Genomic DNA, 112,648 nt, shown 5'->3' with positions numbered 1-112,648 from the left:
CAAAGAAGCTTCAGTCTGAAAATATGTTATGGCTCATGCCAAAAAATTTTAGATGATGTTCGATGTTGTTTGATCTAATGGTCCAGCCCAAAGTCTGGTCCAATAGGTATAACGTAGGGGCCAGCCCCAAGTTGGACTCAATGAAGCCCAAAATAATATAAAATTTTAAAATTTTCTTAAATTACCAAATTAAATTTCAGAATTTTAGTACATTCATATTATAAAAATATATTTGTTTATTCATGTTTAGACTTTATAATTTTCATGACCATGTTAAATTTATTTATAATATTTTTTATATATTTATTTTTTTTTATTTATAAAAATGATTATCATGCCATTCAATTAAATTCCAAACTTTCAATGCAAAAAATGAGTTTAACTTCATACGACCAAATTGTATATGAGGATTTTCATTTGAGATCTTATTTGACATAACAATATACAATCTTTTAAGATGAAATTCAAAACTTTCATTATTTAAAGTTTATATGTTTAAATAATAATAAAAAAGTATATATATATATATATATGTGTGTGTGTATATATATAGATATAAATATAAATATAGTAATTTTATCATGCGTGAAGGAGTTCAGCATATACTAGGTGGCAACATACGTATTCAAATATCCTTCATTGCCCTTGCTGTGCATAAGGCCTTGAATTCTATCGTTCAGGAGAAAAAAATTTCTACATACATATATATATATATGGCTATAAAAATTCCAAATTCGGACCGGCTTTATCTTAGGGATATTTCGTATTTGATTTTGATATGAAGATTTGAATTTATATGCATTTACTTTTTCGTTGACTATTCGTGAATGCCATTATGATGTATATATATATATACAGTTTTCCGCATAAATGTTTGCAAAACCCGAAAGAAAGATTAAAAAAAAAAAAAAAAAAAAAAACGTTTATCATATTTATCTCATCTTTTGGGTGAAATATAACACATACTTAGGATTGCAAGTAATTGGTTGATCGTTTTGTCTTCTATTAAATCTTCTTTTGACGTAGCCAATTCTTCAACCTGAAAATAATAGTATTAACGTTACTAAATTTCCCACTTGGGGTTGTCCTCAAATCATCAATTTTTTGGTACTTAATTTTCCTAAATAATATAAGACCAGTGAATTTTGCTTAATTTCTTCACCAAATTAAACAATCTATATCTAAAGTGAACTCTTACAAACTATATCAATGTACAACCATGGATATTTTACATTATTGAAGGAAATCAAAACAACACAAGATGCTCCAACCTTGGTTAGCATTTTACCAACGTTCAAAAATAAACAATATTCCTGACTCCCAAATCAAACAAAAACCCATAAAACGTAAAAATATATATATAAAAAAACAAAATAAAAAGGATAATTTCTTTTCAACTCCATAAAATGAGAATCTTTTATTTATTGTTTGTACATCATCATGGAGGCAAAATTGTTTATTCGCACGTGATCAACAATTGTGGTGTTGATTTTCAGGCGAGTGTCACATTTCTCTCTTTTCCAATCCTAACGTGGCACTCTCCCATTTGCTATATGTACATTCTTTTTTTTTTTTTTTTCCTTTTTTCCCTATTATGCTTATGTACGAAGGGGAAAAAAGAAATAGTGACGTGTCCATCAAAACCACAACAAGCGAAGTCAAGGCGGTGCCATTCATCTGACGGTTACTTTTGCAATGTCGTATTACACACCTGAACCACTTCGCGTGCTCTGCACCTTCCGTTCTAACTCGCTTTGGAAAAAAAAAAAAAAAAAAAAAAGCAAATATATTCACAATTCACCAATTTTCTTTTTCGTTTTTTTTTTTTTTCACCATTTTCATCAAACTTCCCCCTTTGCTAGTTGCTGCCCCACTAGTAGACTTTGATTCTAAAATGGAGAAGTTTCCCCAAAAACCCCAAAAAAAAAAAAAAAACAAAAACAAAAAGGGATAAAATTCAAACAATTAGGCTGTTCGGCAATATTTTCTAAAACCATTTTTATAATTCAATTTTGTACAGTATTTTCTAAAACCATTTTTATAATTCAATTTTGTAAAATGAAAAAGGTAACTTTGATTTTTTATTTTATTTTTTTAGAATTTCAAAATATGTTTGATATTTAAAAAAATATTTTATGAAAATAAAAATAGTAAAATCATGTTTAATAAATGTTAAATATAATATATATTTATATGGAAAAGTATAAATCTTAATCATTAAAAAAATTTAAAGGCTGATAAAAAATGTACAGATGAAAAATGTATTAAAAATCTAAAGATTGATAAAAAAAAATGTCTTGATGAGAGACTGATAATGGATATCTAAAGTTAAATTTTCAAATTTCAAATGTTGAAAAAAATCTAAAAATTGATAAAACATGTTCTAATAAGAGATCAGCAATAGATATCTATAGTTAATTTTTTATTAGGATATTCCATCTTTATTAAAGGACCTATTATTCTTTGCAGATAGTTTCCACTTTAGCTTTAGGACCTCAGTATGAGATTTTTTGTTCAAAGCTTACTAAAAAATCACTTATTCTTGTACTACTCTTACTTGAGCATATTTAACTAGTTTTTTTATTCAATGCTTCTTAGGAAGTTATTAATCCTTGAACAACTTTTATTCAAGCAAGCTTAACTAGTTTGGACTACTTTTGCTTGAGTATGCATAACTGGTTTTCTATTTAGAGCTTCTTAAGAGATCATCCATCATTGTTTTTTTTATTCAGAGCTTTTCAGAAAGTCATTCATCTTTAGACTACTCTAATCTAAGTATACTTAACTTTTTTTAAACCTTGAAGTCAGTCATTCTAAAAAGGTCTTTGCGTTATTAGAGTGCTATATATTTAACCATCTTTTGATCCACACCTGAGTGATATGGAATTAGAACATCAAGTAGTCTTCCAGTGCCTTTTGTACCCATTCACATTAGTTATCACACTTCACCTCTTTTAAAGTCTAGCATTATCGCTCGTGCACTTCGAGCTAGGTACATGCTTTGATACCATTTCTCAATTTATACGTATGCACAAGGGCTATGCTAATCTTTTTTGTATCTTTATACTTTTATCAAATATCTCCGACACTCTAATAGATTTTCCATTAGGACCTCTATTATAAGTCCTTGAAGCTGATATTTAAAGATAGATTTTGGATTTACATAAGTTTATGAAATATTAAAACCTTAAAAGAGAAAAATAAATCCTATCAAACTTATATGAACCTTAGATTCATTTTTAAATCCAAATGCTTATAAAAGATGTTTTAATGAAAAAAAAATCAAGGCGTGCTAATGAAAAATTGGCTATATATTATTCCCTTTAATATCTCTATTTCCAAAAGTTTCTAAATATATGTAAAAAATCTTTGTAGTGTTTTCTAAATTTATTAATATTTTTTTAAAAAAAAAATCAATTTGTTTTTTAAATTCTATATTTGAAAAAGAATTATCAAATGCATTTTTGGTCTTTTTCAATTTGTAAAAGGAAAATCTTTTTGACAAAATGGCCCTTAGCAATTTCATGTAATCCTTATTATTTACCAAGAGGAATTTTTCAGTAAACATGGTGTATTTGCTGATTTGGTACACATAACCATTTACAAAATGCCACATGTATTATTAGGTACATCAGAGAAAAAAAATCCAAATCAGCATTAGTCTTTTACTCCATCAGTTGCCACTTTCTTTATTCCGTCTTCTTCTTTGTTCTATAGGCTATACACTGCGTCTTATTCACCCAAAAAAACAAAAAAGGCTATACACTTCCTCTTGGATATGGATCATCGCTCCAGCACTAATAGCTTTTTCTCAACTTTGTGGGTGGTTCTCTAATATATGTGAAACCCAATCTAATAAATTATGCCATTAAGATAATAAGATGGTATTAACTGATAAATAATGGAAACAAGATTGTTTGTGTGGAGGCAGTCATGAAAAATGCATTTTGGACTCCCATTAATGAAGGATGAAGGTGTTCTGCAAATTTACAATGGGAATGTTAAGTCTTTGACTGTTGTTTATGGAATCGTATATTTGATTGTTAAAATCAGATCCTCATACTTTTCAAACAAAAATTAAAAAATGATCACCTCTTTTATTGGTCTCGTAAAAAAAAAAAAAGAGAATAAAAATACACATGTAGCTGTCTATTTGGATTCTTTAATATGATATATAATTAACAGTACACATATTATGATATAATTGGCTATGTGTATCAACTCAAATGCCATGTCCATACACATTGTGTACTGAATAATTCCTCTAGTTACCAATAGATCTAAAGCTTTTAACCTTCAGTATTTGAGACGGAATGATCGGATTAAAAATTAAAACTAAAAAATAAAAATAAAAAATCAAAATAAAAAATCAACAATCGGAAAAGACGAAAAACGTTCGGTCTGAAAATATGTTATATGGTTCATGTAAAAAAAAATTTAGATGGTGTTCGATGTTGTTCGATCTAACGGTCCAGCCCAAAGTCTAGTCCAATAGTTTGACATAGGGACCAGCCCCAAGTTGGATTCAATAAAGCCTAAAATCATATAAAATTTTAAAATTTTCTTAAATTTTATTAAATTACCAAATTAAATTTCAATTGATAAGAATTTTAGTACATTCATATTATAAAAATATATATGTTTATTCGTGTTTAGACATTATAATTTTCATAATAATGTTAAAATTACTTATAATATTTTTTATATATTCATTTCTTTCCTAAAAATGATTATCATGCCATTCAATTGAATTCCAAAATTTCAATGCAAAAACCGAATTTAATTTCATACAACCATATGAATATGGGGGTTTTCATTTTAGATCTTATTTGACATAACCATATACTATCTTTTAAAGTGGTCCGGATGAAATTCAAAATTTTCATTATTTAAAGTTTATATATATAAATAATCAAAAATGTATGTATGTATGTATGTATGTATGTATGTATGTATAGATAAAGTAATTTTATCATACATAAAGGAGCTTAGCATATACTGGACGGCAACATGCATATCTAAATATCCTTCATTGGATGTGCACCTTGCTGTGCATAAAGTTTTGAGTTTCATTGTTTAGGAGAAAAAAATTCTCTCTCTCTCTCTCTCTCTATATATATATATATATGTATATATATATATGTATATGTGTGTGTGTGTGTGTATATATATCCGGGTATAAAAATTTCAAATTCAAATCGACTTTGTCTTTAGGGATATTTCTTATTTCATTTTGATATGGAGGTTTGAATTTATATGCCTTTAATTTTTAGTTGAATATTCGTGAACGCCATTCTGATGTATATATGTACAGTCTCCCTGCCAAGTGCATAAATGTTTGCAAAACTCAAAAGAAAGATTAAAAAAAAAAAAAAAAAAAGGTTTATCATATTTATTTGTTGGGTGAAATATAACACGTACTTTTTGACCTAGCCAATTCTTCAATCTGAAAATTGTAGTATTAACGTTTCTAAATTTCCCACTTGGGGTTGTCCTCAAAAAATCAACTTTTTGTACCTTATTTTCCTAAATAATATAAGATCAATGAATTTTACTTAATTTCTTCGCCAAATTAAACAATCTATATTTAAACTGAACTCTTACAAACTATATCTATGTGCAGCCATGGATATTTACAGCACCACAACATTACTGAAGGAAATCAAAACAGCACATGATGCTCCTACCTCGATCAGCAATTTACCAACATTCAAAAATAAACAATATTCCTGACTCCCAAATCAAACAAAAACCCCAAAAAAAAAAAAAAAAAAGGATAATTTCTTTTCAACTCCACTGAATGGGAATCCTTGGATTTATTTTTTTATTTTTTTTTATTTTTTTATTTTTTGTACATCAACTCTTAGAGGCAAAATTGTATATTCGCACTTAATCAACCATTGAAGTGTTGATTTTCAGGCTCACATTCCAATTTTTTTTTTTTTCTAATCCTAACGTGGCACTCTCCCATTTGCTATATGTACAATTTTTTTTTTTTTTCTGTGATGCTTATGTACGAAGGGAGAAAAAAAAAAAAATAAATTGTGACGTGGTCCACGAAAACCACAACAAGCCAAGCCAAGGCGGTGCCATTCATCCGACGGTTACTTTTCCAATATCGTATACGGACCACACCACAACCACTTCGCGTGCTCTGCACCTCCCTTCCTAACTCGCTTTGAAAAAAACAAACAAATATATTCACAATTTCACAATTCACCATTTTCCTTTTTTTTTTTTTTTTTTCTTTTTCTTTTCACCATTTTTCACCAAACTTCTTTTAATTCTGACGGTGCCTCCACCCGCTTTGGCTCATTCCACCGGCGGAAGAACCGAAGCTCAACCGCATCGGCGACGCATATCCGCTACTCGAGTTATCCAACGTTCTCGACTCGGTCAAATCGGGCACGCTCTCCGACACGCGCCACACCTTGACGGATTTATCCAGACTCCCGCTGTAAACTCTCCACCGTTGATCTCCCTTACCGGAAGAATCCTGATCTTCCTCCTCGACGGTCAAACATTTGACCGGCCCAGTATGTCCCGTAAGCACAGCGAGGCACGTGTGAACACCGCTCTCCATTCTCCTCCACACGCAGATGTTCTTATCGGCTGAGCCGCTGAACAGCAAATTCCCAGCCTCCGCTAAGCAGAGCACGGCCAGCTTGTGACCCCTCAAAACGCCGCCGTGTGACAAATGCTTCTCTCGTTCCCAGAAATTCACAAGCCCGTCCGACGATCCGCAATACAAGACGGCTGATTCTGGGTTCACAGCCAATGCAGTGACGGCGTTCTCTTGCTTCAGCAATATCTGCACCAGGAAATGCTTCGTTCCTTTGCCTTGGAGCTCTCTCCTCCACACTTTCACCGTTCCGTCTGCCGAGCCGGTGAACACAAACGAGTCGAACCCCGATACGATCGAGTTCACCGCGTCGTCGTGGGCCGTGATTGATTCTAAGCATTTGGAGGTGGCGATCCTCCACACTTTCAAGGTTTTGTCCCATGAACCGGAGTAGAGAAGGCCTTGTTCTATGTTCAAGCTCATGCATGAGACGGCATCGAAGTGTTTGATGCGCACGGCGTTGCGGTTTCTCCGGACCTCCACGTAGCTCTTTGGGTTCATGGAGCTTTTCAGATAGTCTTTGAAGGTTGGCAAGCTTCCCACGCGTTTATGGCTGCTAGGGTTTTTAGGAGAAATCTTCCACACTCTGATTTTACCATCTTGGTGACCCGTAAAGATTCTGTCTCCGAATACAACTATGGCTTTCACTAACCCACTGTGGGATTTGAAACCTGTGAATTCCTTCAAATTCTTCCAAACTCTAATGTTCTTGCTATCAGATCCAGTGTACAACAAATCACCAGAAACTGCCAACGAATATATATGACCCTGCTCGCGAACGAGAGAGCCTACGAGACCGTTATGAGGGAAGTTCTCGTCATACGGATTCAACAAAGGCGAGGGTGGTACTATCCACGGAGATCTGTTGTATGGGGAGCTGTGGTTCCATGGCGACATCATTGGCGAGGTATCGGCGCTGCCACGTGCGCTGTCGTAGTATCCAGGGCTGGCCATGGAGGCGTTGCTGTAGCGGAGCGAGAAGTCGCTGCAGCTATTGTTGTTGTTGTTGTTGTTGTAGCGAATCGAGAAGTCGCTGCAGCTGTTGTTGTTGTTGTTGTTGTTATTATTAATATTATTGGTGTTGTTGCTGCTGATTTTGCTATCTTCGTCGTGACTGTTGATGGAAAAGATACCCTGATCGGAATGCAAAAGGGTTCCGAATTTAGGTCGGTGGAATGCAGAACTAGTCCGCTCTACAACCATGGTACCGCCCTGTTCGTTCCTCATAAATTAAAATCAGCAAGGCAGAGAACGATGGAAGAAGATACAATAATTTTCAGAGAAAATATGAGAGGAAAATGTGGGAAATAGAAGGAAAATCTAATATGGTTGAAGGAGGAAGTTGGAGAGTATATATAGATAGATAGGCAGATGAGGAAATAGTGGAAGGTGAGAATAGTGGACACGTGGTAGGAGGAGTCGTAAGGTTATGGCAACCGGTAATAAGGCATATGAAATTCGTTATGAAATGGACGGAGAGGGAAAGAGAGCCCAAAAATAAAAAATAAAAAATAAAAATAAAAATGATACGAGCGGGCGTTTCATCTTCACACGTTAATAATTTGGGGAAACTGTTACGGGTCTCTTACCTGCAAGGGGAACTTTTCATTGGAATCACCACGTAAACAAGCATTTTCAAATTGGTGGGTTTGACTTTGACATTTCAGTTTTAGGCTCTCGTCCTTTTTGAAAAATGTTGGCACGGCGCCGTTTCTATGCACTTTTTTGGGAACTCCCATGCACATGCAAATATATACGGATTTAGATAATTATATGGCTTACTTTTGCCTCCAACTTCGGATGCATGGTTATACTTGGCTAACGAGTAAAATGGGCGGCTTGGAGTCTATAAAAGTGTAAGAGCTATATATCTATAGTTTGGCAATTGGTTTGAAAGTCGTTGCTACTAAGGTATGTCGGTTTCTTATATTATCCAACTTATAACATCTAATTTACATGTAATTTCTAAAATATTTTATTTTAAATTATATGTAATCAGTCGATGATCCTAAATAGAATTTATATGGTAGAGTTAATTATCCTAATTCCTAAATATGCCTCTTATTAGTTTAAGAATAATATTTCGAATCATGATCCATAGGTTATTCTATTTGAGTTGATAATATTGTGTGTGTGTATATGGGTGCAAACTATGTATATATTCCGAAATGCAATTTGTACAATGACCTGTCCCAGCAAAACTCTCTAATGCTCTTATGAACAACCTTTTTTATTTTTTATTTTTTATTTTTCTTATATTTGCTAAGAGTGGATGGCTTAATTTCTTTTGTTTTCAAATGACATTTTAAGATCAAATTATTTTGGTTATGATTTGATTACATTTCTTCTACTTGAGAAACATAGCAATGTATTAATTATTGATTTTTTTTTTTTTTCATATATAGGTTTTTGGAGAGGTGAAAGTTCTCTATCTCTTCTCTTTCATTAGTTCAATGGGTGAAGTAAATCTTTGTACACTTAATTTGCATTATCCACTTAAGATATTCTCCACTTAATATATTCCACCATATCATAATTAGAGAACACTTTTTTTTTTTTCTTTTAACTATATGTTTTTTCCAGTGAATCCAGACTGATCGATAGCTCTAGAGTTTTCAAGAATCAAGATATATATATAGATATATATATTTAAAAAGGCTGGCTGTGATGAAGTACCACAAATAATAATGGATATATAATGGTTTAATTCACTAATATCAATTCAGAAGTTTACATTTGTTATAGGTACGAACCTGCATTACCATGTACACCTGTCGTTGACAAGGTATTGGAAAGGCTATATATTTTCACTAGTATTTATCATGCTGACTAGACATTTCGAGGCATATCAGCATTATGCATTCTTTCATATATCATGAGGCAAAGTTTCACCTATACTATACATATACTAGTGGCAAACAAGAATATGATCGACTTAAAAATCACAACAAATGATTTAGACATCAGTAGCTTTAATATGGCGTCCTAGCTTTTGGAGACTACGCGCAGGACCTCCCACTGTCATTATCTAAATTTCCTCCTCTTATAGTACCATTATTCATAATCAAGAGTAACAATAATGGACAGCATTTATAATTGCTTTAGTTAGCTACTTTGTTATAGTGGTTGATTCTTTCCACCCTATATATTGATAACTGATTAATTTGTATTCACTTTCACATTAGAGTATATATATGCTAGTAGTAGCAGAAATAATAATAATACTAAACAATGCATGCTATAAAGAAAAAAAATAAAATTAAACATTCTTATTTGATGGGTATTTTTTTAAAAAAATAAATAAATTTACCCCCAAATTAACAAACTTATCAGCAATCAGCTCTGACATTTTTTATAGTTAATTGCTACAACTGTGAAAAAAAGCACTTTTAATGACAATGAAAGATGTGATTAAAAGTAAAAAAGTTCGTGACTAAAGGTTTTAATTGCAAATATGGACATTATTATCAGTTGGTGACTAAAAACACCATTGCTAAAAGCTCTAATTACGATTAAAATCTAATTTTATGGACTGCAACTAAAAGTCATGCTTTCTTGCAGTGCACTCATGTAATGGAGCATTAATTATTATTTTTATAATTTTAATGCCAATCATTTTGAGTTATATGTTGTATCGCATCGTAATTACTCAATGGGTTTCAAGATTCATTGATCATTACCCGTGACCAGCATTGTCCCATTTCATTTTCGTTGATAAATGACCTCCATTAATCACCTGAGAATTGACAAATATGCCGCCAATTCTGATGAAATTCTAGTCAGACCCACGAAATTAGGGTTTTTGGTTGACGTACCGAAAAAATGTCGAAAAATCTCAATCCCTACATCCAAAAATTGTACCCCAAAAATTTCTAACAAAAGGTCGGTAAACCATACGCGTACTTCATCCAAAACCCCTCCCCAAAATCTCCCAAAGTTTATACTTTTACACACGCGTAGTGCGTCAAAACCGGCTTTGCTTTCCCATGCCAAAAAAAAAAAAAAAAAAAAAAAATGTCAGCGGCTCCATAAATTGGCCGCCACCTAAAGTCCAAGATTGGTAAGTCTGATTGAAACTCCAAACACTGCCTTAAATAAAATTGACTAAACGGCTAACCTGACGTCGTACTATTTCATTCCGCGAAAATTTTATTTTTTATTTAATTTTATTGTTTCCTTTTTAACTATTTGCCACGTCATCACGACGAGATGTTGTCGGCCAGTGAGATGTGGACACATTAACAGGTTTACGTCACCATGCATAAGCATTATTGCAGCCAAATGTCAGCTGGTTGTCAAATACCTTTATTTATTTATTTTTTTTGGTTCTTAAATACATTTTGAAAGAAGGAATCTATCGCGTGGGGTCAAAGTTCTATGAAACTGGGAAAAGATTGGTCGGAGTTACTGACACCTGTCCTTCCTTTTTGGGGCCCCATCTCATCAACTTAATCTTAATCTTTTGGATTATCTCAGTTTTTGCATGTCCTCTGTTCGATTTTTTCATTTCTGTGCTAGATTGGCATGCCTAGATACATTGCACTTTTATTTTATTTTATTTATTCTTCTTTCTTTTTTTTAATCTTTTTATAAAGATCTAATGATTTTATATTCTTTTTCTTTATCCTCTTTGTGTTTTTTATTTTTTCCCCTCCAATTTTTAAGTAGTTTGTGTTCCGAAAGTTGTAGCTTAATTATGATATATTGAACATTATAATATAAATATATATACAGTTTTAATACAATAATGAACTTACCAAAAAGAACTATAAAAAAAAAGTATTTATATAACTATTAGACCTGCATATTTTTTGTAATTTCATAATTATCAATGATCTTTTACAATGTTATGATTATCAATGGCCCTTTGCAATCTCTTTCTATAAATTTCTAACCATATTTTTTGTTTATATATTTATATACATGTACATGTATGTATTTTGGTAAAAACGTATAATATTAGTAAATATATATATATATATATATATATGAGAGAATTGTTGGGGGAAAAAAATCTTTAATTTGATATTGGAAGACAAAAGATGTTGCTAATAGTTTATGAAATCCTAATGATTTTATTTTAATCTCCAATAAGGATTCATTAACCACCCGAATGATAAGGTGATACAAGCAAAACATACTCAATGCGTCACTAATCGATATATCCATGATTTTATAATGATTTGTTTTGTAAGCCAAGTTAGTTTTGGTGGGAAACGAATCATTTTTATGAACATATATAAATTCACATGTATATATATATATATATATATATATTTAAATAATTTAATTCAATGTATATATACAATGGTAGCCGGTAGGTAAGAAAATAAAGTATTTCTATGTCAGCTTTCTTCAATTTTTAAGCTAACGAGAGCGTAGTTAATTTTTCTTATATAGCAGATGGACTTTTGACTTCATTGCGTTGTGATCCAAAATAAATGCATAAAGGGTCGGCTTCTCGCTTTTCCTCAAACACAGTCGCACACGCACATATACGCTTATATATACATATATATAACACAATAAATTAATTATCAACAATATGAATAAAAATTATCTATTTCTTTTCTATTCTTTGTTTAATAACCCCATATCTTTCTATTATTATCGGCCAAAATTTGGAAAATTAATTAGTTGATAATAAGTAGTTCATATTATTCAGTGTACACATAGCCAGTCTTATCGAAACTCGTATGGTGATTTCCATTTGCCACTTGGCATGCTCAAGTATATATATATATATATATTTTTTTTTTTTGGGAAGGAAGGTAAAGATGCCAAAAGTTATAAATACCCAAATTGCTTTAACTCTTTCAGCAAGCATAAAGGGCATATTACCCACCAAAAAAAAAAAAAAAAAAACAAAAAAAGAAAAGGAGCATTAATGGCAACTCTATGTCCCAATAAAATAATCCTAAGAAACAAAAGCTTTACTGAAAGTCAACAAGCAATTTACACTGCTATCCCAAAAAAAAATAAAAAACAAAAAAACAAAACAAAACAAAACAAAAAACAAAAAAGCAAAAAAACAAAAAACAAAATTATATTGTTAATATTATGTTGAAAACCTCGTGCCCTTCGGCAAATTAATTAATAAATGGGATCGACCTGAAAATAAGCAAACAAATTAAAGTCGAAAGCTTGCAGGATGGAGTGGAAATTAGGCAAGTGTTTGATGAAAATGATCAACTTGATACGTGCATAATAAATCTAATTAATGTGGCAGTTTCTTATTTAAAATCGTAGTCTACTTTGGGATCTGCTTGTTAATCCTCAGACACGTACTTAACTTTACGGAAAGTATAATTTTTAATAATTTGTCAAATTGATTGAGGTAAACAAATTCTTATATATATATATATTTTCCAAGGTTACTTGAGAAAGATAACAAAAATATTAGTGTTAATTTAGGATCTTGATAAAGCAAATCTTCTGATGTTGATGCTACATATATATACTAATTGAAAAAGTTGCAAATTTTTTATTAAAAAAATTATGTGAATTAATTAAACTTTCTTGTTTCAATTTGTTTGCAGATCATCAAGCACGACCTCCAGTGGCTGAACAAAATCCTTACCCCCAAATATTTTAAAATTTTAATGATGATTCAATCTTGTTTTATAACAAGATTACATAAGCTCAAGAAGAGCACAGAATAGGGAGCAGAGGCATAAAATAATACCGATAAGAATACATAAATATATATAGCGTGGCAGTTTTGTGTTTGATATAAGCATATATATTTTTGGACCTACTGTCTGCTGCTTGATGACAAATTAATATGTGTCAAACTGCCATTAAACAGAACTTCTGAGACATTTACATATTCAAATTAATATGTCATTGCGCAACTTGGCTGATTATATTGAGTTAATTTATATTACTTTTCCAGTAGGTAATCGTATATATATTTATATATATGTATGACGCAGAGTCTGATACGGTCAACAAAATCCCATCCGTATATAAGCTAACAAAAAGTAGAAGATGTTAGTTTTTCCTACTTTAATTTGAAATTTCAGTGATTTGTCTGCTGATTATCAAACAATATACCGTCCTTTATCAATTACAGGATTTTAAATCTTCTACTTCTTAATTAGCTAGTCCCTGTGTCACACATGCATAAAGAGTACAGTATAAGATCATATATATATGTATGCATATATATGATATGTTAGTATATGCGGGGATTTTTTTTTTTTTTAAATATATAAAAGATTGAAGATTTCTAACTAGGGAACATTGCTAATTATAAAATGAATAACTGCTTGATAGTATCTAAAATCCAAGATTTTTTATTAGCTGCTTCCCCTGCTTAGGATTCTCACTCTAGGAAATAGATATTTGTGTATTTAAAGTTGTAGATATACTTGCTTTCAAAAAAAAGGAGTTAAAACCGCAAAGTTTTTTTTTTCCTTTTTTTCTCTTTTTTTTGTTTTTATGGTTGAAAATGGAGTGGTTTGTGTCGAAAGTTAGCCAATTGTCGGTTCCTCAAACCGCGCATACATACGAGAAAACTTAATGCTTTGCTTCAAATAATACAACATTTTTTTTTTCTTTTATTTATTTATTATTATTATTATTATTTTTTAGTTTGCTTCAAATGATAGAACAATTTTTTTCGTTTAGACTGAAGGACAATATCCAATTATCTATATCTTTTTAATCCAAGTCTAGCTTCCATTTTTACGGGAAAAAAATTAAATATAAATATATAAAAAGCCACCTAGCTAGCTTTCTCTATTATTTTTGGTCTCAAACGTACGCAACATAATTGTGCTTTCTTTGGAACCAAGCACTACCATTTGTTCTTTATTGAACAATTTATTTTTTGTAATTATTTTTTGGGCAATTTTTTTATTCACCAAAAATTACCCATTTGTCTTCTTTTTCCCATTATTTGATGCTCTATTTCCTTTTCTTATCATCCCTGAAAAGTCCCTTTCCATTTGAAGTATTTCTCCCGGACACTAGCTAGTTCATAGGGCACTCTGTAAGGATTAAGAAGCTTCCTTTTTTACAAGGGCAGTGACATGCCTTGGATCCAAGGCCATTGGTCACTGCCACTCAAACCTCAAGTTTGAAAATAAAATCATAAAAATGTTAAAAAAAAAGAAAAAAAAAAAAGAAAGGTCTTTAATTTGGACGAGATTAAGCCATGTGGTGATTGATGTAAAAGGAGGATAATTAACATTTTGGAAGCAATTTGTTTGACTCTGCTGCTGTAGAATTCATGCATCCCACAAGAAATTTTGTCCACAAATAGCTGTACACCAATATATATAAATTTCTAGATACTTCAAATTCAACTCTTTTTTTTTTTTTTTTGTTTTTTTTGGCCCCTTGACGTGGTCATGGATATTTATGTGTTAAGAATATCGTTTTTTCTATTACAGTTTATGTGGTATTGATTTTGAAAAGTGTTCATACTTGTATGATATTTTTTCTATTTAATAAATAATATTTTAGATAATTTTTCTCAAATGGATTCTGTTTAAAATGTCCTGAAATATCAATGTATAATTTTTTTTATTTTAAAATTATATCTAATTAAAAAAAACTAAAAGTCCACGCAAGAATTATTTTTCTTTTAACAAAAGTCAATAAAATGTTGACTCAACCTGTTTAACAGAGCTTTCAGAAGTAGACAATATTTTTCACAGTTTCTATTTCTTTTGTTACCACATCAGCTTGAAAAAACTAATGCCTAGAATCATTAAAGAGTATTTTTTTAAAATTTTATCTATTTATCTAATATGATAAAAAAATTTTAAATAGACAGAATCACAAAACCATTGAAAATGTTCTTAATAATAAAAAAAACATTGCAATAATAAATAATTAGATAAATACGTAGGACACAAAATAGGGCCATCTGTCCAACAATCATGCAGGCATACCCCACTTCATACATTATGCTTATACTTTTTGCTGCTTACTCTCTGTCCTCTTAACCCATTTCACAGTTTTCTGCCACTCTTTGAGCAAATGGTTTTGTGGTGGTCCTCATTGGCTTTTTTTTCCCATATAATTGAATCAAGAAGATGAGAGAATATCAGGCATTCAAAGTTATAGGGAAGAGAATCTAGAACTTCCAGAACCCAAATGGCAAAATGATAGACCAGTGCTAGTGCTGTGCACTTGGCTTTCTGAGAGGGATTTTTTTTTTTTTTTTTTTCAAATTTTTTGGCTGCTGCTGTAGGGACTGGACTAATCAATGTATGTGTGGGACAGAAGGATATCTCAGTTGGTAATAAAATCAAGCAGTTTTAGCCATTTTTAGTGCTGTACACTTGGACAAATGTAGTAGACTTTGGACCAAAGTCCCAGACAGGGGACTAACCAACATGTAGGAACAGACAACAAACAGTCTCTCCTAGCAGACAATTCTCTTCCATGCCATACCTCCCACAAGAAACTTCAACGGACCAAATAGATATCAAGATAAGGATTTTTGAACCAGCTCCTTTGTATTTATTTCTTAATAACTTCAGTCTCGTAGTTCGCACACACAATTTCAAGCAATTTTATAAGTGGTAGATCAAAAACACTATCCTTTATTATCTACATGCTTTGGATAAAGTACTCTAATTGGTGTCTTTCCAGATTGCTAAAAGATCGGTTTTTAACAAAATGTTACATGTTTTAAAGTCATCAAGGATTTGACAATTGGTTTTGGATTATATGGGTGCTACGTGCCAGCTAACCTGTAGATTATAAATGGGTTTTTCAGGTCATAATATGGATCGTTGTAAAGGATAAATCAATAATTGAGGCTTTTCTCTTAGAGTTATCACAAACATTGATGCAATCTTGCCCTTTGGGGATTTGAATAGGGACTTGGACCTTGTGACAGAGTAGTTGGAGTTCTCACTCTCTCTCTCTCTCTCTCTCTCTCTCTCTCTCTTCAATATTTGTCAATTGTAGTTGAACATTCTTGATAAAAACCCATAAAATGGGAAGCCTAAGTTGCACTAGGTCAGTTGGTCACATATATGACGTAATATAATAGTTTTGCTCTGATTGATCCAACTTGAATTTTGGGTATACATGCATTACTAATTGGACCTAGTACAGAAGCATCAAACCTAAATTTTCATTTTCATACATTTTTGCGAGAAATATAAATCCCTACAACTATGAGGATTCAATAATAGTCGAGTCACAAAGTCTATTATTTCCTGGCAGAGATTTGAATCCCCATCCCAAGCAAAATTCAAAGTTTCAATAAATTAGACATCTATGATTTATTGAACTATTTGACTTTTATCAAACATGCATAACTCTAAGAGTTAATTACATTCTTGGTCCCTAAACTATATCAAATGTTACAAGTTGATAATTATTTTTTTTATTGACATTTTAATTCTCAAATCTGTCAAAATATGGTACTGTTAGCCCTATAATATCATTTCATCCAAAATATATACCGTTAAACACACATGTCCTTACTTATCTCTTTCAAAGTTTAAAGACCAACTTGTAAAATCTTATATGAGTTAGGCAGACTAATAATGTTAATACCCCATGATAATGATAATAATGATGATGATGATAATATTAATAATAATAAAAGTAAATAATAAAGATAATATTATTAATTGTTGACAGTCAAAATTATCCCCCTCTTTCTTTTGATCCTTTGCCTTTTATTTCCTTTTCTTGCCACTTGTCTTTGGATAAGCATTACAGCTTGATTTACATTTGTTATTTCACAAACTTATATCTCTATGTTTTAAGGGTTGCATGTATAGGTTTATTGAAAGATGGCCAGCTAAGTGCAATTTCAGCATTCAATTTCGCCAACATACCTTCATTTTATAGTTCGTTGTTCCTTTATTCCATCTTGCAAGTTTTACATATAATAATAATAATAATTTTCTTCTATGTTCTTTGCCACTTTATATGTTCTAAAATGAATGATAAATTGTTGTAATTATAATTATCATTATTATTATTTTTTTTATTGTTGTTGTTATTAATATGGGTTACTAACATTGTATGTTGGTGTTATAAATTGATCTCTAAACTTTGAGAGAGAAGGATATGTGAGAATACAAAATTTATTTTTTATTCGAGGCTCATTTGTGTTTGATGGTATATTTTGGACCAAATGATTTTTAGGGATCGATGATGCAATGTTTTAATGAATTTGGGACTAAAATACCGAAAAAAGAAAAAAAAAAGATCCAGATACTAGCTTGTAAGACCAAATAACAATTCGGAGACCAACTTTTTTTTGTTTTTTTTTTTAAACAAATGCTTATTTAAGACTTTAATTTGATGAAAAACGAACTTTTAACCATTGAGAATAGCTTCTGTACCAACAAAGAGTTATAACAAACAGATGCTAACAGTAAAACTAGTTATAATTGTAACATTATTACAAGTTAAAAGTCATTTGTTTTCCAAGTTCAAATTTCACTCTCAATGAAAATGGATTAACTCTAGTGGTAGAATATTTCAATTTGTGCGCATGAAAGCACGAGTTCGAAAAATTTTACACTCCCGTTATCACATAAATAAAATAAAAAAAAAATTGAAAAAAAAAAATCATGAATCATATACATAGGCCCAATTAATTTTCCAACATTACAACCTTTTGACTCTTTGAGGCCCGTATCCCAACCCAAGCAATTAGTTGAACCCAACCCACTCCAGAAATGAGGCCCATAGAAATAAATTGACGTTTGCCAGAGCCAAACCCAAATAACAAAAGAGAGCTAGACCCAAACACTCAATTCTTCTACTACTAGTTGCTGCTCTCCTCTGCTTCTTGTTCACCAAGTCGTAGAAGTTCATTTGGAGCTGAGGCACAGTCTGAGAAACCGACCGATCACAGAGTACAGAGTAGAGTTCACTGAATCTCTATCGCAAATGGAATTCATTCATGAAGAAGGCAAACGCTTTCACGACGAGTGCTCAACTCTTGTACTGGTCTGTTCGATTTTTCTAACCGTTTACCCTTAATTCTTCCTCTTCCATTTATATTGGCCATGTTTATGTTAAGCTAGGGTTTATTCCAGCATTTCAATGATAATTATCTGTTTGGTTAATGAGAAAATGTATGGAAATTAAAAATAAACTGGAAAATTTTCGATTTTTCTTTTTCTTTTTTTTTTTTTTTGGATGTTATATTGTTTTTTCTCGGCAATCAAACTGAAAGGATAACGAACTATTATGGTTGATATAAATTTGAAATGTGGGTGGTTCAGCCTGCGTTGTCGATTGGGAATGTGGGACAGCTTGCGGTGGATCTTTTGGCGTCGACGATGAGAGCAGAGAGAGTTGGATATTTGGATAGTCCCTTTGTTCTGCCCTGTGTTGGAAATGACGCATATGGTCCTGTTCCACAAGGCGACCTTGCTCTTCCTCTTGAAGGTTCTTAACTTTCTTTTTATATATATATATATATATATATATATATATTATTTCTAATTTGCAACTTTCTCATTTCTGCTGTGAATCGAAGTGACTAATACAATATGTTTGACAGTAATAAAATTTTGTCTTTGATTTCTTGTAAATCTCATAAAGTCCTATAAGAAAAAGCTTTTAAGGAATATGATTTTGAAGCATAGAAATTTTAGTTATTTATTTATTTATTTTGTTACTTGGGTTTGCAGCTTACGAGTCGACTTCTAATGCATTGACTCTTCTTCAACAAAGGTCACCAGTTGTTAAGGTACACTTAAACGAGAAAAACATCCACTTTTAGAATTTATCTGAACTTTTTTTCAATTTTTTTTTTAATCCTATCGTATGGTTGATGTGATAAGTAGAAGACCTATGTTTTGATCTCAATGAAATTATTTGAAATTTGCAATACGTCTAGGAAACCAACAGTAGATTTCTTCTGACGTGCTGGTGAGTTTGCTTGAATGGGAATATGTCTAACATTTGGTAATTAGTGCGCTCACAATGCTCTTTGTCATATTAACAGTAGAATCTCTCTCTCTATTTTTTATTTTATTTTTATTTATTTATTTATTTTTTTTAGTGTGGTTCTGAGCGCTGGGAAACTATTGGTGGTTTGGATAGATGAGGCTTAAAATACATTGTTTGACCATCAGTTAGATGCTACCCGCTAGAAACTTCTAGGTTGAAAAATTTATTGTTGTTCTAGTTGTCATTTTACCCTTCCTCTTTTTTGTTTTTTTGTTTTTTTGATTTTTTTTGGTGGGGTCGGGGTTTAGGGTGGGAGGGTCTCTATTGCATTTCTGCTGCTTCTTGATGCATTTTATTTTCCTGTAGTACACTAATTTTTGAATCTTAAAATGATATATGAAGTTTGAAATGATCATTCAATCAGGGGACAATGGTTGAATTTGCCAAAAATTTGGCGGATTTTGCTTTCACTAGTGGAAAAAACCATGTTATTGTGCTCTCTAGCTTAGATTTTGGGAGGTGGCAGAGAATTGATACATCAAGGTATGAAGAGCATTAATCTTATTTTCAGCTACTTTTTTGTTATTCTAAACTTTGCTATTCTATTAACTTCGGGAATGCCATACAATACAGTCACCCGAGTGCTAAGGCACTTAAAAGACATGTCCTTGTATCCTATCTCTTCTTCTTGTGGCCATCTGTGTTCTTTGTTTCTGCAACTGCTGCATGTCCAGTCTTTGCAGCAATTTCTTATTCTGTTATATTGTGTATCCTGTTTTGGTTATAATATTTGTTCAGAGCTGAGTAATTAAAGTGTAGAAAAAATCTAGTAACATCTTCCTGAATCCAAAAGAGTTTGATTGGGAAGTGAAATAGAATTTTGGTTTTAAGTCTTCGTGCAGAATGTGTACTTTATAATGCATGTCAGGAACCATAAGGCTATTATAAAGCAGTTGCCATTCTCTTTCAGCAGTCTCAATCTTAAGTGACAGTTAATGATTATTATTTTGCTATCTGGGCAATATGATCCAAGTGATCACCCGGTCCATCATCAGTTTCATATATGTTTTCTAGATGTTGGCTTAGATATTGGCTGCATACCAGTGGTTTGCAGGTACATTACCTATCTAGCGCCAATAAGGATGGAACAGATGATTACTGTGAAACTTTTGGGTGGAAAAGGCTGCAGGAATTTAACCCTGATCAGAGGAGATGGAAGTATCTTAGTAATTTGGCTGAAGGTAGTGTCTCTCAGGATGAGAACTTGCCTTTCGAAGATGACCAAGAAGATGATGAAGATTATTATGCAAGTTTGCCTTTTGCTGCACTTTATTCCTGTTTGAAGGTAATTTTTGGAAAGCGTGCCACAAGATAAAGAATAATAATCAAATAAAGAAGGGAAAAAAAAAAGGATTTTGCCATTTTAGGTTTTATAATTCCTTACTAAGACGTAAATTTATTTTTTTCCCAATCCTGTAACGTTTTCTTAATATTTTTTATCCTTTTCCACGCAATTTCTATACTTTAGAAGTATATTGTGCTTTCCAGTAAAGGTCATAACAATTGCTGACAGAAAACCCAAGTTGATCATTTTGCAAGTAGTCTACTTCTACTTCTTTTCACCCTAACAACTTTATTTTTGTAATTTTGTGGACTTCTCCTCTCCACAGCCTATATCTGATTTGAAACATAAATAACTATGTGTACTCATTGTGTCCAACTTCCTCTCTCACCTCCTAATGTTTCAAAAATGAGCATTCTTATGGTCTCAGGAAAATGTGGACATTCTGAAAAAGCCCTTTGTCAGTCTTGATTTCTTAGTGTCTATTTACTCTTGTTCAGCCAACTCTCTCGTCGTCCTCACTCCCTGCACCATTATGCACACTATAAATATTCAAGATGATAAACGATTTTAGTAAGTACGGCAGAGATTTGAATATTATAACCATATGATATCTGAAAAATAATATTTTGACTATAAATGAAATTGATTTACCAAAATTTCTGTGCTATTGTCTATTTATCAGGCCAAAGGTTTGAAGGTCACCTGCTTACTATGCTACTGTTCAGAAGGGGACAACATGCCTGAAGCTTTCCATTTGGCTGAGGCAGTATGCAAATTTCTAGATCTCAATCCCAGTAAGTCCCATGGTGAGCTTCTTTTTCTAGATTGATGGTGTTACATGTTCCCCCAACCCCTCAGCTAGAGGCTTTAAGGTGAAGGGTAGTCCTGTGAGAAATGGTAGACTTGTTGTTACGAAATCCCTAGTTATCATATTCTTATTCCTTGAACTATTGTATTGGAGGTATCATGTGATATCATTTTTCTACTCGTCTGCATTTGGTTTCACTTGCTTTTGCAAGTGGGTGCTTTTTTTACCCAAAAAAAAAAAAAAAAAAAAGTTCCATTGCATTAATTGTTCGCAAAATTTGATAAAAGTTCAGGTTCACTATTTGATCTTGGTAATATTCTTTCTTTGCTGAATCTGCACTGGGATTCTTCCCTAAATCATATACTTCTGAGGTGGGATATTTTTGGTTTATTTAGTCTCTCAAAATTGTCGGTTTAAAACCCCCTCCATATATATATATATATATATATATATAATTTATGTTTTTATTTTTTATTTTTTTCTGTCCAAACATCATTGTCTGGGAGAAGGCTCTTGTTTCAACTTAGAGACATAGCTTGTTGCTGTGATTCAAAGCCTCGATATCTCTTTATTTAATCTAATCCAATATTTTTTCTTAAATGCTCTAATATCCTCCATTCGACATTATGTTGCATTACATTATTATATGTGGATATTTCTTGCAGCATTTATTTCATATGATATGTCATTTCATTTGACACATTTCTAGATTAGCAAAAGGTAGTTGAAATTCTTATCGTGCATGGGTAAATCTCTTGGAATGGTTTTTGGTGGACCTTTGGTTAAAAGCATTTGGAGGTAAAGCTGTGATACTTACACATCTTAATGACTTTTGTTTAGGTAATAATGGAGGCAAATGGGTCATTCCGTTTTCTTGGAAAACTGTGTACGGACCGCCCCCAGACATGTCTATGTTCTAGGCTGAATGGACAATTAAAGGCCCGAGATAAAATATGCCAGCAGAGAGGAAAGAATACGCATCATAGAAATGCTGGAATGGTTGAGTTGTATGCATATAACAGCATAATTTTTCTTTTTGTCTCTCATTCCAATGTGATCCAGCCAACAAATTAGTCCAAATTATTATTTTGAGAGGTTATTTCATTTTAATATTTCCTTGTTTGGTTGGGTCTATATCTTATATCTTTTGATTTTTTTATTCTTATTATATTATCTGTTGTCATCAGTTTTCAACATCATTTTTTTTAGATGTAATTCAACACCATCTCTTTGCCTTCTTCTTTCATCTGGAATCTGAGTTCGACCCAGAGTACCTGCAAAAAGACCTTCACCGATACCTTTAACTGTAACTCCTGTATAACAACAGTGAAAGTTGAAAATCTTATTATAAGCCTGCATTATTCCTTTTTTTTTTGTTTTTTTTAGTTTTTTTTTTGGGTGGCTATTCTTTTAGATGGGTTAGCATGCGTTATGGCAGTGGATCTTTGGTTAAGCATCTGGGGGTAAAGCTATCATACAAACACATCCACATGGCTTTGTTTTAAGTAGTTAAGGATGAGGCCATTCCCCACCCCCCCAAAAAAAAAAAATAATAATAAAATAAAAAATAAAAAATAAAAATGGGGATCGAGGCCTTAGGCCAACGAGTCCTACTCCATTTTCTTGGAAAACTCTGTATGGATTGTACTTCAGACATTATGTTCCAACTTCTAGGGCGAATTGGTAAGATCGGAAATAAGATCTTTCAGCAAATATGATTCCCAACATTTTCGTCCTTGTTGCAAGCGCTTACAAAAGTTTTGGTTAATGGAAGAAATCAGAATAAGAGAAAGTAAAGCAACGTTTCTGTCACTGTCTAGTATATCGATAAGTTTACCAAGAAGTATATGTATTTGATATGTTTATCAAATATATATAAATATATATATATATATATATATATATATTATTATTTGATTAGTTAATATATTAATATAATCTAAAAATAAATAAGTAAACTTTTGAAGGGATAAGAGCTATTAAATATAAATCAATCAAATAACAATATATATACTTTTGGTAGTTATGTTGATATATGAAATGGTACTTGTAGTATTGTTCAAGAAGGTATTATATGTAACGGTTACAAAAGTTTGTGGATCTTAAATAAATGTTGTTAACTGTTCAATGATAAATGATTTGTTATAGAATAATAATGTTTGTCACCATTCTACAGAACAGGAGATCCCATTTATATATAAGTAAAAACAGCCTATATAGTAGATTCCATGTATATATAAAAACCACATAAATATTAAATTTACTGTCATATAGGATGATAATAATCACCACTGATAACACACAATGTTACTCTTTGTTATATTATATATATGTCTATATATCTACATATATTATAATTTTAAAATAACTTAAGAGATGGAAAATTTTCATCTAAATTGAGGATTGAATCCTAAATCTGAAAGTTTATTTTCATTTGTTATGGATGCAATTATATTACATTAATCATATAACAATTGCATATAAAAGTTTCATCAAAATAAATACATAAAACAGGGCCTCCAAAAAATTAAAATGCATACAACGGCAAAATTTTCATTTTTTAGCTCTCTTTCCAATGTAACACGGCCAAGCAAATTAGGACTTAAAACAATTTACTTCATTTAAAATTTTCTTGTTTGGTTGGTTCTATCTTTATCTTATGCGTTTTTTTTTTCTTTTTTAATTTTTCTAGTATTATTATTTTTAATCAAGAGAAATGATATTTGCTAATTTTTATTAATTTTTATCTATATTTGATAATTTTTGATATTTCCACAATATTTTCATATTTTGTACATTCTATATTTTCATTGATACTGATATTTAAAACCTTGATCATAATAGATTTATGGAAAATTAATATTTTCCATATTCTAAATAAAAAAATTAGTTTCAAATCGCATGCATTATATATTGCAGGCCTAATTCTTTATCGCCTAATTCTTTATCGAACTCCAATTTAGTATCTTCTTATCTATCCAACTCATCTTCCATGCTTTTTGATACAAAATTATTTTCCTTGGATGCCCTAACATCAATTTGTGCATTTATATAACCTTTTCTAGGTGATAAGTTATATTCTCCCTCTTGTCCTCATTTTCATCATCTTCACAACTCTCAACAATCCATGATTGTGTATTATCAACATCATTTGCTAGTAAAGTCTCTAATTTATTATTATTTTTTTTATCTTTTGAAAGCGTGGATTTAAAAAAAAAAAAATGTGAGTGCAATAGTGTTGATGTCAACGTCTTTTGCTTATATAATTTTATTTCATTCTCTTTTTTTTATTATTAATTTTTCTTTCTAATTTTTTAATCTTTATACATTATATTTTTGCTTTTTTTTTTTAAAAAAAAAACTTAATCTTAAAAAAGTTTCTATTTTTTAACAATACTTTTTTTATTATTTATTGTTTTTTTTTCTTTTCTCATTTTTTATAAAATATTTTTTTGAACTTTTCTACAAAAAATAATATTAAAAAAAATTAAAAATTTAACAAAAAGGCTCGTACCTTTTCTCACGTAGATGGGCATTAGGCAATCAACACAAAATTGACTGCCTTTTCCCAATCCTTATAATTATGTGAGGCTTTATTTAAAGGCATCAAGCCTAGAAGCACCTAGGTGGTGCCTTTTGGTGCTCTTTAGAACATTGCTTCTAGCATAATTTGGCAGCAGCACTCAAGAGAATAGATCAAATGTCTACAATTCAAAGACTTATTTTTTATTTTAAAAAAAATAAAAAAAAGGTTGGAAAAGTAGAAATTAGCATGCTCTTGCAACCCCTAGTGATGGATCCACTGGCATCGATTTGGCAATCTACATATTTATAGCAGATTTAGATTCAAAACCCAGTACTAAAATCCTCCTTCCCATATTGTCGAATATATATATATATATACAAAAAAATTTTAGTGTCGGAATCTCTAACTTTATTAAATGGGAGATTTTTACATGGTAGATGTAACGGTTGTCACATTATATCTTACATTTTTAAATTTTAATTTAAATCATATTTTAATAATACAACCAACCGGAGCTGGATCCTCTGTCCCCATTTTGATGTCCCCAAACCTGTCCTCCCAATCAATCAATGCCCCCTCATTTTAAAAAATAACACTCATCTTTTACTGTCAGTTTATTATAATTTTTACTTCTTTTTTTTTTTTTAACTTTAAAATACTCCTTTTTTTTTTAGCCTTTGAATGCCGCACAGCCATATCGGCATTCATCAAACTTTAATTGCTTTGATTACCAACATCATTTCCACCAATTTTCAAATTTTATATTCATTTCAGTAAAATTTAATTCACATCCCTCATTGAAGCAAATTTATAGAATATTTATTTCCCCCCCAAAAAAAATAAAAATTATTTACGTTATTGGAAATCTTTGAATTATAAAATTTCATCAAAATTTAGCATTTGATAATAATTTTTATTATTATTTTTAAACCTGAAAGATCCTTTATAAATCTCTTTTTTTTTTTGTTTTTTTTTTCCTCCTTTTGTTGTTAAAGTCAAAGAATTAAAACTCGCGGGTTCAATCAAAATGTATATGGTGGTAAGCTCAATCCAAAAGGACTCAAAAGCATCATTTTCTAGGCAACTTCAAACGATTGTTGCATAAAATTCTCATCCCATCAAACCAGACAACGAAAATATACATACTTATATCTTCAGATTTGTTGAACCATACCCAAATCTCTGGATATATATATATTTAAAATTGAAGAAAATCCGAACCCAACCATCCAAATAAACCCCACTTTCAAAACATACATTTTCTCTCTTCTATCTATTGGTAATTGAAGGTATTACGGTTTGATGAATACCGGTATGGCTGCGCGACATTCAAAGGCAAAAAGAAAAAGGAGTATTTTAGGGTTAAAAAAACAGTAGAAAATATAATAAACTGACCGTAAAAAATGATCGAGTGTTATTTTTTAAAATGAGATAGCATTGATTAACTGGGGGATAGGCTTGGGGACACCAAAATGGGGACAGAGGATCCGGCTCTAAATGGAGATAGCATTGATTATTAAATCATATTTTGATAATACAACCAACCAATAAGTATTTTTCAAATAAACATTCTAAATTTAATTAAATCAGAAAATCTATGATAAAGAAAAGACTTTACATATATACATACATATATATTTATAGTTTTGTAAGTATATTGAGCTTTTGACCTGGGCAATGGTAAAACTTCAACCTTTATGCTATTGGTCAAAGTCCAAATACCTTACCAATTTATCTATTTCTATTGGTTATTCAAAAGACTAGTTAATTATGATAATCTTGACATTTTCGGCTATATAAAGCTTCATTTTTGAAGTTTTTTCTTTGATAGTCTTCCCTTTAATTGATTATCTTCCTTATCATCCTCAATTTCCAAACAGATAGACCATTCATTTTCTAGGCCTCCCTTCATCATCTACCACTTTTCCAATTTGGTTTGTTGATTGAAAAACGATGTTTTCTTCTTCTGCTTCTTTTCTTTTAATTTAAAAATGGACATATTTGTTTCGTATCTTAAAAAGGAATGTAAAAAAATATATGTTGAATATTAATCTAAATACTTTTAAAATTATGTCTATAATGAAAAAAATAACTTAATTAATACATCTAATAAACTTATGGTGAACTAACATATTCCATCCATTAACACCCATTAATTTATTAAACCCTATTAAAATTTGCGATAGATACTTGATACGATACAACTAACCGAACACGGAGATTCCTATAAAGTTAATATGTTATATCAGATTTTACTTATCAAGTTATGGTGTCATCTCGAAATTTACCAGCCCTATTTGAAATGGTGAGGAGAAGGGGTTTAATCATTGCAGGTAATTATAATGCATACGTAATTAGAGTTACACTCCCACCTCTAAACTATAAACTAATATATACTGCACGCTAATTAATTAAAATTTTCATCGTATATGTTTGCTTTCCCACATGGATAATTCAAAATATCACTGTTCAATACGTATACATTTAAACTTCGACGTAGTATTCCTCTACTTCCCATGTAGCAGCTTATAAAGGGTCTCAAACCCTCCAATGTGATTTCAACCGAAACTAACTAATCAATTTTCTTTCTCTCCTTTTCAACAGCAACAAAATAATTTCTCTGCATAATCAATATCCATATACCTTCTCTAGCTACTTTCCAAACCTCCCCCCACCAATACCAATTTTAACACAATGACTACTTTTCCTTCCGACGACTCACACCCACCTAATAAAGAACTGCCACTGAAACTCATTCCCGGCGGCTATGGCTTCTCCTTCTTCGGCCCTTTGAAAGACCGTTTGGACTTCTTCTACTTCCAAGGTCAGGACGACTTCTTCCACACCAGAATGCGGAAGTTCCACTCCACCATCTTCCGAGCCAACATGCCTCCTGGTCCGTTCATCTCTTCCGACTCTAAAGTCGTCGTCCTCCTCGACGCCATCAGCTTCCCCATCCTCTTCGACAACTCGAAAGTCGAGAAACGCAATGTCTTCCTCGGCACTTACATGCCTTCCACAGCCTTAACCGGCGGCTACCGTGTTTGCGCTTATCTCGACCCTTTGGAGCCCAGCCATGGCGCTCTCAAGGGCTTCTTTCTCTCTTTCTTGGCTTCCAAGAAACAAGAACTCATCCCTCTCTTCCAAAACAGCTTGTCTTCGGAGCTTTTCACCAACTTGGAGGATCAACTATCCCGTAAAAAAGAAGCCCAATTCAACAGTTTAAGCGACAAGATGTCGTTTCGTTTCGTGTTCGAGCTTTTCTGTGACGAAAAGCAGTCGGATCCGAAACTAAGTTCTGACAAATGGTTGTTCATCCAACTCGCTCCGTTGACAACCGTAGGGTTACCAAAGTTCTTCAGCTTGTTCGAAGATCTTATTCTTCATACTGTTCCATTACCGTCTTTTTTAGCCAAACCGACTTATAACAAGCTCTACGAGGCTTTCTACACGTCGGCAGCTTCGTTTTTAGATGAAGCCGAACGCTGGGGGATCAAAAGAGAAGAAGCTTGTCATAACTTGGTATTTCTTGCATGTTTCAATGCTTATGGAGGAATGAAGGTTTTGTTTCCTACATTGATCAAGTGGGTTGGATTAGCAGGAGAGGTTTTACACCCCCAGCTGGCCGATGAAATCAGGACAGTTGTTAAAGAAGAAGGTGGGGTCACTTTTGCTTCATTGGAAAAGATGAGTTTGACCAAGTCAGTGGTTTATGAAGCACTAAGAATTGAACCTTCTGTTCCGTTCCAGTACGGTAAGGCTAAGGATGATCTGGTGGTGCAAAACCATGATGCTAGATTTGAGATCAAGAAGGGGGAGATGATCATTGGATATCAGCCGTTCGCTACCAAAGATCCAATGGTGTTTGAGAAGCCCGAAGAGTTTGTGGGCCATAGGTTTGTAGGGGAAGGAGAGAAGCTGTTGAAGTACGTTTACTGGTCAAATGGTCGTGAGACGGAAAGTCCAATTTCGGACAATAAGCAGTGTCCAGGAAAGGATCAATGTTGGTGGAGCTTTTCCTTCGTTATGACACGTTTTCTGTTGAGGTTGGGAAACTACTGTTGGGATCATCTGTGACGATCAAATCATTGACCAAAGCCACCAATATCTGACGATGATGATGATTTTATTGTTGGACTTGATCTCGTAAGATTGCTAAGAATAAATTAATCATAGATATATATGGTTGTGCTAGTCATGGTTTTACCTGAATGTTTTTATACTATAATGGTTTTAGCGATTAAAAAGGAAAAAATGTATTAATATATTATATATTTCCTAGTACTCACTTTTTTAAGGTGATATTATTGTGTCGCACTCCCAAAAAAAAAAAAAAAAAAAAAAAGTGATATTATTGGTCAAAGCATTGGGATTTCTTAGAAAGAGGACGATGTAATATTTTATTGTTCTTGATGAATGCAATAAAAAGTAAATCTACTTTGTAATTTGGCAACTTCACATGGAAGAAAATGTTTTCGATTGGTCACTCGGCTTTGAAGAAAACTTGTAATCGGCTAAATTACCACCATTAGAAGACTATAAATATGAATGGTAAAAAACATTCCGATGCAATAGGAATCAACATTATACCATTTGCATTTACTCCTCTTTGCCTGCGTTTCTTCATTTTATATTCAATTAATTTGAGCCCACTCTTCGCTGGCTTTAGTCATTTTAAATATAACCCAACGTAATCAAAAGAAATACAAACTATTCATGGGTGTGACAGGATAAGTATGCCACGTGGTGGTTGAACTTCGTTTGGCACATTCTTCGCATGTTCAAAATTGAACGCTTTTGAGGTTTATTAGCAAGTAACTCTATAAGAAAGAATCCTCAAATGTTTTAGGTGACACATTTATGAGATGTTGACGTTGTTGTTGTTGTTGTTGTTGTTTTTTTTAAAAGAATTTTAGCATCAGAATTTTGTTGAATATTGAATTTGGGATTATCACCAATAATCATTATTATCTAGATTATACTAAAAACACAGTTGAGACTTTTCATAATCAATCGTATTTTTAATTAAGACTTGATATTTTGTTTAACCAAAGTCAGTAAGATTTCTCAAATGAATACAAATACCTTTCTTTTATATACATATATATTTATATACATGGATCAAGATGAAATATTTTACCCAAAAAAAAAAAGACCAAGATATAAAATCTTTTTTGTTTAGATTAGATAAACTTTTATAAATATGGAAAATCCACTTTTACAACAAGTTATAAAAGATATATGCTTATCAAGTTGTCTAGTGATTACTTTAACTTTGAACGGCATTAATATTTGTAATTATATTATTCATTTTAAATAAAATTATTCATTTTATCCCTTTAATTATTTATTTTGTTTTCATTTTTTCTTGTTTAGAAACAGTTGTTTTGTATTTTAATTATTTCGATTATAGATCTATATAGTTATAATAATTGAATTTGTTCAAGATGATATAGAACTTGTCCCCTAGTTCAATGCAATTAATGCTTAATATAGAGTTTTGGGGGGTAGCCTGTTAAGAGGTGGGGCGATTATATATAATCGCTCCAAAGTGTTAATTTTTAGGCGTGTGCCTGTGTTAAGCGTTAAGCGTATGCCTCTAGAGCATATAACCGCGCTTTTGGACATTCTAACCAGTGATCACAGGAAACAAAAGCATGGAGACGAGCGCAGTGGAAGATGATAAGTTATAAAGAAGAAAACCTAATACAAAATGCAACGTTTACATAATGAGTCCAAATGGAAAACCAACTAGCTGTTTTACTTTTTCTACCCTCTCTATAAATTAAATATTTAGCCTTTGTGACAATTAAGGATTAGAGCTACTTAATGACACTAGAGTTTGAATTAGGAATTTCATTTTAACACCCACCTCAAGTATGGGAAATTAATAAGGTGGCAAAGGCCAAAAGGATTAAAGCTACTTAATGACACTAGATGCCCTTAGAAAAAGTCCACATGCAAGGCGCGTGTGTCAATGTTTTGAATGGGTGTACTATTTGCTTAGTTTAGATATGCAATTGTCAAAAAATAATAATAATAATAATAAATAAAATGAAAAATAAATTCAATATCAAACAAAAATCGCATTTTTTTATCCATTGGTGCAAATATAACTATGTCCATTGATGCGAATGTCCATGTATACATACAATCAATCAATCTCTTATTGATTTGATAATATTAAAATAAAACTATTTTATACATAATTAAAAAAAAAAAAGAAAATAAAAACTATTTTACACATACATATGTATATATATATATATATACATATATATATAGCGCCACTATATTTGTGGTGGATCTTCATCTTTGGTTAAAAGAATTTGGCCACATTTGGAGGTAAATGTGAGACTTACACGTCCTAATGGCTTTTGTTTAGGAAAAGATGGGAGGCAAATGGGTCATTCCATTTTCTTGAAAATTTGTGAAGACCTGAGTTAAGATCTGCCAGCATAGAGGAATACGCATCATATGAGTCAAGTAAATACAGGAATGGTTGAGTTGTATATATGCATAAAACAGCAAAATTTTTCATTTTAGCTCTCATTCCAATGTGGCCCAGCCAGCAAATTAGTCCAAATTATGACTTTTAAGACAGTTTTTTTCGTTTTAATTTTTCCTTGTTTGGTTAGGTTTATATCTTTTATCTTTTGATTTTTTATTCTTTTATTATTATAGTATCTGTAGTCATCAGTTTTGGACACGATCTCTCTGCTTTCTCCTTTTCATCTGTAAACCAACTTCAACCGGAGTACCTGCAAAAAGGCCTTCACCGATTCCTTTAACATAATATATATCTTAGTCATGATCTTTTACCATATTTCATTCATCACCATAGACCATGAACAAGGAGGGAGCAAATGCTTAGCTTTATTAATGTCCACATTTTCACATATGTGGATGAAATGACCTCCAACGTTTGATTATGGTGACTATTTTTATAATTAATACTCAAAAATTTGCAAAGCTTTATCTTATGTAGGAGGCCACAAACCTGTAAAGCCTTCTTTATCCATATTGGAAGCATCCTTCAACGCTTAATCCACTTTACTAATCTTTTACATTGTAAATTTCATAGTTACATTTCGACAGTTTATAAACCTTGATAAAATTGCGGCCAGACTTGATTGAAACAATGGCTTTCAATAAAAAATATGAAAGTAAATTACCACAAGATCAATATTCAAGATACAACTATTTATGGATACCATGAAGGGAATCAATTACTCCATTTTGCTCCCACCTTACTACAATTTATTTCCACAAGTTTGCAGGGCTCCAAACAAATAACAGTGAATCAATGCATAATTAATTAAATAATACATTCAATGTAGTATACAGAGCATTAATGAAATTCTAAATGTGATAGTTATTACAAACAGAATAGAAAGAAATATTACATAATAAGGAATGAAGAAAAGAAGACTTTTTGGTCCGTCAGACATGGTCAAACTGTCGAGCTCACCCTGATCAAACAATGTCTACCACCTGAGCCTAAGAGAACGAAATTTAAAAAATATGAGATACTAATCATCTCATTGAGCGATCCAGTCTACTAACTACTTATAATTAAGTAATTTAGTAATAAGTAAATAAATAAATAATAGTTAAATAAATAAATACATAAATAGTTTAGTAATAATAATTGAAAATAATTTTTCTCTCAAAACCCTCACAGTCACTCAGTTGGAAATGTTCCGTTTTTAAAACATTTTCACAAATCCGATATTTTATGCCTCGAGATTCAGAAAATAATTAGTCAAATAAATTTCAAATAAAATACAAGAATTTAAGGATACAAAATTATAATGGAAATAATAATATAAATGAAAATAAACTTTTATAACAATTACTAAAAGATTAATAACATATCATAAACAGATAATACAAAAATATCAATAAAACTCATATTAAGACAATTCAAGAAATTATTAAATAATTAGAATAAATCAATTAATTGAACAATTAAGTAAATGAATAGTTTAATCAATATAAAACACCCATTTAAAATAAATGTAAGAATAAAATAAAATGAAAGAAGATATAATATATTAGAATTGATCTCAAAATACCAAAACAATTTGAATAATCAATTCATAAAAACATTTTCATAAAAATTGTGTAAATCTTTAAATTTAATAAATAAATAATAAAACACCGTTAAATACATTTTATTAAAAATAAGATTTTAAAATATTTCATATTTGAAAATCATGTCGTGAAAACCATTTTAATGCACCAACTATATACCAGTGATGCCACGGTACCCAGCGTCCCGAGCACCGCCAGACAGGAGGTTAAAGAGAGAAACCGACATACGGCCACGTGGCATCCCACCGCGCCGCTGCAAACAGGCATCCTGGCCAAGGCAGGGGGTGGCTACGCCAGATATCAACTTGCCGACCATCGATCCGATGGCAACCATAGGACAATCCATAAATCACTTGCGTGCTACTCACACCCATCTGCGCGCTAATCATATCCATGTGCATACTAATTATATCCACATATACAGAACACCAGTACATGTGTGGTGCATCTAAAAACTCGTAAATCATAAAATCAATATCTGTACAAAATACCACCAGATTTATTTTATCTATTTAAACCCATAAATTTTTGATATTCCTTTTTAAAACCATCATCATAAATCCATCGCATAAATTCCATAAATTTCAAATCCATCAACTCTCAATTCCATCAATTCAAATATTCAAATTTTCCAATGGCATAAAGTCAAATATTTAATATTCCAATATATAAATATTTTTGAAACATAATAATTTAAATCCATATTTCTTTCTTAAATCTTTAAAAACAAATTTGAATCAAATATATCATTTAAACCTCATAAAATCCACAACAATTAAAATTCTCATAAATAAATCGCATAATAAATCAAATAATATTAAATTCACAATTCCTTTAAATATCACATTTCATAAAATTTAGATTTCTATAATTTGTCAAAAATCATATATTTCAATTAATTCAAATATTGGCATCAAAATTCAATTCACAATTTATCTAATAATTAACGTAGAATAAAACATTCAAATATTAAAATATCTCAAAATATAATTAATTTAACATCCGAAAATAATTTTGAAGGTGGATCACTCACCTCGAGCACACGTATCAATTAAGATCCTCCATAGGATCAGTCTCACGACTCACACGTACTCCTAAAATATCAACATTACCAATAACAATTAAATTAATATTTTATTCAGATAATTAATACACGGTATCCGGGGGAGCTAACATAAACAGTAACTAAAATGCACGAATAATATACCGAAATGAAGCTTAGGGAACGAGGATTACAGATTGGGTCTTATCTCCCGGAGGTTGGATCCAAGGTGTCCGGAATCCCACAGGAAAGGTCTCGGGTTTTGGATCTTGGATCTCACAAACCGCTGTGAATTGGAGGCAACCGACCTCGGATTTGAGTTCAGGAGGTCGGAATTAATGGAAAAGGGTGGGTGATGTGAATGGGAACTCACCGGGATTGGGTTTTTCGACAAGTCATCTTGGTCATCGAAAACCGTCACCTCCGGTGGCGTGTCCGGTGGCCACTGACCGTGATTTTTGCAGAAAAGGTAGATCAAAATGTAGGTCGGATAGGGAAGAAATCGGGGTTGAAACGAATCGATGCGGCTGCCAAAAAAGCCTCGATCTAGGCGCACCGACGGTCGGCTGGCCGTGGGATTTGGTGGGCTGATCGGAAATGAGGAGGCGAATGTGATAAAAAACAAGAAAGGAACAAAAATGTGCTTGTGTATATTGTATTACTTAACTGTTTACTGCACTTTTTTCTACATCTAATATTGACTTTTACAGCATTATTTATACAAGTATTTTCCCATACGTTAGTTACAAGAAAAGGCAAAGTAAGGATTACCAATGACAAATAACTACACCAGCTACACCAGCTTTATCGCTAATAACATTTATCCTACACCAGTTTTGTTTTTATCACTTGGAGGTGATTTGTTTGAAGCAGACTCTTGTTGATCCAGATTGTATGATGATGTGGCTATGTGATGACATGGCTACTAACTGTGACATGGCTGCCGTATAGTCAGCTTATCATCCCCCCTCAAACTGGCGAATGGAAGCTTGTGAACTCCCAATTTGCGGCGAAAATGAAGAAATTGAGAACGACTGAGAGGTTTTGTAAACAGATCTGCAATTTGAGAAGAAGATGGTAGGTATTGGGTGGTAATTTCTCCAGAGGCAACCTTCTCTCGAATGCAATGATAGTCGAGCTGAAAGTGTTTGGTTCAATTATGAAAGACCGGATTGATGGTGAGATGAAGAGCACTAAGATTATCACAATACAGCTTCAATGGCCTGTCATATGAGATACCGATTTCTTACAGCAAGTGAGAGATCCAAATGAGTTCGGCGATAGTGGAGGCCATGGCTCGATATTTAGCTTCCGTACTAGAACAAGCAACAGTAGGTTGTTTTTTTGAGGACCAAGAGATCAAGTTGGCACCAAAGTAAATGCAAAAACCTGTAGTGCTGCGTCTAGTTAAAAGGCAGCCAGCCCAGTCTGCATCAGAGCAGCCTTGAAGACAATTGGAGCTTTGTTGTAAGAAACGTAAACCATAGTCCATGGTACCACAAACATATCAGAGGATACGCTTAACGACCCGAAGATGCTGCTGTGGGAGAGTTTGAAAATGCTGACACACATGATTAACAGCTTGCTGAATATCCGGCCGTGTAAATGTGAGATATTGAAGTGCTCCCACCAGGCTTCGATATTCGGTTGCATTGACAGGAAGATGATCTTGGCTATGAAAGGTTTGTTTGACAGAAATCGGGGTGGCCATGGGCGCAGCGCCTAACAAATTGGCCAACTGCAAAAGATCATGAGCATATTTGGTTTGAGATAAGAACAAACCACCAGAAAAAGGCAGAGCTTCAATACCCAAAAAATAACAAAGAGAACCAAGATCCTTCAGAGCAAATTCAGTGTTTAAACGGGTGACCAAAGCAGCAAGTAAAGAAGTATTAGAACCTATTAAGAGAACATCATCAACATAGACGAGGAGAAGAACGATGTCAGTGGTATGTTTAAAATAAAAAAAGAAGAGTTAGCTTTACTACACTGGAAACCCAAGCCGAGTAAGCACTGTGAGAGGCGATCAAACCAAGCTCTAGGAGCTCGTTTGAGGCCATAAAGAGATCATTTGAGAAGGCACATGTAACACCCCGTCCCAAATCACACCAGAATCTGTGCACGTTGACCGAGGTTGACCGTTGACCGAGCGGGTCAAAAGTTGACTTTTTGTTCCAGTTGGAATTTCTAGTTGACCAGGGTATCGTGGTGAAGTGCATGATGCCCCGAGTTCGTAAACTAGTAGCACGTCGAAAATGGAGCTACGGTTTGAAAGTTATGGGCAAAACAGGTTGAGGTGCAAACAGTCCAAAAGGTGCTGGGAGTTGACTTTTTCTTGTGGTGTAATTTTGTTTTGACTTTTGTATGGTTGTAAAGTACTCGTCGATACGAGTTCATAGACTAGCGGCACGCTTAAATCGGACATTTGGTTAAGAAGTTATGGACGTTTGAAATTCACCGGATACTGTAATATTTTATTATATCTGGCTTAAATGCACAGTGATGCCACATGTCATCACCTGATTGGTCCACATGGAATGAACAGTATCACATGGTGGCTTTTATTTGACAAAAATCTCGAGGAAGAGAGAGAAAGAGAGAGAGGAGAGAGAAAGAGAGAGAAAGTCCGACTGGCCGTCGGAATTTTTCAAATTTTTCTGCCGATCCACCTTACACACGCCGGCCAGACGGATGCCCCTCCCCATTTCTGGCAAAACCCCAAAATTTCACGGCCATTGGCCGCCGGACGTGCCCGGATCGAGGCGGCGAAGATCGGCGGTGATTTTTCCCCCCCACCGACGGCCACCGTCGATCGACCCCTTTTCGGCCATTTTCTGGCCACATTCGCCAGCTATCCCTCACCACCTCCTCAAGTCCGGCCTACCCACCAAATTTCACGGCCACCGGACCTCCAACGCGCCGGGATCGGAGCTTTTTCCGGCGAGGGGCCGAAATTCTTCAAACCCCGATTTCTCCGCCGTCTGGCCTCCGTTTGCCTCACCGCCAGTCCCATTGGATTCCTCTCCCCTCGATCTACAAATCTGCAAAAACTCTCAACCAACGGCCACCGCACGCGCCGCCGCCGACGACGGTTGCCGGTGACCGCGGCGGCTCACCGGAAGTTACTGTTCCGGCGAGTGCCCAGTCGAACCGCCAGTCCCTATCCACTGTGTTCAACCTCATGAACCGAAATCCGGCATCCGTTTCCGCCAATTCGCGACGGTTTGGGAGAATTGCGGAGTCGAAATCCCGAAAGTTTTCCGGCGAGATTCCGACCATCTCGGGTCCGATCACCGGAAAGTAAGACCGAATCCGTGATCCTCATCACTCGAGCTTCGATTCGGTATATAACTCGCAACTTTTAGATATCGTTTGGTGTTCGCTCCCCGGGTACCCATTTAGGGATTACCCGAATAAAATATTAATATATTTGGTTGGTGTACTGTGGATGTTTTAGGTGAGCGTACGAGTAGTGGAGTTGATCCTGCGGAGGATCTTAGCTGATTTACGCTCTTAAGGTGAGTGACCCACCTTCAAAATTATTTTTGGGCAATTAATTATGTTTAATTGGTATTTAAATTATGCTTATGTGGTACAATTTGGTTATGGTTTTATTGTGGTTTAATTTATTTATTATGCATGAGCAAAGTAAATTTTGGTACTAATCATACGTGGTTTTAAGTATTATTTTCGGGTATGATTGGGTTAAATATTTTATGAAAATATTTGTTTAAATTTTATAAATTATGCCCGCGGTATTTTTATTTTTGAACCTCGTACTTCGAGAAAATTGTGGTTTAATTGTTATCGATGTTTCGTACCGATTTGTTAAATAAAAATATGTGGGATGGTAAGTGTGAGAATTTAATATATTTTCCACGGTAATTTTGGAAAACGGTACGGTTGGTTAATAATAATTATTTTAGACGCACTCATACAGTATTGATGTTCTGGTGTATGGACACGTGGTAGCGAGCAAGTATTATGTGGTTTAGCGCGCAAGTATTATTTCTCCCGTAGTTGCCATTGGACCGTGGGCAGGCAAGTTTGTTATTGGCCACAGCCGCCCCCTTCCTTGGCCGGGATGATGGTTTCAGCAGCGGTACTGTTGGGACGTCGAAGTGCCGTTTGCAAGTTTCTCCCTTTAACCTCCCTGCCAGTCGGTGCTCGGGACGCTGGGTATAGGAGCGCATCACTGGTATATGGTGTAGTGCGTCAAGTGAAATTTTCAAATAAAGTTCAAACCCCAAGGTTTTCAAAAATTATTTATTATAATTTATTACATTTTAATTATATATTGGGTATGTATTTATTTATTTATTTATTGTTCATCAATTGGTTTAATCCCTTGGTTTTCGGGAAGTATGTATATCGGGTTTTGTGAAATTGTTTTAAAAAGGGAACATTTCAAACGGAGTGATTGGTGAGAGTTTTGAGGGAAGTTATTATTTCCAACAGTTATTATTATTTATTTACTAATTGTTGGTATTTATTCAATCCCCTTAATTGTTATTATTATTTTATTATCATTAAAAGTGTTCAGTAGTTAGGGTCACTCATTGAGATGATTAGCATCTCACGTTTTTAAGTTCCGTTCCCTTAGGTGCAAGTGGTGGTAGACGTCCTTCTGGAGCGAACCAAATTTTTCGCTGCTATCGTGTTTCGAGAAGTACCTTTGTACTCATTCATTTTCAGTGTATTATTTCTTTCATCTTTGTTGTATTTCTGTTGATTAGCACTTCATAAAGCTCTGTATACTACTGGGACACTTATGTTTTATTTATGCACTGGACTGTTGTTGTTGTTGTGAAGTGCTGTAATTTGTGGAATAACTTGTAGATTTGTGGGAGGAATAAGGGGGTGATTATAGAAGTGTGTTTTCAGTGCAGGTAATTTTTGGTAAGTCCTACCCTTAGGGGAGGTGTTGCCGGATTTTCCGTTGGAAGGTTCGGTGGTATTTCCCTGGGATCGGGGCTTGTCTAGGGTTCCGAAAAGAAATTCTGGACGGGTCCTGACAGCACACATAATCTGGGTTGGTACGATCAACAAATCCAGGAGGTTGCTCCATAAAAACCTGTTCTTTAAGATGCCCATTCAAAAAGGCATTTTTTATATCAAGTTGCTTAACCAGCCACCCATAGGAAAGAGCAATGGATATGATCAACCGAATAGAAGTGGGTTTCACCACCGGGCTGAAAGTCTCATCATAGTCGAGGCCTTCAATTTGTGTATAACCTTTGGCCACCAAGCGTGCTTTATAACAATCCAAAGAACCATCTTCTTTGTATTTCACACGATAGACCCATTTGGAACCGACCACATTAACATTCACTGGCCGAGGTACTAAGACCTACGTGGCATTGGCGTGAAGAGCAGATAATTCTTCAAGCATGGCATTGCGCCATTCAGGGAGAGTAAGGGCTGTCTTGACTAATTTGGGAACGGGAACAGGGGTTGTTTCAAGGAGAAGAGCAGTGTTGGTGGTATTATGAGGATGAAGCTCAATGATACGGTGGGGGTTTTGTTTGAGCTGATGGAGTGTGAGCATGGGGTGATGAGGTTGAATGGGAGGTTGAGGGGAAGGAGATGGTAACGGTGGGAAGTCTAAGTCCAGAAATAATTGATAGGAGATGTCTTGAGTGGGATTAGGAGGAACTGTGATGGTTGTAGGAGAGGGTGGTACCTGATCAGAAAATGATTGTGAGTGAGTGGGGACCGGTTGTGATGTAGTGCAGCAGGGGGTAGGTGAGGAGGTAGGTGACATGGGGGTGTGTGTGTGAGTGGGGGCCGGTTGGGATGGAGGGCAGCAGGTGGTAGGTGAGGAAGGGAAGACTAGTTGTAAGTGGGTTGTCTCCTCACAACCGCTGGTGGGTAATATAGGTGCTGTGGACTGGTTCTTGCTGTATGAACTGTTGGGCAAAAGGGTTGGGTGACCAATTTTGGATTTGAGTGTCGTGTGAGCCTTGGTCCTTGGGTGTGGCATACCACTCATCAGCATTAAAGAAAGTAGTCAGTTCAAGAGGTTCCTGTGAAATAGAAGAAATATTAGTTTTGAAAGGAAATAATGTTTCATCAAATACAACGTGCCTTGAAATAAATACTTGATTCGTCGTTGGATCCAAGCATCTGTACCCCTCGTGAGAAGGACTGTAGCCAATAAAAATACATGGATAAGTTTTCTTCATAAACTTATTATTTCCCGATTGTCTAAGATATGGATAACATCTGCAACCCAGAACTCGAAGACCCATATAATGTGGCAATTGTCCATATAATTTTTTATATGGAATTTCCATTTTTAAAGAAGAAGCTGGCAGCCTATTTACCAAATATGTAGCGGTCAAAAAAATATCTACCTAATATTTAGGTGGTATCTCAGCATGCAACAGCATAGTCAAACTTGTTTCAACAAGGTGACGATGCTTTCGTTCAGCTACACCATTTTGTTATGGTGTTCTTGGACAAGAAATTTGATGAATAATACCACAATAATCCAAATGAGATATAAATATCTATGATTGAAATTCACCGCCACCATCACTTTGAAAGATTTTAATTTTTTTATCAAATTGATTTTCAACCATCTTCTGAAATTTGAGAAAAGTATCATAGAAATCTAATTTCCTTTTTAAAGGATAAAACCAAGTGAATCTACTGTAATCATCAATAAAAATAACGTAATATTTAATACCTTGAGTAGATAAAACAGGAGCAGGTCCCCATAGGTCACAATGTATCTTATTCAAAGGAGCAGTAGAAAGATTATTGAAAGTACCAAAAGGTAGTTTACATTGCTTCCCTAACTGACAACTTTCACACACAGAGGAATTTGTCATCCAACTTGAAACAGAAATATTTTTATTTTTATCTAAGATTTGTAAGAACCGAGTGTTTGGGTGACCCAATCTGAGATGCCATAGTTCAGATGAACCACCTCCACATTTTATTACTGCCAACGCTTGATTGTAGCTGTCATCATTCAAAGCATACAGTCCACCTTGTCTACGCCCCTTGGCTATTATTTGATTGTTGAGGTACTTAATCAAAAAACCAGAAGAGGTGAATTCCACACTACAAGCATTATCATCAGTCAATTTACTAACTGAAAGTAGATTTTTTATCAATTCTGGAACTATCAAAACATTTTTTAAAGAAATATTTTTCTGACGAGATTTAAGTGTAGTGTTTCCAATATGGGAAATTGATAAAGCTTTCCCGTTACCCACATAGATAACATCTGATCCCTTGTAAGGTTTAGAAATTGATAAAGTACCTGGGTCATTAGTCATGTGGGATGTAGCTCCAGAATCTGTAAAGAATGTGGGTTCTTCTTAAACTTTATGGGCAACATTAGCTTCATGGTGTTCACCGGGTTCATCTATAGGATCATATCTGTTCCAACAATTGGAAGTAGTATGATAGGGTTTACCACATATTTGACATATGACTGCTTCTTTTTGAGAGGATTTCAAGGTCTGAGTGCTATTAGAAACTGGTGCAGGAGCCATATTACGGGAAAAATAGCTGCCACGGCCTTGTGTTGAAAAGTGACTTCCTTCACGATTATGGACAGAAAATTTTGTAGGACTGAAACCTCCACGATTTGGCACAGAGAAGCTTGCAGGTCCAAAACCACGTCCACGGGAATTGAATCTGCCACCACGTCCTCTTCCTGTTCCATGACTTTGTTGCCCAACAAATGCATACTCTTGATTTAGGCCCTGTTTTTCTTTTGAAAAATTACTTAGAACCTATTCATGAGACCTTAAAGAGAGAACAAACTGCGTATATGTCGGATATGGGGGCTTTGACAACATAGCCAACCTAAAATCTTGATAAGTATGGCCTAATCCTCTAGATAAATGAAAGCATTTATCCAAGTCATTCACTGGTTTTCCAATTGCAAATAAATTATCACAAATAGAGTTAAAGTTTTTGAGATACTCATCTAAAGTTGCAGATCCTTTCTTCAAACCCATCAAACGATCAGTTAAGTAGATTTCCTTCTCCTTCATAGCTGGCAGCAGTTGCTCTTCAATGGCATGCCAAACAATGAAAGCTGTCTCCAGGCCGAAGTGAAGCTGAGTACATCTACTGTCATTGTCCTGAGTAACCAAGTTATAAACAGGCCATCATTGTTGATCCATAGTTGATAATTTGGATTACAAACTTTACTGCTTCCACTGCCTCCACTAGTTTCTATTTGAAGTTCTTCTAATGGACATTCAGCATTAGTAATGTGATGTAGAATTCCCAAACTTCGAACCAAGGGAAGCATTTGTGATCTCCATAGTAGATAATTTGAAAAATCAAGTTTTAAAGATATCAAACTGGAACATTGATGAAAAGATTGGATGGTTAATCTTGCTTCAATTTCCAAAGCTACATTCAGATTAAGCTTTGGAGATTTTCCAAGCTCTGATACCATGATAAAAAACAAGAAAGGAACAAAAATGTGCTTGTGTATATTGTATTACTTAACTGTTTACTGCACTTTTTTCTACATCTAATATTGACTTTTACAGCATTATTTATACAAGTATTTTCCCATACGTTAGTTACAAGAAAAGGCAAAATAAGGATTACCAATGACAGATAACTACACCAGCTACATCAGCTTTATCGCTGATAACATTTATCCTGCACCAGTTTCGTTTTTATCACTTGGAGGTGATTTGTTTGAAGCAGACTCTTGTTGATCCAGATTGTCTGATGACGTGGCTATGTGATGACATGGCTGCAGCATAGTCAGCTTATTAGAAGGTAGTGGGGTGGCGCATGTACGAAAAAGGTGATCGGAATGGAAGATATGGCGGTGGCCGATGGTGGTGGTCTCTTCTCTCTCTCTCTCTCTCTCTCTCCTCCCCTCTTTTTCTCCCCCCCCCCCCCCTAGTCCACATGTGTTTTGGCCAAAACAAAAGCCACCGGTGGGTGACATTGTTCACACATGGGATTGGCTAAAACACGACATGTGGCACATACTATTTACTCAAGTCAAAATCTATTAAAATATTACAGTATTCGGAAAACTTTGCAGGTCTGTAACTTTCAAGTCACATGTCCAAATCGGGCGTGCCGCTAGTCTATGAACTCGTATCAACGAGTACTTCACAACCATGCATGAGTCAAAGCTCAAATTTGCACGAACAAAAAGTCAACTCCGATAACCCTTGGACAGTTTGGACCTCAATTTGTCTTGTTCGTTACTTTCAAACGGTAGCTCCATTTTTTATGTACTACTAGTCTACCAACTTGAGTCGATGTGCACTCCGCAATGGTGCTTCAGTCAACGTGAAATTTTATCTAGAACAAAAAATCAAAATTTGACCCAATAGGCCAACAGTCAACCTCGGTCAACGTGCAAAAATTTCGATGTACTTCGGGACGGGTTGTTACATCTATTAACTATAAATGTTAAGAGATGAAAAAAAAATTTATATGTATATAATATATAAATAGAAAATGAAACACAACTTAAAATTGTGTTTTATTCTGGTGTTTTTTTTTTCTCCTTATATTTTATAGTTAATAGAGATGTTTAACTATCATCAATTAACATTAATAAAATATTGAACTAAGCAAACTACACACAATTTAGAAGAAAAAAACAAAAACAAAAAATAAAAAATAAACTTGTTATCAAACGGGGACTTAGCAATGCCATTTGTTTGTTTTTTTTTTTCCCAAATTAGGAAAATTACTTTAATAAATATGTGTTTAAAACACTAATTTGAGTAGGGTAAAGTAGATATGTACAATGATATTGCATACGTTGTTTAAGGGATAGCCTATATAACAATGACAATATTACGGTCTCTAGGCTGATCATGGTTGGAGCTAAATCTATTACCAATAAATAAATAAATAAAAATTGGACCAAAATGCTTTCCCTCTCCTAGTTAACATATGTCCAAAAAAAAAAAATCATTTACATTTCAAACTATGATAAATGAATCTAATAAAATAATATCATTGATACATGCAGTGGCTATAGGCTGTCAAAAAAAAAAAAAAAAAAAGAGTACATAATTACTCATAATAAGGATAGAGTGGAAAACGAAACCCTCCATTACTTCCTTAATCTTTACATTCTTGTATTTGTTGATGTACAAAATTTGATCTACAGATCTTTATGTAAAGTAGAGGAATTGCCTTAAGAAATTTTCTACAAAATAATATAAAACGTGAAAAATCTTGGGGTACTAATATGATACCGGTTAAAGACACTCTGACGTTTAAGTCAGTATATAATTCGTAAAGTTAAGGATTTTTGTATACTTACTATATGCGTACTTTAATCCGGTTGTGTGATGAGATTTTTATATGGTGCCTTTGAATTAGATTTCCTAACCCAAATAAGCTAAGCCATAGAGATATTATTTCTTTCAATTAAGAAAAGTATCCCTAATTCCATATCTTTATTTCCTTTTTTACTATACTTTCTTAGGCTACAAGATTTATTGTTTTCAGGAAAGAAGAACTTTCCTTAATTTAATAACGTGATACCCAAGTTTCGTACCTACCGCGAGATACTTGGAATATTGTAATGATTTTAAAAATGCACTAATAATTTTTAAAATCCACATAAAGTTTTAGTGTTTAATTAACCTATTAGATCATTAATTAATTTTTAAATTTCAACCTTTAAAGTAATACAAATACAAATAAAAGAAAATCTAATATTAAAACCATCATGTTGATCTAATATAAAATTTACTTTATTCATATATATGTCATATATATCCAACCCATATATACACAACATACTCACAACTATATGTTGACATGATAAAAAAGATTGACTCTACATGTGTCATCAATGGAGAAGTTTAGCCTGTTAACATTTTATTTGTTGAGATCTCACTGTTCATATATATAATCATTTAAACATTTTCTTTATTCGCCAGTGATAATAATGATGATAATAATAATAACAAATCACCAAAAAATAAAAGCACATATTTTCCTTGTTTATTTATTTTTGTGCTATTTGCTTTAGAACTACTTTACTTGGATTATGTTCTTGTAAATTATTGTATTTATTCATATATTGGTTTTAAAACAAAGTTTAAGTGGTTAGAAAGGAATGGAGCCAAAAAAGTAATTTAGGGGTCACAATGTAAATAGACTTAAATTATGGGTTTGAACTGTATATGGTTTAGACTTTAAAAAATAATATTACTAGCCTACGTTATTAGTAAAAATTTAAGTTTTAACAACACAAAAGAATTATTGGTCAAACTATAATAATATGTATTATATTTTTTTAAAGAACATTTAGATAATTTTTTTTTTGGACGTCATACAAATTCTATTTTCTAATGATTATAAAAATACAATTAGCAATGTTAAAAGAATGTATTTTTTTTAGCCACATTGAAGCAGCTTTCAAAAAATATATTCATATTAGAAAAGCACTAATAAGTAATAAAAAACCATTAAATAAATAAACTAAAAACAAACAAATACAAATGAAATACCAAAATTTTAATAAATACTAAATATTAGAAAAATGCTTGCATAAAATTGTGATGCATATAGATGTGATAATACTTTTTTTAGATAAGATAATATCTTTTTAGTATAAAATAACACCTTAACTAGGGGGCCAAATACCTATTTATAGATTATTTTCTTACTTTCAAAAAAAAAAAAAAAACATTATATACAATAAAAAAAATCAAAAAGTTTAGAAAAATATTATTTTTTATTACTGATAAATGATTATCGATTGGATTTATATGAAAAATGCCAATTTAAATAGTTAAAATTAAATAAATCATTTTTAAAATTTTAGTATAAAAAAATAAAAAAAATTAAATATTTTAATTAAAATTTATAAAAATGAATTGATGATTATTACTATTAATGATAAATGGCAAAACCCAAAATCTTAAGGGGCATGACACCTGAGACCAAAGAGTTGCTCTGACAAAGTGGGTGGACCAGCTTTAATAATAATGTCATACGTTTTGTTCGTCTCCAAATTTCTGCAGATTAATTAATTTTGGTTTCTATGTAAAAAGTGATGTTACTTCTTCTTTTCCTGTTTTCATTTTCAAAACTATGATATGATTTGGTGTAATGAAACTCCTTATTAAGAGAAAATCAAAATCTTTACTCACTTTTTGCATGGATGGTTTTGTTAATTTCATACAAGTTTATCGCGTTTCCATCTTTATATGAAAGGTAATCAAGGAGCAGCAAGAAAGACTTTAATATACAAAGAAAATGACGGTATATGACCTGATAATTATAAAGAAAATTATAATTTTACATATACAAGAAACGGTATACGTATATACTAAGAAATAGCACGTTTCACAGCGTGTGCTTGCATAATGCACGGCACGTTTTTGAAAAGTATGTTTGAATATCCTTGATTTTCTTTTATTGAAAAGTATGTTTGAATATCCTTGATTTTCTTTTATTTCTTTATGTCTCATAATAAGTGGTAATTTAAACAGAATAACTACGGGACATCAAATTGTTTTATCAAATGGCATATGCTATTAATATTATATTAATAGTGAAATATTAATACGATTTAAATATTAATAAGTGAATTAAACAAACAACTTGTAAAGACTTTTTTTTTATATAAATTAAAAAGGGTAGAAGGATAGAGATCCACGTATTTCTGTAATCTCAAAGTAGTGGACCAACATCCACAAGCATCATTTAGCATTAATCTGCATATTTATAGTAAATTTTGTATTCAAAATTTGATATTAAAATCTTTTTTTCCATATTATCAAAAATATATATATATTTATAATTTTATAGGTATGATTAAGTCTTTAACTAGGAGATGACAGGGCTTCAGCCTCTACCAGCTTATTCGTCAAAGTTTAAATTTTTTACCAACATATTTGCCAGCATGAGTTATTCAAAAGACTACTTAGTTGTAATAATTCTGCATTGATAGTTTCGGCTATATATGGATCCCCTTTTGAGGTTTTTTTCTTTGATAAAGTCTTCTCTTTATATATTCACCAAAAAAAAAAAAAAAAGTCTTCTCTCTATACATTTTTGATAGGACCATTACCTTCCTTCATCATCTACCACTTTTCCAATTTGGTTTGTGCTTCTATATACATACATTTTTTTTTATAGCACTGTATATATAATGGGGGACTATTGTGTGAATGTGTGTGTGTGTGTATATATATATATATATAATTTACCCAAAAAAAAAAATATATATATATATATATATATACACACACAAATATTGGTCCCCTGATCTCGATTGCGATACATTTGGGACAGTTTGGTTTGTTTTAATTATTGATCTTTTGGTTTGTTACTGTAGAGACTAGAGGGTACTAGCTAGAGTGTATAGATCTCCTCAATCCATTCCCAGTCTACAAAGAGTACTAATTTTTAATTTTCTCCTTAAATGCATTAACTAATTAATCTAAAATATTATTAAGTAAAATTGATTTAGTTGATATATTTTTTTACATTGATCATCATAAAGTTGTAGATTTGAAATACGTTTTTTAAGGAATTGTTGTAATAACTAATTTGAAATATTTAAGCAAGTTTAGAAGATTAATCAACGTGGGTAACTTGTACCAAACAAACTGAATAAACAAAACCTTATTTTGTACGTCTTTTTAGCTTGACCCAAAAAATAAATAAATAAATAAATAATCAAATCCCTTGCCTCCTTTTACCCTGGCTAGCTCAAATTTCAATCAAGCACCTAATCGGAACTGTATAAATAACAAGCATATGGATAGCTACACGTCACCCATATGTTCACTAGTTTGGTTCTCTTTTTATCTTCTTTAAAAATTATCAAATTTTGGATTCCAAATACATAATAACATGCTCTAAAGATAAACAAATTAAAATATATGTATATTAACTGTTATAAATATTTTATATATAACCTAATAAATTTTTAAAGAGCAAATTAAGTTATGAGTTTTATTATTTATCAATGAATCATTGATAACGATTAATAATTTATGTGATAAACTGTAATTAAGATATTTAATTTTATTATTATTTTTTTAAAAATTTTATGTAAGTTTTACTAATGATCTTTCATTATATTAATAAATAACATTTTTATTAAGTTTTTTGTACGGCCGTGTAAAGTAGTTATAATCTTTAGATAAATGAGAGAGAGAGATAGAGTTCCAGTAGTCTAATTTACTCAAAAACGTTTTATTTACACACTTGTCATTCACAAATAATAATAGATGAGCTCACAGCCTTAAGGCTTAGCTCACTCTAATACGTACATAACAGCCACACAGCTATAACAAATCCTAACAGCTATACGTAAGGTACGTGCAAGCCTAACAACTTAACCATTCCGCAAATCTTCATCCTTGGTTAGCCCATTACTGCTATGTAGATGATGACGTCATTGATCAATGTAGCTCGACACTCTTCGTACAAAAATATTAAAGATGTATATTCGCATATTGTCCTCACTTTCTAACAACTTAAAATTTTAAGAGTCGGGCTTAGAGATCTATGAAGTTCTGGGTTTGAGTCTCATTATTTCATATTAAATGTTAAATAAATGTGTGGAAAAACCATATTGTTCTTTTTAACAATTTATGCTTTTCATGAGACTTTCATCTGGCACGGCTCCTAAGTGATAAAAGAAAGAAGAACAGCATTCAACAAAGAAATGGAGTTTAAAATGTTGAGAGGTGCATATCATTGCAGGTACTAATGCATGTAATTCCCACTAATCTCAGAAAGAATGTAATAGTCATCTTTAACCATAAACTAATATATAATGCGCCCACTGATCACAGTAATTAATAACATAATTAACGAGTAATATATTAAATTTTCATCTTCGGTTTGCTTACCCACTTGACCAGTTCAAATATTTATTTATCAATCTACGTATACGTTTAAACTTAGCGTACTCTTCAACCCAATTTATTATAAAGGGTCTCTAACCTTCAATCTGAGTTTAAGCAAAACTAAATAAATTAAATCAAACCAAGGACAAAAATTTTCTCCTTTCAAACAACAAAAATCTCTGCATTCATATCTTCCTCCTCTCATCTCCCATTTTTCCAATTTGGCTTGTGCTTCTGTTTATATACGTAATGGTCCCCCATCTAATATTTATGCACATTATAAATGCTTTTATTCTGTTTCATATTTATGGACCTTTCACTGGTATTAAAAATATTGGTCACCCATTCTATCAATTTGCCTCTTAAATGCTATTAATAATGATATCGGTGCTAATGTTTACCAAATTTTTTTTTACCAAATCATATAAGTAGCAATAATACTAGCGTTACCAAAATATTTATAAAATTTGGAGTTATCAAAATATTTATTAAATGATGTGGTAAATAATATGATAATATTTAATTAATTTAATTTTTAAATTCATTTATCCATTTAAGAATTCATGTTATCATGTCAATATTATAATTTAATATGTTAATCAATAATATTTTAATACGTATCATTTGATAAATAAATTTAGTAAACATTTTTATATTTGTAGAATTATTTTATAAATAATATAAAAGTGTTTGAAAAATTTATAGATAAATAAACTCTTTAATAAAATAAGTAAAATTTAATAACCCAATTATTAAATTATCATTTAACCTATCATCTAATGCATTAATAACATAAACAAATTTGATAATATAAATTAGGGTTTAAGTTTCATTAAAAAAAAAAAAAAGGAAAGAAAGAAACACTAGGGCTTGAGTTTTCAAATGATCTATAAAATGATTTTGTTTCTTTTTTATGTTTTCCAATCTCAAAAATGGACATATTTGTTTTTTTTTTTAAAATAATAATAATAAATTAAAAAAAATACATGTTTGAATAATAATCTAAACATTTTTAAAACTGTACGACATAAGTAACCAAACATAGAAATTATAGTGCAGTACCTCTTATGTTACGTTGTCATGTTATCATGTCAGATCAAAATGTGTGGTCGTGTCAAGTGGTAATTGAACTTTTTATACTCTAATTCAATGTGTGTGATTCACATGGATTACAAGTATCAATGATACCAGAAGTTTTCCATTTCCCAAACAGATAATAGTCAAGCTAATAAAATAATATATACTGCACGTTTTTGGTGTTATCCCTTTTTTTTTTTTTTTTTTCTTTTTTGGTATGTCTGCTTAATTACTTTCCCACGTGTATAATTCAAAACATTACTGATCAACGCGTATAAAACTTCGGCCTAGTACTCTTCTACTTCCCAACAACGTCTTAATAAAAGCTCTCAAACCCCTCCAATAACCAAAACTAAACCCAATATCATTTTCTTTGTTTTTTTTTGCTCCTTTTAAACAACAACAAATTTCTGTTTATTAATTAATATCCATATATCTTTTCTTCTCTACCTGGCGAACCCAGTACCAATTAACACAATGACTACATTTACTTCGAACGGCTCTCACCCACCTAATAAAGAACTCCCACTGAAACTCATCCCCGGTAGCTATGGCTTCTCCTTCTTTGGCCCTTTGAAAGACCGTTTGGACTACTTCTATTTCCAAGGTCAGGATGACTTCTTCCACAACAGAATGCGGAAGTTCCACTCCACCATCTTCCGAACCAACATGCCTCCTGGTCCGTTCATCTCTTCCGACTCTAAGGTCGTCGTCCTCCTTGATGCCGTCAGCTTCCCCATCCTCTTCGACAACTCGAAGGTCGAGAAACGCAACGTCCTCGACGGCACTTACATGCCTTCCACCGCCTTAACCGGCGGCTACAGAGTTTGCGCTTTTCTTGACCCTTCCGAGCCCAACCACGGTGCTCTTAAAAGCTTCTTTCTCTCTTTCTTGGCTTCCAAGAAACAAATATTCATCCCTCTCTTCCGGAACTGCTTATCGGAGCTTTTCACCAACCTGGAGGATCAATTATCCCGTAAGAAAGAAGCCCAATTCAACAGCTTAAGCGACAATATGTCGCTCCGGTTCATGTTCGAGCTTCTCTGCGACGAAAAGCCGCCGTCGGATACGAAACTGAGTTCCGACGGAGCAGCCCTTTTCGACAAATGGTTGTTCATCCAACTCGCTCCGTTGACAACCCTAGGATTACCAAAGTTCTTCAGCTTGTTCGAAGATCTTTTGCTTCACACTGTTCCATTACCGTCTTTTTTAGTCAAACCGGCTTATAACAAGCTCTACAAGGCCTTCTACACGTCGGCGGCTTCGCTTTTAGACGAAGCCGAACGTTGGGGGATCAACAGAGAAGAAGCTTGCCATAACTTGGTATTTATTGCAGGTTTCAATGCTTATGGAGGAATGAAGGTTTTGTTTCCCACGTTGATCAAGTGGGTTGGATTAGCAGGAGAGGTTTTACACCGCCAGCTGGCTGATGAAATCAGGACCGTTGTCAAAGAAGAAGGTGGGGTCACTCTCGCTTCTTTGGAAAAGATGAGTTTGACCAAGTCAGTGGTTTATGAGGCACTGAGAATTGAACCTCCTGTCCCCTTCCAGTACGGCAAGGCTAAGGATGATCTGGTGGTGCAAAATCATGATGCTAAATTTGTGATCAAGAAGGGGGAGATGATCTTTGGATATCAGCCGTTCGCTACTAAAGATCCAATGGTGTTTGAGAAGCCTGAGGAGTTTGTGGGCCATAGGTTTGTGGGGAAAGGACAGAGGCTGTTGAAGTACGTTTACTGGTCAAATGGCCGTGAAACGGAAAGTCCTTCTTGGGACGATAAGCAGTGTCCAGGAAAGGATCTGGTGGTGCTTGTATCTAGGTTAATGTTGGTGGAGCTTTTCCTGCGTTATGACACGTTCACTGTTGAGGTTGGGAAATTACCGTTTGGATCCTCTGTGACCATCAAATCGTTGACCAAAGCCACCACCACCGTCTGATGATGATTTAAGATTGTAAGAATAGAACCAATCTTAATCTTGAATATATATGTATATATATATATATGGTTGTGCTAGTAATGGTCGTTCTCGAATCTTTTTTTTTTTTAATATTATTTTAGTTTCACCTTTTTTTGTTTTTCTTTTTTTTTTTTTGGGTAAACATTATATTAGTTTTAGCGATAAATTAAAAAAAAAAATTGTATTAATATATTACCTACTTTTTAAGGTGATATTATTGTGTTTTCACTAAAGCGATAGATTGGTCAAAGCATAATGATTCCTTTGAAAGGGCACTATGTAATATTTCTTGTTCTTGATGAATTTAGTTGGTTTATTTTCTTCAATAATCTGTTAAAAAGTAAATCTAATCTGTAATTTGGGCAAGAAGGCAACTTCACATGGAAGAAAATGTTTTTGATTGGTTACTTAGCATGGAAAAAACCTGTAATTGGCCAATGTTTATTGGCTTTTGTTATTTAGTGTTTTTGAACTGTTACTTGGTAGTTAGTATGGTGGTAATTTTGTAACATAGCTGTAACAATTTTAGCTAGATGTGTCAGCAGTTTACTATCATATATGTTTGACACGTAGCTTTAAACATTAATACATAATAGCTTTTTTTTTTTTTTAAAATAAATTGGGAAGGAAGAATTTTAGCATCGAATCTTGAATCACCAACATATAATAGCTTAATTTCTGCCATTAGAAGACTATAAATATGCATGGCCTCTTGATTGTAAGGAAACATTCCAAAGGAATCGACATTATATCAATTGCCTACTCGTCATGCCTACGTTCTTTATTTTATATTCAATTGCTTGCTTTAATTAATTTAAACTGCACTCTTTGCTTTAGCCATTTTAAATATAAAACAACATAATCAAAAGAAATACCTAGCAAAAACTGTTCATGGGTGTGACAGGATAATTATGCCACGCAGTGGATGAACTTCGTTTCTCACATTCTTTACATGCTCAAATTTGAATGCTCTTGTTTTTTTTTTTTTTTTAGTTTGTTCAAAAATGAATGCTATTGAGGGTTTTAGAAAATTACTGTATATATATATATATATATACACGCGAGTATATATATATATATACTTTTTTAAATTATAATGTTCATCTATAACTCTAAATTACTATAAATCAATATAAAATTAGAAAATTGAAATTTAATTTTCTGGGATGGTATGAATAAGTAATTAATTTGTAAATAGCATTGTGCTTTTTTAAGTTTTTAAAAGTGAAAGTTTGATAAAGATTGCAATTTTAAGCCAATTTTAATTAATTTCTAGCGATTAGGTACATATTACATATACTCATAGATTTGTATAAGTAGTTGTACCATTGATAATACGTTTCCCCATCTAAGATTTGATCCTTAATCTAGGTAAAATATTCCCACTCCCTTTATATAAAAAAAATAAAAAAAATAAAAAAAAGAAAAAATAAAAAATAAAAAAGAAGAAAGGGTACACACATGTTCGTATATATATTCAAGAAAAGAAAAGTTATTAAGGATTAAGTACATGACGTGCAACTCACATGCTAGCTCGTCATTGCTTGGTTTTACATGATAAGAAGGTATGGTAAGGGGGCCGCAGGTGGCTTTCCGAAGTGATGTATGTTGGTAAGTTTGGCTGTATGGCTTAATACATTTGAACTTCGTTTCTCACATTCTTTACATGTTCAAAATTGGAGGCTTTTTTTTTGGGTTCGTTCAATGAATGCTATGGAGTGGTTTTAAAAAATTACATATATCCTTTTTTTTAACTTTTGGGGTTCCTCTATAATTCCAAATTACTGTAAATTAATATAAAATTGGAAAGCCGGAGTTTAATTTACTGGGATGGTATAAATAATTAATTAATTTGTGAATAGCATGGTGTTTTTTTTTCTTTTTTTTTAAGTTTTTAAAAGTGAAAGTTTGATAAAGGTCGCAACTTTAAGCCCTTTTTAATTAACTTCTGGAGATTAAATACATATTACACATACTCATAAATTTAGGTCCGTGGTTGCACAATTGATAATACACCTTACAATTAAAGGTTTAATCCTTAATCTAGATTTACAAGGGTTTTTTTTTTTTTTTTTTTAAAGTATATGTAGCACATGTTCTTATATATATTCAAGAAAAGAAAAGATTTTAAGGGTTAAGTACATGACGTGCAACTCACATGCTAGCTTGTCATGGCTTGGTTTTATATATATGATGAGAAAGTATGGTATGGGAGGCCCGAGTTGGCTTTCCAAAGTGATGTATTCTGATAAGTTTGGCTGTATGTCTTAAATAGATTAGATTCCCTTTGTTTTTCGCCGGGCGGTGGGGGGGGGGGGGGGGGGGGGGGGGGGGAGATGGATGGTGTGTGGGAGGTGGAAAATCTGCATGCATATTATGAATCAGGCAATTAAGCATATGACTATGACAAAGAAACTTCAAATATTTTAGTTGAGATGTTTTTAAGGAGATTTTCAAATTCAAAATTTAAAATTATCCATTTAAATTTTTCCAAAACATAGTTGAGGCTTGAGACATTACGTACACAATCAATCATTTTTATAATTACGAGTTAATATTTTGTTTAACCAAAGTCAATAAGAATGTCTCAGATGAATATACTTTTCCTCTTTTTTCAATGTACGGATCAAGATGAAATAAACTCTTCTTATTTAGGTTAGATAGACTTTTATAAATATTTGGAAACCTACCTTCACAACACGAAAATTCCCAGGATCAATATTATAAAAGATATACGCTTATCAAGTTACGTACTCTAATTAGTTTTGAACGGGATCTAATATTGAATCGAATTAGAAATTATATTATTCATTTTAAATCAATTATTTATTTTATCTTTTAAATTATTATTATTATTATTTTTTGTTTTTGTTTTCATTTTTCTTGTTTAGAACTGGTTCTTATGTTTTAATTATTTCAATTGTAGATCTACAAGGCTATAATAACTGAATTTGTTGAGATGATATAGATCTTATCCCCTTATCCAGTGATATCTTTTTTTTTTTTTTTTGGTAAGTTTTATAAGCTTAGAGGTAATTATCGATGGATTGTGGGTAATTTATATTTGTCCAATTTTTTCAAAGCAAATTACCACAATTCAATCCGACAACTTCGATAATTTGTGTTTCCACAAAAAACATACTAAATATAACTTTATTAATAATCCTGAACAAAAGAATCCACAAAAGGTTTGGAAAAATGAGAAAATTACAAATAAAGTTTATTAACAATGGTCCATTAGTAATTACTGACGAAAATCGTCGGTAATCCAATATTGGTTTCCATATACTTGCTAGAAAAATTACCGACAATTTTTATTGGTAATTACCGATGGGCTGTCAGTAATTTATATTCGTCCAATTTTTTTAAAGCAGATTACCACAATTCAATCTGACAACTTTGATAATATGTGTTTCCACAAAAAATATACTAAATATAAGTTTACATCACTAAACTTAGCAATGTTACAAATACCGATGAAAACCGTCAGTAATCCAATATTGGTCTCCATGTACTTGCTGGAAAAATTACCGACGATTTTCATCGGTACTTACCAATGGGGCATCAATAATTTACCTTTGTCCAATTTTTTCAAAGCAAATCACCACAATTCAATTCAACAATTTCGATAATGTTTGTTTCTACCAAAAACATACTAAATATAAATTTATTAATGATCATGAATAGCAGAACCCATAAAAGGTTTGGAAAAAATGAGAAAATTAGAGACAAAATTTATGACCGATGGCACATCAGTAATTACCGATGAATACAATCGGTAATTTTTTGAGCAACTACATGGAAACCTATATTGGATTACCGACGGTTTTCAAAAGTAAAATATAACTCACCCATATACCTATGAAAATAATTAAAATTACAATCAATAGTATTTTTTATATTAAAAAGCTTATCAAAGGATATGGTAAAAATGATGTCTTATTATTTTATTGATTGACAAATATATATATATATATATAATTTAGATATGTATAGATGAATTATTTAAAAGATAAATGTAACTAAATGCACAAATGAAAAAAAATAAAACTGTATCGTTTGACAAATTATTTGGTAAAATTTTTCATGCATCTAGTATTATTATATAATATTAGTTGAAATAAATTGGTATTTGTAACATTGCTAAGTTTAGTGATGTAAAATATATATAGTTTGATAAGGAAATATTTACTAGTGACATGATTAACATGTGAATATATATTTTCTAATGCTTGAGTTAATGAAGGTAAGAGTTTTGGATTTCATGAATTGTTTGTGATAATTTTACTCTCATTATTCTAATTAACGGTAAGAATAAAAACGGTGTAAAATTTAATTTATAAAGATAAACTTAGTCTTCAAATATAACTATTTTTTGGCTTTGGAGTGATCTACAAGTATAGCATACCCCAAGATGTAAAATTTTTCGTCACGGTATTTAATGTGAGTTATATTTAATACCTCTCTGATCTCTATAGACAGCTGAACTGACATAAGCATGGGTCACATTTTAGGTATTGGAACCTAGGTGATCGTCTAGGTACATATTTTGGATTTTATTCATTTTGCCTCTCTCATAATTCATACCTGGTCTCATCCTAACCAGAGGTTGTTTTACCTTTTATGATATTTTGGACTATATACGTACCCTTACTACGCGTGTTGATTAACAATTTATATGTATACTCTTCCTCCATTTTTGCACTTCATAATCTTTTCGTTGAGAGGATGAACCATGTATGAATATGTGAAAAACTATGACCTCTACAATTTTATTGAAAACTACATCAATATCATATATATATATATATATATATATATATGTTTAAATTAGTAGTCAATTTTCGAAACAAATCAGCATTGGAAAAGAAGAATGAATAAAGGTCTTATTTTTATAAAGTTTCAACAAATGAGTTTTAGCCACGTTAACATGGCCTTTACTGGTTCCTTAGAGTTGGAGGTAAAGGTCTTTCTGAAAACCTACTATTCAAAACTTAGCACCGTGTGCAACTTCAATAAAGAAAAAGAAGGGTTACAGTTTAAAGTTGGCACGAGAGCCAGCTATTAATATAGAATTCATGAACTATTCATTTTACAATTTCGGAAATTGATACAGATTCTCTGTATCTGCCGGTTCAATTAAAAGTTGTGATTTTTTAAACGCAAAAAATGTTACTGCCTTCCATGTCAACCAATCAAAGAAAACTTTATGGGGTTGTATATATTATATAAATAGATAAAATGGATAGCTGTTTTTGCTAAGAACTAGAACTGGACAAAACAGTCAATCGCTGTGGAATCCGAATCCCCAACCAGAACATCAAACCCTCCTCTCTGCTACAAATTCCGATGCCAAAATCAGAAGCAAATACCGCAGAGATGGGCGGGAAGCTTTGGATTATTATTGCAACAAATTGCTCCCGATGACCAACCGGCCAAGGCTGAGTCCAGACAGGTCTTATATGTAACGTCAGTTTTCAGTTTTCAACATGTGCTGCTTTGAAACCCATCTTGCTGTTTTCTGTTTTAATATTACAGCTTTTCAGTATCAAAAGTAAGATAAAAGGACATGTACGTCTTTTAAAAAAAAATTTAAGGTAGAATTAATATTAAAGGGTAAAAAAAAAACTTTCACGAATTGGTGGATATATTTCCTCAAGCCTCTTTCGAGAAGGACAATGGGCCATATTTCCCTAAAACAAAACAAAGGAAAAACGCAGAGGATTCTAATACTATTTTTCTTACATGATATTTGCAGTTGTTCACTAGAAGTGGGCGAATCAATTCAAAAATAGGGCCTTGTCTCATTAACAGAGGATTCATTGGTATGAGGTTCACATCGGCTACCGAGACACCCACACAATAAGGAATTTAAGGTAGCCCAACGTATTCTGGGCATAGGGTCACATAGGCACCAACACTTCCAAATCACACAACTAATGAAACACTTTTTATTCTCTCTTTTGTCTCCCATGGATGGGTAAATAGAAAAAGGGAAGAAAAAGAAATCCTCCACTTGCATCAACATTGAATTTGTAATACAACTTGTACAAAATATTTGTGTACACAGATATAAGCATTTTATGAGACATGTTAACTTTGGCATCTTTATTGCCCTTTTGTTTTTTGACACAGGAAAAATTGAATTTGAAACCATTGTTCAAAAAGAAAAAAAAAGAAAAAATAAATTTCTTTGAAATGACTCCACAAAGACCATATATTATGCTTTCCTTGAATTCTCTTTCTACCATGTGGAAAAAAATATCCAACTCAATAAATTTGCTGTAAAAAACAGCCAACTCAATAAGTTTGCTATAAAAAAAAAGGTCATATAAAAAATTTACATGCCTATCTCGAAAAGGATAGACTTTTAAGAATAAACTTATAAATTTTTTTTTTTTTATAAACTTATTTTTAAAGGATAGACATATAAATTTTAAGATGCCACATAGTAAATCCATCCAACTCAATTTTTGGTTTTGTATTATAGATATCTTATTTTAATTTAGATGACTTACAAAACTACCATGAATTGATTTTTTACGAACACCAATTTAATGCCCGCTCAAAATCTATTTTAACGATTCAAGTTATGATTTATGAAACTTTGGTATAGTTGACACAAAGTAGAAAAGACGTGTATTGAAAAATTAAAGTATTCTTTAGATAAGTAAATTTAAAGTGATAAAAAAAAAGTTTACCCAAATTTTGGTATTTCTAATAATTTGACATTATTTTAATGATTTTATATTTAAAAAAATATAGAATAATATCAATTTAACATAAATAAATACATAATTGATTGATAACTAGAACCCTAACTAGATATCCTATTTTAGTTAGATAATGAAATAATTATAAAATAACATATTTATGAATAACTATAACGAAACAAAAGGGTTTTTTTTTTTTTTCTTTTCTTTTTCTTTTGGGACTATAAAGGCAGGAAAAGGTTGATGTGGTGGGTAATTTGGCATGTCCACGTAGCCAGCTCTAATTTTACCCTGCTTGCATTATTTAAGATAAGATCACAGCAAAAGAAATACACTTTTGTATCCATAATCCATAAAATAACAAAAGCATATCTATTCTAATCAGCCAACTCTACAACAAGCACCAACCAGAAAAAAGAAAAAAAGTAATTTTAAATAAATTAAAAAAAAAAAAAAAAGCCCCGTGGAAATCCCGAAAGAATACATAAGTAGAAGGATAAAACAAAATAAAATAAAACAAAACAAAGAAAAAACGCAGAGGATTCTAATACTATTTTTCTTACATGATATTTGCAGTTGCTCACTAGCAGTGGGCCAATCATTTAAAAAATATCTCATTATCGTAGGATCCATTAGTATGAGGCTCACATGGGCTGCCGGGATACCCACACGTTCAGTCATTTGGGTCAGTCCAAAGTATTCTGGGCATAGGGTCCTATTACATTGGGTTAACACCCACTACAAACTAATGAAACAATTTTGTTCTCTCTTTTGTCTCCCATCTTATGAATGGGCAAATTGAAAAAGGGAAGAAAAAGTAATCCTTTACTTACATCAACATTAAATTTGTAATACTAACTTGTACAAAATATTTTGTGTACACAGATATAAGCATTTTATAAGACATGTTGATTTTAGCATCTTTATTACAGCCTTTGTTTTTTTTTTTTTTTTGACACAGGAGCAATTTAATTTGAAATCATTGGAAATTTGAAACCATTGTTCCAAAAAAAAAAAACGTTGAATAGACTCCACTAGACCATATATTATGCTTTCCTTGAATTCTTTTTCTAAGATGTGGAATTAAATATCCAACTTGACTCCACAAAGATCATATATTATGCTTTCTTTGAATTCTTTTTCTATTATGTGGAATTATTAAATATCCAATTCAATAAATTTGCTGTAAAAAACGGCCATATGAAAAATTTACATGTCTATCTCTAAAAAAATAGACGTTTAAAAATAAATTTATAAATTTTTTTATAAACTTATTTTTAAAAGGATAAATATATAAGTTTTTAAGTATGATATGGAGTAAATCCATCCAACACAATTTTCGGTTTTGTTTTATGGATATCATATTTTAATTTCGATGACTTACAAAACCATCATAAATTGATTTTTGAGGAACACCAATTTAATGCCCACTCAAAATCTATTTTAGCGATTAAAGTTATCATTTATGAAATTTTAGTAGAGTTGACACAAAGTTGAAAAGACGTGTATTGAGAAATTAAAGTGTCGATTAGATGAGTAAATTTAGAGTAATAATTTGTTTGTCAAAATTTTAATATCTCTAACCATTTTAATAATTTTGTATTAAAAAATATAAAAAAAATATCAATTTAACAACTATGATATCCTATTTTAGTTAGATAATGAAATAATTATAAAATAATATATTTATGAATAATTAAGATGATACAAAAGGTGTTTGTTCTTTTTGTTTTGGACGATTAAGGGAAAGAAAAGGTTAGTGCGGTGCGTTATTTTGGCATGTCCACGTGGCGAGCTCTAATTGTACCCGACATGCATTATTTGGGATGGATAACGGACAAAGAAATATACTTTTATATCCATAAAATTAAAAAGTATATCAATTCTAATCAGCCCCAACCCCCAAAAAAAAAAAAAGGGTAATTTAATTTATTTATTTATTTTTTTTTTTTTAAAAGCCCAATAGAAATCCCCAAAGGACACGTAAGTAGAAGGATAGGACAGCTCAGAGACAGGACAGACAGGTCAGTGTGGACTCATCAATATATTTGACTTATCCAAATAATTGGGTCCACGTGGCACGCCTTTTCTGAATCTTACAAAAATGTTTATAAAAAAAAGATGGGTTACGTAGAAAAATGAAGGCGGTCCAAAACCCAAAAATGAATATTATATTATGCGGAGACAGAGTCTCTGTGTGAGACTGTGATTGGGTTTTGGCAATTAAATAGCATTGGAAGCTTCACTGCTGTTCCTTTTTATAGTTTTTCTGTTTGGATTGAAAGAAAAAGAAAGGAAAAAAAGAAATTGCTCGATCTGATTCTAATCGATCTTTCATTTCATCATTGAAGATATGGCTCACAAAGATTACTTGAGAATGAGAACAGAGAGGGTACCATCATCAAGCGACTTGGTCAACTCTGATCTCAAAGACCTCGCAGCAGCTGCTAAAAACCTTGCCAACCACTCCATCAAGCTTGCTAGTTTGGGCTTCGGTACCACTTTCCTTGAATGGCTTGCCTGCTTTGCTGCTATGTATGTTTTACTCTTTTTTTTTTATTTCTTTATCATCGTCATCATCATCATGGTTATCGTTTTCATGATTCTGCTTATGCTCTGTTTCATATTGATTTGTATATATGCAGATCTTATTAATTGGTTATTTTGCTTGCTAAATTATGTTCTTTTCGTTGGAGATTCTTGTTTTTCCCATTTTGTTCGATCCATTATCTCAAAAAAAGTTACAATTACAGGCATACAGCTTTTCAGATTCAATTAAATTGGCAACCAAAAAAAAAAAAAAAAAAAAAAAAACATTTGTAATCTTTTATACAGAAGACACTGATTTGGTCTTTGGTAGGATTGTATGGGTGTTCTACAGTCTACTAATTGATTATAAGGAAGAATTTCATATATTCTACTTCTCATGACAAATAATATAAATGCATTGATCATGTCCAGATCTTGATCTTGTATCAAAATTGGTCTTTTTCTCTGTTATCTGATTGTTTTAGATATGGGTTTTTTGATACCTGTTTCTTAAACCACCTCAATCTACATCTCTTCAAGATTTCTTGAATTTGATCTAAACATCTACACCTTGAATTACCTTCAAACTTCTTGTCAAAGACTAAAAATTTTGAGCTTTTCTTTTGTCACTGAAACCGGACTGAGTTTGCATTGGAGATATTTTTTGAGTTTTCAGTTTCCCACCTATATGTTTTTGTGCATTGCCTTCTGTACTATTATTGACCTATTCTTTCCATATTGTTGCTGAATGTAGTTATTTGCTGGTCTTGGACCGAACAAACTGGAAAACAAACATTCTTACAGCACTGCTAATCCCATACATTTACCTGAGTCTTCCATCAATACTATTCGGCCTCTTAAAGTGAGTATCCATACTGTGCACAACACCAACCATTTCTTGTTTTATTGTTCTCTTTTTTGTTCATGATATGTACTAAATATTTTTGATGATCCTGCAGCGGACAGATTGGAAAATGGATTGCTTTCATTGCTGTTGTGCTGCGGCTTTTCTTCCCTCAGCGATTCCCAGGTAATACAAACTGTATACCTTTATTCATGGTATCAATCAAATTATGTTAAAGATTCAATCTTGTAATTTATTTTGTGGTAATTAACTGGTTATGAACTTTTGGATGGTAACAATTGCAGATTGGTTGGAATTGCCGGGAGCGCTGATTCTTCTTATAGTTGTGTCTCCTAGTTTATTTTCGAGCACAATAAGGAACGACTGGATCGGCGTGGTCATATGTCTAGTCATTGCATGCTATTTGTTGCAAGAACACATAAGGGCATCTGGTGGTTTTAGAAATGCCTTCACAAGAGCTCATGGGGTATCAAACACAGTTGGTATAGTTCTTCTGTTTGTGTATCCTGTTTGGGCATTGCTAGTTGAAATCATTTAGAGCCACTCTTCCCAGTGGTTTTGTGTACATTGTTTTGAGGTTTGCAAAACACATGTATTGTCTTTGTTTCATTGATTTGTTTTGTACCATATAGAATTCATTACCATTGCTGTTGTTACCTGTGATAATGTGACAGTTTGGATCAGTAAAAATGTGAGAGACAGGAATTCTTGTGCAAAGAACTCCGTTTTCTTTGATGTAAAGTACAATGTTTCTTGAGGAATCTTGAAGGATTCTTGTTAAGTTTCAACACTTTGTTGTAATAAGTCATACGGACTTTTGTTTTTCTGATTTTGCTAGTGATGGAAAAGCTGTTCTATGTTAGGTCTATACTCTCTTGATCTGATATAGATTACAGTAGTTTCAAATGCAGTTTCATATTGCAGTCTAGTTTCAAATGCAGTTTCATTTTAGAAAATTTGGGGCCCATTTCAGATGCTCAACTGCACTGGATTGAAATGAATTATTTTTTATTTTTATTTTGCCAAATATACAGTAATCCAGTCCAATCTAGTTCAGCTCAGCATCCTAAATTAGCCCTTACTTTACGTTGTGTTGGCTTTGGCCTTGTTCGTAATTTATAACACCCTATAAACTTTTCAATTTCATGAAGCCAAAAAGAATGCTTCTTTTCATTTTTTATGCTTTGGGTTTTTAATATAGTTTCCAGTATATGTTATTTTGCTGCTTACAAATACTTTAGTTTCAAACTTTAAGAAGATCTAAAGTTTCTAATAAGAAATCCATGTATTCCCTTATTTATTGACAAACATGGACAAGAATTAGTTACAAAGACTCTCGTTGACAACACAGAGCTACTTATATGGCTACAATTTCCCAGGCAGATAAAATCAGAGACTCATAATTTTAGGCCGGCTCCAACTTCCAACATTTCTATCATTTTTTTGTTCCCTTTGCTTCAGTGTACAACTTATCGATGCAGTCCTGCAGATAAATTTCACGTACATATAAATAAATAATGACCAACCAGAAATTCAACTTTCCTTATAATATAATTGAGCACAAAGGATAGCAAAGGCCTTTTTGAATACTAGGTTGAAAAAATAATAAAATTGAATAGTAATGGTACTGAAAATACTAGTATTACCTTGTAAAATTTATACAATTGTGGCCTTTTCAGTTTAAAAGTTGGAGTTATGAGATCCCTCTCCATGTCAAAGGGATTTGGTTCCAAGTGAACTGCTTTTAACATCTCAAAACCTCGAAGCTGTGGTAATGTTTCCCATGTTAGATGAAGGAATAACAAAGAGCAAGAAACCAACAAAAATGGAAATAGAAACAATCATACAAACTTACTTTATGTTTCTGACCAGTGCTATTCAGCTCATCCAGAACGTATTTCCTTGCCTTTTGGTTTTGACACAGTGATTTGAAATCATCAGTCAGATTATAATTTTCAGCCCATTTCTCCAGTGCACTTCTCTCTGGAACGACCACAGCCACAAGAAACGACTCGAAGCTGTTCCCGTAGACCCAAATCTGTGCATAGAATGGATAAACGAAATAAGTACACAGATCAACTAACACAAACTCATCTACTGGGGAGAATAAAGGTGAGTCTGATTCCACATTAATTCTAATTCATAATATGCATTTTGGCAGTTGCAGCAACATACTGATGTTATAAGAGGGCACTGCAAGTATTTTCCTTCGATGTTCTCCACAGCAACATATTCTCCTTGTGATAGCTTAAATATATTCTTTTTCCTGTCTATAATTTTCATCGCTCCATCAGGTTGCCACTCTCCAATGTCACCTGCAAATCCTCTAAGAATTATGTACCCAATACGCTATTTATTACCAAAAAATGTTTTTGAGTAACAAGAAAGTGCACTACATGTCTGGTTTCCTGAATGATCATCGCAACCTTATGATCTTCTTAAGAACTACAGAAAATGGAGGTGTAATAGAATTTATTTCAAGCCTTGTCCTTTTGCATTTGTGGATTAGTTTTTCATTGAACAGAGCTTTCACCTCTAGCTTTTTGTGCACATTACTGTTCTCATTCATATTTACAAAACTCTCATCTAGTTCTACCAAACTTTCTATATATGCCCCAATTATCCATAAGCCTTTTATGTTAAAACACTTCCAAAATTTATCATGTTATTCATTGATGACGACCTATTAATCTTCATATCCTGTTTCGGAAAGAACAAACCTTCATAAATGTCTTAAAATTAAAATCTTGAAAACAGTAAAAGCCACCATATGTTATAACTTTCCAAGGTTTTACCTGTATGAAACCACCCATCAACAAGGACTTCTTCAGTTAGATCAGCTCTCTTATGGTAACCAGAAAACAAGGTTTTTCCTCTCAGGCAAATCTCTCCACGTGGCACGCTGGCAAGTGCATCGTAACCCATTTCAGGAACCGACTCAAGCCTTGCTTCAATGGTTGTCATGGGGACTCCAACAGTTCCCACCATAGAGTGTATATTGGCTATGGATGTTAAACACCCACCACAGCTTTCAGTTAGTCCTATTATGTAAAAAGTGTACATAAATGAGCAGCTAATGGAAAGAGTGAAGAGTGAAAAAAGGTCAAAAAAAAAATAAATAAATAAATCGGCATTGCTGTGTCTTCCAAAACTCCTAGATACCATATCCTTGAGACAAAGTAGAGCAGCTGGCAACCCTCAGAAATTCCTCCACATGCCTAGGCAATGGTGCAGCACCGGACAACAAGATACGAACTCGTCCGCCTAAAGCTTGCTTTGTCTATACGACAAATAATGTAACTTTAGAATGTAAAGAAGATAGTTTGAAATAAAAATGGAGGATAAATGACAGACCTTGTTAAAGACAAGCTTGTCTAAGAGTGGTGCTGCTTTGTCTTGTGGCAGACCTTTCTCCAGATTTGCTAACTTGCTGTTAGTACATTTTCTTTGTTAGTTGTATGGATGGAAAGAAAGAGAAGATAAAAACAATTTTTTTTGGTAAACATACTAGTTATATGCATATTGGAACAATGTCTTCTGCAATGTCCCTCCAGATGAAATTTTATTTAATATACCTTCAAAAACAGATTCAGCATTTAGAATGAAATCGACTACATGTTAGCTTTCAGTTCATAGAAAACAACATTTTAGTTTATGATTATAGCAAATTACCAGTGTATATACGATCATAAACTCTAGGAACCCCACAAAATACAGTTGGCTTCAGTTCCTGAATGTCATCCATCAAAAACCTGACATCCTGTGGATCCAATGTAAGAAAAATGAATCTACATCATTTCTTGGTAAGTCAAAGAGATCCGTAAAAAAAGGAAGTAGATGAAATGTTTCGAAGAAATAAATCTTAATCTTACGCCTTGCCAAAAGCCTATTGAGGAGGACTTGTAGACGCAATAGTTCTCAATTATTTGATCATATATATGTGCCAAAGGAAGGAATGAAAAGTATGAATCTTCTTCTGTGAACTGCAATAGAATTTATATCATGTCAATAAGAATGTATAATTATTCCCAAAATACATATGTCACTGTAATTTAAAGGAAGATCATAATTTTTCAACAATGACCAAAAACTAAAGGAGTTCTTTCTGTCTCTTTTCTTTGGCTGAAATCATACAAAAAAGAAAAAAAGAAAAAAGAAAAAAATTTACATTGTTTCATTAAATTCAATTACAAAGTCAAAAAATAAATAAAAATCTATTTACCCCTTTTCCTGTAAGTTGAAACATTTCTTCCACAGATAACACCTCTGCCATGATTGCCTCGTTAGTAAGAATGACACCTTTTGGTTCTCCAGTTGTTCCACTGGTATACATTATTGTGCAAATGTCACCGCTCTGTTTTGGAGGTAGTTCATAACTTGAACTTGCCTGAAAAAAGTTGGATAAAAGCTGTTAATACATAAAATTTAAAACTTAATCAAATTGATTAAAACAGCATCCTTGAAAATCTTCCATATTAGAACAAAAAACAGCTCTTTCATCTTTACCAAGTTAGAGAACTCCTCCCAAGAAAAGCAAGACACACCCAATTCCTCGGCTTCCTTCTTTTGCATGCTTGAAACATTTGCAAAGCTTACAATTGCTGAATAAAGTATGGTCAAACTTTAGTTAGCACAATCATCATGCTGAATCTGCAATCCAAAGAACTTATAAAAGAAATAGCTATGGACTTACTTTTTAAATGTGTAGAACAGTTTGACAAGCATGATAGAATCTGTGAAAAAACTTCCCACATTAGAGGGATTAAATAGAATTCTACATTGACCTTGTATTATTATTACTATTATTATTATTTTCTATTGAAAGTTCAATGAGAAATTGGATCATTGAGATATTTTTACAAAGATGTCAAATATTACCAAGTAGTTTAGAATGACAATGATGACAGAATAGTAACTTACAGAAGGGATTTTGTTTTCTTGAACAAATACTAAAGAAACTTCGGCATGGTTGATGATAAACTCGATTGCATTTGGACCTGTAACAAGTAAAAAGCATGTAATTTAACTTAATTAGATAGTTCTACCATGTATTGTAGTATTCAAATTTCTGATTACAAAAGCAGAATGAAAAACAGGGGAAAAAATAAGTCCTAAAATAATTCATGTTGATCATTGAATAAAGAAAAGTTTGAATACAAACCTAGGGTGTCATATAATGGAACATATGTTATGCAATGGCTATAACAGGCCTGTAAAACATCAAACAAATGTATCAAAATATTTTACCATATAGAAATGAACAAATAATTATCAACAACATAAAAAAATAAATAAATAAATAAATAAAAGGGAAAGAATAGTAATAAAGCATACCTCCATTGCCATGATCCACTGGGGGCAATTTGATCCATATATACCACAACGATCCCCCTACAAAAATTTTATGGAAAAAATATAACATATATATATATATATATATTGGGTGATTATCTCTGCTATTTCATATTAAAAAAAAAAAAAAATCAGCAAAAAAACTTGGTATATGAACGGGGACAACTCACGGGATTGACACCTCTGCTTCTAATGGCAGATCCTAGACGAATAGCTGAATCATAAACCTCCTGATATGTAAGCCATACATAGGGACCGGCCTGTCATATTTCCATATTGAAATAAAAAAATTAGCTCATGGGTTTTTCTGGGCTTCTGCTAATGCTCAAACTTTAGAAACACACGGAGATATTCAGGGGGAAAAAAAAATGGTACCTTTGAATCGGTGACTTGTCGTCTTCCCAGCATTGGGCAGTTTGGGCTCCTCTTAACAGAGTCACTGCCAACAAAAACAGAGTTTTAGGTAACAAATAGTACAGAGTTTTGAACTGGGACTAACAATATTTTAAGGGACAAAGATTGTACAGTAGAGTGATAGAGAAATTTTCAGTTTGTAGAAGATTAAGTTTTGAGCCAATTGCAAAGGCAGAGGAATTTCCCTTTTTTCTTTTCAATTTTACTTTCAAAATTTTCCATGCATGTTAAAAATTAAGAGACTTACTATATAATTCTTCTTTTCCAAAATTCAAATTAAAATTTTAGTCAATTTTTTTTTTTTTTTTTTTTTTATGTATGAGAGAAACACATATACAATGATAGATAGTGAAAGTAGCTAGCTGTGACAAAAATCCTATTGAGCATGACATAAAGTGAGAAAACAGAATTTAATAATGAGATGATTTAGAAATTGGTAACATTAATTTGATTTAACATTAGCTTGACATCTTGGTTTAACACAGTTAATTTGCTAATAAAGTAGTAATTAACTTTTTTTTCGTCTTTTTTTTATTTTTTATGTTTTATGTAAAATAATTACTTGATCCAAATCTTGTGTCACTCTACCGCATGCCAGATCTATTCAGTACTATTAGCTTAAGATGAAAATTAATGCATCTAAAAAAGTCATGTTAATTACTTCTCCAAATTTACACAGCAGCAAGTTAATTTGATATGTCCATGTTCTCATCAGGATCCAAACATAAGAAATCTAATCAGCATTGCACTTCAGCCTTTTCCCTTACTCTCCTAATGGAACACTATGCACCAATTAACGCATGCAATGCAAGCCAACTTTGAAAGCTATATACCTGAAGAACTGCCATGGGGAATAGAGACCTTCTGGCAATTCCATTAGACCATCTTTTGCATAAATGCTTCGATAAACAGGTCCCGCCGACGGCCTCTTCTCGGTTGCCGGCCTTGATTCCTCAACCTTCACAGTGTAAATATTATTCGTCGACATTTTAGACCCTACTAAAACTGTCAGAAAAAATGAGCTCCAAACTGTGTATATATATATATATACACACACACAATGCAGACAGCCTTCAAGTGGTATTTTATGTATATGATGAAAAAAATTGCTTTTTTTTGTTTTTTTGTTTTTTTTTTTTTTTTGTGGGTAAAATGATGAAGATATTTGCTTATAGAAACTAGGGCTGGTGAAGAATATATTTGGAAGAAAGAATTATATGTATTAATAAATAAAAAGTATATAAAGAAAAAGAGAAGGAGAAATAGGAGATAGTTGGGGTTGAGGTTGAATGCAATAAATAGAGAGTTTACTTTGGAAAAATACAAACATACAACAGAGTTCAGAACCGTGTTATGGCGGTGTTTTAATTAGGAGGTTGCATGGACATGTACAGGTGAGAGAATGAAAGAGAGAAAGAGACAACAAAACTCACCCACCAGCATTTAAATTGGTAGATGATTGGTTGGTGAAGTTGGACTTAAGCTCCTTTTTTCCTACGCACTAGATCAATTACTTTTGTTTATTTCTCCTTTTCTCATTTACATAAGAAATATTTGGTTGTCAAGTTTATATATATATATGATTGTATACGGATTCTCTTACGTGTGTCTTTTTTTTTGTTCAACAAACTTGTAGCTGATAAATTATATTAATTGTTTGATATGTAATTCAAACACAATATGATATAAATACTAATTAAATAGATTCACCATAAAAAAAATGATAATTAATTAGTATCATATATAATAGAGTTTTACTATTTATGGTAATTATTAGTTTATATGATAAATTTTAATTTAAGATAATTAATATTATTATTTTCATATTAAAATTTCAAAAATAAATTTTTCAATGATAATTATTGAATCATGGTTTAGCATATATAATCATATAGCAATGATGATAAATAATATTTTTTATATAATATATGTATGCCATTCTTGTTATATTTAACATGTAACTTGAGTAATTAATATTACATATGCAATACATCTTAGATAAAATCTATTCCATCATATAGAACAGCAGACAAAAAAAGGAATTTATTTATTTATTTATTTATCAATTTTTTGATGTTAAAGTTATGGAGATTTGAACTTTCGAAATATCATTGTCTAAAGACTGTTTCTAGATATGAGAATGGAAAGTTTCTTATTGCCATTGGCTATCCAAATCATTGAAAAACTTTCACATGCATTGTTAATAAGAGGGGTTCTTTCCATAAGATACGATTTATACATTTATATTTATATATGGTATTAATTAAAAAAAAATTAACTAATTGGAAGAAGAAAATATTTAGCGTATGAATTTAATGTTATGGAGACAGCTAGCTGGATGTTTTGGCTATAATCTACTCCATCCAATCATCCATAGACAGGTAATGTAGATGAGGTTGGGTATGACTATGACTATTTCATGGAACATATTCAATCCGTTTTTTCTCATCGTTGTTTTTCAACTACTTCTACTACTCCTTCAAGTCTACTTGAGGTTGATGACCAAAACCAAAGAAAAGTTACACTTATGGTTGGACCTATTTATATATTTACTACAAAACTTATGCTAGAAGTTAATTAATTATATAAATATATATATTAGAATTAGGTTACTATATTTTAATTTTGTCTAACATGTTCTATCCGTTCATGCTCATCTTTGTCTAACATTAACTACCAAATTAGAAAATACTACATTAGAATTTTGATCTTCAGAGATTAATGACCAAATGTGATAATTCCAAATTTGGATTCAACTGTGATGCTAATAAAATCCCCCAAATTTTAATTTTTTTTAAAAAAAGAACCTTAATTTTACCCTAGTTTATTCTAAAATCTTAATTTCATGCGATAATGACAAAGTTTGAATACTGGGTTTGAAGTTGTATTTTTAAACTTTTTTACCACCAGGACAAACCAAAATGATATAGGGTATATATATAGGATTCCTTGCCTAATAGATCTAGTTATATAATATTTTTCAACTTTATATTTTTTTTCTTCTTTTAATTAAGTATTTCTTCGTGTAGTTGCACTTCACCTTCACTAATATATTTACCAAACTTTTAGACATTGAATGAATCTATCAAAATATTGTGTATGCATTTTTTGAAATTTATGTGCAAATAATATATATATATATATATATATATATATTGGATCTGTTATGCATATAAGTTAATAGAGTTTTTTTTTTTTTTTAAACATTTGAGAAGTAAAAAATTTCAAATTCAGTGTATTAGTAGACGGAAAAATAATTTCATCACTAAATTATCCCAAATTGAAAAGTTAAAAAGAAAACAAGCTAATAAAAGGCTGTAACGTCAATCAACGTTATTTGATATAAAAAATTCACAACAATAAATTAATAAATATGAAATATTTGGATATTTGCTTTTCATCTTTTGTGGCGGCATTTATTTGCTACAACTTTTGTGGCGGTATTAAATGCATTGGCATACCCCTTCTTTAAATAACTCGCACATGCCTTTCTTTTATAACTTTCCGACTCGATTGCTCGTACTCACCCACCCACCACCCACCTCCCCTGTCAAAATGTGCATTCATGCCACGTCATTTCCTTGATGTGGCATCAGAAACCAATAACATAACGCCAGCTGTAATTTTTGCTACGTCATTTTCTTGTTTTAATTGAATTTTCTTTTTAAAATTAATAAATAATCCTCCATCACCCTCTATAAAACGGTCCAATTGATTTTTTTTTTTATAATTTTATTTTTTAAAACTAAAAGTTTAATAGTGGAAAGTAAACCTATTAAATTATCATAATCAACATAGAGGGTACAGTAATAATGGATCACCATACACAGAGCAATTTCTCCCCTCTATAAATCCCATCAATTTTGCTTTTCTATTTTCTATGGATTCTCCTTCAACTTCAAGGCTGTCTTTGGTACTAATTTGAAGGTTCTTCATCGTTCAAACTCCCATTTGGTGGTTCTTCATGTTTATTACTAGAGAAGCATGACAAAGATATGTAAATAATTTTTTTTCTTTTTTCTTTTTTTTTTTTTATAGAATGAAAGTAAAATTCGCTTTCATAAACTTGCATTTTGCTATAACCAACTAGCTTTTTATTTCTTTCTCAGCATCCAAACAATAAAGGAAGCCAGTGTAGCATTGGCGTGAAGATACATGCTCAACCCATGAAACGAGCGCACGGACCCCCAGATAAAAAAGAATGGAGACACTCCGGCAACTCCAACCGACCATCAATGATCGACATACACACACAGTGAAAGAGTTCTAGGCATTTTTTTTTTTTTTTTTAATACGTAGAGTGTTGGGAGTTTACTTTGGGTTAAAAAAAAAAAAATTAATATAAATTGCTCGCATAAGATTTCTTTTTATCTATATAATTTATTCAATGACTTGCTTATGGAATCCTTACATTTTTTCATCACGAACAAAACGAAAGAGTTTGCTTAAACGAAAGGGTTTGCTTACTTTGTAGTTGCAATTACCAATACTCTGTGACAGATACAATTGAACCAAATTTACTTACATAGTTTGACATATTAATGTTTTATGCACTAATTTTTCTTATGTTATTTTTAAATTCTTGTTTATGTTTATATATCTATATATATTGTTGATTATTTTTCTTTTAACATTATTGATGAGTAATGTATTATGTTTGTATAGCTGCGAAAATAATGGTATGTTTATATTTTTAACGGAAACAAGGATTATTTTTGTATTCATGGATTTCAATTATAGTAGTATATACATACAGATACTTTTTTTTTCTTTTTTTTTTTTTTAAATTAAATACAATGCAAAAAGACTGAGGTTAATTGGGACGGGAAGAAACCCTATATATGTACCATGTGGATATGGCAGTTGACCTTTTGTCTTACGCGATGAGAAATTTTTGAGTATAGGACGTTTGAGTACATGTATAAGGATAAATTTCCTAGAGTACACCATTTTCTTCGATAATTCACGTACAGGGATTTAATAATTTAGTATGTTTCCATTTTATAATATGAAGTACGCAATTCTATTTAATTAACGTATAATTAATATACACACACACACACACACATATATATATATATATGGTGGTATTTTATTGCATTATTATTATTATTTTTTTGAATGACATTTGAAGTTTTCGTTTTTCTTGCATTTTTTCATAGCATTTATAATCACTTGTCCAATTTATATAATTATTTGTATTTTTTTAAATATATATGAACTGTATATATCCTTTCATTATTTTATGTTCTTTTTGAGAAACTTTCACTAGCCAACTGAATAAAGCAAAATATATATGAGGGAAGGTGCAGACGATACCCGTGAAATAAATCGAGCTAATCCTTATGATGAGCTAAAGTCATCTTCCGCAAGACCACGCATGGTCAGCCCGCCCGTCAGGCCCATTGTACCACTTGCAAACCTTTTTCTGATTTTACTACTAACTCGGAGGACAAATCTCCCTAAAAAAATAAATAAAAAAATACAACAATAATAATAACTAAGGCATTGGTTATCTCCAACCGGATTATTATCAACAGGGGAAAAAAAATAAAAATAAATAGAAATGAATTAATTATAATTATTTTATCACTTATGATAAAATGAACATTTAAGAGACAAATAAAAAGAAATAAACATATAAGCAATGAATAATAATAGTCCAAAAGCAGAAACATAAATACGAAGAAAAAAGACCAGAAAAAAAAAATTGATGATTTCATAAAAATTGGAACCGCCTCATTTATTATTTTGACTTGGTATAATTCCTAACTTCAACAATTTAAACTTATTGAGTTGGCAAGAGTTTTAACATTTTATTTTGAATTCACTTACCTTGTGTCTCAATACTCTTTGAAATTGACTCAAAAGGACTAAAAAAATGTAGTGAATCATAAACATTTCTATTCAACGAGGGGGAAGAAAAAAAATTGCTACATACAAACTACAAAAAAAGAGTAATTGTGAAAGATTTGGCCGTTAGGCATTTGTTTTGGTTTTTTTAAAATTTTTTTTTGAATCCACATGGGGCTGGAGTCGGTGGGGATTTTAAGAAGGAAGAGAAAGCAAATGAGATTCCAAATGAAATTAAATGACAATGGACCAAACCCCAACGCCTTCACCACCATCACCACCCCTCAATGACATTTATGAGGCACCCAAAACCCCAAATTCCAAAATCACCACCAATTTCAACATTTGGATCAATAAAATTAAAATAAACCCTTCAACCCGGTTTATTTTTGGCTCTTTCAATCCTTTTTTTTTTTTAAATTTTGTTTTTTGGGTGTGTGTCGTCAATTTTGGACATTAATTGCCGATGCTGCCCCTCCATTTAATGACTTCTACAAATTGCCAGACTCCCTCATTAAAACTCTCTCTCTCTCTCTTCTTCGCATTTCCCGTCTCCTTCTCTCCATTAAAAGCCCTTCCCGACCCCATTCTTCCCTCCTTCCATTTCTTCACCGTCACCGTCCAATCTCCGACCGTCCGTTCGACCCACGATCATTTAATCTCGTTCCTCCACGTGTCATGCTTCTTTTTTGGCCTTTCCTTTCAGAAACAAAATAAAATAAAATAAAATAAAAATATTCTTTTTGTCTATCTACGGTTAAACCTCTCCGGTGACAGTAACGCCTCGGGATCACCGCACCTCAACCGGCTCGACGAGAAAACCGCCGCCGACGCTAATGGAGACGGTCTCATGAACATCGGGCTCGTCATCGACTTGCTCCGCCGCGACGAACCTCCTCCGCCAGAGAACCTCGCGCTCGATTCCGACAGCGGGAAGAATCCTCTCCGGCGGAAGAACGGCGACTTCATCCCCCTGTAGTATCTGAACGAGAAGACTCTCGGCTTGCTCAGCGATCCGAACGGCGATGGTCTTTTGCTCCAGAAGCTTCCTCTCCGGTATCGCCATGGAGACGTCGTCGCCGGCTCCATTACCATCATCCTCTTCGATATGGAGCTCCGTTCGAATCCGAACGAGTAAGAACGCTTCAGCAAGAAATCTCGGCCGTTGATTCGGTCCTCCGAGTTATGGAAGTTGTCAATGTAGCTGTAATTGTTCCTCCGCGGTGATGATTCCTCAACGCAGGGAGTGATCTCCGTCACCGTCGATACGGAATCCCGTGCAGGAACTTCGTTGAGAGGTTCGAGAGCAATGCTACGCAATACGGCGTCGTCGAGGCTCGGCCGGATTCTCGCTGCCATGACCGGGACGAACGGAGATTCCGGACGGAATATTCCAGCGCGGCAGAGAGGACAGTTGGCGTGAGACCTAAGCCACATGTCTATGCAATCCACGTGGAAGGCGTGGGAACAGACTGGGAGAGTCCGTACGTAGTCGTCGTCTTCGAACTCGATCAAGCAAACGGCGCAGTCACGGCTGCCAAGCCTGTTCTTGGTGGTGTAGAGGGAAAGAGGTATGGTCTTGATGACGGAGTCGTCGAGCCCGTAGGGAGAGAACACGTGGAATCCATCGCTGGTCTCGAACGGCGAGTCGAAAGGAAGCGAGTCGAGGTCGCCGGCGGAAGACGGGAGGTGGCGGCGGCGACGTCGTCTCCATCGCCGTAGGAACTGAATCACGGGAGGGATGACGTGGCGGGAGATAAGACGTGAGTAGGTGACGACGAGAAAGGCGGTGGCTACGACGACCACCATGGCGATCAAAGGCGGACTGAAGTCCACCGGCAATTTAGACGGCGGCGGCGATGAGGATTGGGTGAGAGCAGGGGTGGGTCCGTTTGCGGCAGGGAGGATGGTGGTGATGATAGCAGTGCGAGTGGTTGGGGCCGGTGCCGGAGCCAGCGAAGGCGGCCAGAAGAAGCCGTTGTGTGGCGACAGAGCAGGAACCATGGTGGTGGTGGTCAGGGTGAGGACCATGAATTCATGGTGGTGGTGGTGCGTCGGTTGAGTGGGTTTGGTTTTGGGGGAGAGTGGCCTCTTTTTCTTTCTAAAAAAAACCAAAAAAAGAAAAAAGGAAAGATAGTGAAGTGGGTAAGTATGTGAGGGAGGTTGTTTAATGCAAAAATGGTTGACCCTGTTGTGATTGCTTTGGTTTACGATATATGGACTGAGTCAGAAGGTCAAAAACATTTTGTGAATTCAAGGCCATGAGCTCCTATCCTGTGAATATTTCACACCTTTGCTCTCAACCCCGTTATACACGTCAAATTTATAGTATCAAAATAAATAAATAAATAATATTATTATATATTCTTTTAATTTTAAAAATCATGGTTATTAATATAATTAATATCAAATTGAGATTTTGCCCATGTTATATGGATATGACTGCATTGTAAGTTATTTATTGAGGATGTTAATGACAAAATTATTATTATTATTATTATTTTTAAACCTATTATGAGGATATCTCAATTTCATTATAATAAATCACGTGAGATTTATAATTTAATGGATGTTGATAAAAGTTTGAAGGTTGGTGAGTATGTATAAATATATATATATATATATATATATATATATCTATCAAACAAGGAGCGAGGAATGGCTAACGTGGAGATCATTGTCAAGGGTTTTCCATTTTTTTATTGTCTTATTCATCAAATGTCACCAAGTTATAATCATGTGAATACATATATATATATATATATATATATATACAAAATGGCAACTAATTAGAAGATTGTGAATGGTGATACGTTTTCAACTTGTAAATTGCAACATGAAAAGAAAATGAAATTCTTTGCGTACGCGACGGACCACATTCAAACCAAAACACAGATTTGATCAATTAGTAAAACTATTAAAAATACATGTGTAGATTTACCATTTAAATTTTAATGTGAATTAAAATCTCTTCTTCTTTTTTTTTTTTTTAAATATACATAAATTATATACAATTTGCCTACTTTAACAGTTTATTAATATTAATTTCATAGCTAGATATGTTTAATAATTAAATTTTTTTTGTTTTATAATTTTTTTCATTTTTTCTTTTGATAGTTAAATATATTTAATAATTAAACTGTCTTTATTTTATAATTTTTTTCATTTTTTCTTTCACATTGTAGTTAATTGATATGTTAAATTTAACAACAACTAATAAACAATAAAAATAATTAAACTACACACAATATAGAATTGGAAAAGATAAATAAATAAATAAATTGAAGACATTAAGAAATGGCACCTTATTTTTTCATTAATTAAAAACTTATGAGTTGTATAATTGTGTAAACAATCTTGCATATATATACACAAGCATGCCGTGATGGGCATGGGCATACCCATTTTAAGGGGGCATAGACAATCTATTTATATTTTGACTGGATTCTATAAATATACCCAAGCATTTACGAAAGATGCTATTAAATATTTAATTCAGCCAAAAAAAAAAAAGATAAAGAGATTCTATTATATTTGTAGCATTATAATTATTTTGGTTATAAAGAATTATTTGCAATAATTTTGGATATATATTTTGTACACTCAAATCTTTTTTTTGTTGGGTAAGGGAATAAGGTGATTTTATTAAATGAAAAATACTTGTATAAAAATGATAAAAGAGTTTCGCACAATCCATGTAATTAAATTTCTTCAGCAAAAAAAAATAAAATAAAATAAAATAAAATCCATGCAATTAAATTTTGAGAATGTAAATAACAATTCTCAAAACAGAATCATGATCATAAAAATTAAAAATAAAAATGTAATATCAGCAAGGAAAAAGTATCTTATCACGCACGTATTGAGTGAAACGAAATCTCGGACGCACGTGCCACACAATCCCTCTCTCTCTCTCTCTCTCTCTCTCTCTCTGTGTATATATATATATATATATATAAAGTCTAAAACCCTCAAGACCCACGCGCTGCAAAGCACAAAATATTTCAGAGAGCCGCCGGGAAAACGCGGCTAGGGCTTCGATTTTTCAGCGTCAGAAGAGAGGAGAGACACAATGTTTCCAGGAATGTTCATCAGGAAGCCAGACAAAGAAGCTGCTTTGAAGCAGCTTCGGACCCACGTCGCCATTTTTGGGGCTTGGGTTGCCGTGATCCGAGTTACCCCTTACGTTCTTCACTACTTGTATGGTGAAAAGGACGAGCTCAGACTCGAATTCTAGATCCCGCCCCTTTCCTTCTTATGAGGTAATTCCGGAGATTTTACTAATCTTTATTTCTTCGCTTTTTTTTATTTTTTTTTATTTTTTTAATTTACATTCCTGTGGATGTTCTAATTGTTTCGCTTTTTTAGATAATAAGGAACAAATTTGGATTTTTTAGATGTTTTGCTAAATGGGTATTGCCAATTTTTGGTTAGTAATTAGAATTTCATGAAGTAAATTTGATTAAAAAGGGTTTGGTAAATCATAATGAAGGACGTGAAGAGAAGTTTGAATTTCATGAAATCATTTAATTTCTTTATGACGTAATTCCGGAAATTATACTAATCGTAGTTTCTTTATGTGTTTTTTTTTTTTTTTTTTGGGTTAAATTTAAATTTCTGTGGATTTTCAAATTGATTCTTTTTTTGTTTTTAGATAATAAAGAAAGAAATTCGCTTTTTTAGATGTTTTACTAAATGGGTATTGTTCCCGATTTTTGGATAGTAATTAGAATTTCATGAAGTAAATTTGATTAAATAGGTTTGGTAAATCATAATGTAGGACTTGAAGGGAAAGTTAAAATTTCATGAAATTGTTTTACTTTTAGCTTAGGATTTAGGGATAAATCATGATGTAGGAGGTGATGATTGTGATTTATAAAGAGAATATGCTCATTTTAGACACATAGGGAGTGATTATATTTCTGTTGTTTGATAGGGAAATACTTTAGATATTAAGATTGTCAAAACAAGGACATCTTAATTTAGTATACTTTTCCTGGGCATAAAAAGTGATAGAGACAACCATTCATGATGAATCTAGGTTGTTGCAGATTTAAGGTGAAGTTTCTTATTTCAGAATGATCTGAAGGCTCTCTGAGTACAGTTATATCTTATATTGAAAGCGGTGGGTCATGCATAATTCCAGTATACTTCATCTCCATCTTATCTCTCATGAACACGGTAGCAATTTGTACTTGACTTTTGCAATGCGAAAGTCGTTAAATCGCTAAGTTTTAAAATTTTACTTTAAATGGATGCAGTTTATGTCATACTCCCAACTCCAAAACTTCCACTTTGAATTTGCTTAGTTGCATTTGTTATTCATAGTTAGAAGTTTATGTCAATTTTATAATTTTAACTATCCCCTTCTCCTTTCCTTTCCTTTGGACATGGATGATCCTACTATTGCTGCAAATTAATTCATGAAGTTAACCACAGGGCATCTGGAAATATTTAAGTGTTTTTGGGATCTGCAAAATTATTTGTTCCAAAATCGTTTTCTTACTCTTTTCTTACAGGGTTTGTTGCCTACATTATATTAATTTCGAAGTGAAACAGTTTTTGCATCCTACTTGTCAGTACACCTTAAACTTTTCCTGAAACCATTAATCTGAGGAACCGCTTGTCAAGCTTGTGGGTTGAATTATTGTTTTTTTTCATTGCATAATTGGATACTTACTTTTGCTTCTTGTAATCTATTTAGACTTTGTTTGTTTCGATTGTCTGATTGCTTATCTAGTGCTTGATATGGCCTAGAAAGAGATAAGTAAGATGTAGAAACTTAACCAACCTGAAGTGGGTTAGATTTTAGATTTGTTGAGCATGCCTTTTTTTGATTGGTGGACCTTGTTTTCTTACTGTGAAGTCAGATGATGCCACTATACTAGAATTTCTTTTGTGAAACCTGTTCTAATTGTTGATTTCTATGGCTTTAGTTGTTTATCTGCTGTGAAATTTCCGAGTTTTTTTTTCGGTTAACTAATAAGATATGAAAGACGAGCGTCTTAATTCAGACTTCTAAAAATCTAAAAATGAGGAATAGCTGATTAGTATATTTGATTTGTTTTTTATGTTTCTGCTATTATAACTGCACGTACAAATTGATGATTGATTGACTTATTTCTTTTACCCCTTCTCTCTGTCTCAGTGGACAAGAATTGCCATGGAATGAAGAATTATACGAATTTTTTGTCATCTTTTCATTTTGGTCGACATTTTTATCCTGGCAAGTACGAAGCCAGTTTGTCCATGCATTAGGTTTTAATATTTTTGGAGGCCCAAAAACTTCACCAATTTCATCTTTGTGGGGTTAGGAGATAATGTTGGCATTAAATATACCTTTTGTTCTGTTTTGGTCTTTGTACCATTAGACAAGTGACTTAAATGCGAGGATGACATAACGTTTTATGTTGTTCTCTTATTCGGCTGATCTATTATTTTCAGTGGGAACCTATGGCAGTCTTTAACACTCTATAGCATTTTTGATAAGTAATTAAATTTAATATTGAATAATAAACTTAAGACAAATAAAAAATTAAACAGATATGACGATGAATTACTATATAAATAGTTTGAAATGATTATTCAGCTTTTTTTCCCCATTAAATTTGCAACGAGTTTAACTATCAAAAAACAAATTCGGCATCATGAAAGTGCAATTTTTTTTTTAAATATAAAATAAAATTCAAAAACTAAGCGGGAAACAGAAGCATATGCATTAGATAATCTCAAGAACGTTAAACTATCCATGTTAATTGCCTTCATTTTCCACTTGCTGTTACAAGTGATTGCCATATGAAAATATATTTGATTGTCGGTGGTAAAATTTTCAATGGCGACTCAGTTTACAGAACAGAGTCGCACATGCTTGGACTGAAGTCTTTAAAATCCAAGATGATGAGTAGGATTAAAATACAGATAGGCCTCCTAATACTCTATGTAGTCTTGCGTTGTCCTTTCATTTTTTGATGAGCTTTATGTCTAATTTTGTTCGTAGACAAAATTGCAAATTAGAGTAATGGAACAGGAAAACAAAAGGTTGGGGGCTATTTGAACCCTTTTTTTTTTTTTTTTTTTAAGAAAAAAAGAAAATTGGAGCAAAATGCAAGAAAATGTAATAGTTTACAGTGTAGTTAATCCCAATAAATAAGAAAATTTGTGGGTTATGGAAGTTTGTGCCTTTCCTGGTGACTAATATTTTCTCTACTATTTTCATGCATCTGGAAAGTTGAAAATGGTAAAGATATGGAACCACTTATGGAGTCTTATCACAAAAAAAAAAAGAAAAAAGGAAAAAGAAAAAAGGGGAACCACTTACAGAGCAACTCCATGTGAAGGCTCCAGCATTGAGCAATTGAGAATGGTGATGGGAAAGAGGTCTAAAGCATTTAATAAAAAAATGAAGGGTTATCGAATGATATAGGGATGCCGACACAGCTGGTCATGCCAATTCACCAAAATAACATTGTATTCTAGTCTACGTCAAAATCAAAATTTGGTTTGGATTCTGTCAAATCTGATGTCACTTCAGCATTCAAATCAAAGCTAAACCATTTATTTGATGTAACTTTTATTGGTATATATATATATATATATATTTTTTTTTTTTTGTTTTCTTCTTCTTCTTGAGACACATGGGTTGATAGGCTTGGACACCAAATGGTAAATGGAATTGTATTTCTCATGATAATCATATCATCTTTGAATCTTTTTCCAATAAATAGAATTTATAAAATTTTACATTTTAAAGTCATCTAATTAGACCATGAAATCTCGCTTTAGCATCCAAAAAAGTTTTTAACATGTAATTTCTTTCATTCACATTCCAAAAATTTGATGGTGCTTGAGCACACACTTTTTGGTAATACTTTTACCTCTTTTCATCGAGTGATTCCAAATGCAATGAACATAATTTATAACGTCTCTAATAAAGCAAAATTCTTAAAGTTGATTTATGTACTGTAGAATAGAAAAAGCAAATAGTATGAAAGGAATAAATGAAGTTCGAAATTACCCTTTAAATGAGCAAAAACTTGTTTACATAACTTTTCTTGGATGACATGATATTACGAGCCATTTAAGTTTTATGGAAAAAAAAAATGTTACAAATTATTTACAATGAAATATTTTTATAATTATATTGTAGAATTTAGATGTTTTATTGTAAAATTACGCATGATTATAGATTGTTAGGTATATGTTGGATAATATAATTAAAAATTACATGAATAATATTATTTGTTAATATTAATAAATAATTACTAATAAAATTTATATATCATATAATAATTTAAATGGTTAACAATAAAAATTTATTTTTAAAATTTTATTATATAAAAATAATAAAATTAAATATCTAAATTAAAATTTATACGTAAGCCGATAAGCTATTAATGGTTGTTAACAGCAACAAGTAGCAAAGCTCTACTAGTTATATATAGGATGATAAGGCATAACATGTTACAAATCCCCTTAGATGGAGTCTCTTGGAGGGTTGAACAAATGGTAAATCCATAGCCAGGAAAGGGATCGGTTCTTTTGGTCATTATCTACATTATTTTAGTTTGTGAAAGTGCTTGGCATTGTGAAAGACGACCCCACTACTCTTATCCCCACGCTGTTCCCACTTTACTGCTTATCCAAAGTATTATAAACAAAACAAAAGTGGAGGAAAGGAAAGCAAAGTTGCCTAAGGTTCCAACTCACCCATATCTCAGTTTATGCCTCCTCTTCCCATTGTTTAGGAGAATAAAGTGAAAGATAATAGGCCTCTCTTTTACTCAAATGAGATCTTAATTACAACATCAAAGTTGAAAGTTAGTCATTTTCTTGGAAAGGTAGTTTTTACATCATCATGCTGCTTATTGCCCAATGTGAAACGAATTCTGAATTGCCAAGAGAAAGTAGATGATCATAAACTTTGCAAACAAAAAAAAAAAAAAAAAAAAAAAAAAAAAACCTTCTTTGAAAACAAGAAACCATCTCTTTGAAATTGACCTGGTTTTGTATCCTAATTTATGGTTTGGTTTGAATGCCGAGTATGCTAGGAGATTTGATTTTTGGATATATGAGAATGAGAAGTTCAAATTATCATGAATATGTAAAAATGGTTATTGGGTTGGAGGAACATAATTTTGATTGCAGCATCTAAGTCCACATTTTACGTTTTTGTACGAACGGGAAATCTATTAAAAGTTACATGTCGCAAGAAACAGAAAAATTTTGAATTATGATAAAGGATATTGGTTCCTTGATATTTAATATAATTTCATAAATTATGTTAGTTTGACGAACACAAAAGTAACCATAATTTGAAAAAAATAAAAAATAAAAAAAATCCATAATTTCTGTACAATGATGGTATCATGCATATACTTCATTGATAAAAATAAACTAATAAACAATTAATGGTTTATTGTATTTTTATCCGATTGGATATTGAATTTTTGAATTTAAAATGTTATGGATCTTTAATTTATTATTTCTTAAATATATTAATAAAAAATTTAAAAATTAAAAAATAATTTTTTATTAATTAAATAATCAAAATTTTTTATTATAAAAACCAATCAAAGTGAAATTAATTTAAAAATTAAATTAGCATGAAATAAATAGTAAATTAAAGATATGATATGGAACATTTCAAATTTTAAAATCCAATGTGAAAACTGATAAAAAAATATAAAATATTAAAATTACAATCAATCCATAATTAAATACATAATTATTTTATCAATATCATCACGTGATTGTAACTATAAATAAAGTTTCTGTCTTTGATTATTAGTTACTCGTTGTATTAATTGGGGGCAAAAGCTTTTTTTTTTTTTTAATTTATAATCATGAAAAATCTGTGAAAGTCGATTTTGTCCACTGCCTCCCATCTTATTACCCAAAAAAAAGAAAAAGGAAAAAAAAAGAAAAAGTTGGCAAACAAAGAAAGCAAAGTAAGACCAAGTGTCAAATCCAACATAATTAAAGCGCATCATAATTATTCAATCAGCATCAAACGGCAAGCTTTCCAACTCAGTCCAAAGTCCAAACTCCAACCCGAAATTTTGCCGGAAAACTACAAAACTCTGTGTATGTATTATTTATAGAGAAAGAGAGAGAGACAGAGAGAGAGGTGTCCATAACCATAAAGGAAAGGCTGACATTTTCCCACAACTCAACTTTCTTTTCCTCTCTCTCTCTCTCTCTCTCTCTCTCTCCCCTTTTCATTTTTTTTTTTTTTGGGGGGCAATTTCTTAAAAGTTCTCAATAATCACATAGGAAGAGAGTGCTTTGTAAGGCCAAGGCACATATATGCAGATCTTGGGAAATAATTCATTGTTATTATGAAATAGTAAAAAGTTCATTGATCTATGTAATTTGTACGAGTTTGGATGGAGGAATGGTTGGGGAATTGGAATAACATGAGGTTTCAAAATTGGAGAAGCCAAAAAAACAGAAATACAGTAGTAGTACTAGTACGAGATCTCATCATTCCCATGCAACAAAGCCATGGATGAGATACCTGGCTCTTTGGGGACCACTGCCAGTTTCTCTTTGAGACTGGGCCAGACAATTTTTTCCTCTGCTTCCCTCCTCTTCATGTCTTTGGGTGTTCAGTTCTATAGCTACACTGCTTTCTGGTAATGTTTTATTCTTGTTCTCTACTCTTTATTTCTTTTTTTGCTTCCACTTTATTTGGCAGTTTTTCCTTTTTTTTTTTATTTTTTTTTTTAAACTTTATTTAGCAAACTCAAATTTTGCATATCCATGATTCATTCCTCTGATTCTTCTTTTCTTCATTCTTCCCCTTTTTCCATGGAGTAGATTGATTGACAAAGGCAAATTCGCCAATCTATATAATGGATGAAACCTTGCTGGAGTTTTTTGAGTCTGAATCTAGTTGGTTGTCTAATAAAAGTCGTTGTATTCTTGAGATCAATCTGGAATAGGATTATTTCTAAAGTTTTGCCAGACTGCTTACATGATGACATGTTGATGTTCTTACCATGCCTATTGTGTCGAAGTGCATCAAAATTTTGGTTTAAAATAAACTTTTTAATGCAGCATTAATAAAAAAATTGTATATCTGGGTAAGTCTGTTTTATGTAGTTTTGAGTGTAGTATCAAATGGCGTACTGAATTGCCTAATGCTAGAACACACACAAATAGGAAAAATATGGAAACTTTTGGAATGAAATTGGGTCCCATTTTCTCTATGGGACTACTCTTTCTCAGTAAGCCTGATGAGAGAGCATTTGTCTAAAACCCCAAAAAATGAAGTCATTTTGAACATTCGTTCCAGAACCAGTTTTGATTGGAATTTTCTAGGCTAATACCGAATCTTCAATTTTCATCTTTGGGCAAAAAACTTCATGTCTAAAGCAAATATCAACAGCCAAGAAACCAGACGACCTATCGGTAAAAGTTCCAGGCAGCAAACAATCTGATAAGATTTTTAGTAGGACGTGCAATTCACCATGATGCTAAAAGATAAAAAGATAAACTTCAAGCAATGACTTTGTTATGGAGTCAAACCATAAACACTGTCATTTATAATCCTGGAACAAGAATCTACTAGCAATGCATTTTGCATCTACAGTATGTAGAACTTGGTTTATTCTCATATTCTCAAGTGCAGCGTTTTCCATTGTTTGATCTGAATCTTTGACAATACAGCTACCTGGTAACGATCATGGGTTTGGTTATACCATGGAGTTTCACTTTGGCACTGGTGGATGGATACTCTGTTCTTGCTAAATGCCCTCTTCGCCAGCCCGGAATTCTGCTGATAATTGTCATTGGAGATTGGGTAAGCACCATCTTTGCATAATTTTAACGCTTCCCTCTTATTCCCATACCAACCAGCACTTGTGACATTCAAAATGTGCCACTACAGGTATTATCGGTTCTAACACTAGCAGCAGCCTGCTCAACGGCTAGTGTTGTCGATCTCCTGCTCCATGCCAATGGAGCTTATTGCCCTCCCAAGTTCTGTAATAGATATCAAATATCTGCTGCAATGGCTTTCTTGTCATGGTTCTTGTCTTCGGCATCATGTCTCTTCAATATTTGGTTGCTTCCTTCACTGTAATTCTTGTTGGGAGTTTGTTTTTGTCTTCCAATTTGAAGAATTTTGTAAAAAGCTATTTTTTTTTTTTGGAATAAATACGAATTTTGTACACTAATACTGTTCAAATTGTAATTACTAATTTCCTGTAATCCAGTTTGAAGTGTATATGTTCCTCAACTTGTATTAATGAAAGTAAATTAGCTAGCACAATTGTAATAATTAAATGGGAAAATTCTTTCATCAAAATCTGTTTCAACTTTCAAATAATAGTTCATCTTTCTCCCATCAACAAACATATGTAATCTATGTTTCACAGAGTTCATAGATCTGGTGACAAAATGTACATGAATCAAAATGGATAATGCTATCACTTCATATTGCATGAACTTTCACAGGGTTCATGATTCTTGTGATAATATGGTTGGTATTTTAATCTTATCAATCACGTTTTAAGGAGGTGATTGTTTACTTCCTTGTGCACAAGGAAAAAGGTATTTACTTTCATACCGGTCAAGCTCCTTTATCCGAAACGTGGATCAAAGTCGGCATTTTTCAAGCCTATTGCTTTATTTTGCCTAATGGCACCTCTTCCATAAGAGGGGAGGTGGAGGGTAAGCAGGCCTCCTCTTCTTCTTCTTCTTCTTCTTCTTCTTGGCCTGCTGCAGTTTCACAGAGACAGAAGATCAAGCCAAGATAATTTGAGTACCTTTTTCCTTTAGCTTGCAGCAAGTTTGACACCAACTTTATGGTTGAATTCCTGCCAGTACACAAAACTGATCTAACCCTCTTTCCTGCACATCTGAGTTTCCACCATTTCTTTCCTCAACAAATCTGCCACTTCTATGTTCCCTTGTTTCATATATCCACAAATAAAAGCATTGTAAATCTCAGAATTCGGTTTGAAGCCTTTTCCCACCATCTTTGCCTGAAGCTTCAATGCCTCTTCCATCTTCCCCTCCTGACACAACCCTGTTATCAAAATCTCATAACTCTTTCCCGTTGGACAGTAATCAAAATGTCTTATTGCACCATTCAAAATCTCCAAAGCTTCTAAAACCCTATTCTTATCACAAAACCCTCTAACCAATGCCTCCATTGTGGAAGCATTGGGCCTAAAGTCTTTCCTACGCATATCTTCATAAACGAGTTTAGATGATTCAACATTTCCAATCTTGCAATAGCCATTGATAAGATGCTCATAAGTTGTAGTGCTGCTCTCTATTCCATTCAATGCCATTTCTCTGAAAAATTCTTCAGCTCTCTCTATCTCTCCAATTCTGCAAAACCCACCAATCATGGTGTTATAAGCCACAACATCGGGCTCCACTTTCTTTGCTACCATTTCATTCCATGAGTCCTCCGCTTCATCCATTTTCCCTTCATCACAGTAGGCGGCCATCAAAATGCTGTAACTATAACCATCTGGGTTGCAATTCAATTCCTTCATTTGGTCCCAAATCTCCTTCACGTTCTCTACCAAACCATCCTGATAAAACCCCACCATCAAAGTATTCAAAGTTTGTACATTTGGTCTAAATCTAGAAACCCATTTCACATTTTGCTCCCCAATGCCACAATCCAACCCAAAAACCTCTCTGTAGATTGCGTAACCGGCATGTGCTCCTCGGCACAGCGAAACTTGCCGAATCAAACAGTTGCAGGTATTCACTCTTGGGCTAATCCCACGAGACATCAACATTCTCACAATCTGAATTGATGGGTCAATCTTTTTCGACTCCAAACAAGCTTTGAGTAGTAAATCGAACACAAACGGAGCAGACCCACATTGTGTGTAGGTCTTCACGAGGGACTCGAAGACTTTCAATGGCTTGGATTCCAGATCAAAATCTTCACCTTCATGACCTTCCGACCCATGAAGCCGAATAGCATCCTTCATCAGAATCTGGGCTTGGCCTTTGAGGCGGCCACGAGCGAGGATGTGAATAGTGGTGGAATAGGAAAGGAGGTTGTGGTCGCAGAGAGACTTGGTTTGGGTCCAGAGGAAGAAGCGGAGGACAAGATGGGGATTGTTTTTGAGTTGGAGGGAAATTTGGGAAAACTGAGTTGGGTCGAAGCCGTCCGGGTAGATAGACCGGAGGTAATTCCAGCGAGATTTTGAACGGTGGTGGGTGAGGACTGAAACGACGGTTGGGATCAGAGAATTTGATTGATCGGATGCTGGGGAAGAAGAGAAGGATGAAAGAGAGAAGGGTTTGTGTTTTGGGATTGGGAAGAGGAAGCGATTTAGAATTGAAATCGCCATTGAACCACGCAGAAAGAAGGTGGAGCAGAGCAACTACTATGGCTGCAACACCTGCTTTGCATTTTTCTAAACACGTTGCTCAGAGTAGCGACTTTTCGCTTTCTCACATCGAATAAAGATTCTAAATTACCAAGTACAATATTAATTACAAAAATATTGAATATTACGTCAAAAAAAAAAAAAAAAAAAAGAAGAATTGATTGTCTTAAAAAAGGTCAAAAAATTTATATAATTTTTTATAAACTTTGTCACATTACCTCCCATACAAATTTTATTGATTTTGTATTAGTTTAGTCTAATTATAATATTTTCTTTTTCTAGTGAATTCGTTATTAGCTATTCACACTTTTCAGAAGTAAAATAGAATGTAATAAAATTGTTTCCAAATGAAGTGACATGGACAGTACACAACTAATTTTATAAAATTCATTCACTGAAAATTAAGTGACACAAAAATAATAGTTTAAAAGAGTCATATGTAAAGTTTTATAATTTAAGAGTAAAGGGAAAAAGGTGTCATAATTTGAAAGTAAAATGATATTAAACCATTTTAACAACAAAACTGAAAATTCTCACTATTGCATATATCAAGACTTGGTGGTAATCGGTGGTAAATATAGATATAGACGATTACTAAGTTAACATATATGGATCTGCCACTTAAAAGTTAGAGGAGTATATTAACCTTTATTATTTTAGCCTGTTTGTTATATTAGATTAAATTGGATAAGGTTGAATCATTTCAAACCAAATCCAATTAAATTCAACCTAACTTAAAATTGATTGTACCAAAATGAAGTTCATTTCAATTCAATCCAATCCTATTGCACAAACAAATTCTTTCTGATCTTTTTTACTTACTAAATATGTGTTTGACAGAATCTCTTTTTAAATCAAAAGTTCTACCTAAAAATTAAAAAACATTTTATTAAAAAAAATATGGATATTTGATAAAAGTGAACAAACAATGTTGATTAAAAAAATAATTTTTTTAAACTGTTTCAGAAAAACCAAAATTTTATGTTTTTTAAAAAAAAATTTATTTTTTTAATTTATATGAAATCTAAATGAACATTTAATGTAATTTTTTATTTACAACCAAATACTTATTAATTTTTTAATAATTTTTTTTTAAAAAAATCTATTATATAAAATTTGACAGCTAAATTTTTACTTTCGTTATCTATAGCAAACAAACCTTAGAAAGCCAAAACTAGAAGCTCTCTTTTCATTGGAAAGGGTCTAGGGCCGATGTTGGACTAGACTGTTCTGGATCACTTTCAATATGGGCTTTGGTTCTCTAAGACCCGGCCCGGTCAATATTAATGGGGCTAAATCTAATTGTAATCGTCCTTGGGCACTATGGTAGCTGTGGGTTTTCCTTAAATGTTGTCTGGACAACTTGTACAGGGGGTACATTCTAAGTGTACGTACCATACGCTAGTAGTGGGGATAAGCTTCCCAAATCCAATTCCATAAAGACATGAAGCAACAGAAAGAATCATATTCTTATTTATTTACTTTTTCTAATTAAGCTTTTATTATTTGCAAAGTACATTACTCATCCTTCTAGAGAATGGATTGGGACAACTACCACGCTACATATATATATATATATATATTATATGATCAGTTGCAGTCATCTGGAATATTCCCAAATGTTTATGTGTACCAAAGGAAACAATAACAACATGGAATGAAAAAGAATACTATATTGTAGGTGAAGGAACAGCTTTAACAATATTAATTAGTTACTTCAATTGTTTGATTCTTTGCAATCTAGCTTGTTATTTCCAACATTCACTGTACAGTTGACCAGATGAGGTACAAATTCTTTGTACCCATTTTATGATCATATTCTTCTACAATTTCTAGAGCAGTCAATAACAACCAATCAAATTGGTATATAAAACTCTTGGGCTCACTAAATTTGATATTCATCTTTAGGAAGCTTGTTAATTTGTCATCATGGGATTGGCTGGTAAAGCTGCCAGTTGTCAGTTTAGTGATTATAGAGAAGTTGTTTTTGAACACTATTTTATGTTACAATTACATATATGATATGATCGGTGGTGATGCTTCCTTAAGAGTATAATGAATTTCAAGATTTGGATAGAATGGATAGGTGGGGCCAAGAATGTAAAATAATCCGAACTTTACCATATTACTTAAAGAGTAGTTATTGAGAATCAGGTCCTTAAGATTGTTTTAATTTCATGGGGAACCAAAATATTGCCAATTGAAGAAGCAAAATATCATACGGACAACACTGATCTTTCAAGTAATAACCAAGCTACAAGCAATTATCTCATGGGACGCAATTGAGACTTGAGAGGTTTTACAAAAAAGAATTCCCGTAATGAGAATTTAATTTGTTCTCTACGTCATTCATTCTTCAAAGGAATTGGAAACACATGGAATACTAGGAGAGTTATTCTTTTATCATCATCTTTATCTAGCTACCATATAAATAAGATTTGGATAAAAATAGAGTGTGATATATACATATATACATAGGGTCTGCATCCAATTAATGAATCTATAAAAATTATATATTTAATACCACATAGCCCAAAATAATCAATCTTTAATTTCTTTATAAGGTTTCAATGATAATCATAGGTTGATTTACAATAGGTTAAAGAATTTGACTTTACGTCTTTAAGTAATTAAAGGGTATTTAGAATCCGTTTGGTATAGCTGATAAAGGTATAACTTTAGTTTATAGAGCTTTGTATAATAGATATTTTTGAAAAAGAAATTTTACGAAAAAGCTAATAAGTGTTTGGTTGTAAATAAAAAAACTGCATTAAATGCTCATTAACTGTATTAAATACTTATTAAATTTTCATATAAGGTAAAAGAAAAAAGTTTTTATAGATAAGCTTAAAATTTGAACTTCTCTAAAATAACTTTAAAAAAACTCATTTTTTGGTTAATAAGTATTTATTGATTTTTGTCAAACATCTTTATTTTTTTATAAAATAGTTTTTGATCTTCCAATAGAGCTTTTAAGCAAAAAAAAAAAAAAAACCATGTTAAACAAAACCTAGTCTAGCAGAATATCAACTAATCATGATGCTAATCACAACCAAATTTCAAAGATGCTGGGTTAGTTCATATTCTCTCTCACACATAAAGATAGCTTTTTGATAAGCGCACTTATAATATTCTTGTGGCCTGTACCTTATTTCGTATGATTTATATAATATATTCCTCATATATCCAAATCTCTTTTTGTTTTCTATCATTTACAATTTTTTTTCATTTTCTTATATGCTTCTCTGATTCATAATCTAATCTATATAAGTGGTTTACTAACTAAACCAATTTTATTTGACCCATATAACCCAACCTTAAAGAGTACTTCTTCTGCAGAGGATTAATAACAATAATATACAACTAATTCTTCAATTTATATATATTTTTTGGGTAAATTAATTTACTTTTGTGCATATTTTTATTGACAAAAATCTTATGCAAAGTGCATAATTCGTATATATTCTAATGTGGGACATGATCACTTTTATTTATTTATTTATTTAATTTTTTGGGTACCTAAAAGGGGCATGACCTATAAATATATATGCTTTATGTCTGCTCTTCTCCTTCCTTGACGTGAGGATTCGCATGCTCACTCAATTTACCACCATCACCACCATCCCTCAAAAAGCATATAATTCCATTCATTTTTGCTTCAACATCAAGCTAAGCCAACACAAAAACCCAAATAAAAATTTTAAAAAAACAACTTAAGCCGAGATTCTACATTTCCCCGCCACTTTATACCCAGTTTAATCAAACCAATCAATCCAAAAGAACAGAAAAACCCAAAAACAAATGACCCCCTATATATACATTTCTCCATAGCCTTCTTTATCCCAAGAGGCTAGCTAGAAAGTCCTCCTCCAAAACCAAACCTCTCCACCCCACACCACCACCCCCCCCCCCCCCCACCAAAAAAAAAAAAAAAAACACCATGAAATTCAGTGAGATATCCCACTTCAGCCACCCACACCACAGTCTGAAATTCGAATACACGGAATTCCCATTCAAGTGCGACGGATGCAAAGAAGTAGGCATAGGGTCTCGCTACAGTTGCACCATCTGCGATTTCGACCTCCACATGCACTGCGCCATCCCCACCCCATCCATCTCCCACCCTTTCTACACCAAATGCTCCTTCCAATTCCTCTCCCGTCCCCCGGGAGACCTCCCTCGCTTCTGCAACGCCTGCGAAAAGGACGTGACCGGGTTCCTCTACCACTGCAAGACCTGCGGTTTCGACCTCCACCCCTGCTGCGCCAAGCTCCCCATGGTGCTCGACGACGGGGATGTCAAGCTCTACCTGTACAGGAAAGTCAGCTCTCCATGCCATAAATGCGGGAGAAAAGGGAGGAGCTGGAGCTACAGGTCGAAATGCAAGAAGTACAACTTGCACGTGGCTTGCGTCAAGGAAATGCTGGTTGATAGTTGGCATGAGATATATGTTGGACGTGGGAAAGGAAGGAGGTTGGAGATGAATAAGATTCCGAGCTTGAAGAACACTCTGCAGAGCCATCACAAAAAGAGTAAAGGTAAGGTGAAGAAGTGTTGTGAGATGGCTGGGATGGCTCTTCAGTTTGTTATATCTGCTGTGCTTGGTGATCCTACTACTCTTATTGCTGGGGTTATTGGGTCTTTAATGTCTAGAGGATGAGGATGATGATAATCACATTCATGTTTATGTTCATGTTAGTGTCATAGGGGATAATGGGGATTATAGGATAGGCCCCTGATGTATTTGGATGGTTGTAATTTTTAGATGTTAAAATGTGCATGGGAGCTTGATCTTGTTTATTGAATAAATTCTCTCTCTAACAAGCAACATATTCCTATTGTTTTAGGAAATTTTTTTAATATTTATTTATTTTTTAAATCTTAATTTAAATATTCTTTTGTTTAGCTAGCAATTAATACTTTAGTAAACAATATCGGAGAGCTTATGTTATCCTATATGGAGTACTTTCTAATAGGTAAAAGATTATGAACTATATGTGCACTGGGAAAGCTTCTTACAGATAAAAGACTCAATGTCGGATAACAGTTATCTGAAGTTGTCTAGTGAAAATTTAAAAAAAAAAAGAAAAAAAGAAAAAAAAAAAAAAAAGGTTTTTGGGAAAAAGTAGGTACAAATTATGTTTCACAATCGGAGTTATAGGCCCGAGAAATGGTACTCCAGGTTAAAGTGTTTTTCATTTTTTTTTTTATTTTGTTGTATTCACCTTTTATGATGTTGAATCCCCAAGTACAAAGATTTACAACTACAGGCCAGTTTAGCTTTTGATAAAAAACACAAAAGAAAAGTAAAAAAGCACCAGTTTTCTAAGCCATGTGAGGATTACAAACGGGGTGGTCCAGTTATGTAGCAGTTTTTAACTTCTTTTTTTTTTTTTTCTTTTACTTTTTTTGCCCAAAAAAAGTAGTTTTCAACTAATTAAAAAGCAACTCCAAAGGAATAAAATGTCGGGAATATATATATATATATATATATAGTTATTTTTCTTGTCCTAATTTATTTTCTTTAAATTGAATAGTTTCTGTGAGGACGAAAAAAAAAAAAATGATAGTTTTTAATATTTTTATACCAAAGTTTGGATAGTAAATAAAGGTACTTTTTTTACTTTTATAGTCACATTTATTTCAATGATTATTATTTTATTTGTCCATCTTGGGTGGGAACTGTTTTGCAGAATGAAAGAGATGTATTGGATCCTTCTTATTCTTCTTGTGATTAATTAGGCAATACAATTGGACTGTAGACCTTAAATGGTTTAGATTCTTTATGTGACTCAAATTAACTGATTAGATTCTTCGAAGCTCGTTGGGTTATATATAGAAATATAGACGATCAATCATATACATCACAACTGTTAATTCAAATAAAAGATGAGAAATTTCTAATTGCACTACCGTTTATACTGTATACAGTTTCATTATCTATTTATATTTTTATCCCTATCTAAAATTACTATTAAAGATATTTATTAACTAAATTTATTTAAATAATTTCTTTATACAGTCTCATTTTTTTTTTCTCAAATAATACATTGCATATATCCATCTAACTTATACTCTATTAAAAATTAGGGTTGCACATACAATAATTATTCACAAATTATGGAAGCCCAAAAATATGAAAGAGTAAGATATATTTAGCTTTTTCTTCTTCTTCTTTTTTTGATTTTGTGATGATTGCTTTAGTTTAGATTATTTTTTCTATCATATGCTAATAACAAGGTCGGTTTATATTTGACTTTTGTATGTCAAATTTCATCTTTTATTTGGAAGTTTAAAACTGAATATTTTTTAATTATTCAAAAGCGTCCATCCGAACATTATCAAGATGTTTACCTTTTATCTGTCGAGCATTATATATATACAGATATTAAATACCTTACGCTATGAAACATGCCTTTTTTTTTTTTTTTTTTTAATCATTGATGGTTTACATCTAGTTGAATGTAAAAAAATTCAGGATGAAAAAAATATAGATAATGGAAGTGTTGTATTATATTATTATTTATGTTGACAATATTTTTGTTACTTTTGTCGTTGTTATAGTTGTTCATCGTACCAGGATGTCTAATGCTGCCAGTTGTTGATAAATGATTTAAACATCGTCAAATATGTACCCAAAGATGGAAAACACCATATGCTCTCCAAATAAAAGCTTTCAAGGGCTTAATTTTAGATGATGTAGCCACTCATGAGATAATAGATTTAGACAATCTATACTTTTGAACAAATTAGTTGCGATTATGACACTAAATACAATCTCAAAATGATCTTTTTGTACTTTTACTTTTGGTGATTGATATAAAGCAGGTCCATTATAGTTTTGCATTTTTATCTCTAAATAAAATTAAGACTTTTAATGTCTCTAAATTTTGTTCGAACATTTACAATCGAACAATTTTAACATATTCAAAAATATACAAATAGATTTTTTAATGGTGTACAAAAGTTTATGATTGAACATAAAAATTATACCCATGTGGAATTGCATGTTCATAAGTATATAGCTAAACAAAAGGATAATATTCAGAATTTCACAACCGAACATCTAAAATGCATACAGAAGTTTATGATCGAATGCTCCAAAATAATAAATTATAATTTTGAAAATATTCAAAGGTATACAAATGAATATTTTAATGTCATACAAAAGTTTACGACCGAACATCTAAAAATATACCCATGTGAAATTACATGTTCAGACGTATACAACTAAACAAAATGATAACGTTCAAAAGTTTACAATCGATCATCTGCAAATTTATGACTAAACGCTCCAAAATAGTAAGTTATAATTTTGAAGATGTTCAAAAATGTAAATCAACTCTAATTCAAACGAGAAAGAACAAAAAAATAGAAAAAATAATATTTTAATAAAATTAATTTTAAAGGGACTGTTTATAGTTATTTTAAAATTGTAAAAAGAATTTTTATTTGTAAAAGATATGTACTTTTAGGATTGTGTGAATTAGGGATATTTTAGAAATAAATAAGATTAAATTAAGTAATTTTATATTTTTTATACATTTAAATAGTAATGTATAAAGAATGGAATTGTAAAGAGGTCATTTTAGAATTGTAAAAAAAACCACTCTAAAAGATGTGTATAGATATTCGGATTTGATGTAGGCTGATTCTTTGCTATGCTTTTTGGGTCCTTGGTTTACGCTATTCTTTTAATCCTAGTTATTGTTTTCAAAATCATTTAATCTAATGCCCAAAATATGTTGATAAATAACATATTTTTTGCACATGATTCTTAAATCTCAACTCACTCATATGAAACATATGTGATTTCTCCCTTTCTTTTATCTAAGTTCCTTAATCTATCAAAAACAATAGAAAACATATGTGATTTCTCCCTTTCTTTTATCTAAGTTCCTTAATCTATCAAAAACAATAGAATTTCCAGGAAAGCAGAAAAAAGCCGCTAGCATCAAGATTTCAAGCTTCGATAAGTTTGAACCGTTTATTTTTATTTTTTTTATAAGATGATGGGTCTGCATGTGTTTTGCCTTCTAAACCTACTTTTAGTATATTAGTTTTTTTTTTTTTTTCTGCTATTAAGGTTATGGGAAAGGAAAGGTTGAGGTTTTGTGACATTAATAATGAAAAAAATAATAGAAGAAAAAAATCAAAACTTATTAGTGAAATTAAAAAGGGACTTTTTCTCTGGGTTGGAGATGACTATCGGTTTATAAGCTTCAAATCTTCATCCTAGGCTTCCCATGGCTTCTCTGTTTCTTTATTATTATTATTACTATTATTATTAATATTATTTTAATGGAATTCTATCTTTTATAGATTGTCTTACTTAGGCAAAAGAAAGCGAAAAGAAAAGATACATGCATTGCATCTGAGTTGAGTTTATAGTTTTAATAATTATGTGCAAGTCATGTGTTACTAAATAATGTGTCGAACATTCTGATTATTGAATTAAATGATTTTGAAAAGAATAACCAGGATTAAAAAAGAGTAGCATAGGCAAGGACAGAAAAATAGCATAGACGGGATTTAGATCCTTGATATGGTTAGATCTTGTAGAGATCTTTATGTAGCTTCTATGCGTTAATCCATATCATCCAACTAATTTTTAAAAAATTTAAAAGAGCAACCTGAAAAAAAAAAAAATATATATATATATATATATATGTATATATGATACCCAGTATTGATTATTATTGTGGGTTAATTTAACTTTTTAAGGTTGATTAAATTTTTTTTTCCTATATAGCAGCTCATATGACAATGTCTCTCTCCATCAATCCTTCACAAGAAACTTATTGTATCAAAATGCAGCTTTCTTTTATTTTGGGAGAAAAATAATATATATATATATAGCTTTTACGATGTACACTATTCATATGCGGACCGTACTAAAAGTTAATATTTTTTTAAAAAAGACATCGACTTTGCTGTGTACACTGTGTACATATACATAGCAAAAGCAATGTTTTTTTCTAAAAAAAAAAAAATCAATTTTGGATACGGTTCACACCTTAAAATTACCCTATATATAAGCATGACATGGCCGTAAGATTCATTTGGAACATATAGGTTATTTAATTAAATAATATATAGCATATGCTCGGCAATTGAGATCAAAAAATGTGTAATGAAAGGAAATCATGAAATGGAATTAATTAATGCGGGTTTAGAATGACATAGGATTCCAAGATGAATGCTAACATATAGTAGTTTTTGTACAACATATTTTTTTTTCCCATTTTGGAGCTACAGATTTTTGAACTTAGGATTAAGAATAAGAATACAAAAATTAATCATCATAATTCAAAGGCTTGCATACCGTACGTTGACAAATTGAGATTAAAAAAACCTTATATTTTGGTCCCTAACTATGCCATACATAAGATCAAACCCTATTCAAATTGCGCGTATTTTTGACAAACTTCTCAAGCTACATACTAAAACGAATAAGAAAATTAAATTGACACCACTATCTATGTTCCAAGTTTATAATAACTTTCTAATCTAACAAAAATATACGTGTCCACAATTAAATCATGCTAAACAATTTAAAAATGAATCTCCTATTTTATTTCCATTCGATTAAAACGTTAAATTCCAAAATAGCGTGCTAAAACTTAGACTAACAAATAATAAAATCACATATAAACGAAAATCAATATGTCTCTTATATGGTATACCAAGAAAAAAATAAGTCCAAAAAAATGACGACCGAGCCCATGCGGCAACAAACCAGCAGCCTTATCAGCACACCGATTTAGGATTATTTAATTACATAAATAATAAAACCATTTCAAATCCTCTAACTAAAACAACTCCTATATATATATATATATATATATAAATCCTTCTTCAAAGCCCTCCAAAAACCAAAAACCAAAGAATGGGTAATTGTCGTTCATGTCAGTCAACCTCCATAGCCATATCATCAAATGTAAAGCTGATTCTTCAAGACGGACAGCTTCAAGAATTCTCACACCCTGTTAAGGTCTCCCAAGTACTTCAAAACTATAGCTCTCCCAGCTGTTTTATATGTGACTCCGATGATATGGAGGTTGGAGAGTTTGTTTGTGCACTGAATGGAGACGAAGAGCTTCAGGTGGGTCAGCTGTACTTCGTGTTGCCATTGAAGCTGTTGAAATCTCCATTTCAAGCCAAGGACATGGCTGCTTTGGCTGTTAAGGCTAGTTTGGCAATTGAAGGGAGATGCTGTCGGCGTCCATTGAAAGGGGCTGATCCTTTAGTGTTTAACACCAAGATGGATGCCAAGAAGGGTCGGAGTTCGGTTGATATTGAACATATACGTAGGGGCGGCAGCAGTGCAGGCGGCCATGGCGGTGGAGTTGTGAGAGAAAGAAAAAGGACAGGTGGTGGCCGGGGACATGGTTTTATAACAACATTGAGCGTAATTGTTGAGTAGTAAATTAGCCATATATTCATATAAATCAAGGAGTCTCTTATTTGGGATTATGGAAAAAATGTATTATATGGAAGATCCTTTTTTTTTTTTTTTTTTAATTGAGGATCATCCTATTATGAGTAATAGAATTTCGAAAAAGAGATTTGTATATATATGCACATATGGGCTTTCCATGGGGAGGCAGTGATTAATTTGCCGTCCATCCATAAAATATTAATATTTTTAGTTAAATCTGGTGTTAATTCATTTAGCAAAGACTTTATATATGCACATACTTAGTAATTTATTTGAATATATATATGATTTCTTTTGTTAATATATACTTGTAAATTTTCTTTAGAAACGTGTACAGAATTGGATATTTCAAGTAATGAATATTGTATAAGAGAGGAATGGTATATGTGCAAGTAAATCTATAATATGGCATGTAAGACTAATGAATAGTTAGAGGTATCAAATAAATTTCTCAAATATATATGCTAAGTGACTTGCTTTAATATTTGATTAACTTATGTTTAATTATATTTATGTTTTCAATGGTCTATTGATCCCTAATTAGGTTATATTAATATGTAAATTAATAAAATTGGCATAATAATTTTATTTATTAACATATTAAAATATTATATCAATATGTTAAAATATCGATAAATTAGCATTTGGTATACATTTGATAGATTAATTTGATACCTTTAACATTAATTACTTCTTGACTGATATTTATATCTTAAAACTTATATATGTTGTAAGTTGTGATTATCTATGTAGATAAATTTTCTGTTTTCACATTTGAATTATGGCATACTTCATCTACCTAAAGTATCATTGAAGGTTATTGATTTAGATCATTAGATAGATTTATTTTTTTAGCTAATATAACTGGGTAATCAAAATTAGGTAATAGATTTGATGCTTATATATACTATATATATGAAAACAAAATTTCAGCTTATTCTGAAATAGATGTTGATGCTCTCATGGTCTCTCAAGATAAATTAAGGACTATCTTCTAGGAAATCAATTTTGCATATGGTATATATATGGTCGTTCTGTACTAAATGATGTCACATATGTTATGCTGTGAAACATACTCCAAATTATGTGTAGAAAATTCCAATTCCAAATTTATCTAAAAAATAGTGGCTTTAATATTGAAATATGTAGACATGAAGTTTGAAGAGAGAATACATATATAGACCCGCTGGTAAACTGGTAATTACCTCCAAAATTATCACTGATAGTTTATAGTTATACAGCTCCAAATTATATAATATATAAATCTCATAAGAACTAGAGTTAGTAAAAAGTGAATTTTCCATCAACATGTGAACATATGAAATATAATTGAGGAACACTGTCATGACTTTGATTTAAAGTCTCATCATTTTCAAAAGTTTAAGCTCCTTAAAAAGGTAACTAAAGATCGATTACATACTATAAGAGCTAAATTTTTCATAAAAAGATAATACCAATATAAAACAAAGAAAAATATAAATAATAATGGACCAATATATAGAAAACAAAATGGGCACTCAAAACCTTTTTTAGCCTAGCATACTCTCTAGATTTCTCTAACTAGATATATAGCTTTGATGAGAAGTAGTTAAATAATTTGTTAAATGATTAATTAAGAAATGAATGGTATTGTATTGATGATTTGCCAAAAGAGAAGAACGAGACAACCTATGTGGAGACAGAAATGGACATTGAAAGAAAAGCAAGCTACATATATATATATATATATATATATATTGCCACAATATTGGCTTTGTATAACATATAAAAATATAATTGGGTCCCCAAAAGCAAACCAATGTGAAATGAAAGTTTGTTCTATCAGCACGCAATAAAAATGGGATATGGAAGACCAAACTTTTTGACCTTGTGGACTTCCTAGAAGGAATATATTTTATTTGCCATGCCTCCTCTCTCTAAACGCGTCCATCATAATTAACGTGGGCCTTAAAGGGAATACGACATGCATCTAAATGAAATTGAATAGAAAATTCTGAGTGTTTGTTTGTTTCCTTTTTCGACATTTATTTATTTATTGTTATTATTATTATTTTTTCTGAATTTCCAATGGGTCTTCTATTTGTAAACACATGCATGCTTGAGCCAGCTGACTAGGATTATTAATTATCTCAAAAAACTCATTTTAATTAATTTAAAGCTAACGCCCAAAAATTATCTAGAGAAAGTGCTCTAATATTATTATCGTTGTTGTTGTTGTTTTAAATCTTGGCTAAATTAATTATTAACTTGACAGCTGCTAATTACAAATTTGGTTTATAGATACTCCACAACATGCGTTCGTGTTACGGAGTTCATTTATTAAGTAGATGAATGAAATGATTAATTAGCTAGCTTTTGATCATTTTCTTGTTAGGTTCTAATCCCACTTCTAATTCTTTAACTATTCTTTTGTGAGATCAAAAAGGGAAGCCAATTCTGCTTTGGGCAACTATGTTAATGTGATAAGATTTGAATATTAATTAATTAATTAGTTTTGTAATATCTAAAGCACTTTCGTAAACTTATACTTTTTTGGGAAGGACAATAAATTCTTTTTTTTTAAAAAAAAGAGAAATAATAGGGTCTGATGGAAAGAAGGAATTTTTGTACTCTAAAATACAATATTATAGAATATAAAAAATCAGTGCGGAACATAGATGATATTGATTATTATTCATTTCTCGGCCTTAATTTTTTAAAATTATTTTTTATTTTTATAATTTAAAATTCATATTTGAAAAAAGTGAAATTAAAAAAATAAAAACATTCTAATTCAATAAATTAATATTTGTTGCATGAACTTATGATCCCACTGCTTTCAATCACCATAAACAATACTTTTCAAACAAATTTGTTAAGCAATTTTTTTTTCTCTCTCTCTTGCTATTTCTTTTTAGTCTCTTACATCCTTCGTATCATATATATCTTTAGAGACATTTATATGATCAATTCTATAGTATTTCACAAACTACGTTCCGTTATTCCAAGGCCAATTTTTCTTGTGCTTATTCCCCACGAACTACCAATAAAATAGATCATCACTTACCTAAGTTTGCTTTTAATTGTAATCATTATTTGTACTTAAATGGAGGAAGGATCTTAATGACTTCTTCCTTTTGTCCTTGATGATATTTCTGGTTTAATGAATTAATTCTATTTTCTTTCAAGAAAAAAAAAAAAAAAAAAAGAAGAAGAAGATTTAGTCACGAGAAAAATCCCATCAAATGGTCTTTGTATATTGTAAAACTAGAAAGACTAATTGTCTTAGCTATAGATTACATTTTCTTTAAAAAATAAAAAAATAAAATCAAGCAATCATATACAGAATTAACAGGTACTTAGGAGATGCAATTTCGGTTTACCTCTTTTTTTTTTTTTTTTTTTTTTTGGTATATAGGTTTATCTTTAACTTGGTCTTCATTCTTCAATAAAAATAGGTTTATCTATAACTTGTTTTCCATTCAGGAATAAGTCCAAGTCTTTCTTCTTTGAGGAAAGTGGTACCATTAGTTCGATCGAAACCATATAATAAAGTAATGTCAAATTAGCATCTTAGAAAAATCATAATATCATAAAAAGGTTTCTTTAATAATAATAATAATAATAATAAATATCAACCAAAAAAAAAAATTTTAATATAAAAAAAAGGCCCCACACATGATTTTGAATATATTTTAAGTAAAAAAAGGTCAGATGGTTGTTGCATGGCCCTTTCCTAAGTCCCAATGCTTCTCTCTCTCTCTCTCTCTCTCACTCTCTCCCCCTCCCCCCTATAAATAAATAAATCCCCCCTCCTCTTCACCCATCCAAACATCAAACATTTTTTCTCTTGTTTTCTCTCTTTCTCCATCTCAAAACTCTCATCACTATACCACCAAATGGGTGTCTGTGCATCTTCCCAATACTACACAAGCAAAGAATATGGGAGCCTAAATTGGCCACACACAACCAAGATAATTCACCTAGATGGAAGTCTACAAGAACTAAGGCACACAGTGAAAGCATCCCAAATCCTGACCCAGAATCCAAACACTTTCCTTTGCAGCTCAGAATCTATGTACATCGACAAATTGGCCACTCAAATTCCTTCGGAAGAAGATCTGCAACTGGGTCAGATTTACTTTCTCATTCCAATTTCTCAGTCAAAAGCACCATTTTCTCTGCAGGATTTGTGTTCTCTAGCAATCAAAGCCAGCACAGCTCTTTCCCTAGCCAAGAAGAGATCTGCAGGGACTTTACCAGTAAAGGGTTTTGGTCACTTTCGGGCTGAGTCTGAGGCTCAGACTCCGGGATGCCGAAAAGTTTCCATTGAGCTTTGACACTATGGGCCAAGAAATACACAGCCTAATTAGAATTTGAATTTCTGTCTGAGAATCTGTTTTTTCTTTTTTTTTTTTTTTTTGGTTTGGTTGATTTAAGCTTCAAAACCAAAGCATCATCAATGGCAGAGATAGTAGATATTAAGGAATGCCCTTTGATTAGGAGTTTGTAGGAGGTCTTTGTGTAACCCAGATATTGATGGGACAGCACAAGGTTGATGTTAAGGGGTATATATGTTAGGAATTTATATATATATATATATATATATATATGTATATATATATAATATTGAAAAAGAGAGAACCTTACCTTATCTCATACACTTTTTTCCTTGCATTATTGAGAGACGCAGGACGTGTTTGGATTGTTCTTCCTAAGCTGTGTTTTTAATTATCCTTTTTTTTTTTTTGGGAAATATATTATTATTTCATTTTTTTAATTCCTTTTTATACTTTAAGTTTTATTTTACAAATCAAGAAGAAGAGTCCTTCAATTCCAAAGATGGTGTATTAATAAAACTTTTTAAATATTGGAGAAGGGAAGATTTGGAATTCTACTTTGCGGTTTTTTTCTTTTTTTCTTTTTGGGTGAAAAATGGTTTTGCAATAACTGAATTGTGACGATGTGTATAAAGAACTTAATTAATAAAATATATGAAGTTTCTATTTAAAGAAAAAAAAAAAAGAAGAAGCTAAATTCATTTATAAGCTCTTAACGCGTATAGATATATAATATAAGAAGTCAAAATTGGTAATTTCCCTTGGTGGATGTATTTGTCACCTTAAATTACGAAATCAGCAATGGAGTGTCAATTTCTATAGCTCCTACGTCTTATTTTTGTTTAGCATTCACACAGCTTTTAGTTTTTTGTTTTGTTCCTTTTTTAAATTATTATTATTATTTGATGGAGATTGAATCTAGTTTTACGAGTTAGCAAGTGAAAGCTTAGTTTTAGTTTTAGGAGTTAGCAAGTGAAAAAAAATTAATTCCCGAGAATTATTTTTTTGGGATTTAATTTTTTAAAAATAAATTTTTGTAGAATTATTTTTATAATGTTTAATTAATAATAAAATAATATAAAATTTATAAATAATCAAATAAATTTGTGAATTAAAAATAAAATTATATCTTAAAAAATAAATAAAATTAATTTTCTAAAAAAATTTTAAAATAACACATCAGTGTAATACATTCATTATAAGATTATATATATATATATATATATATATATATTTGTTTTACTTTCCACTGAATATTGATTTTACATTTGTTTTTTTTTTTTTGGTTTTCCAGTCAATTATAATATGTTATTATTAAAAAAAAATCAAGTATCCATTTCGTCTGTTTTATTTATCCTTCTTTTATTTTTACCAAACGTAATTTATAATTAATCCCAAATATCCTTGTATAGAAATTATCACGTAATCACATGTACAATATGCCAGAAATGGCATCCTCATTTAATTCTGAAGCTGATTTTGGAAATGTGATTGAAAAACAGAGGAGACATTTCTTTTTTATTTCAATTTCAATAATTAAATTCCACATGGAAACTGCTTTGTGATACTTATTATTTTTATATTTTAGTAAAAAAAAAAAAAATACTGCATGTTATGTGACTATTTGGTCGCTTAAGAGTTTGACCCAAAGTTCGTCATATATCTCGCTTCATTAATTCATATCCGGTTTCAAACAAGAATGTTATTTCTTGACCCAAAAAAAACAAAGGAGGAATATTATTATTATTATTATTATTATTATTATTATTATTTTAAGAGGATTGTTTTTAATGCCCCTTCTTAATTAAATTATAAAACTTTAAGGAGACTATTAAATAATTTTCAGATTTTTTATAAGAAAAAAAAAAAAGACCACTTGCAAATACTTCTAACTAAAATATATAAAAAAAAAAAAATTATGGATCGTACATGCTTTTCCACATAAATAAATTCTATAACCTTTGAAAAAGTTCAATAGCAAAAACTCAAAAAAAAATATAAATAAATAAAAATTGAAAAGCTTCGTGGATGAACTCTTTGATTATAAGACCTTTTATCCACCTACTTTTCAAAAGAGAATGGAGGACACTGCAAGGGGTTTTCTTAAGACAAAATTATGGGTTTAAAATCATTGTATGCTTGTCCACTCTCTCTCTCTCTCTCTCTCTCTCTCTCAATTTTTAATTGTTTTATTTTTGTAATATGGTAAAATTATATTATAACCTAATGTAAAAGGAGTGACGCGACGAGAACTTAAAACCTATGGATATAAAAGGTAATACCACTAGACCAACCTTATACTTTATTATATATTTATCTTTGAATGATCTCTATCCATCCAATTAAATATTGATAAAAATAGCAATCAAATTCCATTTTTCCTTTATCTAGAGCATTTTCAATATTCTTGTTTATCATTAGATTTTTTTTTTTTTTTTTTGCCACATCAAAAAAGTGGACAACTATTATGAAAATATCTTTCAATAGATATATTTTAAAAATCCTATCAAACTAATATGGTAAGAAAAAAATAGATAATATCAAGATAACACTCTATTCTTGGGGGTTCCTTAAACATTTTGAAATTTTCTAAAAAATAATTTCTTTTAAAAAGTCATATATTTCCCAAAAAAAAAATAAATAAATAAAATATTTAATTAATTAAATAACCATAAATAATTTTTATGTATATTATCATTGGAAAATAATTTTAAAATTAATTATATATTTATGCTATATAAATTTAGACATTATTAAATAAGCAGCAATCCACTAAAGTACATCTTTTATTTAAGAGCAACTTCAATGGTAAACATAAATTGTCACTTATAAATAATTTCAAAATTGTTCTCTAATAACGTGTAAAAGACTATTTATGTCTGTTAATTAATTAAATATATTTTATTGATTTTTTTCTTATTAGAAAAAAATTAACTTCTTAAAGAATTTTTTTTATTTATAAAAATTTATAATATTTGACAAAACTTTTAGAAATAGAGGATCATCTTAATGTGTTTGTTTTTTTCTTTCTTTTTTTTTTTTTCCTTCCCACATCAATTTGACATGGTGCTTAGGCAAATGTATTGGAGTTATTTATTTGTTCTTTTAATGATAATTGATTTTTTTGTTATGGCAAAAAAAAAAAAAGAAAGAAAAAAATCTAACCATAAATAAAGTCATTGAAATATTCTCAATAATAATTGTGGATTGTTACTTATATAGTATAGAAATTGATAAGAAGCCTCATTTTCACAGTTCCTTCCTATTCAATTTTATGTACGAGAAAATGAGTTTAGATTGGTTTATAACAAGCTTTTGGTAGTTGCAACGAAAGAAAGCTCCTAGTTCACTTTTTTTTTTTTTTTTAATTGATAAATAGCTCTTAGTTCAACAACGGAAAGCTCTATGGTAGCCTAAACCATGTTTTGGTACCATCAAGGAAATCCATTACCTTACAGTTTTATAGACTTGCAGGGGGACAAGTCAAAGGCCACAGTGCTAGCTAGCTTGTCAAACATTTATGTAGGACCCATATTTAAAGATAATATCTGAATAATTTAAAAAGGTGACATGTTTGGATCTTTCATGTCCTACATATTTGATATCTAAGACTAAATATTATTGAAAAGCAACTATTGGAGGAACAACAAATTTATCATGGATTCGAACAAGTTGAAAAAGAGAGCCAAAAGTTTTCCTCAAAACAAAATTCAGTAATCTAGCATATAAATGCCCATTAAAAACAAGGATAAAATTATATGCGTAAACAATCACACTGACAAAATAATTGAAATTAAGTCAAATTCAGACAACGTGGATTCGAGCTGCTTCGACACGTACTTATGCCAAACATTTGGTGGTGATCAGTCAGGAACAGGGGACTGAGACAAGTTTAATTTGGCTGAAAGCTGATGAGGTTCGATTATGTAGTTTTAGTCAAAATTTTAGCAGTTGATTAGCTAATAAGTTGATGATTTTTAGTGATGGAAAAACAATTAATACAAAATCTTCATGAAAAAAAAATATAAAATGGTGAATGTGGATTAACATGTGACATAGAAATTAGCATTGTTTAAATTTAAATGGTATGAATATACAATCAATTTTATAATTATTTTCTGATAGTAATGTAAAGAATATTACTTATGACTCTTAATTTATAAAATTGACATTTAAAAAAAAAATTACTTTTAAAGAAATTTCATAATATCTAATATAACATTTAAAAATAGTCATTTACTTTGATAATGTTTAAGCCAAATCAACTTAATATTTATTTTAAACATTATCATTGAAAAGTAATTTTTTTAAAACATTGTCCATATTATTTATATAATATGTTTATTTTTACAATCCACATATTTGTTGGAGATGCTTTATAATATTAATTTTTTTTGAAAAAATCTTGGATACATAAATTATTAACTTTTAACACATGCTAATTACTAATTTGGTTTATAAAGACTCCACAAGATTCGTTCAAGTTGCGTAGTTCACTTATTAAGTGGAAGAATGAAATAATTAGTTGGCTAGCTTTTGATCATTTTCATGTTAAGTACTAATCCCACTTCAGATTCCTTAATTATTCTTCTGTGAGATCCAAAAGGGAATCTAATTTCATTTTTTTTAATAAAAAAAAGGAAGCTAATTTTGCTTTGGCAACCACAGTAAAACCTCTATAAATGAATATTTACATAAATATGAAAAAATATTTATTTAAAGGAGTTATTCATTTATTGATAAATGAATATTTTATTAATTTTAAAAGAATTTTATACTATTTTTGAGAAATAATTTTACTAACTATATAACATATATTAATAAACAAAAACTCAGTTAAGCTTGATTAAATTTATAACCATGTGATTGATCACCACTCAATCAACAATAAAGAAAGAAAAAATAGAAAATTTTACCATATAAGACCGTTTTTGAGTTGACTAATTATTTGATCTCCACTTGTGGAAAATTATTTATGGATCTATTGGTTAATTCTTATTTCAAATTTTATTTCATTTTCTTGTGCATTTTGGTAAAAACAAAACACTTTATATGCATATTTTGAAAAAAAAAAAAAAACTAAATTGAAAAAAAAAAGCTACTAAGCAAAATTTTCTTATTATAAATGGTAAATGTTTATATATATTATTTTTTTTTTACAAGTTTAATCAAATATTAATTTATATATTCAATGGATCTTAAAAGATTTTTTGAAAAATTATTATCTTATGCATTTAGCAAATGTATTTATTTAATACACAGGTCCGAATTGGAACTGAATAATTTTATTTATTTAGCAAAATTATTCATTTAACGAACACTCATTTGTCAAAGTTTTACTGTATGTTTATGTGATAAGATTTGAATACTAATAAATTAATTGGGTTGTAATCTTTAAAAGCACTTTCCTAAACCAATATTGTTGGGTTAAAACGGAAAAAATAACAAAACAAAAAAAAAAGAAAGAAAGAGGAGAATGAATAGGGTGGGATGGAAAGAAGGAATTATTTTTCTCTAATATCCACTATTATATAAATAAAAAACCATTGCTCGATAGCTGATATTGATAATTATTAATTTCTCGGCCTTAATTTTTTAAATTATTTATGCTCTTAAAATTAAAAATTTGGAAAAAAAGAAAAGAAAATGAAATTGAGAACATTCAATTCAATCAATTGATATTTGTTATATTAACTTCTAATCCCACTACTTTCCAAGGTACGAAAAATTGGAATTTTCATAAAAGTTTCATTAAAGTTTTTATATTTTTAAAGAATAGATAGGAAAATTTGATCTCAAATAGAAATAAATAAAATTTTCATTGAAATTTTTAATATTTTCATAAATTTTGTATTGAAATTTCTATCAAATGTCTATAAAAATTTCTTCACAATTTTAAATTTCTATTAAATTAATTTTTTAAAACAATTTATCAAAAAATTAACAAATATTATTAATGTTTAATTGTCTATCTATTCATTATTTTTTTATCATAATAAATTTAATATTTTTATAAATATTATAAAATAGATATAACTTATAATATAGATAAAAAATACAAATATACATGTGAAATAAATGATAAATATTATAAAGATGTAGAAAGAATATATTTTTTACAAATATAGTTAAATGAATTTATCAAAATTTTATTGGATGTTATCAAGTAGTAACTCGGGGAATATAACTTTTAATAATTATTTATCATATTTTATATTTCAAAATGAGGATGAAAAAGATATCAATTTCAAAATGAGGATCAGGAAAAGATTAATAATTTTTAACTACTCAGAAATTTTATATGATATTGAAATAATATTTTATGATATATAATATAATTGTAATAATTATTTTATATATTTTAATTAATAAATATTTTGTTTACAATTGGTCAGGATTTGGAAAGTGTTTGGGAAGTCTACAAGAACTGATGGAGTGTTTGGTAAAAAGAAAAGTATTGAAGGAAATTGATTCTTGATAATCAGTTTTTTGGGATTTAATATTCTAAGAATGAGTTTTTTTGGGATCCTTTTTATAATATTTGGTTAATTATAGAAGAAAATATAATTTACAAATAATTAAATAAATTTATATATTAAAATTAAAAGATAAAATTGTATTTAAAAAAATATATAAAATCAGTTTTTCAGAAAATTTTAGAATGACACATCTTTAGCGACTTTACTTTCCTTTTCAGTTTCCCACATTATGAGATCTATTTTCCACTGGGATCCACAAATTCTTTCTCTTAAAAATTATCCAAACAAAAAAAAATTTTAGTTCCCATTAATTTTGATATCATCCAAACAACCCATGAGGTACACAGTGAAAGCATCCCAAATCCTAATCCAGAATCCAAACACTTTCCTTTGCAGCTCAGAATTTATGTACATCGACAAATTGGCCACTCAAATTCCTTCAGAAGAACATCTGCAGCTGGGTCAGATTTAATTTCTTATTCCAATTTCTCAGTCAAAAGCTCTTTCTCAAGTCAGGTGAGGTTTGGGTTACTTCCAGGTTCAGGCTCAGGCTCAGGAATGCTGTAAAGTTTCCAATGGGCTTTGACACTATGGGCCAAGAAATGCAGTTTTATAATTTGAATTTCTAACCGAGAATTGTTTTTGGTTAATTTGTGGTAAATCAAGCTTCAAAACCAAAGCATCAATGGCAGATAGTATATATATATATATATAAGAGTGCTGTTTAATTAAGAGTTTTCGTAGGAGGTCTTGGTAGAACCCAGTTATTGATGGGACAGCACAAGATAGAATATATATATATATAATTCAATAAAATGTGAGAACCTTATCTCACACACTTTTTTCTTGCATTATTGAGAGATGCAGAATGTGCTTGGATTGTTCTTCGTAAGCTGTCTTTTTAATTATCATTTTCCCCCCCCTCCTTTGTGTACTTTAATTGTACCCCTATTTTAATAAGCAGGTTTAATTTATTTTATAATAAATGACGTGGTATATATAAATCAATTGTTATAATCTACCAAAATATATATATACATATAAATCAATTGTTATGGTGAAAGGAGGAGAGTCCTCCAATTTCAAAGATGATGCATTATATATAATTAGATTTTTTAATATTGGAGAAAGGAGGGAGGATTCGGAATTCCCAAAAATCAAGATCATTGTTTGAAAAGATAGTGGTTTTGCCATAATTGAACTTTTGGGATGTGCCTTAATGAACTTAATTAATTTATCATTAATAAAATATATGAAGTTTCTATTAAAAAAAAAAAAAAAACTAAATTCATTTATAAGCTTTCAACGCGTATTGGTATATAATATAGAAGTCAAAATTGGTAATTTCGTTTCCATACATGGTTGATGTATTTGTCACCTTAAATTGCGAAATCAGCAATGTAGTGGCAACTTCTAGAGCTTCTACCTCTTATTTTTGTTTAGCAGCATTCACACGGCTCTACTTTTTCGTTTTGTTTTGTCTTCTTCTTCTTCTTCTTCTTCTTCTTCTTCTTCTTTTTGTTTTAAAAAAATTACTATTATTATTTGATGGAGGTTGAATCTAATTTTAGGAGTTAGCAAGTGAAGGCTTAGTTTTCTTAATTATTGATTTTAGAATTTAGCTTGTATGTAATAGCAGAGATGAACATAAGGAAAATAATTAGACAACAGTGAAATATATTTCTAACAAAATTACATTTTTTAATATTTTCCAGTGAATATTGATTGAACATTTTTTTTTTTTTTTTGGTTTTCCAGACAGTTATAATATGATATGATTAAAAAAAAATCAATTATCCATTTTGTATATTCTATTTTATCCTTCTTTCTTTTTATCAAACATAATTTATGATTACTCCAACTTATACTTCTATAGAAATAATCATGTAATTGCATATTAAATATGCCAGAAATGGCATCCTTGTTTAATTGTAAAGCTGATCTTAGAAATGTGATTGAAAAACAGAGGAGGCATTTTTTTATATTTTAATTTGAGTAATTAAATTCCATGTGGAAGCTTCTATACATGCTTTGTGATAATTATTATTTTTATTTTTTACCCAAAAAAGAAAAAGAATAACTACACGTTATGTGACTATTTGGTCGCTTATGAGTTTGACCCAAAGTTCGTCATTTGTCTTGCTCAATTAATTAATACCCTGTTTCAATTCGAACAGGATTATTATTATTATTATTTTAAGAGGATTGTTTTTAATGCACCTTCTTAATTAAATTATCAAATTAAGAGGATTGTTTTTAATGCACCTTCTTAATTAAATTATCAAACTTCAGGAAGACTATTATATAATTTTCAGCTTTTTATATATAAAAAAAAAAACCACTTGCTAATCCTTCTAACTAAAATGTCAAAAAAATTATGGATCCTAGATGCTCTTCCATTTAAATAAATTCCATAACCTTTGAAAATTTTCATAGCAAAAACCAAGAAAAAAAAAAATGTAGAACTTCTTTTGGATTATAAGACCTTTTTTCCACCTACTTTTCAAAAGAGAATGGATGATGCTTTAAGGGGTTTTTTAGGCAAAATAACATTGTATGCTTGTCTTCCTATTTATTTATTTATTTTTCTGTATGGTTAAAATATACTATAACCTACTTTAAAAGGAGGGAGATGTGTAAGAAATTTTATGGATCTAAATATACATAATAAATTCCATAAATCATAAATTACTAACCTCCAAACGCAGCAATTGATAAATTAGATCTTTAATCCTGCAAAATAGAAACAACGTAAAGTAGTGCCTATGGACACACTACTCTCAAACCACTCTCAGATTTTTGAAAACCCTAATCTCCAAATACTATATGGTATATCTGTCTGCTTGCCCTAGACCCTTTAAATAGTCTCTGCAAGTCAGACTTATCCATTAATTTTGACACACATAAAATAATAATAATTTGATAATATAATTATACTAGGAAAAATATGGATAAGTCAATGGGCTTATAAAGAGAGTTGGTTCTCCAGTCCAATGGGCCAACTGGAGTCTTATAGAGAGTGTGTGACCAAGGACCCTACTACAAAATAATAAAATAAGCCAGTCCCATTAATGACATAAATAGGTCCTGTAAGTAAGTAATTGATTATG

At 31.6% G+C, this 112,648-nt stretch overlaps 13 protein-coding genes, 1 long non-coding RNA gene and 1 pseudogene across 20 annotated transcripts; 10 read left to right on the top strand and 5 right to left on the bottom strand.

The window, feature by feature from the left end:
- Nucleotides 1-5,779: 5,779 nt before the first annotated feature.
- LOC107435548 (protein JINGUBANG) lies at nt 5,780-7,961 on the bottom strand. The gene has a single exon (XM_016047179.4). It carries the CDS (start codon nt 7,847-7,849, stop codon nt 6,281-6,283), a length of 1,569 nt encoding a protein of 522 aa, XP_015902665.3. The 5' UTR covers nt 7,850-7,961; the 3' UTR covers nt 5,780-6,280.
- A 10,419-nt stretch (nt 7,962-18,380) lies between these two features.
- LOC107435559 (uncharacterized) lies at nt 18,381-22,788 on the top strand. Of its 2 annotated transcripts, none has more exons than XM_016047194.4 (7): nt 18,381-18,562; nt 18,841-19,006; nt 19,252-19,310; nt 19,938-20,056; nt 20,618-20,858; nt 21,541-21,652; nt 22,507-22,788. In XM_016047194.4, exons 1-7 carry the CDS (start codon nt 18,503-18,505, stop codon nt 22,584-22,586), a joined length of 837 nt encoding a protein of 278 aa, XP_015902680.3. In that variant the 5' UTR covers nt 18,381-18,502; the 3' UTR covers nt 22,587-22,788. The 2 variants fall into 2 exon arrangements, with proteins under 2 accessions (XP_015902680.3, XP_015902679.3); XM_016047193.4 differs by having other exon boundaries at nt 21,541-21,664.
- A 4,855-nt stretch (nt 22,789-27,643) lies between these two features.
- Nucleotides 27,644-29,674, top strand: LOC107435546 (allene oxide synthase 3-like; annotated as a pseudogene).
- Nucleotides 29,675-35,838: 6,164 nt separating this feature from the next.
- LOC132799386 (uncharacterized mitochondrial protein AtMg00810-like) lies at nt 35,839-37,514 on the bottom strand. The gene is made up of 2 exons (XM_060811191.1): nt 37,448-37,514; nt 35,839-36,230 (listed from the first exon to the last, which is right to left on the bottom strand). The coding sequence occupies exons 1-2, from the start codon at nt 37,512-37,514 to the stop codon at nt 35,839-35,841; spliced, it is 459 nt and encodes a 152-aa protein (XP_060667174.1).
- A 13,035-nt stretch (nt 37,515-50,549) lies between these two features.
- Nucleotides 50,550-52,440, top strand: LOC107433928 (allene oxide synthase 3). Its single transcript, XM_016045327.4, has one exon. The coding sequence runs from the start codon at nt 50,726-50,728 to the stop codon at nt 52,184-52,186; it is 1,461 nt and encodes a 486-aa protein (XP_015900813.3). The 5' UTR covers nt 50,550-50,725; the 3' UTR covers nt 52,187-52,440.
- Nucleotides 52,441-61,054: 8,614 nt separating this feature from the next.
- On the top strand, nt 61,055-63,182 carry LOC107435780 (cold-regulated 413 plasma membrane protein 2). The gene is made up of 4 exons (XM_016047409.4): nt 61,055-61,455; nt 62,204-62,311; nt 62,409-62,479; nt 62,599-63,182. The coding sequence occupies exons 1-4, from the start codon at nt 61,274-61,276 to the stop codon at nt 62,850-62,852; spliced, it is 615 nt and encodes a 204-aa protein (XP_015902895.3). The 5' UTR covers nt 61,055-61,273; the 3' UTR covers nt 62,853-63,182.
- Nucleotides 63,183-63,580: 398 nt separating this feature from the next.
- LOC107435779 (probable CoA ligase CCL6) lies at nt 63,581-69,647 on the bottom strand. 4 transcript variants are annotated; one of them, XM_048480635.2, is made up of 20 exons: nt 69,514-69,647; nt 68,914-69,038; nt 68,042-68,105; nt 67,837-67,926; nt 67,649-67,705; nt 67,476-67,524; nt 67,235-67,311; nt 67,008-67,047; nt 66,821-66,915; nt 66,537-66,701; nt 66,187-66,297; nt 65,987-66,074; nt 65,823-65,889; nt 65,669-65,744; nt 65,477-65,594; nt 65,110-65,355; nt 64,490-64,629; nt 64,170-64,352; nt 63,961-64,080; nt 63,581-63,797 (listed from the first exon to the last, which is right to left on the bottom strand). In XM_048480635.2, the coding sequence occupies exons 2-20, from the start codon at nt 68,955-68,957 to the stop codon at nt 63,750-63,752; spliced, it is 1,878 nt and encodes a 625-aa protein (XP_048336592.2). In that variant the 5' UTR covers nt 68,958-69,038; nt 69,514-69,647; the 3' UTR covers nt 63,581-63,749. The 4 variants fall into 4 exon arrangements, with proteins under 4 accessions (XP_048336592.2, XP_048336591.2, XP_048336590.2 ...); XM_048480634.2 differs by having other exon boundaries at nt 69,518-69,641; XM_048480633.2 differs by lacking the exon at nt 69,514-69,647 and having other exon boundaries at nt 68,914-69,404.
- A 1,720-nt stretch (nt 69,648-71,367) lies between these two features.
- On the top strand, nt 71,368-72,546 carry LOC125424340 (uncharacterized). The gene is made up of 2 exons (XR_009634011.1): nt 71,368-72,077; nt 72,190-72,546. It is a non-coding gene; the product is annotated as an uncharacterized LOC125424340 (long non-coding RNA).
- A 1,408-nt stretch (nt 72,547-73,954) lies between these two features.
- LOC107433936 (RING-H2 finger protein ATL65) lies at nt 73,955-76,412 on the bottom strand. Its single transcript, XM_016045335.4, has one exon. The coding sequence runs from the start codon at nt 75,962-75,964 to the stop codon at nt 74,681-74,683; it is 1,284 nt and encodes a 427-aa protein (XP_015900821.2). The 5' UTR covers nt 75,965-76,412; the 3' UTR covers nt 73,955-74,680.
- Nucleotides 76,413-77,900: 1,488 nt separating this feature from the next.
- On the top strand, nt 77,901-81,539 carry LOC107435774 (mitochondrial import receptor subunit TOM6 homolog). Of its 3 annotated transcripts, none has more exons than XM_048481565.2 (2): nt 77,901-78,195; nt 81,162-81,539. In XM_048481565.2, the coding sequence occupies exon 1, from the start codon at nt 78,006-78,008 to the stop codon at nt 78,168-78,170; it is 165 nt and encodes a 54-aa protein (XP_048337522.2). In that variant the 5' UTR covers nt 77,901-78,005; the 3' UTR covers nt 78,171-78,195; nt 81,162-81,539. The 3 variants fall into 3 exon arrangements, with proteins under 3 accessions (XP_048337522.2, XP_048337523.2, XP_015902888.3); XM_048481566.2 differs by lacking the exon at nt 81,162-81,539 and adding an exon at nt 78,975-79,310; XM_016047402.4 differs by lacking the exon at nt 81,162-81,539 and adding an exon at nt 80,082-80,363 and having other exon boundaries at nt 77,905-78,195.
- Nucleotides 81,540-83,954: 2,415 nt separating this feature from the next.
- LOC107435758 (CASP-like protein 5C1) lies at nt 83,955-86,162 on the top strand. The gene is made up of 3 exons (XM_016047383.4): nt 83,955-84,567; nt 85,604-85,736; nt 85,824-86,162. Exons 1-3 carry the CDS (start codon nt 84,437-84,439, stop codon nt 86,016-86,018), a joined length of 459 nt encoding a protein of 152 aa, XP_015902869.1. The 5' UTR covers nt 83,955-84,436; the 3' UTR covers nt 86,019-86,162.
- LOC107435767 (pentatricopeptide repeat-containing protein At2g15980) lies at nt 86,032-88,372 on the bottom strand. Its single transcript, XM_048481472.2, has one exon. It carries the CDS (start codon nt 88,258-88,260, stop codon nt 86,776-86,778), a length of 1,485 nt encoding a protein of 494 aa, XP_048337429.2. The 5' UTR covers nt 88,261-88,372; the 3' UTR covers nt 86,032-86,775.
- Nucleotides 88,373-92,205: 3,833 nt separating this feature from the next.
- LOC107433917 (protein VACUOLELESS GAMETOPHYTES) lies at nt 92,206-93,150 on the top strand. The gene has a single exon (XM_025067255.3). The coding sequence runs from the start codon at nt 92,240-92,242 to the stop codon at nt 92,957-92,959; it is 720 nt and encodes a 239-aa protein (XP_024923023.3). The 5' UTR covers nt 92,206-92,239; the 3' UTR covers nt 92,960-93,150.
- A 5,038-nt stretch (nt 93,151-98,188) lies between these two features.
- On the top strand, nt 98,189-98,725 carry LOC107435766 (uncharacterized). Its single transcript, XM_016047393.1, has one exon. It carries the CDS (start codon nt 98,189-98,191, stop codon nt 98,723-98,725), a length of 537 nt encoding a protein of 178 aa, XP_015902879.1.
- A 3,893-nt stretch (nt 98,726-102,618) lies between these two features.
- On the top strand, nt 102,619-103,059 carry LOC112489144 (uncharacterized). The gene has a single exon (XM_025067253.3). The coding sequence runs from the start codon at nt 102,619-102,621 to the stop codon at nt 103,057-103,059; it is 441 nt and encodes a 146-aa protein (XP_024923021.3).
- The last annotated feature ends 9,589 nt before the right edge of the window (nt 103,060-112,648 follow it).

This window comes from Ziziphus jujuba, chromosome 9 (genome assembly GCF_031755915.1).
Source record: "Ziziphus jujuba cultivar Dongzao chromosome 9, ASM3175591v1".
NCBI lineage: Eukaryota > Viridiplantae > Streptophyta > Magnoliopsida > Rosales > Rhamnaceae > Ziziphus > Ziziphus jujuba.
This window is presented reverse-complemented; position numbering and strand designations above follow the sequence as displayed.

Coding starts and splice junctions, on each gene's coding strand:
- LOC107435780 (XM_016047409.4), top strand. CDS start 61,274: ATGGCTCACAAAGATTACTTGAGAATGAGAACAGAGAGGGTACCATCA. Junction 61,456..62,203: donor CTTGCCTGCTTTGCTGCTAT/GTATGTTTTACT, acceptor TGCTGAATGTAG/TTATTTGCTGGTCTTGGACC. Junction 62,312..62,408: donor ATACTATTCGGCCTCTTAAA/GTGAGTATCCAT, acceptor ATGATCCTGCAG/CGGACAGATTGGAAAATGGA.
- LOC107435559 (XM_016047193.4), top strand. CDS start 18,503: ATGGAATTCATTCATGAAGAAGGCAAACGCTTTCACGACGAGTGCTCA. Junction 20,859..21,540: donor CACTTTATTCCTGTTTGAAG/GTAATTTTTGGA, acceptor TCTATTTATCAG/GCCAAAGGTTTGAAGGTCAC. Junction 21,665..22,506: donor CAATCCCAGTAAGTCCCATG/GTGAGCTTCTTT, acceptor ACTTTTGTTTAG/GTAATAATGGAGGCAAATGG.
- LOC107435767 (XM_048481472.2), bottom strand. CDS start 88,260: ATGGCGATTTCAATTCTAAATCGCTTCCTCTTCCCAATCCCAAAACAC.
- LOC107433917 (XM_025067255.3), top strand. CDS start 92,240: ATGAAATTCAGTGAGATATCCCACTTCAGCCACCCACACCACAGTCTG.
- LOC107435766 (XM_016047393.1), top strand. CDS start 98,189: ATGGGTAATTGTCGTTCATGTCAGTCAACCTCCATAGCCATATCATCA.
- LOC132799386 (XM_060811191.1), bottom strand. CDS start 37,514: ATGAGGTTGAACACAGTGGATAGGGACTGGCGGTTCGACTGGGCACTC. Junction 36,231..37,447: donor CGCCGGAACAGTAACTTCCG/GTGAGCCGCCGC, acceptor TTCTCTTAATAG/GTTCTAATACTTCTTTACTT.
- LOC107435548 (XM_016047179.4), bottom strand. CDS start 7,849: ATGAGGAACGAACAGGGCGGTACCATGGTTGTAGAGCGGACTAGTTCT.
- LOC107435774 (XM_048481565.2), top strand. CDS start 78,006: ATGTTTCCAGGAATGTTCATCAGGAAGCCAGACAAAGAAGCTGCTTTG.
- LOC107435758 (XM_016047383.4), top strand. CDS start 84,437: ATGGATGAGATACCTGGCTCTTTGGGGACCACTGCCAGTTTCTCTTTG. Junction 84,568..85,603: donor TATAGCTACACTGCTTTCTG/GTAATGTTTTAT, acceptor TTGACAATACAG/CTACCTGGTAACGATCATGG. Junction 85,737..85,823: donor TAATTGTCATTGGAGATTGG/GTAAGCACCATC, acceptor GTGCCACTACAG/GTATTATCGGTTCTAACACT.
- LOC112489144 (XM_025067253.3), top strand. CDS start 102,619: ATGGGTGTCTGTGCATCTTCCCAATACTACACAAGCAAAGAATATGGG.
- LOC107433936 (XM_016045335.4), bottom strand. CDS start 75,964: ATGGTCCTCACCCTGACCACCACCACCATGGTTCCTGCTCTGTCGCCA.
- LOC107435779 (XM_048480633.2), bottom strand. CDS start 69,068: ATGTCGACGAATAATATTTACACTGTGAAGGTTGAGGAATCAAGGCCG. Junction 67,706..67,836: donor GAAGCAGAGGTGTCAATCCC/GTGAGTTGTCCC, acceptor AAATTTTTGTAG/GGGGATCGTTGTGGTATATA. Junction 65,356..65,476: donor TACTTTGTCTCAAGGATATG/GTATCTAGGAGT, acceptor TTTACATAATAG/GACTAACTGAAAGCTGTGGT.
- LOC107433928 (XM_016045327.4), top strand. CDS start 50,726: ATGACTACATTTACTTCGAACGGCTCTCACCCACCTAATAAAGAACTC.